This window comes from Channa argus, chromosome 6 (assembly GCF_033026475.1).
Source record: "Channa argus isolate prfri chromosome 6, Channa argus male v1.0, whole genome shotgun sequence".
Taxonomy (NCBI): Eukaryota; Metazoa; Chordata; class Actinopteri; order Anabantiformes; family Channidae; genus Channa; species Channa argus.
Genome location: NC_090202.1, coordinates 7,738,682 through 7,862,081, shown reverse-complemented (window position 1 = coordinate 7,862,081; position 123,400 = coordinate 7,738,682). Strand labels below are relative to the sequence as shown.

Sequence of the window (123,400 nt, the reverse complement as noted above, 5' to 3'; positions counted from 1 at the left end):
GATGTCAGAGAATTAGTGAAATTGAGATCACCTAAGTGCAGTGAATGTGTTCCAGTAAAATTACACCTGTATCATGAAGATTCATTCATTGATGAATCATTATCTTGGCCAGAACTACACCATAAAAATAAACAAACCTTCAAAACCACTCAGTGAAAAGTCAGGGGTTGGATGCCTCAGAGTACAGTTAAATCTAATATTAAAAAACTGAAGAAATACAAAATATGCATAAATGTTCCTATAGCAGACTGTCCTCCAAAGCACGAGTTATTTGACATAAAGGACACTAGTTAGGGAGATCATTAAGACACCTGTGACTCCTCTAAAGGAATTACTAGAGCTGCATTGGCTGACATAAGATTGTATACAACAAGCCCTGGTTTTTCACCAATCAAAACGTATGGAAAAGTTGCAAAGAAAAAGACAATCAAAGCCCCTTAAATCTTGGTTGGAGTTTGCCAGAAAACATGTGTAAGTGTCTAAAATCAACTGGAACAAGGTTATCTGGTCTGATGGGAGCACAACTAAGCTTTACTGTCATCAGCCTATACACTTTGGCAGAAATCTGACACTGCACAAAATCAAAGATACAAATCAAAGATTTGCCCACAAGACATTTCCCCAAAGCAAAAATCTCTCTATGATCATGAGCTTTCAGCATTATTTACTTTGGTATTCCTTACCTGTCCACCATGATATCTGAGGGAATACTGGAAATTACTTTTATAAAAGAAACTTGAAGATGATTATTATTATTATTAAAAATAACACTAAAAGAAGACGAGAGGACATGTTATGAACATAAACCATTTAGCCACAATATTATAATAAAATAAACCACCATATAATATAAACCACCTGGTGTCTTAAAGATTTTAAGAAATGGACAGACTGCTACTTCTGAAAAGTTCAAATATGGATTTGGCACATTCTGCCTTCCTGAATAACAAAATGCAGCAGCCAGGCTTTCTCCTGTACCTGAGCTATCAGGGAAAGTGGGAGGAGGTTGAATCAGCTTTCATTTTAAAAACGGTTGGTTTACTGATGTCACAGTGTTTAGTAGATCCTGCAGTCCAAACCCAGAAACTTTGTAAACCGAAACCATTTTATTCATATTTTTATTTGTACCAGTTGGCGTTTACATCCCACCAGTCCAGCATAAGTGACACACTACAGCAATTACAGAATATACTACAGAATATAAAGCAGCTGAGAGCAAAATCACTCAGTCTCTTTCATTGTATTTGGGAATTTAACGAAGCAAATCTGAACTATGAATTCCATAAAAATAATTTAACAGCAGAAAAGCAGGAAGAGAGTTTCAATGGCAGCATAATTTCCTAACTTCATTTTCTGCTCATAGTTGTTTAAGCTTCATTGTCAACATCATTAGATGCATGTTTTGACAGCATAAGACCATGATATTACACTGGATTTTCATTTTAGGTATTTTTTGTTTAAAAATATAAATGTGTCTGACATTACTGTAGGATATAATGGGTTTCACCGGCTCAGTGGTTGGGGGGAACTGAGGGTATACTGAATAATGTTTAAACCATTCCTCCAACAGGAACACTTTCCCCCTATGCATGCAAAGAATCTTCAATCAGTTTAAATTACACCGGAAGTTCTGTGTTTTTTTAAGTAAATATTCAAAAGATTACTGGAGCTGTGTAAAGTCCCCTCAAGCTTTAAACATTCAATCATAATTCCAGCCCCTAATAAAGCTACTATGGTGGGATTAAATGATTACAGGTCAATTTCTCCGGCATATGTGGTGATCAAATCCTTTGAACGACTAGTGTTGAATCACCTGAAAACCCTCATAGGGCTCCTGCTAGACCCCTGCAGTTGCCTACAGGGCAAACAGGTCAGTAGAGGATAGAGTTGTTATGGGACTGCATCCCATCCTGAACCACCTCGTCAGCTCTGTGGCATATGCACAGCTTTTGTCAACTCCATCATTCCAAAAATCCTATCCTCTAATCTGCCCCGGTCCCTGCATCCTCCACCATCTGTCAGTGGATCAGCAGCTTCCTCACCAACAGGACATAGCAGGTAAGGAAGGGACAAGTTACAGCCTGCACATGGAAAACCAGTACTGGTGCACCTCAGGGATGTGTCCTCTCCACTCTGCTCTTCTCTCTCCACACAAACGAGACACCTCAACTGACTCAACTATCACTTATAGTTTGCAGATGAAAACACCGTTATTGGCCTCATCCATGATGATGACAAAACTGCATCTCCCAAGACTTAAGGTGGAATAAAAACTTTGAGTCCATCCTCAGAAAGGCATAATCAGCCAATAAAGCATATTCTGATTGTAGGTGATGTGAGGCTCACTCAGCATCAAGAAAGAGGGTGCATGGGAGTGATAAGTGTTCTTGCAATTATTAGCCCATTGGTTGTCTCCTTATGAGCTTCTAGGATTCCACCAAAACGGAGTAAGAGTGTGACAGATGTTCAAACAGTTCCACCGTAGAATGACTGGGCAGTTGGCAGACTTGATAACATAATGGTAGCTTGCCTATGGGGAAAGCCGTCTGTACAAAACTCTGCTGAATGGTCCAAAGAATATCCATCACGTTTCCTGTTACAACTGTGGAAAAAATGTTTGCTTATTGGAATTGAATGGTAGCATGCCTCAGTAATGACAGTTACTAACCTTCTGTCCTTAGTTACTTAAAAGAATCATAGGCAAATAAATATGGCTGGTTGGAAAACAGCATTTTGAGCATGGTTACTAGCCCTCTGAATTTAATATTTTCTAGGGTCTTTTTTTTGTTCACAAGAATGTTGAGCATGTGTATACTGTAGAGTCCTCTGCCTTTTTTCGTTGCATAGCAATCACTTGTCTCTGCTGTCCCAATCTGTCTAACACTGTGGTGCCCTGTGGGAAATATATCCACCCTTTATGAAGCGTCACATTTACCTACATTAGGCAGAGCTGTTTTAGGAACTGTGTGTCTTCACCTCTCAAACAAAATGTGGAGCCAACATTCAGAGAACTACAGTATTGTCCTATCTCTCACTGTTGTCTACTTGAACGTAGTTTGTGGCTGTGAGCTGCTTGGCACGTTTAATATTTCTAGTTTGTTCAAACAGGGAGACATAATGATTGGGGGAATTTTTCCAATTTTCAACAAAGAGATAAGCAGCACTTCTAAGTTTGAGAGGGACCCACCTGATACGAAATGTGGAGTGTAAGTTTTAATACAAATGACTTTTCCATTCTGACACTGCTCCTCTACCTTACCCACTTACCATGGTACAGTTTTTACACATACAGCCACAGTATTTAAATATTTACATTTTGTTAATTCAGTATGATATTGTTTATAACTTTGCTCCTTTGAATTTTAGTTCTTAATATCTATAGTTATTCTGTATTATGGTTGATTATCTTTAAAGTACTTTATATTCCAATAAGTTATATGAAAGCTGCAATATAATTAAATGTAGTGAAAATAATGTTTTTTTATCACAAAAACCTGTTTTAGATTTGACTGGCGAGCTTTTCGATGGTCCCAAGAGATGATATTTTTCATTGAAGAAATCAACAAAGATCCTGTTCTCCTGCCAAACATCTCTCTTGGCTACAGGATTCTTAACTCTTGTGCATCCCCTATAACTTCTTTACGTGCTGCACTAACACTGGCTAGTGGACTAATAGACATTGGGTCATCATCCCCTTGTCCTCCAGCTATATCTGCTCTCATAGCAGAGGCAGAATCTTCTCAGTCCATAACTGTGGCCGGCACTCTAGGACCATTTCATCTGCCAATAGTAAGAGATTAAATTAAATGTTATATAGTTTGTGTTCTGTCAATATTACTACTTTTGTATTACATTGTTTTTGCTACTGTAATAGACTGACTTGGTGTTCTTTTATACTGTAGGTAAGTTACTTCTCATCATGTGCCTGCCTGAGTGACAGAGTGAAATATCCTACCTTTTTTCGGACGATCCCCAGTGACTACTTTCAGGCAAAAGCTTTGGCAGCACTGGTCAAACGTTTTGGCTGGCAGTGGATCGGGGTTATACAGTCAGATAATGATTATGGTCGGAATGGAATCCTGGCATTTACTGAAGAAGTTAAAAAGTTTGGGGTTTGTATTGCATTTGTTGGGAAAATTCTACGAACATACACTATGGATAAAATACTGGATGTTGTGGAAATGATCAAGCAGTCCACCGTCAAAGTCATTCTGGCTTTTGTTCAAGAGAGCGATTTTTATCCTTTGATGACAGAGATAGTGAAACAAAACATAACAGGAATTCAGTGGATTGCAAGTGAGTCTTGGATAACAGCACCTCGACCCTCCACACCAGAAATATACCAATCTTTTGGTGGAACTGTGGGATTTGTGGTGAAGAGCATGACAATTCTACATCTAAAGCCATTTCTTACAAGCATTAATCCTTATGAGAACCCAGGTGGCGCATTTGTGAGGGATTTCTGGGAGACTGTGGTGGGCTGTAGACCTGTGTTTCCTGGGGAGGACACTGGGACTGAGTCAATCAATAACAAATGCACAGGCAATGAGACATTACTGGATTTCCAGCATATGTTCTTTAATGTAACAGACCTCAGAGTAGGCTACAATGTGTATAAAGCAGTTTATGCCATTGCACATGCCCTACATCAGCTGGTATTCTGCCAACCAGTTGGAGAAAAAACACTGAGGCCTTGTTTGAATATATCAGAAATTCAGCCAAAACAGGTGAGAAAGAGTGCTAGTATGACCCACAATATCTCTGTCTCTACATTAACTAATTTAGAGTACTGATATTACTGTATTGTGGCAAGATAAACACTTAAGAATAATATCTAACAAGAATTTCTTTTGTCTCAGGTCACTGATCACTTAAAAAGGGTAAATTTCAGAAATAAGTTTGGGGAAAATGTGTTCTTTGATAAGAATGGCAACCCTCCAGCTTACTATGACATGATTAACTGGCAGCTGATTGAGGGGCAGGTGCAGCATGTGACACTGGGTCATTTTGCTTCTGATGCTAACGGTACCTATCAGCTCAACGTCCAGGAGGATGATATCATTTGGAGGACAGGAAAAACTGTAATCACTTCGCATAATAGGAAATCCAGACGTAAAGATTCTTTCTGGTTGCACTATTGTTATATGTTTAAACCTAAATATTCTTCAACGTATTTCTTTTGCAGGTTCCAACATCATTGTGTTCTAACATTTGTCCAATAGGGACCAGAAAAGCTCAAATTAAAGGAAAACCCACCTGCTGTTTTGATTGTATCCCATGTGCTAATGGAACAATAGCCAATTTAACAGGTAACACAGACAAGTATGAAAAGCATGTACAGTATGATACATTTATCATGGTTGATTTAATTTGGCTATACTTGAAAAATAATAATCAAAACAATTATCTGAATAAATCCAAAATCTAAAACTGAAAATAAATGATTAAACAATATTCACCCCTCTTAAAGCAACTCAACTAAATTATTGCTGGTGCAGTCAGCTTGTTTTCAAAGTCACCTAAAGCAGGCCATCCTCAAAAAATAGGTGTTTACAGTGCAAGGAGGAGACTAGTAAAGAGACCCATTAAGACAACTCAAAGTCACTTATCATATCATTTGAATTTTTTAAACTGGCTTTGTAAAGATTTTTCACTTTTACATAACTTTTTTTTGTAAATTTTTGTCCAAAAAGCCAAATTAAATTAAACATGATTCAATGTTCAAAAAAGAAAAAAAGGGGGGTGATCCTTTTCTACACCCACTGAAGTATAGTATAGATTTCATGTTTAAAATGTTATTGGCAACATTGCTGCAAGATTCAGTGTTTTTAGTTTCTAAAATTCATTACTCCATTCTTGTAAGTATGACTTTATTGTATGCAAACTCTTGGTCTGTTTCTCTGTCCTCATCAGGTGCAGCGGAGTGCACTCCCTGTCCACAGGAATACTGGTCCAATGATAGAAAAGATGAGTGTATTCCTAAATTTATTGAGTTCCTAACATATCAAGAGCCCATGGGAATAGCTATCACAGTTGTGTCCCTGCTTGGGGCCTCGCTGTCACTAGCCACAGGGATCGGTTTTATTCGTTACATAGAAACTCCTGTGATAAAGGCCAGCAACTCTGAGCTGAGCTGTTTTCTGTTGTTTTCTCTTTTTCTGTGTTTTCTCTGTCCTCTCACTTTCATCGGCAGACCCACAGTCTGGACATGCATGCTACGCCACACAACTTTTGGTGTGACATTTGCACTTTGTATTTCCTGCGTCTTGGGGAAAACAATAGTTGTTGTCACAGCTTTCAAAGCCACATGTCCTGGCAACAACACTGCAACAAAGTTTGGTCCTGCACAGCAAAGGATCATCGTTTGCTCCTGCACTGTGGTTCAGATAGTGATATGTATATTGTGGCTTAAGGTAAACCCACCTTTCCCAGACATGGTTTTCAGATACAGTAATAAGAAAATAGTTTTAGAATGTAACCCAGGCTCTGAGGCCGCTTTCTACATTGTACTGGGTTACATAGGGCTTCTTGCAATAGTATGTTTAGCCCTGGCATTTCTAGCAAGGAAGTTGCCTGATAACTTCAATGAAGCCCAGTTCATCACATTCAGCATGTTGATATTTTGTGCTGTCTGGATCACCTTTATCCCAGCATACATCAGCTCTCCTGGAAAGTTCACTGTAGCTGTGGAAACATTTGCAATTTTATCTTCAGCATTTGGTTTATTTATTTCTATTTTTGCACCTAAAACTTACATTATATTGATCAAACCAGAGCAAAATACCAAGAGACATGTCATGGGAAAGTTTTGAACATAAATGCTTTTCTTATTGTAACAGTTGCTGTATTCACATTTTCAAAGTAAATTTTTGTAGCCCCTTTAGTAATACAGGATCTGCATCTATAAATTTTATATTAAGATTTTGGTTTGGAAAGTGTTGTAGCAATGTTTGAATTGAATTGAATTGACTGAATTGACAGGAAATCACCATAACAACCAGCTCCCACAAACTCCAGACAGCAAAGACAGTCTCCTCAGACCATCAATCTAAAACGACTTTTTCCCAAGTGAAAGCACTTTTCTCTAGGTATTTTTTTTGTCATTTCTGTTGGTTTAGATTACAGAGAGTTTGTGGCATCTTCAACAGTTCTAGAGACTTTTCTATTTAGGTTAGTGGGTTTTGTGAAATGGGTTGATCGTGCCTTGGTTTCAACCTGGTTTCTTGTAGTATTAGTTTTGTCTTTACAGCTTAAAGTTATATGTAATTTAGCGACATATAATTTGTCTATCTTCATTGTGCATATGCAGAAATTTTGATAATATTTATTTGTCTCTTGTGTAATTTCACTTGGTAAGGTTAAACAACATACTGATACAGTGTGGCACACAAAGAGTCCACGACTGCTTAAACCTCTTTTAGAATCACTCAGTGACAAGTATAGTCACTAATTCCAGGATGCATTGCCAGAAAACAAATCCTTTAATAAAGATGACAGAGCTCTATCAACAATCCAGTCTCCCTGTCCTAAGCCAACTACCTGTACTGATGAAGAACTCATAAGCCTGACTCTTGACTCCTTGCTGGTTTGTCTCATCTACTCTATGGACTTCACAGCATATCCCTGCATCACTCGAGGACCATGCTTATGGTTGACCTTTGTTCCACTCTGTTAATATGGTAATTTGGTAGTCTTACTGCCCATTATTAAGAATGTTCCTGTTGCCTTAGGACATTTCTACCACATTTGAGTTCAGGTGATTTCATGTTACATAGAGAGCAAGTTACTCAGCTATCTCTACTGTATGGTACCTGTAATTGAAAACTGGTTACCTGTTTTACCTGTACAAGCAAAGAAAACTGTAATCTGCATAAAAAACATGCTTTCCCATTGCCAGTAGAGGTGATAGAACCTATTTATGTTAGAAGTGCACCACTACTTGATCTAAGATAGCAGTTTTCTGACCTTAGTTACTCTCCCAGTTGAGATAAACACTGTGCCTCTACTTTGCTGTTAGTGCTACGACCTTAGTAATAAAAATAGATTATCGTTGCCACTTTGGTCAAGACTTAGTTATTTTGGTTTCTATGTTCAGTTTTTGCCAGTTGTCAGCTGTAATTTTTAGTTGATAAACCCTCTTGAATTCTCATCTACCTGCTTGTGTGTTATCCCATCTTCCTGCCTGTAACTGTTTACCCCTTGACCGGAATTCTACCCAGCCCTCTACAATTGAGCAGTGACCAGTCCATCTTCGCTGTAGGTGAAAGCCATGGATTGAAATTATTACTTCCCATTGTCACTGATTTTTGTGTTGTATGTTTACTAATTAGTGTATTAAGTTTATGAAACCACAAAAGTACGCAAATTATAAATTGTTTAATTTATTGCAATTACTTTGTATGTATACTGTTAAACATAACATGTTTTTACACTTTAAATAAAGGCGCTCTAATAGTGTACTAATGTACTCTGTCTTACCCCACTCCCCCTTCATCTAAGATGGTATCTTATAGGTTCTGGACAACTGAACAAACCTGATCCAGGTAAACAGCAGTGGCTAAGGCAGGGATAGGGCGAAAACAAGCCGTACAGTAGCTGTCATAGTCTTAGAGTGAGAAGCCTTAGTCTACAAAATCATTATGCATAGACTCTAGCTCTACACTCCTGATGTTCACTGTGCAGCTGGTTGCATTCAGTTCACATCTGGTTGACTTCTCCAGTATTTGTAACGGGAGGGTGAACGGGGCTACACCCATGTCCTGAGTTGGGTTGCTCTCCATTTTTACATAGAGAGCAAGTTAGAGAGCAAGTTAGAGAGAGCAAGTCAAATGTACAGCGGCTATCACCTATTGCTATCAGCATGCTATCCCCAGTCCTCTTACAAAGAGTTCCACCACTTGCCATTCTACTCTAAATACTAGTGGAAACAAGCCTTCTCACGACATTCATGTTTGACATTCCGGCTATGTAATGATCACTCAGCTTAGTCACTAGAGTTATGTTTAGTGTGAGCTTGGTCCTAAAAATGCAGGAATGACCAGAGTATCCCATACCTCTCTTTCAAATACTATGTTTCAGTAAGTATCTTGAAGGCCAAAAAAAAAATAAAAAATTAAATCCCACTCTGTGCATACATTTCACAAGACAGTGGGTGTTTGTCCATTCACCTCTTGGATGATCACTGAGTAGAAGGTGTGGTTGTACAACAGGCCACATATGTCCCCACCATATCCAAATTTCTTCTGGTGTACTGTTCATAGAGTTATCTATGTGGTCATCTGTGAAATAAAAGTTTAAGTGCTCTATTTTTGGCAATCACACTCTAGATTTTCTTTTGTTGAACATATGTAGATGACTGTGGTAGAAAATCTTCCCAAGTTAAAAGGGGCCACCTGTCGAAGTGTCATTGTGGATGGTACAGCTGAAAAGTCAGCTGGCCTTTGTTGCACTCGATTGTACACAGCTTTCTTCCAAATACAAACCAGTTGCACCTTCGATTGTCCCTCACTTAGAGGTTGGTACAGGGACAATAATGTCGGGATATCAACTTCTTGACAGACGAGCCTGTTACAATGCATTTGGAAAGTTTTCAGACCGTCTTCAATTTTTTGATAATACAGTTGTTAATTTTTTTCTCATTAATCTTCACTCAGTAGCCCTTTATGACATAGGGAAAACAACTTTTTTGAAATGTTTGTAAATGTATTAAAAATTTAAATGAAAAAAGTGAATATCACATGTACGAAATCATTCAGACCCTTAACTCTGTACTTTGTTTAAAGACCTTTGGAGTCTTTTTGGGTATGACGTCACAAAGTTTGCAAACCTAGGATTGGGAGGGTTTTCTGACATTCATATTTGCAAATCCTCTCAAGCTCAGTTAGGTTGGATGGGAACTGTCAGTAGACAGCCATTTTTAGGTGTATGTAGAGATGTTCAATAGCGTTCAGTTCAGGGCTCTGGCTGGTCCCTAAGGCCCTCCTGTGTTGTCTTGGCTTTGTGCTTGTTGTGTTGGAAGGTGAACCGTTGTTCCAGTCTGAGTTCTTCAGTGATTTGGAACAGGTTTTCATTAAGCATATGTCTGTACTTTACTCCATTCATCTTTCCCTCAGGCCTCAATAGTCCCTGAGTCCCTACTGCTGATAAACACCTCACAGCATGATACTGCCAACACCATGCTCCACTGTAGGAATGGTATTGGACAGGCAATGAGCGATGCCTATTTTTCTCCAAACATAACCTGTGGAATTCCTTTAGAACAGCATCTGGGAGTCCTTCGGGTGATTTTATTGCAAATTCCAAGATGGCTTTTACATGTTTGGCTTGAGAAGAAGAGACTTCAATCTAACCACTCTGCAATAAAGCCCATATCGGTAAAAGGCTGCAGTGATGGTTGTACTTTGTCCCATCTCCACACAGGATCTGTGGAGCTTAGTCAGGGGAACCATCGAGTTCTTGGACACTTGCACGTAGGCCCTTGTATGTATGTACTCTGTCCCTTTCTGCAGGTGTCCCCGGCTTGGAAGCTGTGCGTCTTCCAGCGTGCAGCTACTGGTCCTACCAACCTGCCCGATTTTTGTTGCTTTTTGTTGCTCTTTTCTTTTCTCTCTTCACTTTCCACTCACCCCAACTGGTCAAGGCAGATGGCCGCCCACCCTGAGCCTGGTTCTGCTGGAGGTTTCTTCCGTTAAAGAGAATTTTTCCTCTCCACTGTTGCCTATGGCTTGCTCCACGGGGAATTGTTGGGTTCTCTCTATACATCTTTATAATCTTGACTATAAAGTGCCCTGAGATTACTTTGTTGTGGAATGGTGCTATATAAATAAAGTTGAAGTGAATTGAATTGATTCTGTGAGAAAAATGTTAGGTAAGTGTCTGTTAGAACTGACAGACTGTGATGGAAGATTAATTATGTGTAACTATGAATGGATGAAGTGATATTTTAGATTCTGTTTCAGATTCTCCTTTTCCCAGTTATTTTATTTTTAGCAATAGCTTAAGCTGATATAGCTGTTATGTCCTGGTATTTATTTTACAGATTTGTATGTACATACTGAAACTGCTGTGATTCACAAAGCTTTCCTGGCTTTGTACTAATTTAATATCTCCAAAATATACTTTTTTTCACCTTTACAACTTGGTTCAACTTTTTCTTCACCTTCACATTCATTCATTGTAAGAATCAAAACATAACAGACTAGGTTTACACTAATCTGTAACGTGGTCAGTATTTACAAGTGTGCAATATGTCAGTGGGTTGAGTAAAATTAAAATCACCTACTTGTATTGTGTGTGTGTGTGTTTGTGTGTGTGTGTGAACCTGTAGACCATACACAGTATAGTCCATGTTCCTTACATGTAGCATCAGCTTTCCCTGTTTGTCCAATCTAACAAGCCTAAAATTGCTCTGTCCTGTGGGACAGCTTTAGTATATCTACCTACATTAAGTTCTTCATAGAGCTGTGTCTTCATCTGTTTTAGGAAATGCAAAGCAAGTGTTCAGACAGCTTCATTTTGCTCCTGTCTTTATCTATCCTCTACCTGAAGACAGCTTGTGGCTGTGAACTGTTTGGCAGGTTTAACATGCCAAGTTTGTTCAAACAGGGGGACATAATGATTGGGGGGATTTACCCAGTCTTTAACAATGAGATAATCAGCATATCTACGTTTGAGAGAGAACCACCTAAAGTGAAATGTGCAGAGTAAGTTTTTATGTGTCTGCTGTTTTGATACATGTTCTTGTATGCTATTGTATAACCTATTTCAATCTTTAAAATGTTTTGTTAGATTTGACCTGCGAGCTTTTAGATGGACCCAAGTGATGATATTTACAATTGACGAAATCAACAAAGATCCTGCTCTCCTGCCAAACATCTCTCTTGGCTACAGGATCTTTGATTCTTGTGCATCACCTACGAATGCTTTACGTGCTGCATTTACACTGGTTAGTGGACAAGAAGACATTGGGTCATCATCCCCTTGTCCTCCAGCTATATCTGCCATTATAGCAGAGGCAGAATCATCTCAGTCCATAGCTGTGGCTGGAACACTTGCACCTTTTCAACTGCCTATTGTAAGACATTTTATGGCACAACTATTAAGAAATTCAGTGCTTGTTTTGCTGCATTTCTAAGCATTTTAAGCATTTTTTGAGCGTGTGTTTGGTTTTGTAGGTGAGTTACTTCTCAACATGTGCCTGCCTGAGTGACAGAGTGAAATATCCTACTTTCTTTCGAACAGCCCCCAGTGACTATTTCCAGGCAAAAGCTTTGGCAGAACTAGTCAAACGTTTTGGCTGGCAGTGGATCGGGGTTATACAGTCAGATAATGATTATGGTCGGAATGGAATCCTGGCATTTACTGAAGAAGTTAAAAAGTTTGGGGTTTGTATTGCATTTGTTGGGACGGTTCTACGAACATACACTATGGATAAAATACTAAATGTTGTGGAAATGATCAGACAGTCAACTATCAAAGTTATTCTGGCTTTTGTTCCTGAGGGTGACTTTTATCCTTTGATGACAGAGATAGTGAAACAAAACATAACAGGAATTCAGTGGCTTGCAAGTGAGTCTTGGATAACAGCACCTCGACCCTCCACACCAGAAATCTATCACGCTTTTGGTGGAACTGTGGGATTTGTGGTGCAGAAGATGGCTATGCCAAACTTAAATCCGTTTCTCACGAGCATTAGTCCTTATAAAGATCCAAGTGCAGCATTTGTGAGAGATTACTGGGAGACTGTTGTAGGCTGCAGGCCTGTTTTACCTGGGGAGGACACTGGGACTGAGGCAACACATAATATATGCACAGGCAATGAGTCATTGCCAGAGAATATATTCTTTAAGGTATCAGAGCTCCGAGTAGTCTATAATGTGTATAATGCAGTTTATGCCATTGCACATGCCCTACATCAACTTCTTTTCTGCCAACCAGTTGGAGAAAAAACAGTGAGGCCTTGTTTGAATATATCTGAAATTCAGCCCAAACAGGTGAGAAAGAGTGCTAATTACATCTACAATACCTCAAATATTTTTTTATATTGTATATATGAACAAGTAATAATTAATATGTAAAACTAACGTAAAATATCTCTTGTCAGGTCACTGATCAATTACAAAGTGTAAATTTCAGAAATAAGTTTGGGGAAAATGTGTTCTTTGATAAGAATGGCAACCCTTCAGCTTATTATGACATGATTAACTGGCAGCTGATTGATGGAAAGGTGCAGCATGTGACACTGGGTCATTTTGCTTCTGATGCTAACGGTGCTTATCAGCTCAACATCCAGGAGGAAGACATCATTTGGAGGATGGGAAAAACTGTAATCACGATAACCTTCTTTGCATAATAATATGTACTTATGTAAAGGTTCTTTCTGGATGGACTATTGTTATAAGTTAAAACCTAAATATTCTTGATTTAATTAATTTTCAGGTTCCAACATCATTATGTTCTAACGTTTGTCCAATGGGGACCAGAAAAGCTCAAATTAAAGGAAAACCCACCTGCTGTTTTGACTGCATCCCATGTGCTGATGGAACAATAGCCAATTTAACAGGTAACACAGCTTATCAAAAGAATTTATGCAATATTAATACAAACGTAGACAATTAAATTTTATAGTATGTTGTTCAAAATCGAATTATCAGTGTTGATGCATCATTTTGCATTTTCTATTCTTGCAAGTATAATTGTGCATTTTTTGCACATGCTCAGATGTAGAATTTCTGTTTGTCCTCATCAGGTGCAGCAGAGTGCACTCCTTGTCCACCGGAATATTGGTCTAATGGGAGAAAGGACAAGTGTGTTCCCAAAATGATTGAGTTCCTGACATATCATGAGCCAATGGGAATAGCTATCACAGTTGTATCTTTACTAGGGGCCTTTCTATCACTGGCCACTGTGATCAGTTTTATCCGTTACAGAGAAACTCCTGTGATAAAGGCCAGCAACTCTGAGCTGAGCTGTTTTCTGTTGTTTTCTCTTTTTCTGTGTTTTCTCTGTCCTCTCACTTTCATCGGCAGACCCACAGTCTGGACATGCATGCTACGCCACACAACTTTTGGTGTGACATTTGCACTTTGTATTTCCTGCGTCTTGGGGAAAACAATAGTTGTTGTCACAGCTTTCAAAGCCACATGTCCTGGCAACAACACTGCAACAAAGTTTGGTCCTGCACAGCAAAGGATCATCGTTTGCTCCTGCACTGTGGTTCAGATAGTGATATGTATATTGTGGCTTAAGGTAAACCCACCTTTCCCAGACATGGTTTTCAGATACAGTAATAAGAAAATAGTTTTAGAATGTAACCCAGGCTCTGAGGCCGCTTTCTACATTGTACTGGGTTACATAGGGCTTCTTGCAATAGTATGTTTAGCCCTGGCATTTCTAGCAAGGAAGTTGCCTGATAACTTCAATGAAGCCCAGTTCATCACATTCAGCATGTTGATATTTTGTGCTGTCTGGATCACCTTTATCCCAGCATACATCAGCTCTCCTGGAAAGTTCACTGTAGCTGTGGAAACATTTGCAATTTTATCTTCAGCATTTGGTTTATTTATTTCTATTTTTGCACCTAAAACTTACATTATATTGATCAAACCAGAGCAAAATACCAAGAGACATGTCATGGGAAAGTTTTGAACATAAATGCTTTTCTTATTGTAACAGTTGCTGTATTCACATTTTCAAAGTAAATTTTTGTAGCCCCTTTAGTAATACAGGATCTGCATCTATAAATTTTATATTAAGATTTTGGTTTGGAAAGTGTTGTAGCAATGTTTGAATTGAATTGAATTGACTGAATTGACAGGAAATCACCATAACAACCAGCTCCCACAAACTCCAGACAGCAAAGACAGTCTCCCCAGACCATCAATCTAAAACGACTTTTTCCCAAGTGAAAGCACTTTTCTCTAGGTATTTTTTTTGTCATTTCTGTTGGTTTAGATTACAGAGAGTTTGTGGCATCTTCAACAGTTCTAGAGACTTTTCTATTTAGGTTAGTGGGTTTTGTGAAATGGGTTGATCGTGCCTTGGTTTCAACCTGGTTTCTTGTAGTATTAGTTTTGTCTTTACAGCTTAAAGTTATATGTAATTTAGCGACATATAATTTGTCTATCTTCATTGTGCATATGCAGAAATTTTGATAATATTTATTTGTCTCTTGTGTAATTTCACTTGGTAAGGTTAAACAACATACTGATACAGTGTGGCACACAAAGAGTCCACGACTGCTTAAACCTCTTTTAGAATCACTCAGTGACAAGTATAGTCACTAATTCCAGGATGCATTGCCAGAAAACAAATCCTTTAATAAAGATGACAGAGCTCTATCAACAATCCAGTCTCCCTGTCCTAAGCCAACTACCTGTACTGATGAAGAACTCATAAGCCTGACTCTTGACTCCTTGCTGGTTTGTCTCATCTACTCTATGGACTTCACAGCATATCCCTGCATCACTCGAGGACCATGCTTATGGTTGACCTTTGTTCCACTCTGTTAATATGGTAATTTGGTAGTCTTACTGCCCATTATTAAGAATGTTCCTGTTGCCTTAGGACATTTCTACCACATTTGAGTTCAGGTGATTTCATGTTACATAGAGAGCAAGTTACTCAGCTATCTCTACTGTATGGTACCTGTAATTGAAAACTGGTTACCTGTTTTACCTGTACAAGCAAAGAAAACTGTAATCTGCATAAAAAACATGCTTTCCCATTGCCAGTAGAGGTGATAGAACCTATTTATGTTAGAAGTGCACCACTACTTGATCTAAGATAGCAGTTTTCTGACCTTAGTTACTCTCCCAGTTGAGATAAACACTGTGCCTCTACTTTGCTGTTAGTGCTACGACCTTAGTAATAAAAATAGATTATCGTTGCCACTTTGGTCAAGACTTAGTTATTTTGGTTTCTATGTTCAGTTTTTGCCAGTTGTCAGCTGTAATTTTTAGTTGATAAACCCTCTTGAATTCTCATCTACCTGCTTGTGTGTTATCCCATCTTCCTGCCTGTAACTGTTTACCTCTTGACCGGAATTCTACCCAGCCCTCTACAATTGAGCAGTGACCAGTCCATCTTCGCTGTAGGTGAAAGCCATGGATTGAAATTATTACTTCCCATTGTCACTGATTTTTGTGTTGTATGTTTACTAATTAGTGTATTAAGTCAAGGCCAGCAACTCTGAGCTCAGCTGTTTTCTGCTGTTTTCTCTTTTGCTGTGTTTTCTCTGTCCTCTCACTTTCATTGGCAGACCCACAGTCTGGACATGCATGCTACGCCACACAACGTTTGGTGTGACATTTGCACTTTGTATTTCCTGCGTCTTGGGAAAAACAATAGTTGTTGTCACAGCTTTCAAAGCCACATGCCCTGGCAACAACACTGCAGCAAAGTTTGGTCCTGCACAGCAAAGGATCATAGTTTGCTCCTGTACTGTGGTTCAGATGGTGATATGTATATTGTGGCTTAAGGTAAACCCACCTTTTCCAGACATGGTTTTCAGATACAGCAATAAGAAGGTAGTTTTAGAATGTAACCCAGGCTCTGAGGCCGCTTTCTACATTGTACTGGGTTACATAGGGCTTCTTGCAATAATATGTTTAGTCCTGGCATTTCTAGCAAGGAAGTTGCCTGATAACTTCAATGAAGCCCAGTTCATCACATTCAGCATGTTGATATTTTGTGCTGTCTGGATCACTTTTATCCCAGCATACATCAGCTCTCCTGGAAAGTTCACTGTAGCTGTGGAAACATTTGCAATTTTGTCTTCAGGTTTTGGTTTATTGATTTGCATTTTTGCACCTAAATGCTACATTATATTGATCAAGCCAGAGAAAAATACCAAAAGACATGTCACTGTAAATTTTAAACAACACACATGATTTTAAAAAATGCTACTGTTAGTTTTTAGCCAGATTTAATAAATGGTAGAAATACTGCACTATAACAGTAAAAACGTACACAATGTTTCATACTGTGAAAGTTTTGATGAAAATTGTCACTGAATGTATAATTTACACAGAATTGTTGTAATTCGGGTTGAAAAAAGAATGTATGTATATTTACTGTAATTAGAAATGTATTTCTCTGGACTGAGTCGAACAATGTTACTAAATAATACTGAAGAAATGTTCTTGATAATATGAATGTGCAAATGTGGTCCTGACTTGATCTACATGTGCATCCTAAATAATTTGCAAGCAGAAAATACAAATGTTCAGACCTATTTACTTTTGTTTCTTGTATGGATTCCAGAATAGAACAACCAGAACAAAGTTATCTGAGAGTTTGTTTTTAAATCATCATCCATTAATTAAAGTTTTACAGAAACTGACCCTATTATTAGTAGTAAAAACCTGGAGGCATACAAACAAGCAAAAAAAAAAAAAAAAAAAAAACATTTCCCTTTTTATTTATTAAAACAATAATTAGTGTTGTAACTTGTCAACAAACTTTGAAAGGTTAAAGATCTGGCAAAAATGCATGACTGAGGGAGGAAACTGAAGTACCCGAAGGAAACTTATGCAAGCACTAAACTCCACACAGGAAGGCAACAGCCAGCTGGGTGCTGGTATTCGAATTGGAAGCCTTCTAGTTGTGAGGTGGCAAAAAAGAAAAAAGGGTAGGTGGAGGGTTCCAGGAGGCCAGCTTGGCTGAGCCCATATTTGGAGGCCGGCAGCGGTGGTTGAACCCCACAGACTGGAGGCTGGTGGTGATAAGAACTCAGGGGCAGCTCAAAGGCAGGAGAAGCGTTGGCAAAAACGGGCAGAACCAGGGAATATGGTAACCAATTCAGGAAAAAGTGGCGTGTTGGGGGGTCCAGGCACCGGCTGAGGGACTGCCAGGTTGTTAACCCATTCAAGAACCAGACCAGCGCCGGCTGCCCTTGTTGCAGAAACAGGTAGTGGACGAGTGCTGGTCAGCCTTGGCTCAAGAACAGGTGCTGGACGAGCGTCGGATGACCCAGGAACAGATAAAGCATTGGCCAACCCAGTCGCACAAACAGGAAAAGGAATAAACGAGACGTCATCTGACCTAGGAAAAGAAAGAAAGTGGCATCCACGACGGCTAAGCTCTTGCATGTCAACAGGTCCTAGTTTGGTCAGTTCGTACTTGTGAATAATTAAGGACCCAAATGAGGTGACAGTGACAGGAGGGGTTATAGTCCAGAGGTTTTATTAATTAATGAAAAACAACAAACCATCAGAAACTCAATGACTACGCATACTGTGAAATGGAAACTTTGATAATCAAAATAGAAAGGGGTGAACACACACAAAAACATCCAAGACTAAACAATAAACTATGTAGGGCACATGTACAGGGATCGGTTGCTCTGCCCCCCAACTATGGAGTTCCTTCCCCTTGACCTTCGTAATATCAATTCACTCCCACACTTTAAAACCCAGCTCAATTTGTTCAGACTTTCACACTCTCTATGAGTGGCTGGCCCGCACAGGTGTCTATGCAGATGATGATGACAGTTGATGCTGCAACAGTTGTCCATGTCTAATTGTTTTCTATTGTGTTTTATTATCTTTTGTTAGAAGTCTTTTATTTTTGCTTTTATTTGTTTGGTGACCTTTACTGTTTGTCAGACTTTTATTGTATTTTATTCTTCAATTCTTCTGTCATGAAAGGCTTTAAATAAGGTGTATTATTATTATTAATAATAAGGACATAATTTTAACTTTCATTTATTCAAACAATAATTTGTGTTGTAACTTCTCAACAAACTTTCAAAGGTTAAAGATTATTTACATTACATTACATCTTATTTTATTTTATTTGTTTGTGTGTTTCTTGTTTTTTTCTATGTTCTGTAACCATGTGATTTTGCCCTTTGGGAATCAGTAAAGTTTTGTAATCAGCTACGTAACACACTTGTGGTTAGGCAATAACAGCCAGAAATTTACTCCGGTCAAGACACCTTGAAGGTTCATCCAGATAGATCTGGCAAGACCTGGCAAGAGCTGTACCAGGGATGCCAAAGTCAGAGAGTGCAAACAGGAGAATCTGGTGCTTTGCAGTGTGAACAGCTGCAGATAGGCTGAGTAGAATTGGGACAGATTGGGAAGATTGAGCTCCAGGTTTTGCAGTTTGCAGTACTACACGATCATCAGGAGGGAAGATATTGTAGCATGACCTCTACTGAACCAGATTGTTTGAGGTCAAGGAAGTTGTTTAGAGAAAGGAAATCTGAGAGTGGTTTGAAGACTGCTTGTTCAAGGGTCTTGGCAAATAATTGATGAAGAGAGAGATGTCTGCAATTCTCCACAAAGACATTTGGCTTCTTAAACACTGGGATGTCTGGGGGCTGTTTAAATATGGTAGGGAAAGTGCTTTGTTGAAAATACTGAAATAAGTCTTTTTGGGTAATAATTTGCACCTCGACAGGTTAGAAAATAAAGTGATCAGACATCGTGGTCTTTTAGTCAAACACCTCTGTCTTGAATATAAGGAGTACTGTGAAATATTGGACGAAACAAGCAAACAGGGTACTGTTTCAGGAGAAGTTCCAGAAAAAGGACTTGTTTCTTGTCCAGGAGCTGCAACCAAGTCAACTCTTTAAAACATGTTAATTATATTTACTGGGGACTCTAAATTGCCTATGCGTATGAATAAAAATCTTAATCTAATCATTTGTTGTTGGTCCCTTTATGTGACTCCTGTAATAGACCCTGCCCCAGCTGTGCCTGCAGGAATCAGCTCAAGATTCTCTAATCTATAAGAGACAGCGATATTATTTGGATGGATGTTAGGTTACTGTTTCAGGGGACTATAGTACCCTATGGAGTCCTCACTTGTTGACTGTCAGGCCGATTCTGTACAAACTGGAAAACATAATAAAGGGTTACCCTCGCCAAGAGGGATCACACAGCAAGACAATGACCATACACACACAAGTCAGTCAACCAAAAATGGTCAAAGCAAAAATACAAAAAGTATTGTTTTGAATTGGCCAAGTCAAAGTTCTGAACTTAATTGTACAAAAAAGCTGTGGAAAGACCTTACACCAAATGTACTGCAAGTTTGCATACAAAAAAGAAACAAAGAAACAAGACATTTTACTGCTAGATTGGACTTTGCAGAAGAAAATACAGTGTCTGGTATCAGATTATTAATATGTTCAGTATCAATTTATTTGCAACTCGCCATTTATATTAGATGTCAACATGTTTATTCTGTTTATTAAAAAAAGTAATGTTTGTAATTACATTTTAGTTTAGATGTATAGGAACATACCTTTCTGGAAACAAGTTTGGTGTATTATTATTTTCATAGTACAGAAAATAATGCTGTGCCAAAAATCAGTTGGCCAGTAATGTCTGCAACATTTGCATATAATTTTCCCATTTAATAATATGGATATAATAGTTATTAAGATTTTACATGACCTTTTTAAAAACATTGTAACTTTGCTGTTGTTGTATCATGTTTTCTAACTTATGTAAAGTTTACATTTCCACTCCATTTCTTTCCCTTTACTCTTTCTCAAGTCCTCAGTATTTTACTAGTGTACAAAGTATCAGACGGTTCATTGAATGTAAAAATTTATTTTGGATTTTTGTGTGTATATAAACATGTTGAATAGACGACAACATGTGTATTACTTGCATTTAGCAGTTACTTTTCCCTGCTGAGCTAGTTGTTCTAGTCCAACATTGCTGTGTCCTATGGGAAATACATCAACCTTTTATGTAGAGAGCACATCTACCTACATTCAATATTTGACACAAGAGCTGCATACATGTATCCTTGTATATTTCAGAAAATGAAGAACAAACATTTAGACATTTACTTTATTCTTTTGTTATTATATTTTGTCTTTCAGAACAGAGTCTGTGGCTGTGAACTGTTTGGCAGGTTTAACATGCCAAGTTTATTTAAACAGGGAGATATCATGATCGGGGGGATTTTCCCAGTGTTCATCAAAGAGGTTATCAGCACATCTGTTTTTAAAAGGGAGCCACCTGAGACTAAATGTGAAGGGTAAGTTTTACCTTTCCATATTTCAAACAGTACATGTCTTTATCTTACAAACATGCCAGGTTTTGTAGTTGTACACAAACAGCTAATTTATAGCAAATTTACATTACCACAACTTTTTATTAGATTTAGATTTAGATTTTTAATGCTTCATACATTTATGTATTTTCAACAAACTTGCCCATTTTTGGACAGCACTATTATTTTATAGTCTTTTTTAATTACCAAAACCTTTTTTTAGATTTGACCTACGAGCTTTTCGATGGACCCAAGTGATGATATTTTCAATTGAAGAAATCAACAAAGATCCTGCTCTACTGCCAAACATCTCTCTTGGCTACAGGATCCTTAACTCTTGTGCATCTCCTACAAATGCTTTACGTGCTGCACTAACACTGGCTAGTGGGCTAGAAGACATGGGGTCAACATCCCCTTGTCCTCCAGCTATATCTGCCATTATAGCAGAATCAGGATCAACTCAGTCCATAGCTGTGGCTGGAACACTTGCACCATTTCATCTGCCAATAGTAAGAGATTAAAAAAGATATTACATGATGTATGTTTTCTCTGTGCTTTTGTATTGACTTGATTGTGACATTTAGAGTCGGTTTTATGACTTATTGTTTAGGTAAGTTACTTCTCAACTTGTGCCTGCCTGAGTGACAGAGTGAAATATCCTACCTTTTTTCGGACGATCCCCAGTGACTACTTTCAGGCAAAAGCTTTGGCAGCACTGGTCAAACATTTTGGCTGGCAGTGGATCGGGGTTATACAGTCAGATAACGATTATGGTCGGAATGGAATCCTGGCATTTACTGAAGAAGTTAAAGAGTTCGGGGTTTGTATTGCATTTGTTGGGACGGTTCTTCGAACATACACTATGGATAAAATACTAAATGTTGTGGAAATGATCAGACAGTCAACCGTCAAAGTTATTCTGGCTTTTGTTGCTGAGGGTGACTTTTATCCTTTGATGACAGAGATAGTGAAACAAAACATAACAGGAATTCAGTGGATTGCAAGTGAGTCTTGGATAACAGCACCTCGACCCTCCACACCGGAAATCTACCAAGCTTTTGGTGGCACTCTGGGATTTGTAGTGCAGAAGATGGCTATGCCAAACCTAAAGCCGTTTCTCACAAGCATTTGTCCTTATAAAGATCCAAGTGCAGCTTTTGTGAGCGATTTCTGGGAGATTGTGGTGGGATGCAGACCTGTATTACCTGGGGAGGACACTGGGACCACAGCAACAAATAAAACATGCACAGGCAATGAGACATTATCAAACTCCCAGGATATGTTTTTTAATGTAACTGAGCTCAGAGACATCTATAATGTGTATAAAGCAGTTTATGCCATTGCACATGCCCTACATCAACTGGTATTCTGCCAACCAGCTGGAAATAAAACATTGAGGCCATGTTTGAATATATCAGAAATTCAGCCAAAACAGGTGAGAAAGAGTGCTACTGTGCATCAAATATTCTAAATTGAATTTCATATTGTCAATATGAACAAGTAACAATTCATTTGTAGATCTAACATAAAATATGTTTCTTTTTCAGGTCACTGATCACTTAAAAAGGGTAAATTTCAGAAATCAATTCGGAGATAAGGTGTTTTTTGATGAGAAGGGCAACCCTCCAGCTTATTATGACATGATTAACTGGCAGCTGATTGATGGGCAGGTGCAGCATGTGACACTGGGTCATTTTTCCTCTGATGCTAATGGTGCTTATAGGCTCAGCATTCAGGAGGAAGATATAATTTGGAGGACAGAAAATACAGTAATCCTGAAGACTTTTTAAATAATAATCTTTGTTCTAGTTGCATTAATATTACACTCTAAAAAGTTTTTTTTATTGATTTCATTTTTCAGGTTCCAGCTTCTTTGTGCTCTAATGTTTGCCCGATAGGGACCAGAAAAGCTCAAATTAAAGGAAAAGCTACCTGCTGCTTTGACTGTATCCCATGTGCTGATGGAACAATAGCCAATTTAACAGGTAACACAGAGATGTATGAAAAGCATGTCTGTTACAGTAATATGCCTTTATCTTCCTGAATATTTTTTTGTTTCTTTACAATTGATGATAATGTTCATATTAATATTCTTTAATTTTTTGCAAACTTGATTTCAGATGTACAAAATGCAGTCTGTTTATTCTCATCAGGTTCAGCGGAGTGCACTCCCTGTCCACAGGAATACTGGTCCAATGAGAGAAAAGATGAATGTATTCCTAAAACTATTGAGTTCCTGACGTATCATGAGCCAATGGGAATAGCTATCACAGTTGTGTCCCTGCTAGGGGCCTCCCTGTCACTGGTCACGGTGATGATTTTTATCCGTTACAGAGAAACTCCTGTGATAAAGGCCAGCAACTCTGAGCTGAGCTGTTTTCTGTTGTTTTCTCTCTTGCTTTGTTTTCTCTGTCCTCTCACTTTCATCGGCAGACCCACAGTGTGGACATGCATGCTACGCCACACAACGTTTGGTGTGACATTTGCACTTTGTATTTCCTGCGTCTTGGGAAAAACAATAGTTGTTGTCACAGCTTTCAAAGCCACATGTCCTGGCAACAACACTGCAACAAAGTTTGGTCCTGCACAGCAAAGGATCATAGTTTGCTCCTGCACTGTGGTTCAGATAGTGATATGTATATTGTGGCTTAAGGTAAATCCACCTTTCCCAGACATGGTTTTCAGATACAGCAATAAGAAGATAGTTTTAGAATGTAACCCAGGCTCTGAGGCTGCTTTCTACATTGTACTGGGTTACATAGGGATTCTTGCAATAGTATGTTTAGTCCTGGCATTTCTAGCAAGGAAGTTGCCTGATAACTTCAATGAAGCCAAGTTGATCACATTCAGCATGTTGATATTTTGTGCTGTCTGGATCACCTTTATCCCAGCATACATCAGCTCTCCTGGAAAGTTCACTGTAGCTGTGGAAACATTTGCAATTTTATCTTCAGCATTTGGTTTATTTATTTCTATTTTTGCACCTAAAACTTACATTATATTGATCAAGCCAGAGCAAAATACCAAGAGACATGTCATGGGAAAAATTTGAACAAGTAATTTGATTATAGTTTTAAATGGTGATGCTACTCTGAATACATACTAAATGTTAGAAGTAACAGTTTAAGACAAAAGCAAGAATGCATAGCAATAAACCCATGAATAATACAGAATCACCACCTTTCATTATTTTGTTACTTTAAAAATGCGCTCTGTGTCTTTTGCTGTAGGCATAAACCATTGATGGGAATTATGTCACATTTGTCACAGAATGCATAATAAACCAGTGATTGTGGATAATGATAATTTTTGTTCCAGTCTGAGTAACTAAATTTTAAGGTGTTCGTTAACTTGTGTGTATTATGATTTTTTTGTAGTAATTTTGTAATCTGTCTGTATTTTTAACCCAGTTTCCACACAAAACTACAATTTTTTTTCACTGACCAATTTGTTGTTGACCAATTTTGTTTTTATTTGATTTATCAACACTTGTAATTGCTAAATATGCATTTTTTGTACTAGGTTTCAGGTTTCTTTTCCATCCCCTTTCATGCAATTTCAGTGTAAGGGGATGCAAAATTTTACCATCTACTGTACACAATATTGTGAAAAGAATAATAGACTCTAGAGAAATCAAAGGGTGTTAAAGGAAGTTGCTAAAATCCTCAAGCCCTCAGGCAGTTAATATTGGAAACCATGATGTATTGTGTTATTGGCACGTCATTCTGGTCAAGAAAGAAAACAATTTTTGATTGCATACAAATGGTTTGACCAAATGTTCTGTGCCAAAACATTTATTTTCAGTTTTACCATCATCATTATAAGTTTTCAATATATAGTAACAATATTATTAGTAATGTCTGTGGCTCAGCTTTACTCAATTACATCATATATCTGGGTGTCTGTTGCGCAGTAAGACAGTCGCCCCCTGACCATGGGGGTCACTGGTTCAACCGCAGTCCCTCCTTTTACAGAAACCCTGTAGTCCCTCCTATGTGTTGAAGTGTCCTCAGGCAAGACACAGAATCCTAAGTTGCTCCTGATGCGTTAGGTGAGCACCATGCATGGCAGCTGCCATCCAAAGTGTGTAAGTGTGTCTGTATATGGGTGAACGAGAAGCAACACTGTAATGCACTTTATAAGCAGACTGTTTATCATATATGTAATAGTCTACGGAAACAATTTTTACTGCTGTATGTACAAATAAGTCCTTTGAACAAGACGCAGAACTTGTCTGGAAAGATCTCATCTCAAATGCAAAGACAAACCATATTTTAAGTCTTTTTGGGCAGGAGCAAACTGAAGAGGTCTGAGTAATCTCTGGTTGACCCTCAGGCAGGCTGTGTACAAATTGCAAACCTTCAACACTACCTCCCAAGAATGGTCAACCAACAAAGACCACACCAAGAATAAGGTGAATGTTGGTGAAAGTCTCGCTTGCAGTGGTTTATATCAATGTTCATGAGTTCACCATTAGGGTCACAGTGAACACTAAAAATGAAGAGAAACTGGATCATGCAGCAAGACCATGATGCTAAAAACGCAAGTCGTTCCATCAAAAATGGGTAATGCAGAAGAAATGTATTGTTTTGAAATGGCAGAGTTAAATTTCTGACCTTGTTTATACAGAAATGCTTTAGAAAGACCTGACATGGTAATGTAATGCAAATAAGCTAATTAACTGTAAGGAGGAATGGGCTAAAATTCTTCCAGCCTGATGTTCAGTGCTTGCACAGAGTTACTGGTAACTTTTAATTGAAGTGATTGTTGAAAAAGTAGCTCAAACCAGTTACTATCTCCAAGGCTGAGGCATTTTACAGAGGAAGCTCAGTTTGGCCATTTTTGTTCAATCTCTTTCTTAAGTCACTACCCAAAATTTAGATTAGTATCTTGATTGGCCAGTGAACTGAGGCTAGGACCCCAGTTCACTAAACCTTTAAGCTGCTTCATGTCTTTCTTTTTTTATGCCACGCTTTGCTCATTTGGGTCAAGGTCCCCACGCAATGACAAAATTGAGATAAGACTATTCCATCAAGGTTTTCTGATTTGTTCTTTATCTTACCCTACCCTTGGTACCACTTTGCTTAGGAGACGCTACCAGGGGCTTTTGCCCACAACAACAAAACTCAAGGCCAATTCAGACTTTTCAAAAGTAAAAAATATGTTACAAGTACAATATTTTTGGGATACAACTGACTGACTACACATAACTGTGTAAGAGTTTATTGATTGCTAAGCAGTACATATATTTTAATCTCACCTTAATATATTTAGTCTTAAGTGCATCAGTGTTTTCAAAAAGTACAGACAAATTCCTGTGCCAAAATAATCTTTCAATTGTTGTGTGATTTACTTACATGGAATTTACATTCCCAAAGTGCAGTGATGAAAATTCTATATTAATTTAATAAGCTCCTAAGATGGAGCATTTATTTCACCTTTCACATCTTGGTTCAAAATCTTTCCAAAGTGCTCAGTATTTTACTAGTGTGCAGTGTCTAAGTTGGTTGATTAAACGTAAAGTTTCCTTGGGAACTTTGTGTGTTTATGAACATGTTGAATAGAGCACTGCATGTGTAACAGCTAATTTCCCCTGTTGAGCCAGTGTTACTAGTCTAACATTGCTGTGTCCTATGGGAAACACATCAACCTTTTATGTAGAGAGCACATCTACCTACATTCACTATTTGACCAAAGAGCTGCATACATATATCCTTGTATGTTTCAGAAAATGAAGAACAAAAATTCAGAAAGTTACTTTATTCTTTTGTTATTATATTTTGTCTTTCAGAACAGAGTCTGTGGCTGTGAACTGTTTGGCAGGTTTAACATGCCAAGTTTATTTAAACAGGGAGATATCATGATCGGGGGGATTTTCCCAGTGTTCATCAAAGAGATTATCAGCACATCTGTTTTTAAAAGGGAACCACCTGAGATGAAATGTGAAGGGTAAGTTTTAATACCTTTCTATATTTCATACAGTACATGTATTTATCTTACAAACATGCCAGGTTTTGTAGTTGTACAGAAACAGCAAATGTGTAGCAAATTTACATTACCACAACTTTTTATTAGGTTTGACCTACGAGCATTTCGATGGACACAAGTGATGATATTTTCAGTTGAAGAAATCAACAAAGATCCTGCTCTACTGCCAAACATCTCTCTTGGCTACAGGATTCTTAACTCTTGTGCCTCTCCTAGAAGTGCTTTACGTGCTGCACTAGCACTGGCTAGTGGACTAGAAGACATGGGGTCAACATCCCCTTGTCCTCCAGCTATAACTGCTCTCATAGCAGAATCAGGATCATCTCAGTCCATAGCTGTGGCTGGAACTCTAGGACCATTTCAACTGCCAATAGTAAGAGAATACAGTATATAATAAGTGGTATATGCGTTCTGAAAAAATGTGTATTCCCTTGTATGTGGCATTTTAATCTATTTTTGTTCTTTGTTTAGGTAAGTTACTTCTCAACTTGTGCCTGCCTGAGTGACAGAGTGAAATATCCTACCTTTTTTCGGACAATCCCCAGTGACTACTTTCAGGCAAAAGCTTTGGCAGCACTCGTCAAACGTTTTGGCTGGCAGTGGATCGGGGTTATACAGTCAGACAATGATTATGGTCGGAATGGAATCCTGGCATTTACTGAAGAAGTTAAAAAGTTTGGAGTTTGTATTGCATTTGTTGGGAGAGTTCTACGAACATACACTATGGATAAAATACTAAATGTTGTGGAAATGATCAGACAGTCAACCGTCAAAGTCATTCTGGCTTTTGTTCAAGAGGGTGACTTTTATCCTTTGATGATAGAAATGGTGAACCAAAACATAACAGGAATTCAGTGGATTGCAAGCGAGGCCTGGATAACAGCACCTCGACCCTCCACACCAGAAATCTACCAAGCTTTTGGTGGCACTCTGGGATTTGTGATGCAGAAGATGGCTATGCCAAACCTAAATCCCTTTCTTACAAGCATAATTCCTTATAAAGATCCAAGTGCAGCATTTGTGAGAGATTTCTGGGAGATTGTGGTGGGTTGCAGACCTGTGTTTCCTGGGGAGGACACTGGTAACGAGACAACACATAAAATATGCACAGGCAATGAGACATTTTCGAATTCCCAGCATACATTCTTTAATGTAACAGAGCTCAGAGACCCTTATAATGTGTATAAAGCAGTTTATGCCATTGCACATGCCCTACATCAGCTGGTATTCTGCCAACCAGCTGGAAATAAAACATTGAGGCCATGTTTGAATATATCGGAAATTCAGCCAAAACAGGTGAGAATAATGGATAAATTCGAGAACATTGAATTGTCTGCAAATAGAATAATAAAGTGTCTCCTTTTTTGTTAATATGAAGTAATTAGAATATCAAACCAAATGTGTTCTTTTTCAGGTCACCAATCAGTTACAAAGTGTACATTTCAGAAATAAGTTTGGGGAAAATGTGTTCTTTGATGAGAATGGCAACCCGCCTGCTTATTATGACCTGATTAACTGGCAGCTGATTGATGGGCAGGTGCAGCATGTGACACTGGGTCATTTTGCTTCTGATGCTAACGGTGCTTATAGGCTCAGCATTCAGGAGGAAGATATAATTTGGAGGACAGGAAATATTGTAATCACAATTACATAATAATTGCATAATAATCTAATCTCAACAGCATATTCTGGTCACTGTATTATTACGCTTAACAGCCTAAAATATTCTTGACTGCCTTTTTATCAGGTTCCAACCTCAGTGTGCTCTAATTTTTGCCCTCTGGGGACCAGAAAAGCTCAAATTAAAGGAAAAGCTACCTGCTGTTTTGACTGTATCCCATGTGCTGATGGAACAATAGCCAATTTAACAGGTAATGTATGTATAAGAAGCATATTTGGCAAATTAAACCAAACACCTAAAATATTTAAATTACAGTTTTTCCTATATTTCATATTTAAAACACTGTCAGCAGTGTTGCTTTATCATTTTTATCTTCTTTCTCAGACCTTTTGACAGTGTATCATTCAATTTTGTGCCAACTTGATGTCAGATGTACAAAAACGTTTATTTATTCTCATCAGGTTCAGCGGAGTGCACTCCCTGTCCACAGGAATACTGGTCCAATGAGAGAAAAGATGAGTGTATTCCTAAAACTATTGAGTTCCTGACGTATCACGAGCCAATGGGAATAGCTATCACAGTTGTGTCCCTGCTAGGGGCCTCCCTGTCACTGGTCACAGTGATGATTTTTATCCGTTACAGAGAAACTCCTGTGATAAAGGCCAGCAACTCTGAGCTGAGCTGTTTTCTGTTGTTTTCTCTTTTTCTGTGTTTTCTCTGTCCTCTCACTTTCATCGGCAGACCCACAGTGTGGACATGCATGCTACGCCACACAACTTTTGGTGTGACATTTGCACTTTGTATTTCCTGCGTCTTGGGAAAAACAATAGTTGTTGTCACAGCTTTCAAAGCCACATGTCCTGGCAACAACACTGCAACAAAGTTTGGTCCTGCACAGCAAAGGATCATCGTTTGCTCCTGCACTGTGGTTCAGATAGTGATATGTATATTGTGGCTTAAGGTAAACCCACCTTTCCCAGACATGGTTTTCAGATACAGCAATAAAAAGATAGTTTTAGAATGTAACCCAGGCTCTGAGGCCGCTTTCTACATTGTACTGGGTTACATAGGGCTTCTTGCAATAGTATGTTTAGTCCTGGCATTTCTAGCAAGGAAGTTGCCTGATAACTTCAATGAAGCCAAGTTGATCACATTCAGCATGTTGATATTTTGTGCTGTCTGGATCACCTTTATCCCAGCATACATCAGCTCTCCTGGAAAGTTCACTGTAGCTGTGGAAACATTTGCAATTTGGTCTTCAGCATTTGGTTTATTTATTTGCATTTTTTCACCTAAAAGTTACATCACATTGATCAAGCCACAACAAAATACCAAGAGACATGTCATGGGAAAAGTTTAAACAAGTAATATGATTATAGTTTTAAATGGTGATGATACTCTGAATTTCATGCTGTATGGTAGAAGTAACAGTGCATGACAAAAGCAAGATTGTAATATGTTATAATAATACTTTTATAAAAATTATTTTATTATTTTATCCTTTGTTAAATTAAAAATGTACACCTTGTTCCATGCTGTATGCTAAAATTGTGAATGGCAATTTTTATAAAAAATACTTATTTTTCACTAAATGTATAAATACATAGTAATTGTTGATAATAAACACATTTTAAGTTGATAAAATCTTTAAATTGTGTAGCATATATTTTTAATTTTATTACAAAGTATTTTTACTTTATATTTCCAAACTCATTTCCAGAAACAAAACAACAATTTATAATTTGTTGATATTTAAGATTGTACAAAGAAAAGGTTTTCAGTGTTTTCAGAGACCAACAATTGTTTTTCTAAATATGTGTACATTTGAAGCTTGATTCTTGCAACATACACAAAACGTCGTGGACAAAAAACAAATAAAAATTGTAATAAAATATTTAAGTAAGCCAATTTTGGAATATTTGAAAATTAAATTGTTAATTTGTAACATATCATTTACACTTTATTCTGAACACAAGCAATTTCTATTCTAACTAACAGTGATGTATAATATAAAGTATTTAGACAAAGATTTGTATTAAAATGAAATAAGACTTTGTGATAAAATATAAAAAGATGCTATGTTTTATTCAAATGACTTGAGCAATTTGATGTCATGTGAAGATAAGTGAGAATGCAAATGTAAAAAGGGGTTGCACCTCTTGAAACCTAATAACCAACTTGTTTCTTTTAATAGCACAATCTAGACATAGTATTTCTGCACACTCATATCTTCATCACAGTCAACCCGAAGAAAAGCATAAGGTAAACCCCTACATAATTAGTCAGTAGGACTCTTATATGGGCAGGGCCTTATTTTTTATATGTAGCTCCACAGATCTCAGATCAAATGAATAATGCTGGAATTTCTAATCCTGGATCAGGTAATCAGGTTGTGTTGGTAGTTTAAACCATTTTGAGTAACATTTATACAAACTTTTGTCTTTATCAGTTTGCCTCTAATGAAGGTACACGTGTATCGAAACATCAATCCAGACCAGTAAAAGCTCAAAATATTGTATATTGGTGTGTTCAAGAATTTTCCTGTTTTGATGTTTGTTTTCCTTGATTTGAGAAGCACCAGAGCCAGCTGTACATTGTCAGATGATGCACAGAAAACACAGTTTTGGTCTACTTGAGAATGAATTAGAAAAGCTGGATTTTATTATCTGGGATTACTGCTGCCCTCATGGTTGCTGACTAGACCATATATATTTCAAAACTAGAAACCATTATTAGCATGTTTCCCACTGGCTACATGCTAATGACAAAAGGAGGAGAGAGAGAGAGAAAAAGGAGATGCTGCAAAAATGCAGAAAGGCAGAGCGGAGTGTCAAGTCAAACTAAAATCCTTACTGGTTGTAAGACTGTAACATTTGGTTCACACAGAAAGAAAGATAGAATGACACAAGAAAATTACTTTCAATGATTTTAATAAGGCTCAACGGTAATAGTAAGGGCTGGAAATACTAGATGCTGCAGAGGTAGGTATTTTGTCTATCAGGACCTCTGGGTACAACATAAATATAGGAAGAATTGTGGGTAATGGCAGAAGCATGATTATTCAGAATTTCAGGCTTACTTGTGAAATTGGTAACTGAAAATACCAATATATGTTGATGAGGAGGTGAGTCTAACAACTAGCAGAAAGTGGTGAGTGGATGGCCAGAGGAAGCAGGTAACGAGAAGGCTGGGTGTAGAGGCTAGGCCACATTTCATGACACTACAGAATCAAATGAAAGAAATCCAGGAAAAAGTTTTGGGCCAAGCAGGTAAGTATTCAGGTAAAGTAAGTAGTCAGGGAGAACAACAACAGGCAGGGAGCAGAACAAGTAGGTAAACTGGCAGGCAGGTGGACAGGCAATACTAGGAGATCTGTCCAAAAAACTTAGCTGGCAGGAGAGAAACAGAAGACAATCTAGGGAGAAAACTTAGTGATAGTGGGGTAAATAAAATCAGATCAAATCAGACAGATTAGCTGAAGAGTAGGACCAGTTACATTGTTTTTTGTGGATTTAGAGAAACCATATGAGAAAGTGCATAGAGAGAGGAGTTGTAGTACCGCACAAAGAAGTCGGGTGTAGTGAAGAAGGATGTAAAAATTGTACAGGACATGTATAAGAGCAGTATGACAGTATGGTAGGAATGGCAGACTGTTTCAAGGTGGAGGTGGGATTGCATCAAGGACTGGCTCTCAGCCCCTTCCTGTTTGCAAAGTCAGTGGACAAGTTGACAGACGAGGTCAGACAGGAGTCTCCATAGAGTAAGATGTTTGCAGATTACATCGTGATCTGTAGTGAAAGTAGGGGTCAAGGTCAGACAACCCTTGAGAAATGGAGGTGTGTTATAGTATCAGAGTAATATTGGGTAAAATCTAGGGATTTGCACAGTAATAGTGAGGGTAATACTTTTACCAATACTATTACCAAGATAATAGAGGGTGATTTTCTGTAGTAATGAGGTAACAGGCGTAACATTTAATAATGCAAATATAAAGTATTACTATTACTTTTTTTATTAGGTATTACTTTGGTAATTACTAAAGTAATACCTATATTATCTTTGTGACATGGGGCTAGCCCGTGCCCAGTAAAGAGTAGGGTGCAGATTTGCCATACGCCAGTACCTCCAACTGTATTACTTTGTTCCACCAAGCTGGCAAAATAGTTGTTGTTGGTGTGTAGTTGTTTTACAGACAATGTGTAACATTAGCTTTTGTAGCTAAATTATGTTAGCGAAGGGCGTAAAGATTTTAGCACGCTAAGCTTCTTAACATGAAATCCCTTTTAGAACGTTTACATATTGACATAAGTTAAAGAGATGACCGTATAACTTTGACACATTTTCTAAAAAACTGTTGTCTGTGTGATTGTTGATGTGCTACAATCCATTCACCAACACATCACAGGTCTAGACTGTCAAAAGGAAGAGGGAGGTTCCATGCTCTTTATGGTAGGTGTAATTAAAGTATACTGGGGTGAAATAGAGGTTATTTTTATGATTTTTCTGACAAAGTCTTTAAAGTAAGCTAAATAACATCCACTGTTGACTTTCCTGTGTAATTAAAAAATTAGAATCATATATATATATATATATATATATATATATATATATATATATATTTGCTACATAAAAACAGTAGTAGATATCCTTCATTGATTATTAATTAATTGTGGTTTGTCTTTGCAGCAGGGGCTTTTCGTATGTAATGCGTGTCGAACCACCTCGAGCTTGTTTGTTGCAGTGCACATGCAGATCTGCTGCTTGTTGCCCAATAGCAATGGACCAAGCTCACTTTTTCATTTCTGTTGAGTTTCAGTTTTAGTTATTTGGTTTTGACCAGATATAGGTTTATTTTGTTATTTTTTTTTTTTTTTTTACTTTTGTATATAGTTTTTCACACATAAGGCAAAACCAGTTTGAACTGTGTTTTGCTGCTCCACTGTAAATAAAAATAACACTGGTTGACAAATATTCCTGCCTCCCTGCATGTGTGTCCTCCACCACTTGGCCAACCATTACACTATGACATAATTATACACTATGCAGTAATTACCTGTAAACACACCTGGTAGTTTCTTTGTCATAACCATGAATGCTAGCTGTAAAATGCACCACTCCCTGTTTCTACCTACTTTCATTTATAGTAGTAAAAATTTATGACATGACAACTCAGAAGTTAAGCTACGATTGCTGCAGAGGTCACAAACCCCACCCATCACCATGTCAGCGGATAATTGTCTTCAATTGACTGGCAGAAGAGATGAGACATGCTACAGGAGGAAAGAAGCCAACCAACACTGGAATGTAAAGCTAAATCAACTAATTTTACAACATTGGAAACTGATCTGATGCTATAATTGATGGTTCTAACAGAAATTGATAAAAAGATGTCTTTACCTATAGGAAGCTATCGTGTTATCTATTTTTACACATAAGTGCATATACATTAGTTTCTGCTGGTGAGCGTTGGCCAGCTGTAAAGCAGCTCCCCCATCGGTGTGTGAGTGTGTGTGATTGTGAGTGCGAATGGGTGAATGAGAAGCAGTGTAAAGCACTTTGATTGCCAATAGGTAGAAAAGCACTATATAAGTGCAGTGCAGACCATTTATTATCTAGATATGTAAAATGCTTTCATATTCTTCTGATCTGTATATTTCTTAATTATAAAGTTAATGCAGATTCAAAACTTTATTTCCTATTTTTTTATATTTGATTTGTGTATCCAGTTAAGACCATGTATCATTGGGTTAACTAAATTTTAACATTTCCTAGGGGATTTTGTATGTCTGTGTGTGTTTGTGTGTGTGTGTGTGTGTGAGAGAGAGAGAGAGAGACAGAGAGAGAGAGAGCGTTTCATGCGTTTTACTTACAAATTGCAACCATCCTCTCATGTTGTAACTGCTTTATCAGTCTTACTGTGTCCTGTGGGAAATACATCAGCTTTTATAAAGTGAGCATGTCTGTCTACACCCTGACAAAGTTGTTATTAGAGCTGTGTCTTCTTCTCATTTCGAAAATGCAGAGCGAACATTCAGAGACCTCTATTATTCTCCACTTTTTATTTGGTCTCTACCTGAACACAGTTTGTGGCTGTGAAGTGTTTGCCAGGTTTAAAATGCCAAGTTTGTTCCAACAGGGGGACATAATGATCGGTGGGATTTTTCCAGTTTTCATCAAAGAGATAGAGAACACTTCTACGTTTGAGAAGGAGCCTCCCGAAGTGAAATGTGCAGAGTAAGTGTTAGTAGCTGACTTTTCCATAGTCTATATATGTTCCTCTGGTCCTATCTGGTCTTATCACAGTATGGACATGTTCAGCAGCAGCTCTGTTTATTTATAATCTATTGTAATCACAAAAACTTGTTTTAGATTTGATTGGCGAGCTTTTCGTTGGACCCAAGTGATGATATTTTCAATTGAAGAAATCAACAAAGATCCTGCTCTCCTGCCAAACATCTCTCTTGGCTACAGGATCTTTGACTCTTGTGCATCTTCTACAAATACTTTACGTGCTGCACTAACACTGGCTAGTGGGCTAGAAGAAATAGGCTTGAGTTCCCCTTGTCCTCCAGCTGTAACTGCCATTATAGCAGAGGCAGAATCATCTCAGACCATAGCTGTGGCAGGAACACTAGGACCATTTCATCTACCAATAGTAAGAGATTACTTGAGATATTTTAGGGTTTTCACATTCTCTGCTTTCTGGTTCTTAGTTTGTGGCATTTCTCAGCCTTTTTTGGTTTTTGGTTTTGTAGGTAAGTTACTTCTCAACATGTTCCTGCCTGAGTGACAGAGTGAAATATCCTACTTTTTTTCGAAAAGCCCCCAGTGACTATTTCCAGGCAAAAGCTTTGGCAGTACTCGTCAAACATTTTGGCTGGCAGTGGATCGGGGTTATACAGTCAGATAATGATTATGGTCGGAATGGAATCCTGGCATTTACTGAAGAAGTTAAAAAGTTTGGGGTTTGTATTGCATTTGTTGGGAAAATTCTACGAACATACACTATGGATAAAATACTGGATGTTGTGGAAATGATCAAGCAGTCATCCGTTAAAGTCATTCTGGCTTATATTCCTGAGGGTGACTTTTATCCTTTGATAACAGAGATAGTAAAACAAAATATAACAGGAATCCAGTGGATTGCAAGTGAGGCCTTGATAACAACACCTCGACCTTACTCACCAGAAATCTACCAAGCCTTTGATGGAACAATAGGAATTGTGGTGAAGAAGATGGTTATGCCAAGTCTAAATCCGTTTCTCATGAGTATTAGTCCTTATAAAGATCCAAGTGCAGCATTTGTGAGAGATTACTGGGAGATTGTGGTGGGTTGCAGACCTGTGTTTCCTGGGGAGGACACTGGGACTGAAGCAACACAAAAAATATGCACAGGCAATGAGACAATAAATTCCCAGCACATGTTCTTTGAGGTGAACGAGCTTCGAGTGGTCTATAATGTGTATAATGCAGTTTATGCCATTTCACATGCCCTGCATCAACTCGTATTCTGCCAACCAGCTGGAGAAAAAATAGTGGGGCCTTGTTTGAATATATCAGAAATTCAGCCCAAACAGGTGAGAAAGAGTGCTAATAACATCCACAATATCTCAAATGTCTGCGAATAAGCTAAACAAGTATATCTGTATTTACATTATTTATATATAAATAAAGACCAATATCTAACATGAAATATGTTACTCTCTCAGGTCGCTGATCACTTACAAAGAGTACATTTCAGAAATCAGTTTGGGGATAATATTTTCTTTGATGAGAACGGCAACCCTCCAGCATATTATGAAATTATAAACTGGCAGCTGAGTAATAAGCAAATGCAACATGTGACACTGGGTCAATTTGCATCTTTAGGTAATGGTCCCTATGAGCTCAACATAAAGGAGGAGGAGATTGTGTGGAGCACAGGAAAAACGGTGATCATTATACAATGTCTTCTGGATGCACCATTATAACTAATTTGAATATTCTCATCTTGCCCATCAAATTTAAAAACATTCTGCACTGATTTTATTATTCAGGTTCCAACATCATTGTGCTCTAATGTTTGCCCACCGGGGACCAGAAAAGCTCAAATTAAAAGAAAACCCACCTGCTGTTTTGACTGTGTCCCATGTGCTGATGGAACAATAACAATAAAGAGCCAATTTAACAGGTAACATGAAGGTACATAAAGCAGAGGTACTTGACCCACGTTTTTTTTTTAAATTATTGTAAATGTTTTGCCATAGTTTACCATAATTTTCTTTAAAATAAATTGTTAGTGGAATATTTCTACCTTTGTATTTTAAGTAAAATGTATTTAATCTGTTTACTACATTTGACTGAAAGATTTGAACATCATAAGAATGTTTAGCTGCAGACCCCCAGTATTAATGTTGTGACCAGTGTAAGCATAATTTCAGGATGAGCTATTTTCCATAAATTCACCTTTTTAAAATCATGGCATTTTTTGACAAAAGTGATTATTTTGTGTAAATCAGCTTTTATTCTATATTTGCTTGAGCTTTTTCCCTGTTTTTAAACTATGACTTAACGATTTAAACGAGCAGGACAATATGTATGAGTTAGAATATTTGTATTAGTTCATCATCATCTGTTCTCAACTGTGATAAAGCCCAGTAAATGTGAGCTGAGTTGTTTTCTGTTGGTTTCTCTTTTTCGTTATTTTTGTATATGTAAGTCTAATTTCATACTGGGATAAGCTGATTTCCATATGTATGATTTATACTATTTGTATCTCTTCTCATCAGGTGCAGTGGAGTGCACTCCCTGTCCACAGCAATACTGGTCTAATGAGAGGAAAGATGAATGCATTCTTAAAACTATTGAGTTCCTAACATATCACGAGCCAATGGGAATAGCTATCACAGTTGTGTCCCTGCTAGGAGCCTCCCTGTCACTGGTCACAGTGATGATTTTTATCCGTTACAGAGAAACTCCTGTGATAAAGGCCAGCAACTCTGAGCTGAGCTGTTTTCTGTTGTTTTCTCTCTTGCTGTGTTTTCTCTGTCCTCTCACTTTCATCGGCAGACCCACAGTGTGGACATGCATGCTACGCCACACAACGTTTGGTGTGACATTTGCACTTTGTATTTCCTGCGTCTTGGGAAAAACAATAGTTGTTGTCACAGCTTTCAAAGCCACATGTCCTGGCAACAACACTGCAACAAAGTTTGGTCCTGCACAGCAAAGGATCATCGTTTGCTCCTGCACTGTGCTTCAGATAGTGATATGTATATTGTGGCTTAAGGTAAACCCACCTTTCCCAGACATGGTTTTCAGATACAGCAATAAGAAGATAGTTTTAGAATGTAACCCAGGCTCTGAGGCTGCTTTCTACATTGTACTGGGTTACATAGGGCTTCTTGCAATAACATGTTTAGTTCTGGCATTTCTAGCAAGAAAGTTGCCTGATAACTTCAATGAAGCCAAATTTATCACCTTCAGCATGTTGATATTTTGTGCTGTCTGGATCACTTTTATCCCAGCATACATCAGCTCTCCTGGAAAGTTCACTGTAGCTGTGGAAACATTTGCAATTTTGTCTTCAGCATTTGGTTTATTTATGTGCATTTTTGCAGCTAAATGCTACATTATATTGATCAAGCCAGAGCAAAACACCAAAAGACATGTCATGGGAAAAATTTGAGCATAATTTATTTTTTTTTAGTTCAAAAGATGATTTTACCCACTTATTCCTGTATGATGTTCTTTTTTAGTAGTAGTATACGAGAAAGAAATTTGATGATTGAATGGAATTTGCTAGTCCTAAATATGCTAATGATAACTATTACTACTACTACTACTACTATTACTACTAATGACAGTAATAATAATACCTTTTATTAGATAGCTGTGGCTTTTCTGTGTGGGGTTTGCATGTTCTTCCTACATTTGCATGGGTTTCCTCATGGTTCTGGTTCCCTCCCACATTCCAACGACATGCATGTTAGGTTAATTGGTGAATCTAAAAATTTCCCATAGATGTAATTTTGAGTTGGTGTCTGTCTGTGTATGTCTCTCTGAGACCCTGCTGTAGACTGACGACCTGTCTAGAATGTACCCCACCTCTTGCCCGATGACAGCTGGAATAGGCTCCAGCCGCCCTTCAACCTAAATAGGATAACCTGTGACAGATAATGGATGGATGGATGGATAGATACTTTATTGATCCCAAGGGAAAGTTAGGGCATCCTGTAGATTACCCAGCTTAATATGATCGATAGAAAAAATAAAATATGATTAAAAAACATATAAAATATGAATAGAACAAAGGAAAATATGAATAAGACAAAGTAAAATGTGAATATAAATAGTAACGAATAGTAACCAATTAACCAAGTTAGCTTAGCATAAAAGTGTACCATGATAAGAGGAATACAGGTCTTGGTTGTGCAGGGGGCAACATAGCTAATTTATCATAGTACTAGAGTCCAGGGTGCAAAAACACAGTCAACAGTGTCCAGCCTTTTGGTACTGAGAGGAGTTAAACTGTGTAATGGCCTGGGGGACAAAGACCTCTTCAGTCTATCCATGGAACACGACTGGGACAGCAGTTTGTCACCTAAAACACTTTTCGGCCTGGTGATGGTGCAGTGCAGAGGGTCATTAGCCATGATGGCCAAGAGTATATTGAGGGTCTTTTTTCAGCAACTGATGTAAGAGGCTGTCACAATCCTGTTGCCTGAGTTCAGTTTGCTTTACTTCCTTTTCCAAGCTTTTATTTTGTAGCCCCTCAGTCTACACCGTGTCTTTCAGTTCTCTCTGCTACCTGTCATCAGCCCTGATTATTTTCACCTGTGTCCCTGTCTACTTAACCCTTCTTCCCTGCTAGTTCGTCTTTGTTGTTAACAGTGTGTTGCATACCTCCAGAAAGGCCCCAGATCTTTTCCCTGTTTGGATTCCTGTTTCTCTGTTATGCTTGTTCCCTGTATTTATACTTGTCTGTTTGGTCTGAGGCTTGGTTATTTGTTTGTGACTGTTTATCTGCCTCTATTTTACACTCAGTTTAATTATGAGTTTATCCTTATTTATTTATTATTTATTTATTCCCTTTCTCTCTTGGTTTAGTGTATTTGTATGTATGTAGGTATCTGTGCATGTTTCCTTCTTACTCCAGCTCAGTTGCGGTTTAGTTTTAGTTCTCCTCACTCTTCCATTTAAGTTCATATCCTGATTCTTAGTTTTGGTTTAGTTCTCACCTTTTACTTTCTGTGTTTTCCTGTCCTCCAAGTGGAGTGATTTTCTTGTTTTCTTGTTTTCTCTCCCAACTCCCCACAATAAAGCCCCTTTAGTTTGAAACCACCTCTTGCAGTCTCCTTGCTTAGGTCCTCAAAATGTAATACCCTAATATGTGACAGAGGCTACAGTTCTGTTCCGAGCACCAGAAGCTGTCCTCACCAGCCTTCCCAGCCCTTCTGCGTCCCTCTTCATAATTGTGCCTCCCTAGCACACTAAAACTCAAAGAGAACAGTGGCTACTACAGACCGGTAGAACCTCAGGAGAAGTTTTGGATCTTGAAGGACCCTCCTCCCCTTTCCTGTTGGGGGTGTCAATGTTTACTGTCCATTTAAGTTTGTCATCCAACTGGTGTCCAAGGTACTTGAAGCTTCCACCTGAGTTTGAATCTGATAAGGAATCACAGTGTATCCCCTTGTAGGGGAGTGTTGATAATTTACATGTAAAGTCAGAAGTTCTATGTACATGTGCATGTCACAGGAGAACAGTGTTTGTTCTGAGTGGCTGTTGCTCAGTTGGTAAGAAGTCGTCCATGGACCACAGGATCAGTGGTTTGATCTCCGCTCCCGGCCACATGTCGAAGTGTCCTTGAGCAAGATTCTGAACCCCAAGTTGCTCCCGGTGGGTCAGGTGAGCACCTCGCATGGCAGCCACCACCATTGTGTATGTGTGTTTGCTGCAGATTACAGTCATTTATTACAGTCAATTGTACATGTATTTGTCTTGTAATTTTACCTGGTTAGAAGCAGTTTGGATTTGCATCACTATAATCTGACCTTCAAAACTTTGGCCTGAGAAAATTTTATTACATCCACCATATTACAACAGCCATATCCAAAACTTCAAGTGAGGAGATCCTGTCTTGGGATATGGTTAATCTAAGATAACCTTAAAAAGAGCTTCAGAGAGGAAAAGCTTCTCTCACTAAAAGCCACTGTCAGTGACAGGATGAACAGAGGTCTTTGAGCAATGCTCAAAATGAGGTACGTTGGTAGAACATTTTTCTCGTAATAATTCAGCATCTATTATGGTGCTAGGATGTGTGTGGGGAAAGTCACTTTTTATTACAAGTTTTAGAGCTGCGACATTAGTATCTTCCAGGTGTTGCTCTACTCTTATCCAGTTTTCCTACTCCACTAAATACCGTGTATTATGTCAAGAGAAAGAAGAAATCCATAAAGCTCAAAGAAGGTTCTCACAAGAGTAAACCTCTTCTTTATTGTGAGCAGAATGTTGTTTAAAAGGGCCAAGAAAAACTTTGTCTCGAATGTCTCCTCTTATGTTGACTCGGTTTGCTCTCTCCCTTCATAGTCCAACTGTCTTGCTCTGGCCAGAAACTGGCCAGTCTTACTCTTTGGGCGTAATTAAAAAAGCCAAAATGTTTTTTTTTTTAAAATGTCAGTTTTGACAGTTCTTAGGACAATAAAGAAACCACCACGAGTGTTTTTGGTTTTAGATTGTATTTCTTGGTGTTTAGTTTCCACATTATTACCCCTGTGATTTTGGCCTTCTCTGATCTAAATATATCCATTGCTTATACTAAGCTATTATACACTTTTTGCTTGTCAATGCTTTGAAATTACTTTCATTTTTATTCCCAACATATCCCTATTACCTAGCTATTACAAAATATTATCTTATTATTATCAAGATATTACCTTGGTATTACCCTAATCTTACAAAGCTGTAAAATGCTACCGAATGTTCTTCTGAGCAGTATATTTATTTGTTATTAAGTTAATCCATATTCACTATACTTGCATGAATCTTTATTGTACTCAATAATATATGTGTGTACACAGTTAACACCACTAGATTTAACATTTCCTAGGGGCTTTTGTGTGTGTGTGTCTCCATTCAAAAATATATTGTAGAATACTTACATATTACATTGCATATTGCAATCAGCTTTGCCTCTTGTGCCTATTGTATCATTCTAATGTTTTGATGTGTCCTGTGGGAAATAAATGAACTGTTTATGAAGTGAGCATATCTGCCTACCTCCAATAGAGTTGTTATAGGAGTTGTGTCTTCATCTCTCTTAGACAATGCAAAGCAAATGTTCAGAGAGCTCCATTTTGCTCCTATCCTTATCTGTGCTCTACCTGAACACAGTTTGTGGCTGTGAAGTGTTTCACAGGTTTAAAATGCCAAGTTTGTTCCAACAGGGGGACATAATGATCGGTGGGATTTTTCCAGTTTTCTTCAAAGAGATAATAAACACCTCCCTGTATGAGAAGGAGCCTCCTGATGTGAAATGTGAAGAGTAAGTATAAGTATACGAATTTCCATAATTCATGCTCCTCTAATTCTATCTTAGAAAGCTGCTATAGTATGGGCATGTACAGTAGCAGCTCTGATATTTTACAACTTATCACCAAAACCAAAACTTTTAATAGATTGGATCTTCGAGCTTTTCGATGGACCCAAGTGATGATATTTTTCATTGAAGAAATCAACAAAGACCCTGTTCTCCTGCCAAACATCTCTCTTGGCTACAGGATCCTTAACTCTTGTGCATCTCCCACTAATGCTTTACGTGCTGCACTAACGCTGGCTAGTGGACTAAAAGACATTGGGTCAACATCCCCTTGTCCTTCAGCTATATCTGCTCTCATAGCGGAATCAGAATCATCTCAGACCATAGCTGTGGCCGGAACTCTAGGACCATTTCAACTGCCAATAGTAAGAGATTAAATATGGTGTCTGTGTTCTCTAAAACTCTTTTGTACTACTTTTGTAGTGCATTTGTGACATTTTCAGTCTATTGTTGTTGTTCATTTAGGTAAGTTACTTCTCAACATGTGCCTGCTTGAGTGACAGAGTGAAATATCCTACTTTTTTTCGAACAGCCCCCAGTGACTATTTTCAGGCAAAAGCTTTGGCAGCACTGGTCAAACGTTTTGGCTGGCAGTGGATCGGGGTTATACAGTCAGATAATGTTTATGGTCGGAATGGAATCCTGGCATTTACTGAAGAAGTTAAAAAGTTTGGGGTTTGTATTGCATTTGTCGGAAAAGTTCTACGAACATACACTATGGATAAAATACTGGATGTTGTGGAAATGATCAAGCAGTCATCCGTTAAAGTCATTCTGGCTTATATTCCTGAGGGTGACATTTATCCTTTGATGACAGAGATAGTGAAACAAAATATAACAGGAATCCAGTGGATTGCAAGTGAAGCCTGGATAACGACACCTCGTCTTTCTTCACCCGAAATCTACAAAGCTTTTAGTGGAACCATAGGAATTGTGGTGAAGAAGATGGTTATGCCAAGTCTAAAGCCATTTCTTATGAGCATTAGTCCTTATAAAGATCCAAGTGCAGCATTTGTGAGAGATTACTGGGAGATTGTGGTGGGTTGCAGACCTGTGTTTCCTGGGGAGGACACTGGGACTGAGGTAACACATAAAATATGCACAGGCAATGAGAGAATAAATTCCCAGCATGTATTCTTTGGTGTGAACGAGCTCCGAGTGGTCTATAATGTGTATAATGCAGTTTATGCCATTGCACATGCCCTTCATCAACTCGTTTTCTGCCAACCAGTTGGAGAACAAACAGTGAGGCCTTGTTTGAATATATCAGAAATTCAGCCCAAAAAGGTGAGAAAGAGTGCTAATAACATCCACAATATCTGAAATTGTCTGCGAATAAGCTAAACAAGTATATCTGTATTTACATTATTTATAAATAAATAAAGACCAATATCTAACATGAAATATGTTACTCTCTCAGGTCACTGATCACTTACAAAGAGTACATTTCAGAAATCAGTTTGGGGATAATATTTTCTTTGATGAGAACGGCAACCCTCCAGCTTATTATGAAATTGTTAACTGCCAGCTGATAAACGAAAAGATGCAGCGCGTGACACTGGGTCATTTTGCCTCTGTAACTAACGGTGCCTATGTGCTCGACATCAAGGATGAGGAGATTGTGTGGAGCACAGGAAAAATGGTGATGTTATTTTCTTACATAATGAGAAAATAATTACATTTCATCTGGATGCACCATCAATTAAATAGAATCCCATTTTTTAAATTTACTAAGATTATTCACTGATTTAAATTTTTAGGTTCCAACATCTTTGTGCTCTAATGTTTGCCCACCGGGGACCAGAAAAGCTCAAATTAAAGGAAAACCCACCTGCTGTTTTGACTGTATCCCATGTGCTGATGGAACAATAGCCAATTTAACAGGTATAGTAACATAAAATATATGTATAAAAAAAGCACCTATGGCAGACATATACAGTGAGCCCTAACAATAATACCACCTGTATTAAATATAAAAATACAGTATGATTTTTATAAAAATATTATTATCTAATAAATGTCCAAATATGGATTAACCACCACTTTATCTCTAACGCATAAAGTAAATCAAATTTACCAATATTGATCTTTGACACTTTTCTTTCTTATTTACTGTACATGTTTTGCCATAATTACCATGTCAGGATTGTTTAAAATACATTGTTTCCTTAGTTGAGAGCTTTTTTAGGCTAATACATGCACTTTTGCTTAAGAATTAAGTTTGTGCACTTCTATACCACACCTACATGCAGTGTTTGCTATTTTACTATGTAATTGCAGACAATTTAGAGACACATTATCAGTTATTAAGACCACCATCAGGTTAATGTGGATAATGTAAGATTTATACTATTTGTATCTGTTCTCATCAGGTGCAGCGGAGTGCACTCCCTGTCCACAGGAATACTGGTCCAATGAGAGGAAAGATGAGTGTATTCCTAAAACTATTGAGTTCCTGACATTTCAAGAGCCAATGGGAATAGCCATCACAGTTGTGTCCCTGCTAGGAGCCTCCCTGTCACTGGCCATAGTGATGGTTTTTATCCGTTACAGAGAAACTCCTGTGATAAAGGCCAGCAACTCTGAGCTGAGCTGTTTTCTGTTGTTTTCTCTCTTGCTGTGTTTTCTCTGTCCTCTCACTTTCATCGGCAGACCCACAGTGTGGACATGCATGCTACGCCACACAACGTTTGGTGTGACATTTGCACTTTGTATTTCCTGCGTCTTGGGGAAAACAATAGTTGTTGTCACAGCTTTCAAAGCCACATGTCCTGGCAACAACACTGCAACAAAGTTTGGTCCTGCACAGCAAAGGATCATAGTTTGCTCCTGCACTGTGCTTCAGATAGTGATATGTATATTGTGGCTTAAGGTAAACCCACCTTTCCCAGACATGGTTTTCAGATACAGCAATAAGAGGATAGTTTTAGAATGTAACCCAGGCTCTGAGGCCGCTTTCTACATTGTACTGGGTTACATAGGGCTTCTTGCAATAATATGTTTAGTCCTGGCATTTCTAGCAAGAAAGTTGCCTGATAACTTCAATGAAGGCAAATTTATCACATTCAGCATGTTGATATTTTGTGCTGTCTGGATCACCTTTATCCCAGCATACATCAGCTCTCCTGGAAAGTTCACTGTAGCTGTGGAAACATTTGCAATTTTATCCTCAGCATTTGGTTTATTTATTTCAATTTTTGCACCTAAATGCTACATTATATTCATCAAGCCAGAGCAAAATACCAAGAGACATATCATGGGAAAAATTTGAACAAAAAAAATGCAATTTCCTAATCTTAAAAGAGGCTGGTTCTCTCACTTTTTTATACTGTTCTTTATGAGTAAGTAGTATTTGAGTCAGAGATTTAAAGATTGAATTGGAAAATTTTTTTCTCTGTATATATGCTTTTAATAAATTTTAGTTATAATAGAGATTGTAAGATAACGTGGTGGACATAACATTTTCAATGGATTGTGAGAGGCCCTGAGAGGTCAAGGTACTGCAGAATACACATGAGAAAACACATCTAAATAGACAAAACACAGGCAAATAAACAATAAACTTCAACAATTTGAAGACACAACGGCAGCATTAAGATGTGAGCTGCCGAAAAGGCACAACACAACCAAATTGAAAAAAAGGGCTGCAAAAAGCCAGAACACAAAGAAAATAGCCCATGGGACTTTTTAAAAATAAATTTACAAATCTAAATGTTCGTCACTTTTTAGTGTCCCCCTAATAGCAAATTTTACTAATTTATCACTGTGCTGTTTCTTCTTCTAGTCTACCAGCTGTAGCATTTAACTACTATTACTACATCAAGAATAATTTTATTAGGGTACTGCGTGCCCAACATGTAGTTTAGTGATGTTTACTTAAAACAATCAAATCATGAAAAATAAATTGTTTAATCTTTTTGCATGTTTTTATGAATGTTGGTTAGTAAACTATCAATGTGATTTGCTGCATATGCTAAATTCCTTTGTTCATCATCTGTTAGTAAACTTACCAAACCAGAGTGAGGTGGGGGAGTATACTTATGGTATAGGTGCCTTTTCCAAGTGACATGGATATTAACAAAGATTTATTGGCTTTAATAATCCTGGACAGTTATTAATGTTGGATGGATGTTTATTAATGATAGCCTAACTAATGAAGTCACTGCTGTATGTGTATGTCATGCAGCTGCATCTCATCATTCAGTGCGTTTACACGGTTCCTGTGATTAGTCCCTGTTTTCCTGAGCTTCACTTCCTATATCCAGGCTTTATTTAGTGGCTCAGGTCGACTCCGCCACCTCTGTTCTGCTTCCTGAGCAGGTTGATAGCGGCAGCGGTTTGGAGGGGCCCACCCAGGTCGATGCTTCATCTGTTCCTGTCCCTGGGCTGGCCAAGGTTCCTGCTCCTGTCCCCTGTTCCTGTCTCTGGGTAAATGGTCTGCAATTATATAGCACTTTTCTACTATTGGCAGTCAAAGCGCTTCACACTGCTTGTTTTTCACCAATGGGGGAGCTGTTATGCAGCTGACCAACGCTCACCGGGAGCAACTAAGTTGGGGTTTAGTGTCTTGCTGAAGGACACTTCGACATGTGACCAGAGGAGCCGGGGATTGAACCAATAACTGCGAGATTGGTGGACAACCGCTCTACTTTCCTGCGCCACAGTCGCCCACGACCAGTGAACAACCCATCTGTTCCTTTTCCCGGCCCTATATGTTCCCGTTCTTGCTCCTGTTCCGGGGCTGGCCGATGCCTGGCCTCCTGTCCAGCCCCCAGAGGGGTTCTGCTTTCAGCTTCTGGCACCGCAAGTGAATGGGCGTGTTAATGACTTTTCTATCAGGTAACTGGCACAGCAGTTGAGTGAAACTTTTTTATTTAGTTGTTTCTCCTCCTAGAATAATTTCTAACTGAAATCAAGCAGAGTTTCTCGGGTGAAGACACATTTGACTCAGTCTCCCACTGGGTGTTAAATATAAATGTAAAATGTTAATGATAAATGCTCTGCACTTACATGGCCCTTTTCTACCTTATTGGTACCTAAAGCGCTTTACACTGCTTTTCATTCACCCCTTCACACACACACCAATGGAGGATTTGCTATGCAGCTGGCCCACAGTCACCCGGAGCAACTATGTTCAGTGTCTTCTCGATACTTGGACAGGTGACCGGCGGAGCGGGGATTGAAGTAACAACCATGGGAATGGTGGACAACTGCTCTACCTCCTGAGAGGGCAGGGGTAGTGTCAGTTGCCCCATAATGTCCTTTCTGGGTTAGTGCTGACATCTGAGTGTACGGAATGGCACACAGTAGCTGCTGTCTTGTGTTGGCATGTGTTTTGTCCACATTGTCTGTTGGATGTTACAGTGTGTGCTTTTTTAAATTGCTTTTTCTGTCCGACGCCCTCTGCCACAAGATCGGTAAGTCAGCTTGTGAGATTCCAACACACATGGGAATTCAGGCCCAAGAGCCAATACAGGACAGGAAGTGCAGAATACAATTTATTAACAAGAAAATAACAATCAACCTTACAGCAGGCGGGCAAAGGAAATAATCAAACAAAAAACCTTCACTGCCAAAGACAGGAGGAATAATTAACAATTTGGAGAAAACAAAGCGTTCACTACAGAAGGTAGGAGGAACTACCAACACTAACTAATCAAATGCCGAGGCTAACACACTACGATGACTAAATAACTAACAACAACAAACTTCAAGACTGACTGACACACTGAAAAGGTTATCAAGCTGGTGGTCTGGAAAAAATGGATGAGAATAGGGACAACAGGATACATGGGGAGACACACTAGCAGCAAACAATGGGAATGAAAGTCCTTATGAAACAAAAACAGATGGGTGATGTGAATCAGGTGTGCTAACCGGTGCCAGCTGAGGAACAGAAAGCCAAGAGGGACTGGAGACAGACTGGGGTGGAAGTGAGTGGTGGGAATCCTCAGCTGGCGGGGAGAACTGCTGGGAGACATATCAAAACTAAACAAATCTAACCAAAGAAACGAAAAACCTAACTTCTGACACAGCTGGATTTGTAGGCCAGCTGCATAACAGCTCCCCCATCGATGTGTAATGTTGTGTGTGTGACTGTAGGTGTGAATGGGCTAAGAGGAAGCAGTGTAAAGCTCCATCTAACTCTATCCTCTGCATCCTCTTCTCTCACACCAACTAACTTCATGTCCTCTCTCACTACATCCATAAATCTCCTCTAGACCTCCTGCCTGGCAGCTCCAACCTCAGCATCCTTCTACCTATATATTTAGTCTCTCATCTGCGTCCAAACGACCTCAATCTGGCTTCACTGACTTTATCTTCAAAACATCTAACATGAGCTGTCCCTCTGATGTCCTCATTCCTGATCCTGTCCTCCACCTTCTTCACTGCTCCCTGTAACCTCACCGTTCCACTTGGGTCCGTCTCATTGACACACATGTATTCTGTCTTACTGCGGCTAAGCTTCATTCCTCTGTTTTCATTTCCTCCACATGCTCCCTGCTCTCTCTAAAAATCACAATTTCATCTGGAAACATCATAGTCCAACGAGATTCCTGTCTGACCTCATCTGTCAGCCCATCCATCAACAGAGCAAACAATAAGGGGCTCAGAGCCGATCCTTGATGCAGACCCAGCTCCACCTTGAACTCCTCTGCCACACCTACAGCTCACTGTACACTCTTGATTCTCATCACTCTTACTAAGCTTTGCTACTTCCTATTCCACTCCAGTCACCTCTTCTACTCCTCATTGTGTTTTAAAATTTCTCTTTTAGAATCTTATTCATCAACTCTTTAAAGTACTCATTCCATCTTCCCATCACAATCCTGGCACCTGTCAATACATTTCCATCCTAATCTTTAATCACCTTTTATTATAACCTTTTTGAGTCCAGGACAGTAATAATGTTTTGTTACAGGTGGTTGCAAATATTGCACCCCCTTTTTTGAAATGGCAAAAAACTCAACACAATATCAATCAGAAGTAAAACAAAATGGTGTATGTAAAAAATGATATAGTAAATGTATAGTTATAGTACCTCTTGATAAATTAATTTAAAATTAACTTTATTTAATTCCCAATGAAGGAACATTGTACTTTGATTATGTTGGTGAAAAAAAAAATCTTTTAACTCTTTTAGCCATTTCAAAGTAATGGAATGGAATCTTTTGCACCCAACTATATATGCAAGTAATACACTGCCCTTTAAATATTTTTTTTCATAGGCCATTCTATGTGAAGTTGCATTGTTACATCCTTTTTTTGTGTTTTTTCACACAGTCTGCAATACCCTGTGAGAATACTGATATCCAATCAAGACTTGTTCTGTCATTAATAAGATGCAAGAAAGAGGAGATTACATTCTCCATATAATGTGCTTAACTTATTACTCTCTCTCTCTGTCTCTCTCTCTCTCTCTTTCTGTTTCTGGAGGTGTTAACAATATGACTCTAGTTGCCTTACTTCCTTTGGTTTACTCTATCTGGGTCCTGACTTTACCTCATGCTCTAATTTCCAGCATCACCTCCCCAGCATCGTCTTCACCAAAAGAGTGCACTCTTCAAAATGGTTTTCAGCCAGGCTTTGTGGCCCAGGGTGACTATGTTATTGGGGGAATCTTTCCCCTTCATTATAACCAGGAGATGCCCGACCTAAACTCCACATACAAACCACCAGCAGTGAAATGCAATGGGTGAGTTTAAAAGATGTTGATTAGAAATTATCATAAGGTTATTTAAAATAATGTTTCTTGTCAAATTATGTCTGATACAGAATGAATGTATTATGACTTATTATGACATACAACACAATATGGTAACAGCTTATGTTATTTATTTGTGGTTTTCAATTTTATGTAATATAATAGTCTTTATATGTGGAAAACAGGAATTTGTTACTAGGTTACACAAGCAACAAAAATAAATAAAAACCTGTACATTTATCAATATTTACCCCCAAAATTAGTATACCTAATTGCATGGGTCTTTAAAATAACATCTTAGAAATTGTTGTGATTTTTTCTTATACAAATATGTAACATACATTATAACCAAAGAATTCGAAACTAACTTGAACTCATAACATTATCTCAATTTCTAATTTGACCGTTTTCACCACACTTTCTGTTTTTAATGTCTGTCTGTGTGTGTGTGTGTGTGTGTGTGTGTGTGTGTGTGTTTCTGCTGAGATACAGATTTGATCCCAGGGCTTTCCGCTGGGCTCAGACAATGAGGCTGGCAGTGGAGGAGATTAACCAGAATCCAGAGCTATTGTCCAATTACACGCTTGGGTACAAAATCTTTGATTCATGTGCATACCCACTGACTGGCCAGAGGGCCGCTCTGGCTGTGTTGAACGGGCTGAGTGAAGATGACTCTCCCACATGCAGGGATGCCTCGCCGCTCCTTGCTGTGATTGGGGAATCTGGATCTGCCCAGTCTATTGTGGTGTCGAGAATCCTACAGCCATTCAGAATCCCAATGGTAATGGTGACTCTTCTATCTAGTTCTCCTGGAACATTTCAATGTTATTCTACATGTTTTACTATTGTCTGTTTTTTCTATATTTTAATTTTTACAAAGATCAGCTATTTTTCTTCATGTGCGTGTTTCAATGACAGAAGAACATACCCCACCTTCTTCAGGGTAATCCCTAATGACGACTATCAGGTAAGGATTTAATCTTGGACTAAAAATCAGTGCAGCTAATCATTGTGTGTCATTGTTAATCGTCTAGGTGGCACTTTTTCTGTTGAACACAGGTGAAGGCCATTGCACAGCTGCTAGTGTACTTCAACTGGACTTGGGTGGGGCTGGTGCGAGGGGACCATGAATATGGCCGCTTTGCTGTGCAAGGCTTACTGAGAGAATTACAGAGTACCAAAGTGTGTGTAGCATACCAAGTAATGATCCCTCTGCTCTACAATCGCCACAAGGCACTCGAGATCATGCAGGTAGATTGATCCTTAGATAGTATCTTTATGTTATCATGCCAAACATTTTCTTTGGCAGCATTTTGTCTTGGTAAAAATTATGGCTTTCTACATGTTATTCAAACCATTTATCTACTGTTCCTTGGTTGGATCTCTTAAGGGAAAAACGGGGACTGGTGTGTGCTGCTGTCTGTCAAACTGTCTTTTTGATATTACCATTCAGTTCCAACACTTTTGTAAATGTTATCCTAGCTACAGTAATTTAGTCTTGCTTAGTATTACTAATATTTAACGTGCTTCCTTTTGCTTTCTTTTCTCTTTCCTCCTTTATCAATTAAAGGTGATGCGTAGTTCTTCAGCAAAAGTGGTGGTAGTTTTTTCAGCTGAGGGAGAGATGACTCCATTCTTGAGAGACTATATGACACAGAATATCACTGGAATCCAGTGGGTGGCTAGTGAGGCCTGGGTCACATCATCTGTCTTTACAGGGAGCGAGTATTATCCCTACTTGGGAGGCACTATTGGGTTTGGCATCAAAAAAGGTTATATCTCAAGACTTGGCGATTATCTGCAGACAATAAACCCTGTGATGTATCCTAGTAATACTCTGGTGCAGGAGCTTTGGGAGGCTCTGTATGGTTGCAGTCCATCTCCATCCTCTGGCTCCCAGTTACCTCTCTGCTCAGGGCATGAAACCCTGTTGAAGCAGCATTCAGCCTACATGAACACATCCAATACTAGAGTGTCCTATAATGTGTATAAAGCTGTATATGCAATTGCTTATTCCCTCCACAACCTTCTTCTCTGTCAACCAGGGAGTGGCCCATTCCAAAACAACTCATGCGCTCAAATCAACAGCATAAAGCCCTGGGAGGTATAATATGATATTCTTATTGCTACATTTATTAACAAAAAATTATGTTTGAATTATTTCATTATTTATTGATTCTTAAGCTCCAGTACTACATCCAGGATGTGATATTTAACATTGACGGGGAGGAGGTAAACTTTGACCTGAAGGGCGACTCAGTACCCTATTACGATATCATCAACTGGCAGAGAGGGACAGCTGGAAACATTGAGCTTGTCAACGTGGGGCTGTTTGATGGAACCAAGCCTGCCAGAGAAGAACTGGTGATCCAAGAGGACAAGATAATGTGGGCAGGGCATCAGAGTGAGGCAAGCTGCTCACACTGTGTTTTTACCTTCATCAGATGTCAACTGTTGAAGTTCTGTAGGTTAAGGTGGAGGTAAGTCAGGTGGGCGGCACAAGCTGGATCTGATATGACTTTCTTTGTATTCATAAACAGTAGAGATTCAAAGCCCACCATACGCTGTAAGATGGTAATTTAATGCTTTTCATTTAATTCTAAACGGTGAAATTCTTTAAAAATAGATGCTCAAGAATGTTTCATGTGAGTACAGATTTTTTTAAATGCATGTCAAATCTAAATCTGGATCTTTTTTTGTTGTTAGCTTTCTTACAGAATACTAGAATATTGCAGTTCGGAAAATACATTTCTAATACATTTCTTTGATTAATGATTAAATAATTGGTTTGGCTGAAATGTTGACAAACATAAATATGCTCATACCAATGCTTGTCATTTCCAATCAGTCCAATAGTAGGACAGAGGCAAAGAGGTCCAAATTACAGTGGTTTTAACCCCAAAAACAACAAAAAACTGCTTGGCTTAAGTTTATTTCAATTAGTTTATTGCAGTCCTTTCATCCTGTACAGCTGTAAGAGATTATATCTGTGCTCCCTAGGTGCCGATGTCTGTGTGCAGTGCCAGCTGTCCTCCAGGGTCCCGGAAGGCTGTCCGTCGTGGGGAGCCTGTCTGCTGCTTTGACTGTGTACCATGTGATAGTGGCAAAATTAGCAATCAGACAAGTAAGCTTAAAACAAAGAAATAAAATTGTAAGTTTTGTCATTTTTGAATAATAACTGTTTGAAATGACTACCTTTTCCTTTAGACTCAGTAGACTGCACATTTTGTCCTGACAACTTCTGGTCAAACAAAGACAGAACAGCCTGCAGTCCAAAGGAGGTAGAGTTCTTGGCATATGATTCCTTAGGTATAGCCCTAACAGTCATCTCGGTGGTGGGTGCCTGCCTCACCATAGCTGTCCTTGGAGTTTTCTTCTACAACAAAAACACAGCCATTGTCCGTGTGAATAATTCTGAACTCAGCTTCTTCATCCTGTTTGCACTGATACTGTGTTTCCTATGTTCCCTGGTGTTTATTGGAGAGCCAACATCTTGGTCCTGCATGCTGCGCCACACTGCCTTTAGCATCACATTTTCACTGTGCATCTCATGCATCCTAGGCAAGACTCTGGTAGTGTTGGCTGCCTTCACTGCCACAAGGCCAGGGGACAACATCATGAAGTGGCTGGGACCCAAGCAGCAAAGGACCATCATCTTTAGTGGCACTATTATTCAGGTGGTTATCTGTGCTACCTGGCTCATTGCTGCTCCCCCTTTTCCATCCCGTAATACACAATATGAACACTCAAAGATAATATTGGAGTGTAGTGTGGGCTCTAGCCTCGCATTCTGGGGCGTCCTGGGATATATTGGTTTACAGGCCTGTCTATGCTTTGTACTGGCTTTTCTGGCCCGCAAGTTGCCTGGCAACTTCAACGAGGCAAAATTCATCACTTTCAGCATGCTGATCTTCTGTGCTGTGTGGCTAGCATTTATTCCTGCCTATATCAGCTCACCTGGAAAATATGCTGATGCAGTAGAATCATTTGCCATTCTGGCTTCCAGCTTTGGCTTGTTAATCTGTTTGTTTGCTCCAAAGTGTTACATTATTTTACTGAAGCCAGAAAAGAATACAAAACAGCAACTAATGGGAAAAGAAAAGAAGTAACGTTCCATATTTCACCACTAAATTGTCTTTATTCAGTCTTCAATGTTATTTAAAGTTGCCTTCACAAGTATTGCTGTATTATATTATAAGTGCAGACCATTTATATTTCATGACTGAATGGTGATAGTTGTATGTAACTGATATTGCAGCACTGCAACTGTAGTGCTGCAATGATCGTATCACTGTAATGCATATTTTATAAAATAATGATGTTCAGTGGTGATTGTTCTTTGAGGTTTCTTAGATTCCATTTGGAAAACAGCTTTCAGGTGTTTTTCTACCCTGTTAAAATATGATATGTGTGCCCCAGTTTTGTGTTTATTCAAATCGGTGAGTTAGGAATTGTAGGAAAGAAAAAGGATAAAAAAATGTATTAATCATAAGTAATTATTGGTGAAACAGGCCCCAAAGACTTCTTCTAGTCATGTTTATGCAATGGTTAGCCTATCCTTAGTGGCATAAAGAGATGCAGTATGTGCATTGATTTTCAGTAATTACTTAATTTTTAAAAATGTTTACATTTCTTTAATGTGGATTATTTAATTGTAGAGAAATGTGGAGTGAGATGAACAAATAAATAAACAATACTGAAATGCAAGTTCTTGCCCTATAGTTTCTTAGGTATAGCCCTAACATTGATGTCTACAGTAGTTGTCTGCATCATTATAGCTGTCCTTGCAGTCTTCAATATACCACGGTTCAGAAAATTTACGCAAAAATGAATTGGGTCACAAGCAATTTGGTGATATCTATCCCAGACATGTCAAGCCTCAATTAACTCTGAACTTGATAAGCACATAAAGACCCCTCATTTCTAAATCACTGACTTGTGTGGAAATAGCACAAGACTTTAAAGTACATGAACATGCTAGAACAGTGAACAGTGAAGTGAATTAATCAATTTTCTAGTACAGAAGCTAAATGTGAGTGTCTTTAACATACTGCATGAAAACGAGCTCCATGTGTGTCTCTACATTCTGGTGAGCCCCCATAGGTCACTCATGCCACCTCTCTTACCATTGTTCACTGTATTTGTGTGTGAGGTGTTCAGGGACCATACACAACATATATCTGTTAAGTTCCAGAAGTTAGTTTGAAGTAGATGTGAAGTGTGACTGACCAGTTATGGTCCCAGAAAAAAAAAGTCTAAAAGGGAAACTCCTAGTTAGGTAACATCATGTCTGTTCTTAAAACATGTAATTAAAACAAAAACATGAAAACACATTTCATCTGTTTTTTTATTTATTTTATTCTTAAAATCGTTTTAAAAATGAGTAAAATTAATTCCCATGATTTCAAGATAAAAGTTACTTATTCTTCTTTCCGTACAACATGACATACAACTTGTTACTTTTCTCTTGGATATTTTGCAGTCATGCCTTTTTTAATGTTTTTCTCAGGTCGCAGTAAAATTATGTAACATTTGGGCACAAAAATACACAGCAACAGCCCAAAACTGGAGGCTAATATAGCAAATATTTCCACAACCACAGTGAACTTCCCAGGAGAGCTAACATGAGCTGGGATGAAAGAGATCCACACAGCACAGAAGATGATCATGCTGAAGGTGATGAGTTTTGCCTCATTGAAGGTATCGGGAAGTTTGCGTCCGAGGAATGCCAGGAAAAGACAGAACAAGGCCAGTATCCCAATGTAGCCCAGGACCAGGTAAAATCCAGGAGGCCATGGCTCCTTACACTCTACAACAATCTAGTCACATAGTACATTAATACAGATTATTTAGTACATGTAGTACAATTTGCATTGGGGCTTCTTATGAAATCACAGTAATAAACATTGTGGAATTTGAAAATAAGTGTTGTTCCTACTTTTCCAGTTGAGGCTTGGTAGCTGGGATTCTTGAATGGGAAAGCAGGCGCCCCTAACAGCCAACCGGCACACAGACAAACCTGTGGGCAAGATAGGGACAAATGTAGATCTTTAATAAAACACAAAAAATGAAGCGGTCTAAGACTGAGATTAAAATGTATAGTCTTTTACTCCATTTCCACCTGAGGAGCGGTGGTACAGAAGATCAGAGTCCTTTGTTGAGAGGGACCAAAAAGCCTCAGAGCCCTGGAATGTGGTACACTCGCCCGAAAGGCCAGGAGCACCACAATGGTTTTAGCAAAGAGACAAGACAGACAAAGGACAAAACTGATCCCAAATGCTGCCTGGCGTAGTCTGCACGTCCACACAGACGGCTCTCCAATGAACATCAGGGAACACAAGAAGCAGAGCTTGAGTGACAGGAGCAGCAAGAAGCTTATTTCTGAGTTATTAGCCTTGACTATGGGTGTAGAGCGGAAATGGTGAAAGACAAAGGTGATGATGGTTGTCAGGACAACACCCAGCAGGGTGAGTGACACTAGGATTATACCCATTGTGTCTGAGAAAGACAGGAATTCTTCAACCCCAGCGACACATTTTACCTTGTCTTTGTCTGACCAGTAGTACTCAGGACATTTGGTGCACTCAGTGGAACCTTTGGGGCACACAATATATAAACACAGACTCTCAACGTTTGCATCAATTTAATTCCTAATTTGTGTTATGCTACTGTGGTTTTAATTACAATCTGCTTCATCCAGGAGTTGTAAAATATAAAAAATTGTACAAAGATATATGGTCTACCAGTGTGGTTGCTGATCTCTCCATCAGTACAGGGTAAACAATCAAAGCAGCATCTAGGTTCTCCTTGACGTCTGGCTTGCCTGCTGCCAGGTGGACACGGAGAAGAACATTGAGAAACAGGCACCTGCACAAAGACCAGAGAACAATTATGGTATTGAAATTCAAGATTTCTTTATACTCAATGAACAAGTGAAACTGAGATAACATGGGAATCATTCATGCAATATTTAAAATGTAAAGTGGAAATAGTAGGGTTCATGGGTACACTTGGTTCTGAGGAATCAAGACCCAAGTCAGGCCTAGAATGTACACTGTGTGTTTTTATGTGAGAGATAAAGGAGAACTGGGAACTTGGCCCTGAGCGTTGTTCTAATGGGGAAATGGTAAAACAATCAATCACCTACAAAGTGTCTGCCAATAATCATACTTCATTAAGAGGAGAACATTATTTATTTAAAATAAAATATTATTTATTTTATATTTATTTTTTATTTAATTAATTTATTAATTCATTTTTGTAACACATTATTTTGGTTTGAATGGTTTAACTTTAATTTTAGGGAAATAATTTTCCCCCTCTGCTATTTTCAGTTGATGAGATTAATTGCTCATGATGATGGGAGAGTTTTGGTTCTCTCTCTGTTTGGATACTATTTGGATTGGTTCTAATTATTCTCAGATCTTTATGGTTTGGATCCACCATCACTCTCTTTAAAAAAATAATTCATGCTCATTAAGCTCAGGTCAGTTTTCCATGGGTCTATTTTGGGTTGGATCCAAACATTTGGACCCATAGAACATCAACAATACAGACATTTTAGTAATTTAAAGTTGCATGTGAAATTATTTTAGTGGCTGTACCTGTGACCCACCTGTGACTGTCCTGTTGTCCATACAATGGTCCTTTTCTCCAATTGTAATTTTTGTCCCAATGGAGCCGAGGCATCATAGCTTCCCACTGTGATAAATCTAAACACAGCATACATTTTTTTAAAAAACATAAGGCTTCTCGTTTATGATTAGACTGTGTATCTCTTCTTGAAGTTGATTGATCCACCTAATATCACTGTTGCTGTCCTTCTGCCAGTTAATAATTTCATAGAGAGGGACTGGCTCTCCATTGGAATCAAAATATACCTTCTCCTCAAATTGATTGGTGAAATTAACTGCCTTCAGATGATCCAGTAACTGCATGAAAATAAGAAGAAAATAAAGAACAGAACGGACCAAGAGATTTGCATATTTTGAGTGTGTTTCATTCACCTGTCTAGAGGTAAATAATTTATGGTTGTCACATGTCCCCTTGTTAAGTCCTGGAGAATCACAGTTCAGTAAAGTATGCAGAGCATGGGCAACGGCGTATACAGCTTTATACACACTGTAGGATATTCTAACCTTTGACACATCAGTATAACTGCTGTCTGTGTACCTCAGGTCCTCTGAACCTGTGCATGCAGGCTTTTCACCAGCAGAATTATAGTTTTCGTCACCTGTGCTTATTTGTCCCACATTATTCCTGACCAAGGACCAAGAGCTGTTTTGAGAGTCTCCTTCCAGTCCCGTTGTGTTATCCTTGCCATGTGCTTGATTTCCTTGGAATCTTGACTCTTCAAACTTAAGCCTACAGCCAAATAGCTCTTCCCAGAACATGGTGATAAACTCCATCCCAGGTTCGGGAGAGGGCCGGACATTCAATAGGAAGTCTTTCAAGCCAGGAATCCAGACCCCGGGGAAGGAGAAACCCAGTGTGCCCTCTAAGAGAGAGTGGAAGCGGGGTGAGGTCAGTAGTTTAGCAGTCACCCACGCCTCACTAGCTACCCACTGGATCTCTGTCACATTTCTCAGAGAAAGCTGGAAATGCATTTGCAAAGTAATTACAACCTAATTAGATGAACATGGGCATTTTTTTCTTTTGATGTTGCTAATTTTTTAAAAAGTTAAACACTGAATATACTTATATTTTATGACTGGACATACACTTTGCCTGATATGTAAAGGCCTTACCTCGAAAAATAAATCCAGCAGTTGTCCTTCTGTGGCAAAGACCACCACAACCTTTGCAGTTGAACTCTGCAGCCTGTCTGCCATTTCATGTACTTCAGCCACTGTGGGTGATTTGGGGACAGTCAGATGAAATGCCACACACCCACCTTGCTGTGTAAACTGATTAGAGAATGCTTGGATGCCGTATTGACTGTAATCATCCTAAAATACATGGAGAAAAGATTAATAAATCATGGTGGCTTATTTGACTGATGGTGATGTAAAAACAAAAGCCTTTATCTCACCGTGGTTCCTATTGTGCCCACCCAGAGCCAGCCTAAGAAGGTGACAAGCTGTACAAGACCTTTAACTTGAAAGAGATCACTAGGCACAGTCCTCAAGAATGATGGGTACACATGCTTATTGGTGAGACAGGTACATGTGGCAAAATAACTAACCTATAAAGAAACAATATTTAATTTAATCTAAACAGAACATACTGTATGCCAAACACTATGTTTTAAACAGTGATATGTGATTATAAGAGTCTAGTGTTAAAAGGAAGGAATATACATGGTGCTGCCGTTTAATTTCTTTCTCACCAGTGGGATGTCAAAAGGGCCAAGGGTTTGAGCTACAGCTCTTGTAGGAGAAGAAGATGCCAGGCCAATCACAGCAGGCACAGGAGAACCAGCCAGACATGAAGGCAATATTTCAATTATATCCTCTGTTATGTTTCTTTTTATGTAGATTTCATTTTCAAAAGATTGAGAGAGTGCTGTTGTGTCATCAAGACCTGCATTTTTCACTGTTGTCAGCATCCTTTTCATTCTTGTTTCTTTTACCTTGTCCATTCTAGTACCACTCCCCTTTGGCATATTAAATCTGTTTTCACTTTGCAGTTGTTTCCCCTCTCTCATCACAGTTTTGGAGCGAGTAATTAAAGAGAAAAGCGCTTGAAAGCTGGTTTGGACATGGTCACAGCTGTCCATCAGCCGGTATCCTAGCTTAACGCCTGGTAACAAGGTTGAATTACGGTTAATTTCCTCCACTGTGAACACCATGGTCATCATCCAACGGAAGGCTCTGTGGTCAAAACTGCAGAAAATTAAATGAGTGCACTGAGTGCTATGAGAGACTTTAAAGACAATATCACAGCATCGAAATAAGAACAGGTTAATAGTGTAGGAAAAACAGAATCAAAGCAAATAGAAAAGATTAATGGCACCTACTGATTGTTAGAAATAAGAAACAAACAGAATCTTAACACTCACCCGCTGCAAGGAGTGAGTTGGGGTTTGCTGGAGTAGCTGTGCTGTTGTCTAGGAGCCAGATAATGTAGAGGGAAAAAACCTCCAATCACAACATCACCTTCAGACTCCAGGGTCAAAAACTCACTATCTTCCAGTTCCACACACGAAGTTAAGCTAGAATCAAACCCACTCACTCCCTGTATCCCCAAACCATTTAGTCTCTCTGTCATAGTCTGTTGTTTTTGCATCATATTTCTACCAACACTTAGTTCTTTCTTTTCATTAACAACAAGACAATCATCAGAAAACACTGACAAAAGTAGGCTAAGTAAGGCCCCAACATGCAACCACACAGATGCCCCAACCAGGGTTGAATGCAGCATGCATACTAACCCCATAAAGACTGTGTGTGCTGGAGATGATGGCTCTCCAACATAAGTCTCAGACAGGCTAATGAAGTAGATTATATAAACTGCTATGTTTGCTTCATTTCAGAAGCCTTGTGAGTCATCACCACATCAACCACTCACATTAGAAAATAGTTACACAGGAGAAAAGACAAGATGTGGCTCATGTGATTTGTAAGTTTTAAAACTGGACCAGTGTCATATACTCATGTGTGTAGAGTATTTACTTTTTCTGTGTTTTTTCAATGTTTTTTCAATGAGCACACTTATAATAAGCACATAAAGAACTAAATGAGCAGGGTTGTATTTGTTTTAAAAAGTCCACTTTGTATGAAGAGAACAAGAAATGCTAAAACACAAAACACTGGAACTGTTCCAAGTTACTATGGAGAATCCAAATTATAGGATCAACAACATGTAGCATGAAAATATGAATTTTCTGTAATCATTGTACCCTAACAGACTACTGAGGAAAAGGTCCAGGGAATCTATACAATTAAAATCTAATCTATCAAATGCATTTTAATTTAACTGCTGTATTTCAAGACTGTGCAATTACTTATACAAGAAATATACACTGATCAGCCACATTACATCATTAACACTGGTGGTCCTAGTAATTTCATGGAGGACTAGAGTCACCCTGGCCACTGTGAGCTGCAGTGTGTAGCTAGACATCCCTGTGCACAGCAAAATATGATACACTATTTACAGAGGTGGTACAAGTACACAAACTCAATACTTAAGTAAAAGTCAAAGTGTTGTCCTAAAGAATTATCCACTGCAAGTACAATTTAAAATTCTTAACTTAAGTAAAAGTTCTAAGCACATTATTTACATTTTGCTTGAAGTATAACAGTAAAAGTACATGATTGTGGTAAATATGTCAATTCATCTAGGGTAATTAATAAAAATAAAAAGGGTCACACATCTCTGTTGGTGAAAGTGGAGCTGATTATAACTACTTCACGTGCTGACAGCTGCTTTACCCATAATGACAATGAAGTGTGTGAGATATGAGATGCTGTGAGACATCACAGCATTATTGTTTTCATCTTTTAATATGTTTTATTACTTTTTTACAGCAGCCTCCTTTAGTTGTAGTTTGGTTTTTGGGGACTTTCCTCCTATAATCTCTTCTTTAGCAGTTAAAAATGCCTGTTTAAAAAGTTTAAAGTTTGGTGACAACTTTGGCCTGTCTGAAACCTTCCACTTTTTCCCCACAGACCACAGGGTCAGTGGCTCGATCCCTGGTCCCTCCTGGCTATGTGTCAAAGTGTCCTTGGGCAAAATACTGAACAATAAGTTGCTCCTGGTGGGTCAGATGAGCACTTTGCATGGCATCCACCGCCATCGGTGTGTGAGAGAAGTAACATTGTAAAGCGCTGTGTAAAGTGAACTTTCGTCTCATGTTCATCTTTTGATCTCATTATTTAGCCAAAACGAATAAATAAACCTTGCCCTTCTAAGATGCTTGGTGGGGACTGTAAATGACAAACTAAGGTGTCGTTGTTGCTAAGATACAATGTGTTTGCACATTTTGAAACCTGAATAAAACAAATAGATAGGTAATAGACTTTTATCAAGGGAACTCCTAATTTCTAATCAATAAAATTGTTGAGCATATATATATTAATTGGTTTTGCATATGTTATCATAAATTACAGTGCATTAAGCTCTCAGGGCCACTTAATATTTCTATTAAGCCCGGCCTCTACATCACCTGCAAAGATGGGTCGTGTAAAAGATTAACAATGATGCAAATCATTGTGTAAGGCTGTTGATGTGGTCTTGTATATAAGATTGAATGACTGCACAAAAGGATCAGAAATATGTTCGAAAGGAGCAGGGGAATTATGGGAGCAGTTGTTGACACACACCTGCGTTTGTATGTGTTGATTTTGTTCTCTTCCTCTGTCTTACTGCCTGTGTTTTCCTCCTTCTCCTGTAAATTAAGGAAACACTTTAATCTTAATAGCATGCATAAAACTGGTGATGTGGTTCTAGGTGGGCTGTTTGAGGTCCACTACTCATTTATTTTCCCTGAGCTTTCCTTCACCTCAGAGCCCAGTCAGCCAAGGTGCGAAAGGTGAGATTCCTCTAATCTATTATTGGAATTTGTGGATTAATTTAAATGTTTTTGACATTTTTATAATATTATTTCACATGTATTCTAATTTTAAAAGAAGATATCTGTTAGTAGTTGTTAATGGTGAGATTTTGTGTTTTAGCTTTGACATTCTAGGCTTCAGGCATGCTCAAACCATGGCTTTTGCTATTTATGAGATCAACCGAAACCCTGACCTTCTACCTAATGTGACTCTGGGATACAGAGTGTATGACAGCTGTGCCACACTTGGAATTTCCTTACGTGCTTCATTGTCTTTGGCGAGTGGTCAGGAAGAACAATTTCAGTTGTATGAGACCTGTGTGGGTGCCCCTCCAGTATTGGGGATTGTGGGTGATTCCTACTCAACATTTACAATCGCCATGTCAAGCGTAATAGGTTTATACAAATTGCCCATTGTAAGTTTTTATTTATTTCCACTTACCTTAAGAGAATGGTTTGAAGTTCTTGTTTTTGTGAAAATCCATGTTTAAGTTTATTAACATGCAAGAAATGAATACAACTATATGTGCATACTCTTGTCTCCCACAGGTGAGTTACTTTGCCACGTGTCCCTGCCTGACTAACCGTCAACGATTTCCATCCTTTTTTAGAACAATTCCAAGTGACACTTTCCAGGTAAAACCAAGCATCAACACAAATATATTGTAATAACATTAGTTGCCAATAATACAACTCTACAGTAGTCACAGGGAGCTAGTTGTGTTATGTCCGTCTTTTGAAAGAAGCAGGTTTGATTCAGATTCTTTGTTATATTATGTGTGAAAAAATATGTAATTAGTGAAGCTATATGGATTCAATGATAAAGCTAAACGACAATAATAATCTTGAATCAAATAATCGTATCAAAGAATTTATATACAAGTCTATTCAAGTTAAAATCTAAAACAAGTTTCATGCTCTGTCATGCAATCAGGTGCGTGCTATGATTCAGATTCTGAAACACTTTGGCTGGACTTGGGTCGGTCTACTGGTCAGTAATGATGATTATGGACTCCATGCTGCCCGAACATTACAGTCTGACCTCAGTCTTTCTGGTGGAGGTTGTCTGGCCTTCTCAGAGGTTTTGCCCTGGGCCAGTGATCCACCTGGGTATAGCAGGATTGTAAATCTGATCAAAAAATCCACAGCGCGAGTTGTCATTGTATTTGCACATGAGATCCATATGATTCAACTCATGGAGGAGGTAAGAATTTCCAAAGGTATTCATTTTAGAAATGACATAATCTAAAAGAAAACGAATGAATTGTCATATTTTGTGGCTGAAATATTAGATTGACATGTATTTTTGGAAATCCTATTGCTGAAAATGATTTGATAATACGAAAACAAAGACACATTACATCTCTTTGTCTTAAAAATGAGGATAAAGCAATGAAAAATATTATATTGCATAGGTGGGGAGGCAGAATGTGACAGGCCGTCAGTGGATGGCCAGTGAAGCCTGGACAGCAGTAGAGGTTCTCAGGACACCTGAATTTATGCCATTTCTGGGTGGTACACTGGGCATTGCTGTTCGTCGTGGAGAAATTCCTGGACTCAGAGATTTTCTGTTACAAATAAGTCCGAATCTGCAGCATAACAACAGCTATGGAAATAACCTAGTATTGGCCGATTTCATTACCTTTCTCTTTGATGATCATTTAATTATCGTTGTATTGGCATAGTCATCATTATTATAAAACAAAATTTTGTTTTTCAGGTAAATCAGTTTTGGGAACATACATTTCAATGTAGGTTTGCTCCACCACCAGTAGGTTGGGTGGAAACTGGGGGAACACTGTGCACTGGGAAAGAAGATCTCAAAAATGTGGAGACTGAGTTGTTGAACGTGTCTGACCTCAGGCCAGAGTACAACATTTACAAGGCTGTGTATGCTCTGGCACATGCCCTTGATGACATGTTGCGTTGTGTGCCAGGGTTTGGGCCTTTCAGTGGACACAGATGTGCTAGTTTTGATAGGTTGGAGCCATGGCAGGTGTGATATCTCTTTACAATTCACCTGTTCTTTATATTTAAATGCTCTATTACATAATGAGGTGCCAACTTAAAAAAACTGTGCATACACTACATTATCTATCTTGTATGACATTATTATACTTTTCAAAATAGGGTTGGAAAACTGCACAGGTTTTGATTAGGAAGACAGATTTGCAGTTGCTTAGATGTAATTCAATGTTAAAAATGCATTTTTTTTAAACCTAATGTGATTGGTACACAAGTTATTTAAAAGGATATCTCATTCTTTCGTAGCTTGTACATTATTTGCAAAAGGTCAGCTTCACCACATCATTTGGTGATCAAGTGTCTTTTGATGAGAATGGTGATGCCCTACCTATCTATGACATTATGAACTGGCTGCGGCTTCCTGATGGAAAAGCTAAAGTTCAGAATGTGGGTTTTGTTCGAAAGTCAGGGTTGAAAGATGAAGAACTCACACTATATGAGGACAAAATCTTTTGGAACTTTGAATCTAAACAGGTAACCTCTGCTTTGCCCAGTATAACTTCCCTTTTGCTCTGTTTAAAAGTCATTGCGGCAGTATCTAATGCAGATTACATTTTTTTTTACATTTCTCCCTACAGCCACCCCGGTCAGTGTGTAGTGAGAGCTGTCCTCCAGGTACCCGCATGGCAAGAAAGAAGGGGGAACCTGTTTGCTGTTTTGACTGCATTCCTTGTTCTGATGGAAAAATCAGCAATGGGACTGGTTGGTTTAGTTTTCAATGCTATACTTTTAAAACATGATTTCATGAATCACAGCACTCTGTTTTTCTGTTTTTATAGACTCCATGGAGTGCATCACTTGTCCAGATGACTTCTGGTCCAGCCCTCAGCATGACCACTGTGTTGCTAAGAAGACTGAGTTCCTCTCCTACAGTGAGCCTCTGGGCATCTGCTTGACAACCACTTCATTGATCGGCACATTTATCTGTTCTGTTGTCCTGGGAATCTTCACCCATTATCGCAGCACACCCATGGTACGAGCCAACAATTCTGAACTGAGTTTTCTGATCTTGGTGTCACTTAAACTATGTTTCCTATGTTCACTGCTCTTTATTGGACAACCAAGACTGTGGACATGCCAATTAAGACATGTAGCATTTGGGATCAGTTTTGTGCTTTGTGTCTCATGTATCTTGGTGAAAACCATGGTTGTTCTGGCTGTGTTCAAGGCCTCCAAGCCAGGAGGAGGAGCCAGTTTGAAGTGGTTTGGTGCTGTGCAGCAGAGAGGGACAGTTCTGGTTCTGACTTCAGTTCAGGCTGCGATCTGCACTGCCTGGATTGTCTCTGCCTCCCCAGCTCCTTATAAAAACACTCAATACTACAATGACAAAATCGTTTATGAGTGTGTAGTTGGGTCCACAGTCGGTTTTTCTGTGTTACTTGGCTATATTGGCTTACTGGCTGTCCTCAGTTTTCTATTAGCATTTCTGGCAAGGAATCTTCCAGACAACTTCAATGAGGCCAAACTCATCACATTTAGCATGCTGATATTCTGCGCTGTGTGGGTGGCATTTGTGCCAGCTTATGTTAACTCCCCAGGCAAATATGCAGATGCAGTGGAAGTATTTGCTATTTTGGCCTCAGGTTTTGGTCTCTTGATGGCGCTATTTGGACCCAAATGTTACATAATTTTGCTGAGACCTGAGAGAAACACAAAGAAAGCAATTATGGCTCGAGGAAACACAATTCATTAGCAAAGCACAACTTCAAGCTACTCCAGTGATTTCACTTATAGGAACCTCCTGGGATCAACCCTCGTGTGGAAATAACCTAAGAAACAACAAGATAATGACATTGGTGAGTATACCTTTACCAACTGTTATACCCTATTATTGAAACAGAGCTATAACTTTTGAAGATAATATTCTTTTATTGATCCTTTTTTCTTACTAATTATGCAGGCTGGGCCATTATGGCATCAATAAAGTCATTTTGGAAATAACGTATGAGGGTTATTTAAAGTGCAGCCTCTTACCCTCTTCTTATCTGTAGTTACACCATAGTTACAATGTAATTATTTGCTCTTATCTTGGAACTATCATGGAAGTATCCCTTAATTACAAAATACTGTAGGTATTTTTCTTATTTTCATATTGTTACTTGTTATTCCCGAAAGTGTGTGTATTGTTATCAAGTAACAACAAATATGTATCCATAGGTACAGTGAACGTACACTGTAGTTACTAATAAGAACACAGCAAGTTCACTGTACTTAACCTGTAAGTAGTGGGCTGTAATCTAAAGCGTTACCAGAATTTGTTTCTCTGCAATGGTAGTTCAAGGGCATGTTCAACAGATAAACAAATGCAAACAACATAACAATCAAAAAAGACAAAAAAGGAGTAATAATTACAGACAATATACAAATCACATAAAGAACTCAAACCAAGGTGCACTGAGTGTGGCAGTTCCAACGCAAAGCCTTTTATACCTAAAATGCTATATATGTTTAAATGAGAGTAAATGTTTAGTCATTGTGAGGGGATGTAGCGGTTGAGTATTTGTACCCCCAGTGTGTGCAGTACAGCATGGATAGCACCAAGGCAGCAGTAAGGATGAGCTCAGCTGTTAATGGGTGCTATGGTCAGAGGGAAGAATGTGGGAGGGAATACAGTTTCGAACTGCAGGATCAAATTAACATAGTGACATCAGTACACCGTTCATAGCTCCGTTACAGAGTTCACTTGGTGCAGGTGAAAGCCTGGCAGCTGCAGTGTGTTCTCCTAGATGAATGGAGTCAGGTTTCACACAGAGCACGGCAGAATACTTAAAGTCCTTATTTTGTTCAAAAGTAGCAGCTCCTCCATTTTGTTGGGCAGGGACTGGTGATTGGTGAGGTGAAATGATCAGAGCATTGTGGAAAATTCCCGCAGCTGCAGTTACACAATATTTGATGTGTATATGTAACTGGATTTGAATATCCTAGTACACAATCTTACAAAGAAAACAAAGTCCTAGAGAGCATTGGATGAAGGGGGCTATCCATGGCATCATCGTGACCATCCCCAGCTAGGTTCCACAAGTAACTACAAGTTCCAAAAGTATTGTTATTTACTGGTTGTACATGATTAAGCATAAAGAAACATGATGTTTTATTGTGGTTTTATGTACTGTGTTGTTTTTGCACTGTTTCATTAAGCACATTGTAACCTGGGTTTATAAATGTGCAGTATAAATAAACCTTGCTTTACTACATAGATCAGGTAAGGTAAGGTTTCAATGTTAGAGAAATATACATACATATTAGCTATGTTAGTCTTAGAGTTTTTCTTCACTGTATCCCTTGCCTTAGAACAGATTGCCTGTAGTAAGCTTACCAGATCCGTTGACCCTGATAGCACAGCTTATGGGTTATGAAAACCTTTCCACTGCATGAAGGTTAGAATTCTCCTTAATAGAGGTTGGTGGGTGAGGGACACCTTTTCTAAACATGGAAGGATGGTGAACTCTAAGGAAGTACAACTTAAACACAATATTGGATCAAATAATGCTGTTGTTTTATTAATCTGTCTTCCATTGCTTGTACATTATCATAGTAAAACCAACAAACAATTTTTTGTTTTCTTCTATTTTAGTGCCCCAAACTACTTACAAATACCAAGTCTAAGTGACTATTTTGGAATTCACAGAAATTGCAACATAGGCGACATACTTTGATATACATTTTTTTTGTGACTATAAATACCACCTAATTAAAGTGTATTTTTTATTTTTAATAAATATGAAGTGGTCTTGGAAATTGAGACAACACACTGACACTTGAAATATAGCAATATAGTCAACTTTTTTCTGATCATATATAAAAAAACAACAAGTAACCCTAGCGAGAATAGTTACATGCAAAGGATGTGGGACCTATAGATACTTCGAAACCCAACATCTAAACTAACACCTAAACAACCAGTAGCTCAGTGTTCTAACATCAGCAAGAAATACCTGCTATCACAACTAGAGATAGATGAGGTACAAAGCAAAGGCTACGGCAAGGGGAAGCCAAGAAGACAGGTCAGGGGGGCAGATATTATCGTCATCTAGACAATCAGAGATTGGGTTCCAAGCCCCAGTAACAACAGATGACCTAATGCAAGAGCATCTGCCCTGATTGAAGATCGTAAGTTAAGATGGACACCTGGAAACTCCATGCCCAGTTACTAAGAATAAGTGAAATACCTGATGACAGTCTACTAGAGCATGTGAACACAGCAATGAGCAATCCCAACTATAACCATCACTGTGACCAACAAGCTCATATACACCACGGCAACCATGATCCTTGAGATGCTTGGCTGTAAGATCAACATAAGCTATAAGGTGCAGTATCTTCCATGGAAACAGAGGTTGGAGACTATGATCAAGGCAACACAGAGAGATGTTAGCCAACTATTGGAATTGCAGAAAGGTTTGAGGATTATACAACCTACTTAAGACGTACAACAAACTCTCCATACCTGAGGCCTTGGAGACTGCCAAGCAAAGGCTCACAGTCCTGGGTAGGTACACAAGAGAAGTTGAAACCAGGGGAATTAACAGGATGTTCTTTAGGTGTACTCCCAGTGGCAGGCTTATAACATGAGAGCCGACCCACCAAGGCTGCAGACTGAAGGATATTAGAAAACATATGGGAGAAGGGGGCATCACATAACAACAATGTCCAGTGACTGGTGGACTTGATAGCAGACCACAGGAACCTTCCTGAATAAGATCCAGTAACCATCACAATAACAGATATAAAAGAGCGGGTCTCAAGTATGAAGAAGTGGACAGCACCAGGCCACAACATGATTCATGCCTACTGGTTAAAGAAGCTAACCTCACTCCATGAGCACCTGGTACCACAAATGAACAAGCTACTAGTGGATGGGACCCACCCTAAATAGTTAACTGAAGGCCAGACAGTCCCGATCCTGAAAGAGCCCCAGAAGGGAGTAGTCTCATCCAGCTACCATTCAATAACCTGACTCTGCACAACATGAAAGCTCATGTCAGGCATCTTGGCGGATAAAATGAGCAGCCACTTGGATTAATACATGAGGCTGGAAGTCCCAAAGTCAAAATGGGACACACCTCCAAAGATAGTGGAGTATGACAGAGCTAAGATCCTGTGGGAATTCCAGACACAGACTGAAAAACTGGTAATGGCCAACAAACCTGAAATTGTAGTTGTGGAAAACAGAAGAACAAAGCTGTGGTGGTAGATGTAGCAATCCCAAGCAATAACAACATCTGAAAGAAGGAACATAAGAAGCTTGAGAAATACCAAGGGCTGAAAGAGGAGTTAGAAAAGTTGTGGAAGGTGAAGGCACAAGTGGTACCCATGATATTAGGAACACTGGGGGCTGTGACCCCTAAACTTGGAGATTGGCTCCAGCATTACATAAACAACATCTGAGATCCCTGTCTGGAAGTGTGCAGTCCTAGGAACAGCTGAGATAATTTGCAGGACCCTCAAGCTTCCAGGCCTATGGTAGAGGTTATATATATATATATATATATATATATATATATATATATATATATATATATATATATATATATATATATATATATATATATACATGTTGTGCCTGTTTTTGATATAGATGGAACACATCTTTTAAATTGCAGTTTATTAAAATGTAGTAACAAAACTCAGTTTTGTTTAAATATAGGATTTTTATTGGCAAAATATTTCAGAAATTGGTAAATAAATGGATATGTACAGAATACAGCTAAAATTTCATTTAAAAGCTTTTAAACAAAACTCAGATATTGGATCCATGACGGATGCTCCTCAAACAAAAGCTACCTTTTGTATATGTTTTTTGCCACCTACACTATTCGTCCTATTTGGAGAAATTACTCCTATTTGTTCATCAAATGTTTCTTGGTGTTCTTCTCTGGTGTGAATATAATAATAAAACACTTTGGTGCAAATATACACAGTATTAGTCCAAAACTAGAGGCTAGAATAGCAAAGATTTCTACAGCCACAGTAAATTTCCCAGGAGAGCTGACATAAGCTGGGATAAAGGTGATCCAGACTGCACAGAATATCAACATGCTGAAGGTGATGAACTTGGCTTCATTAAAATTATCAGGCAGTTTTCGGGCTAGAACAGCTAACACAAAGCAAAACACAGCCAGTAGACCTATGTACCCAAGCACAGCCCAGAATCCAAGAGCTGAACCTAAAGCACACTCCAGGATGATTCTATCTTTGTATGTGGTGAGGTTTTTCATTGGAAAAGGAGGACTAACAACCAACCAAATAGTACATATTAGAACTTGGATGAATGTAAAAGACACTACAGTCATTCTTTGCTGTAGAGGACCAAACCATTTCATGATGTTACTACCTGGAAGTGTAGCTTTGAAGGCCATTAACACAACTATAGTTTTCCCAAGAACACAAGAGATGCAGAGGACAAAGGTGATCCCAAATGCTGTGTGGCGCAGCATGCAGGACCACTCAGAGGGTGCTCCAATGAAAGTTAATGAACATAAGAAACACAGAGTCAAGGAGAAGAGCAGCAGGAAGCTCAGCTCAGAGTTGTTGGCCTTAACAATTGGAGAAGTTCTGTGACGCAAGAAAACAGCCGTTATTATAACGGCCAGACAGGCACCAGAAACGGAGAATGCAGCCAGGATGATTCCGAGGACCTCACTAAAAGAAAGAAACTCTATTGGCTTCAGGGAACAAGTGTCTCTTTCTGCATTTGGCCAGAACTCTTTGGGGCATGGGGTACAGTCAATGGAATCTGTAAAAATAAATCAAAAGAAACTGTAACCATCATGTCATGTATTCATGTGATCAATTTAGATGATAAAACATATTTTACCTGTAGCATTGCTGATCTCTCCCTCTGGACATGGTATACAGTCATAACAGCAGATGGGTTTTCCTTTCTGCAGCACTTTATGAGTTCCTGGAGGACAGCTGTCACTGCACATTGACACTGGTATCTGCCACATGTGGTATATGCAGACAAATATGAAAAAGAAAATGAATCAATATCAGCAATTATTATAATTGAAGTTATTATCTTGTGAATTATGTAGTTTGTTACTTATCTGCCAAGATATGTTTCAACCCCTTCTTGACACAGGATTCAAAAACAACTGTTAAATGGCAAATGTTTCATTAAGACCTGATTTTTTACTGAACTATATACATATGACAGAAGCTCCTTTTTTAGAATTGACCCACCAAGTCCAAACCACTAGCGAGTTGGCCTAGTTTCACCCTAGTGTTGCCCTAGTTTTTCCAGTTCGTCATGTACTGGTAATACCCCACTCTTCCACTCTTAATCCTATTCAGCATGTTCAATTTTACAGAAGTCCTGTGAGTGAGGCCACTTTGATCAGCTGTTCTGCTTGGAGATCAAGGTATTAACAATGTCAGTGTAATGTATGGGAAATACTCTTGATTAGAAGTAGATAGTCTGTGGTAATTGAGAATGACATGAAAATGACATTTTTCACAAATTGTATATATATGGTACTAGGCCTTGTGGTTTCCCTTCCTTTCATATAGACATAGGATGCACATCCTTGCTGGCCGTTGACGTTAGTCACTGTGGTGTGTTCACTGCATTGTTTTATAGCAGACGAAGGCAATGAGAAATAAATTAGCAGTTGGTCTTTTTTGCTGGTAATTCTAGTTGTCAACTTAGTGCATCTATGCCCTAAAACTGTTCAAAACTCTTTTCAAAGTGGGAGCTTGTTTATCAAAATAACTAGTTTTTTTTTTTAGTTTTTTTTTGTAGGCCTATGTAGGTGTTAGCGCAATTGGCGCATTAACAAATACATAACCAATATGGCTATTTTTTTTATTTTGTGGAAAAAAATACTGATAATATTTATGATATACAATATAATGTTACATTGCTCCTTACCTGTGTCCTGCCCTCCATCCAGGTAAGGTTCTTGTTGATATGGAACTCCTGTCCCACTGGTAGTGATGCATCATAATATCCTACTGTCACTATTTCAGGGCTGCCACTCGTACTTTTCTGCCAGTTAACCAGCTCATATTTGGCCACAGGATCCCCGTTAGCATCAAATGACACATGATAACCATTTTGGAAAAAGTTTACCTTCTTCAGGTGAGTCAGAACCTGGAAGGATGAAGTCAAATGAGACAGTGAGAAAGAGAAGAGAAATAAAGTCTTTATGTAATCATTGATTGAGAGAAGCACCGAAGTGTTAATTTATTTGCTTCCATTGACCTGTTTGGACTCTATCCTGGAGAGTTTGTCACACTGACTTGTAGAATTTGTCTCCTGACACACAGCATTATGAATGGCATGAGCTATTGCATAAACAGCTTTGTACACCATGTTGGTGATGCGGAGCTCAGATGTGTCAGTATACGGACTCTGGAGCTTCTGTATGTCTTCACTTCCATTACACAATCTCTTGTCTCTAACAGCAGCTAAAATATACAGAGACAGAAACACTTGCTTTGTAGCTCAGTGATAGAGTAGTATGTTAGAAACACAATAATAAATACAATGGTATTATTATTTTAGTGATTTTATATGTTAAATGCACTTTTGTTACCTTTACTTTAAACTTATGCATAATGTATCATTTTATTTATTTTACATCACATTTCAGGGCAGTGTTGTCTGTAAATACTAGATCACATTAGCACAAATAATTCTTCAGAAAATTGAGTAATTTAAATGTCATTTTTTAATGTATTAAAGAAAATTCTGTGATTAAAATAAATGAATTATCAGATCCCACTTACTGTAATTAAATAATAATAATGTCAAAATACTGTAATTTATATAGTCTACATACTATTGTGAGTTAGTTTCAATCACTATTTATCTTGGTTGCCTGTAGAGTGTCTATGTGCTCTGCCCTAGTTCAGGACTTTAGTGCATTTTGAAACCAATGTTGTGTGGTTCATGAAGTAAATTATGTGATTCAACTTATGTTTAGAAATCAGCACAAGTGTCTCACTTTTTTCCAGGCTGCAGTTGAATGCATCCTCCCAGAACTCAGTAAGTATCGGGGAAGATGCAACTTTAGTTGGAGAGAGATCCAGTAGGAAGTCTCTCAAACCTGGGATCACAGATCGTGGAATACCAAATCCAATGGCTCCAGCACAGAAGGTGAACTTCAACATGTCTGGGTGAGTCACCCAGGCCTCACTGCCTATCCACTGGCGAAGTGGGGAAGGCTCACGAGACATCACCTCCAGCAATAACCTCATTTCTCCTAAGCCTGCAAATGCCACAACAACCACTGCTGTTGACCTATAGAGACAATAAACACATTTGTGTTATAATACAATCACAAAGATACTTGCTTGGTATAGCTTGGTGTGCTGAATGTAAACTACTGGTACAATTTTAAATATGAGGGCATTAAAAACAACAAAAATTATTTTTTAGATGAAATTAAAATTATGTTTTAAAAATCTCTTGTTTGAGCATTACATTGTGATGGTAGTTGTAATTTTACACATAGATACAGTGAGTGAGATGCAAACCTGCGGATCACATCAGCCACTCTCTGGATCCTGCTGAGTGGGTGAAAACGATTGAAAGATTCCGAATATTCCACACAGATTCCCTCTTTGTATGCTGCTTTCAGGAATGATGCCATGCCATTATTTCCATAGTCTGAATCTGACCGGACAGCACCTATCCAAGTCCAGCCAAATTGTTTCACCAGCTTGGCCAATGCATCAGCCTGGAAGTGGTCACTGGGGATGGTTCTGTAGAAATTGGGATACTGCTGCTTATTGGACAAGCAGGCACAAGTGGCAAAGTGACTCACCTAAGAAACAAAAACATATGATGTTTCATGACAAAGTTAACAAGAATTTTTAGTTCTAATTCTAAGTTCAAATTCTAAAATGTCATGGGAAAAAATTCAGATATTTACTTGAGGAATATTAAATGACCCGATAATGCGTGAAATGCTGATGGATGGCGTGGATGCAGAATCACCAACAACAGCCATCACCATACTAGATTGTGAGCAATTATTACCAGTATAAAACACAGGGTCCAGACTATTTGTAAGCTGGAATGCTACTTTCACTGCCATGGGAACTGAGGAACATCCATCATGGATCTGATATCCGAGTCTGATGCCGGGAAGCAGATTTGAACTGTTGTTGATCTCCTCTATAGCAAAGATCATTGCACGTGAGAATTGCAGTTCACGTAGTTCAATTCTGCACAGAGACACACATCGGTGTTAATATGTGGGATGAATATATTTGTCATATTGCACAGACACATATGTCACTACTGACATTTATAATACATACAGTTCACAATATTAATAAATCTGATAACCAGGAACCATAATGCGTGCTTATGGACATAACAGCAGTACTGCATCTTTAAGCCAAAACTATATGACAGTCTCATTGACACATACACAAATGTTTAATTAGTGTCTGTGTGATATCACACAGACATCATCAGAGTTAAAATAAATAATTCAGACCTTTCACAATGTTAACTATAAAACAACCCCCTAAACAGTTGGATAAAAAAAATAACCTCAATGCATAGTAATGGACATAATAGCTGCACTGCATGTGTTAACCAAATATACAAATATATAAATATATGTACAAATATATCAACCACCAAAACTCAACAACACAACTACAATATATTTTCACTTGGAGACACTAAAATTAACTTATTGCCCTAAATTCACACTCTACTATTGCTGTGAATATACTATGTCCATTATATGGACACATTCTGTTTAGGCCCTTACTATGACAAAGTGAATTGTTTATAGACATTGATTGTTTATAATCACATACTTCACAATAAGACTATAACCACATTTTCATCTCGGACTTCTCCTACCTACTAACCTCCCTGTGCACCTTAGTGACTCAGGCTTGGTGATGTATTTATGTGTCACCATTTCCATGTTGTAGTGTATGGAGAAAACTCCACCAATGATGTAGTCACCATACTCTGAGAATGCAGGCAGACGAGCAGTGCCCTGCAGTTTACAAATGAAAGATGAATCCTCAGTTCTGACTTTGGCAGAACCAAAAGTCTGTGTGCATGCAGCCCTTTGTTTCAAATAATCACATGAACCATTCAAAGCAAAAGCTGAATTCATCTCAAACAAACATAGAGTTAATCTCAGACCAATTAAGCGAGCCAACATCTCCATCCCTCAAGTTTCATTGCTCAGGTGTAAATGTCTTTTCATTGGTTTATATAACTTTAAAGGAAAACTACATTCATCTTTCCTGTACGTCAGTTTATCTTACATCAGAGAGAGGGAGCCCTCACCCAGTTCACTGTCTTTAATTTCATCAGGCTCCATGTGCTATACGACCTCCATAAAACGTTCCTTTCTTTTCTCATCTTCTAAGTTTTCTACTGAAAAAAACTCTTAAATGTATTCTTGCCTGTTTTTGCTTTATTATAAAAATCTACCATAGCTGATGAATATTAAGCTACACCATGGGAAAGTCGAGTCAAAGTTAGTTTGAAATCATGGTCTGGTATGGCCCAAATATGTTTCTCTGATCTAGACCAGTGTTTCCTTTAGTTGAGTGCAACACTGATCTGTTTATATACACTTGAAAAGTGAAAGTGATCACACTTCTATGAAGAAAAAAAATTAAACTGTTGTAGAAATGTTAAATACTAATACAGTATTATATATTATTAATAATTACAGCCCTTGTTAATAACAAGGCACCAGGCTTCATCAGTGAGCCACATGATCATGAGCCATGAGCTAAATTGTTGATATTGATTAATCACAATTACTCAACCAACTGAAATAATAAGGAATAATAAGGAAAGCTTATTAAAAAATAAATCAATGTCAGAATTACCATGACTTCTTTTTAGCTTAGTGACCTCCTCAGAACCAGCTCTGAATTAATGAATTATTAATATACCACTAGATAATACATTGAGAAAGCAGGATTTGCAGATACAGTTGAAACCAGAAGTTTACATATACATTGTTTAAAAAATACACAAACATAAAGTCATTAACCTTAACCCCCAAAAAATACACTGGGTCAGGTGGCTCAGTGGTAGAGCATTGGGTTGGGATGGAGAAGGCAGTGGGCTCAAATCCCACCTCACCAGGTGTGGTCCAACCCAGCCACCAAGGGCAACCTTGGTACCGGTCCCAAGCCCGGACAAAAAAAATGGTAGGGTTGCAGCAGAAACCAGGTTTCAGTAGTTGGTTCAAAATGAACAGGATGACTGACTAACCTCAAATCAGAATATTAGCTGTTTAGGTTTTGGACAATGGAGATGGAAAGGAGTCAAAGATTACGAATAAAATATTATGCTATTTGTTTTTAATGCTTGGTCAAACACCAGGAAGATTTCTTAGGTCCTACAGCCAGTTACTTAGAGTTAGTTATAGTTACTGAACATTTGCAGTGACAATTTCTATACTGTGAAAAAGCTGATTGTTGGGTATAAGATATGCTCCTCACTTGAGTAACTGTAGGACAGTTCATAAAATGTATCTTTTCTCACAGGCGTTTGACACTGGGGAGACTGAGGAATGCACTTGTTATTTGATGATGTTATTGTGTCCTTGTATGACTGACTGGGGTTTTACATGGCTAGTTATACAGAAGCTTGATGTTTTATTGTGGTGTCACTTAATAAAGCTAATGCAAAATTTCAATCACTTTCCACTAAAACCTCTTCAAACCAATCATTTTATACCTGTCAGTTTTTAAACCTTAAAAATGTACGTATATATACAGCAGCACCAAAATGAAGAATAATATTTGTTTTTAATTTACATGAGGTGGGCTATAAAATGAGATAATACACTTGAGACACTTGACAAAATGTAGCTCCTTTTTTCTGTTTGTGATGGAGAGGAAACCAAATAAATATGTAGATACAGAACTCAGCTTTGTTGGTTTACTTTTCATATTTTTGCTGCAACATTATTTAAAAAATAAGACAATGGTATGATATGCACAGAATGACATCTGACTGTAGACAGCACAAGCTTTATATTGTATGTGTGTTCTGTCACCTTAATTATTTGAAAAGGTCCAGTTACTTCTATTTGTTCATTAAATGTTTCTTGGTGTTCTTCTCTGGTTTAAATAATATAATGAAACACTTTGGAGCAAATATACACAGTATTAGTCCAAAACTAGAGGCCAGAATGGCAAATATCTCCACAGCCACAGTGAATTTCCCAGGAGAGCTGACATAAGCTGGGATAAAGGTGATCCAGACTGCACAGAATATCAACATGCTGAAGGTGATGAACTTGGCTTCATTAAAATTATCAGGCAGTTTTCGGGCTAGAACAGCTAACACAAAGCAAAACACAGCCAGTAGACCTATGTACCCAAGCACAGCCCAGAATCCAAAAGCTGAACCTAATGCACACTCCAGGATGATTCTATCTTTGTATGTGGTGAGGTTTTTCATTGGAAAAGGAGGACTAACAACCAACCAAACTGTACATATTAGAACTTGAATGAATGTAAAAGACACTACAGTCAGTCTTTGCTGTAGAGGACCAAACCATTTCATGATGTTACTACCTGGAAGTGTAGCTTTGAAGGCCATTAACACAACTATGGTTTTCCCAAGAACACAAGAGATGCAGAGGACAAAGGTGATCCCAAATGCTGTGTGGCGCAGCATGCAGGACCACTCAGAGGGTGCTCCAATGAAAGTTAATGAACATAAGAAACACAGAGTCAAGGAGAAGAGCAGCAGGAAGCTCAGCTCAGAGTTGTTGGCCTTAACAATCGGGGAGGTTCTGTGACGGAAGAAAACAGCCGTTATTATAACGGCAAGACAGGCACCAGAAACAGAGAATGAAGCCAGGATGATTCCTAGGACCTCACTGAAGGACAGAAACTCTACTGGCTTCAGGAAACAAGTGTCTCTATCTGGTTTTGGCCAGAACTCCTTGGGGCAAGGAAGACAGTCAATGGAATCTGAAAGAATGATTCAAAAAGGACTTGTTGTAGTTATGTATTCATTGTGGTACATTTACATGCAAAAAAAAAAAATACCTGTAGTATTGCTGATCTCTCCCTCAGGACATGGTATACAGTCATAACAGCAGATGGGTTTTCCTTTCTGCAGCACTTTATGAGTTCCTGGAGGACAGCTGTCACTGCACACTGACACTGGTACCTGCCATGTAGGATATATCCAGACAAATTTAATATAGGGCTCAGTAAACAAGGATCTTAAAATCTAAGTCTAATCTAAGCTTATTGTATACCTCTGTAAGGTGTTGACGTGATTATTTTGAGAGATTACTGACAATATATGAGATACAATATTATACAATAAAGCACAAGTCTACTTTCATAAGTTTATTTATTTTATAATTTCTAAACAACAAATATTAAATATGTGTTCCACACCTGTTTCCTCCCCTCCATCCAACTTATTTCCTTGTTAATATGGAACTCCTGGCCCACTGGTAGTGATGCATCATAGTATCCTACTGTTATTATCTCAAGGCTGCCACTCATACTTTTCTGCCAGTTGACCAAATCATATTTGGCCACAGGATCCCCATTAGCATCAAATGACACATGATAACCATTTTGGGAAAAATTGACTTTCTGAAGAACCTGAATAACCTGGTAGGATTAATTTAAATGAGACGATGAGGGTGAGAAGGTAAAAAAGTATGTAATCACAGCTAGAGAGATGCACTACAGTGTAAAATTAGTTTGTTTCGATTGACCTGTTTGGACTCTATCCTGGAGAGTTTATCACACTGACTTGTAGAATTTGTGTCCTGACACACAGCATTATGAATGGCATGAGCTATTGCATAAACAGCTTTGTAAACCATGTTGGTGATGCGGAGCTCAGATGTGTCAGTGTATGGACTCTGGAGTTTTTGTATGTCTTCACTTCCATTACACAATCTCTTGTCTGTAACAGAACCTAAAATATACAGAGAAAGAAACAGTTTTTTTGTAGCTCACTGGAGTAAATTGAATAGAAAATCATAAATTAAATATTGTTATTTCATGCTTAAGTATGTAGTAACATTTTTTACTAATTTTAAACTTTAAATCACCACATACATTTTACAGAAATGTATGTATAAATACTGTTACATTTTCATAAATATTAATACAATAAGAAAATATTAACTTATAACCCCTCGTATTCTAAGCTGACACATTCTTATGTGTGTAGGATATATAACTGATCGGGACCCACTTAGTGTAATAGCGTAATAGAAAAATACATTGTACTTGCTATTGTTACTATATTGTCAAATGTTGGATCAGATTTTTAATCAGTATTTATCTGAGTTGCCTGTAGACTGACTATATACTGTTCAATTGTGTTCAGGACTTCAGTGCATTGTTTTAGTCATTATTGTTTGGGTTAGACAGAATCTTTTTCAAGTCTCGTAATATCAAATGAAATCAGCAGTGTCTCACTTTTTTCCAGCCTGCAGTTGAATGCATCCTCCCAGAACTCAGTAAGTATTGGGGAGGCTGCCACTTTAGTTGGAGGGAGATCCAGCAGGAAGTCTCTCAGACCTGGGATCACAGATCGTGGAATACCAAATCCAATGGCTCCAGCACAAAAGGTGAACTTTAGCATGTCTGGGTGAGTCACCCAGCCCTCACTGCCTATCCACTGGCGAGGTGGGGAAGGCTCACGAGACAGCTCCTCCATGAGTAACCTCATTTCTCCTAACCCTACAAATGCCACAACAACTATAGCTGTTGACCTGTAAATACATTAAACACAAGTAGGTTTTTGTTATAATACAACCACAAGGATTACCTGCTTGGTATAAGTTGGTCTGGTAAACGAATAGTACTGGTAATTTAAATATATTAAATATCAGGACATTAAAAAAAAATTTAAAAAATCAAGATGATTTGCAAAAATTTGTTTATGCTTCACCAATCTTGTGTTTTATTAATTCTGTTTGACACTTGTGTGGGGATGCTTGGTGTCACCACTGACAAAACAAGTACAATGAAATTTAGAAACCTGCGGATCACATCAGCCACTCTCTGGATTCTGCTCCGTGGATGAATACGATTAAAAGATTCAGAGTATTCAACACAGATCCCCTTTTTGTGTGCTGCATCCAGGAAAGATGCCATGCCATTATTTCCATAATCTGAATCTGACCGGACAGCACCTATCCAAGTCCAGCCAAATTGTTTTACCATTTTGGCAAGTGCTTCAGCCTGGAACTGGTCACTGGGGATGGTTCTGAAGAAACCGGGGTACTGCTGCTTTTTGGACAAGCAGGCACAAGTGGCAAAGTGACTCACCTGAGGGACAAAAAGATTGTGTGATTCCTTTATTGCATAATAAACATAAATCTGAGCAAATTCTAAACACGACTTGCCATAAATTTTAGAGATTTACTTGAGGTATGTTAAATGACCCAATGATACGTGACATGCTTATTGATGCTGTGGACCCAGAATCACCAACAACAGCCATCATCATGTTAAATTGTGAGCAACTGTCACCAGTGTAAAACACAGGGTCCAGACCATTTGTAAGCTGAAATGCTACTTTCACTGCCATGGGAACTGAGGCACATGAGTCATGGATCTGATAACCGAGTCTGATGCCTGGAAGCAGCTTTGAACTGTTGTTGATCTCCTCAATAGCAAAAATCATTGCGAGTGAGAAATGCAATTCACGTGGCTCAATTCTGTACATAAGCACATGTTAGTGTTCAAGTGTTATTGTGTGGGTGTCATCACAGAGACAAACTTAATTGTTGAGATGTATAATACATACAGTTAACACAATGGTAACAAAAAAACAATCAAAAAATCTGATCAAGAGGAAACACATTGCATGGTTTTGGCCAGATATATACATGTATTTAACAGACACATATTTATATGATTTATAATCACAGACTGTGATCAAATTTCCACTTCCTCTCCTTACTAACCTCCCTGTGCACTTTAGTGGCTCAGGCATGGTGTTGTAGTTGTGTTTCACCATTTCCATGTTGTAGTGTATGGAGAAAACTCCACCGATGATGTAGTCACCATCCTCTGAGAATGCAGGCAGACGAGCAGTACCCTGCAGTTTACATATGACAGATGAATCCACAGTACTGACTTCAGCACAAGAACTATACTGTGTGGATACAGCCCTTTGTTTGAGATCATTGCATGAAACACTCAAAGCAATAGCTGAATTAATCTCAAACAAACACAGAGTTAATCTTAGACAAATAAAGCGAGCTGATATCTCCATCCCTCAAGTTTAAATGCTCAGGGATAAATGTCTTTTCACTAGTTTATATAACTTTGCAGAAAACTACATCCCTCCTTACTCTACGTCACCTTACCTTACATCAGAGAGAGGGAGCATTTACCCAGTGATTTGTCTGTATCGTCACTGGCCTACATGTAATGTACAACTGTATAATCTGCACCAAGTGTCCCTTTCTTTTTATCTCTTGTAAGTTTACAGGAATCATCCCATATCCTTGTCATTTTTCTCTGGCCTGTTTCCGTTGAATATGAACAAAATACAGTGGCTCATGCAATCTGATGGATGTTATACTAAGGCGTGAATGATGAAAACTATTGTAAAATAGTTATATATTAGTATGTATTTAATAACAAAATATAAACAAAATGAAATAATAGAATCTTACTAAACATAGATAATTATTGAGTTCTATTCAACTTCAAGACCTTTTAACTGTCCTTTCAAAGAAATAACACAACATAGAACCATCTCGTCATTGAAATGTTAATAAAAGCATAGAAAGCAAGTGTATAAACTGTTTACACCAACTGTGTGATTTTGGACCAAGTGAAATAAAGTGCCTACTGCATCCTCAACACCTTCATCTCCCCTGTAAGCAAATTGTCCATGGAACTTACCTTAAATCTCACCCTTTTTAATCATTTTAAATGCTTTTCTAACCAGATACGTGAGTGCTAAAGATTGAATGGATTTTGGTACCTTATTCTTGGGCACTGCTACAATAACTGAATACTTCCAAAGGTGAAGAACTGGAGATGAAAAAAATCTGAGCCAATGGTTTTACACATTTTTTTAAGAAGTTCGTGGGCCAGTGCTTTTCCTTTCTTTTGTTCCTTAGAGAGTTTAACAAGTCCTCAATGAGTATCTATGTCTGTGTCTCTATTTCAGTTGACTAATTTCTATAAACAGACAATTCCTCACTAAAATCATAAATATCAAAGTGATATTAAAATATATTTAAAATATTCTTAAACTGTCCAACTTGACAGGAAAAGAAACTGGGTGAATCTTTAAATGCTTGCCCTCTATAGATTGTTGCCCTACAATGCACAATGTAATATTTCTAGTAAATAACATGGATTACAATTTGTCTTTTTAATTAATTTTAGCACATTTAACTTTCCTCTTAACTTGCTTCAAATAATGTTTTCTTGTATGAAACTAATATCCCTCTGATTGATAATATTCTTGAGAGATTTGGACAGCAATGATATATTATTAGTGACTATATAAATCAGTTTCCTTAGTATTATTAATTTTTCAAAGAAAGTTATGTTTGCTGTGACAGTCTCTGTTAATTCATTCAAGTCAGACCAGGCATTGTGGTATAAATTCCAGAACAAAACAGTGGACTCCCCTGACCAAACCAGAACCAGGCATCTCTTGAGTTTTTTTTTTTTTTTCTTTCAAAATTGATTTGTAGGTGGTGACTTTATAAACTACTCACAAAAAGTTAGGAAAAGTCGACTTTAGAATTTATGTGAAATTTATGGAAATTTTAAAAAGTTCACCTGCAAATTTTAAAATGCATTTTATTGATTCTGAAATTTCACCCGGAAGTTGAATATGAGTACTGTAAACCACATAAGCTCCCCCAATGGAGGTCCAAACATCTCGTTTCTGGTAGGACAATTAATGTATTGTTAAAATATTAATGAGAGACATTCCAAAATTACAATGATTACGTCGCAGCATTGTCAGCATTTGCTCTTGGTGAATACAATGGATGTAAAGAGGCGGATAAAGGTTCAATACCAGGTGTCCGCAGCGATTCCCTGATGACAATAGTTCTACACCAGTTTTGATTAAAATATAAACAGAGTCATCCGCCTAGTGATTTCACAGTAACTGTTGGGTGTCTGTCCTGTTGCAATGATTTACCAAAGCCAATTTTTTACAGATTGAATTGTAGATCATGATGTTTCAACTGCGTATCTGTCAAGGTAATCAGACACGGATTCTTATATTCCAGAAAGAAATTACCATTAGCCTGTAAACAGTCAATCTTCTAGTAGAGAGACTGAGAATTGCCAAGGATGATTGTGGGAAGAGGGATTCTCTGGGGCCTTGCGTTTTAAGTCTGACACACTCCACTGCATCTTCCACCCTTTTCCTTACTGCTCTCGATTTAAATTCATAACTCCTATCTCTAATCGAAGAACCATTGCGAATGATTTCCAGGTTCAAGGCTGATGTGACATACACAACTCCAATGCCAGAGTATTGAAGTAGAAAGAGAGTATCTTGTATAATTTACTTTATTTGGGGTTTTTTTATTGGCAAATTGTTTTAAAATAAACAGAATAAAAAGAACAGAATAAATAGAAACTCCATTTAAAAGTGTAAAAACCTTTTTTGAATGTGTCAACTTAGGCTACACATGGGATTTCTTTGTTGCAGCCTTAATTATTTGAAAATTTTCCTAATATTCCTTTTTTTTCATTACATGTTTCTTGGTGTTGTTTTCTGGTTTAAATAATATGATAAAACACTTTGGAGCAAATATACACAGTATTAGTCCAAAACTAGAGGCCAGAATGGCAAATATCTCTACAGCCACAGTGAATTTCCCAGGAGAGCTGACATAAGCTGGAATAAAGGTGATCCAGACTGCACAGAATATTAACATACTGAAGGTGATGAGCTTGGCTTCATTAAAATTATCAGGCAGTTTTCGAGCTAGAACAGCTAATACAAAGCAAAACACAGCCAGTAGACCTATGTACCCAAGCACAGCCCAGAATCCAAGAGCTGAACCTAATGCACACTCCAGGATGATTCTATCTTTGTATGTGGTGAGGTTTTTCATTGGAAAAGGAGGACTAACAACCAACCAAACTGTACATATTAGAACTTGGATGAGCGTGAAAAACACTACAGTCAGTCTTTGCTGTAGAGGACCAAACCATTTCATGATGTTACTACCTGGAAGTGTAGCTTTGAAGGCCATTAACACAACTATAGTTTTCCCAAGAACACAAGAGATGCAGAGGACAAAGGTGATCCCAAATGCTGTGTGGCGCAGCATGCAGGACCACTCAGAGGGTGCTCCAATGAAAGTTAATGAACATAAGAAACACAGAGTCAAGGAGAAGAGCAGCAGGAAGCTCAGCTCAGAGTTGTTGGCCCTGACAATTGGAGACGTTCTGTGACAGAAGAAAACAACTGTTACTATAACGGCCAGACAGGCACCACAAACTGAGAGTGCAGCCAGGATGATTCCTAGGACCTCACTGAAGGAAAGAAACTCTACAGGTTTGGGGAAACAAGTGTCTCTTTTTGCATTTGGCCAGAACTCCTTGGGGCAAAGGAAACAGTCAGTGGAATCTGAAAGAATGAATCAAAAAGAACTTGTAGTACTCATGTATTTAATATGATAGATTTACATCGGAAAACATATTTTACCTGTAGCATTGCTGATCTCTCCTTCAGGACATGGTATACAGTCATAACAGCAGATGGGTTTTCCTTTCTGCAGCACTTTATGAGTTCCTGGAGGACAGCTGTCACTGCACACTGACACTGGTACCTGCCACATATGGTATATACAGATAAATGTGCATATAGTGATCAGTCATCATCATCACAATATATTCAGTTCGTTACCAATAATGATCATAATCCAGGTCATTATTTTTTACCATTCATCATCATCATTCACAAGTGGTGCTAATTTTTGCTGGAACAAAATAAGTAATAACAAAATGATAACTTATTGGTACAGGTTTCTTACACACTTTACAAATGACAGATGTTTTATTCACATTTAATTTGGTGACAAACTATTTACATATGACAAAAGACGCTCTTGTTCTAGAAATGATGGCTGGGAGACAGCTGTTAATGCACAAGCTTTTTGCACTTCATATTTTACGTCAGCGTTCAGTTATACGTGGGCCATGGTCCGGACCCAGACACTGTCGCAACCCAGATCTGGAACTGACATATCATTAAGTTTTGGTGGAAATTACATTTTGACCTACAACTCTTTTCTGACATTGTTCCTACACTGCAACAGGGACATCCTACCTGGCTCTGATTGGCCAGTACTCAATACAATAGGTTAAGGCATGAGTATTAATATTGGTGAGAATGACAGCTAATCACAGGCAGAGTATGGTTGGCCATCACTGAATAGAGGCACGGAAAACCTGCATTCCGAGCGAAAAGTACGACTGTGACAGTGACAGGGAAAGAAAAATATAAAGTAAGAGGACAAGTGATAGAAAAGTGGTGAATATGTCAGTGTGTCATTTCTAGGTCTAAATGGTGGAAGTTTGAGACAGAAAACCAGGCTTTTAATCCGGAATGGACTGAGCATACATGTTCATCCCTTCAGTAGGACGCTCGAAACTACTGCGTCTCATCTGCCATAAGACGTTGGCAATGGTTAAAAGTGGGAATGTGAAACGCCAATATGAAACACAGCACAAAATTAGATTTGAAAATAATTACCAACTATATTCTGCAATTCGGCTGCAGAAATTAAGCAATCTTGAAGCCAACTAGAGCCAATTAGTTGAAAAAGTATTTAATTATTGTTTTCTTTATTTGTTTTTTTTATTTGAGTCGTTGACTTCACAAAGTGCAGATGATAATACAATGACAATGCTACTTCAACATATAAAAATCTATTATAATTTATAACTAAATTATAATGCAACTGCTGTAGACCTGTGCATGAGGAAATTTTCTCTATCTCTCTATCCTTTTCTCTATCTCAACATTTTCAAATCCTAATTGAATGCCCCTGTTCTACGCCATTGCTTGAGCCTTGATCAGCAATGCGAACGGGTACTCTAAGTGTCGGCATGTAACACAGGGACTGGACATGGAAGTGCTTCTTGATGCTTCAGGAATGAAAAAGGGATGGGTGTCCACAAGAATGGCACATCAGCATATGCATGTCCAGCCAACTAAACAATCAATATTCAATTCAATTCAATTCAACTTTATTTATATAGCGCTAATTTACAACAAAGTCATCTCAAGGCACTTTACAGAATAAAGTCCAGACTACACAAGTATGTAGAAGCAACCCAACAAATCCCCCTTGAGCAAACCCTAGGCAACAGTGGAGAGGAAAAACTCCCTTTAATGGGAGAAACCTCCAGCAGAACCAGGCTCAGGGTGGGTGGCCATCTGCCTTGACCGGTTGGGGTGAGTGGAAAGTGGAGAAAGAAAAGAAAAGAGCAACGAAAAGCAACAACAAAAAGCAACAACAAAACAACAAGAAAAGCAACAACAAAACAACAAAAAAGCAACAACAAAACAACAAAAAAGCAACAACAAAGCATCGTACAGGTTGTAGATTATAGAATTAATGGTATACAGTGGTGACAAGTAAATGTATAGAGAAAAGCTAGTTCAGGTTGAGTGAGCAGTTTAACTATAAGCTTTATCAAAAAGGAAGGTTTTAAGCCTAGTCTTAAAAGTAGAGAGGGTGTCTGCTCCCCGAATTTGGATTGGAAGCTGGTTCCACAGGAGAGGAGCTTGATAGCTAAAGGCTCTGCCTCCCATTCTACTTTTGCAAACTCTGGGAACCACAAGTAGGCCTGTATTTTGGGATCGAAGTGGTCTAATCGGGCGATACAGAACTATGAGATGTTTTAAATATGATGGAGCTTGACCATTAAGAGCTTTGTATGTAAGGAGGAGGGTTTTGAACTCTATTCTAGATTTTATGGGAAGCCAATGAAGAGAAGCTAGTGAAGGTGAAATATGATCTCTCTTTCCTAATCCAGTCAGCACTCTTGCTGCAGCATTTTGGATTAATTGAAGGCTTTTTAGGGAGTTATTAGGACACCCCAGAAGTAGGGAATTACAGTAGTCCAACCTAGAAGTAACAAATGCATGGACCAGTTTTTCGGCATCACTTTGAGACAGGATGCTTCTAATTTTAGCAATGTTCCGTAGGTGGAAGAAGGCTGTTCTAGAGATTTGTCTTATATGTGACGTAAATGCCAAATCCTGGTCAAAAATAACTCCAAGGTTCCTCACCGCAGTACTGGAGGCCAAAGTTATGTCATCTAAAGTAACTATATTGTTAGACAGCATATTTCTCATGTTTTTAGGCCCAAAGAGGATGATTTCAGTTTTGTCTGAATTTAGAAGTAGGAAATTGTAGGACATCCAGGTCTTTATGTCTTTTAGACATGCTTCAAGTTTGACTAATTGGTTAGTATCTTCTGGTTTCACAGATAAATAGAGCTGGGTATCATCTGCATAGCAGTGGAAGTTTATGGAATGTTTCCTAATAATTTTGCCTAAAGGTGACATGTACAGATTAAAAAGTATTGGTCCTAACACAGAGCCCTGTGGAACTCCATAGCTAACTTTGGTGCATAAAGAAGAGTCATCATTAACATGAACAAGTTGGAATCTGTCTGACAGATAAGATTTAAACCAATGTAATGTGGTTCCTTTAATCCCAAATCCATGTTCTAGTCTCTGTAATAAAATGTTGTGGTCAATGGTGTCAAATGCGGCACTAAGGTCTAGTAAGACAAGTACGGACACAAGTCCGTTATCTGAAGCGAGGAGAAGATCATTGGAGACTTTTACTAGTGCTGTTTCTGTACTGTGATGAGCTCTATATCCTGACTGAAAGTCTTCATACAAATTATTCCTGTAAAGGTGATCACATAATTGTTTTGCAACTACTTTTTCCAGGATTTTAGAGATAAACGGGAGATTTGATATTGGTCTATAGTTGGCTAAATCACCTGGATCAAGACAGGGTTTTTTAAGTAATGGTTTGATTACAGCAACTTTATAAGCCTTTGGTACATAGCCAGTTTCTAAAGATAAGTTAATCAAATCTAATATGAATGTGTCTATTAAAGGTAGAACATCTTTAAGCAATTTGGTTGGAACAGGGTCTAAAAGACATGTTGTTAGTTTTGAGGAGGCGATAGTTGAACTTAGCTCAGTGAGATCTATGGGTGAAAAACAGTCTAAGATGGATTGGGGCCTTATTGAGGATTCTAGAGCTGTTGTACATGAAGATCTATCTGTAATATTTGTAGGGAGGATCTGGTGAATCTTTTCCCTAATGGCTGCAATTTTATCAGTAAAGAAAGTCATAAAGTCATTGCTGCTCAAAGTTAAGGGTATACTAGGCTCAACAGAACTATGGCTCTTAGTCAGCCTGGCTACAGTGCTGAACAGAAACCGGGGGTTGTTCTTGTTTTCCTCTATTAGTGCGGAATAATATGCTGTTCTGGCATCACGGAGAGCTTTTTTGTACATTTTTAAACTGTTTTTCCAGGCTAACCGGGATTCTTCTAAATTAGTGGAACGCCACTTCCTCTCTAATTTTCGTGACGCCTGCTTTAAAGCTGTGCATTTGTGAATTGTACCATGGAGGTCGGCTCCTCTGATTCACTGCCTTTTTTTTCAGAGGGGCAACTGTATCTAGTATCATACGCAATGAGGCTGCAGAATCGTCAACTAAGTAATCAATTTGTACAGGAGTAAGATGGCTACTCACCATAGTATTGCATTATGACAAATTCTTATTTTGTGGAAGAATTACTGAAAATATTTATATACAATGTAATTATATGATAAGGCACAGGCCTACCAACATTTATATTGTCTGCTATACAGCTTTTATGATTTTCAAACAATGCTCCTCACCTGTGCCCTGCCCTCCATCCAGGTGAGGTTCTTGTTGATATAAAACTCCTGGCCCACTGGTAGTGATGCATCATAATATCCTACTGTTACTATCTCAAGGCTGCCACTCATACTTTTCTGCCAGTTGACCAGCTCATATTTGGCCACAGGATCCCCATTAGCATCAAATGAAACATGATAACCATTTTGGGAAAAATGTACTTTTTTCAGCTGAGTCAGAACCTGGAAGGAGGATGAAGTTAAGTGAGACCGATAGAGAGAGAAAAAAAGAAAGAACGTATGTAATTATAACTGAAGAGAGGCACTGGAGTCTTGATTCATCTGTTTTGACTGACCTGTTTGGACTCTATCCTGGAGAGTTTGTCACACTGACTTCTAGAATTTGTCTCCTGACACACAGCATTATGAATCGCATGAGCTATTGCATAAACAGCTTTGTACACCATGTTGGTGATTCGAAGATCAGAGGTGTCAGTGTATGGACTCTCGAGCTTTTTTATGTCTTCACTTCCATCACACAATCTCTTATCTGTAACAGAACCTAAAATATACAGAGAAAGAAACAGTTTTTTTGTAGTTTGATGATGTAGTACTATGTTTGTAGTATGTAAGTATATATATTCATAAATATCAAATATATCTTTTTTTTATCTTAGTTTATGTGTTAATTTATTTAAACTCAATAATTAAAAATTTAAAAGTATGTATAAATAATAATATTAAAACAAATAATTCTTCATACAATAAATAACATTTATTAAAGAAAAAAGTGGATCAACTATTAACTTCTAATTCTAAGCTGAGATCTTTTTGTGTTGAGAAATACATGAAATACATGTTCAGAACCCACTTAGTATGATAGAATAATTATTTTAATTAACTATTTTAATTTGAATTAAAGAAATACTGTAACTACTATATATGATAAATTATTGTCATATTTTGGCAGACCATTATTTATCTTGGTTGTCTGTAGACTGCTGCTATATACTGTGTGTACCAATATTACCTGCTTCATTCAGAATCTTCTACAAGACTTAATTTCAAGTCATTGTAATGATATTTCAAAATTTGCACAAGATTCTCACTTTTTTCCAACCTGCAGTTGAATGCATCCTCCCAGAACTCAGTAAGTATTGGCGAAGCTGCCACTTCAGTGGGAGAGAGATCCAGCAGGAAGTCTCTCAGACCTGGGATCACAGATCGTGGAATACCAAATCCAATGGCTCCAGCACAAAAGGTGAACTTCAGCATGTCTGTGTGAGTCACCCAGCCCTCACCACCTATCCACTGTCGAGGTGGGAAAGGCTCACGAGACAGCTCCTCCATGAGTAACTTTATTTCTCCTAGTGCTACAAATGCCACAACAACCAAAGCTGTAGACCTGTAGATATGTTAACACATGTTTTGTGTTATAATACAACCACAAAGTTATTTACTTGGAATGTGCTGAACATATAAAATATGAAAGCATTAAGCATTCAGGAACAGGTGTGGAGATGTCCACACTTACTGTATAACACAAAAACAGTGAGTGATATACAAACCTGCGGATCACATCAGCCACTCTCTGGATCCTGCTCCGTGGGTGAAAACGATTAAAAGATTCAGAGTATTCAACACAGATTCCCTCTTTGTGCGCTGCTTTCAGAAAAGATGCCATGCCATTATTTCCATAATCTGAATCTGACCGGACTGCACCTATCCAAGTCCAGCCAAATTGTTTCACCAACCTGGCCAGTGCATCCGCCTGGAACTGGTCACTGGGGATGGTTCTGAAGAAACTGGGGTACTGCTCCTTATTGGACAAGCAGCCACAGGTAGCTAAGTGACTCACCTAAAGAAAACAAGCACAGTGTGATTGTGTCATGGAACATTTAAGGAAAAGTTTGTGCAAATTTTAAACACCATTTGCCAAAATATTTAAATACTTACTTGAGGAATATTAAAGGAGCCAATGATGCGTGAAATGCTGATGGATGGGGTCGACCCAGAATCACCAATAACGGCCATCACCATACCAGATTGCAAACAATTGTCACCAGTATAAAACACACGGTCCAGACCATTTGTAAGCTGAAATGCTACTTTCACTGCCATGGGAACTGCAGCACATGAGTCATGGATCTGATAACCAAGTCTGATTCCTGGAAGCAGCTTTGAACTGTTGTTGATCTCCTCAATAGCAAAAATCATCGCGAGTGAGAATTGCAGGTCAAGTGGCTCAATTCTGCACAGAGACACATGTCAGTGTTGAAATGTATTAAACTTGCATAAGTGATAACACATAAACACATATGTCAATGTTGAAATCTATAATACAGACTGTTCACAATGTTAACAAAAAAAGAAAAACACAATCAAATATGATATAGAGGAACCATAATGTGTGATTATGGACACAATAGCTTTACTACATCTTTAAACCAAAAGTATATGAGAATTTCTCAACTACCAAAATTCAATGGGACAACTACAGTATATTTTCACTTGAAAACCCTCAAAAGACTTTATTTTCCTATAGTCACACTCTATTATTGCTGTGAATATACTACATGTCATGTACAACAAATACTGATTTGATTGAATTATTGAATTAATATGAGTTATATAAATTGTTTATCTACAAAGAATTTGCACCAGAACTAGAATGAAATGATAAAAATCAAACATTTCTCCAGTATTTCCAATCCTCAATTCTCCTTCTTACTAACCTCCCTGTGCACCTTAGTGGCTCAGGCTTGGTGGTGTAGTTATGTTTCACCATTTCCATGTTGTAGTGTATGAAAAAAACTCCACCAATGATGTAGTCACCATCCTCTGAGAATGCAGGTAGATGAGCAGTACCCCACAGTTTACATATGACAGATGAATCTACAGTACTGACTTCAGCACAAGAACTAAGCTGTTTGGATACAGCCAGTGGTTGCAAATCATTGCACAAATCAGCAACAGCTGAGTTTATCTTAAACATATACAGAGTTAATTTCAGTCTAATAATAAAATCTAAGATCTCCATCCCTCAAGTGGATGTACTCATGCAAAGGTGTCTTTTCACTGGTTTATATAATGTTTATGAAAGCTGCAACCCTCCTTACGGGGTACGTCAGCTAATCTTACATCAGAGAGAGGGAGCCCCTACCCAGCCATCTTTGTTTGCCTTCATTTGGTCTACATGTACTCTATGACATCCACTATATGTCCTTTTCCTTTCTCCTCCTTTAGATGTAGAAGTAAAAACACCAAATATCTTTCTAATCTTGCTCTGTAATTTCCTGCTGAATTAAAATAAAACTACTGTAGCTGACAGAGTCTGTTGGATGTTAACCTAAGACATGAATAAATGAACAGAATACATAAAAGTCAGATTTGTTGATAAATGGATGTGTTGAAATTTTAATAATAGAATTTCAAAATGAACACAATCACTAAAAAATCTCTACTTATATAATTAGCTAATGGTTTTGAACAATGAAGATGAAAATAATTTAAAGATTAGGAATAAGACATGAAGCATTTTGTGTGTGGCCACTGTGATTTTTGACAGTGTTTTTGCCTCATTGTATGATTTACTGTGGTTGTGCATGGCTAGTGTGGAGGTGATCTTACTCATATCTGGTCCAACAATTATTCCACTTTAGAGATCATTGTGTGATGAACATTGAATATTCATTTTATTCGTTTCTCAACTTAGCGGATAGACTAATCCTACAATACAAGTTTATGAATAGTAACTTCACAGGTTCACAGTTTCATCAAACAAGTTTCTCAATGTGTGGCTGAATCCCCATAACTTGGTAAGAAAACCTCTGCCTCCACAGCTACACACTGAAACTTTCACTTCTACCTTGTTGCGGTCCTCACTACCTTGTTGTCAGTTTCTTCGCTCCAGCTAACGTATCATTGTTGTCCACGTCTGTTTCAATAGCTGAGCTGAGCTGAAGTGAAATCTTTGTATTGTATGCATTCTTTCATTGACAAATGGTCAACAAAATAAGTATATAAAGGCAATCATGAAAGCCATATGATGTTTGCTTGGTCACACACTATGAAAATCTCTAAACTGGCCTCCAGCCAGTTGCTACTTGATGTACTTGGGTTCGATTGGAGTGAATGGACATTTTCAGTGACAATTATTACACTGTAAATATATGTTACTATTGCATATAAGATCTGCTCCTGTCCCTCAGTCATCCATCCATTCATTATCAGTCACCGCATATTCAATTCAATTTCAACTTTATTTATATAACGCCAATTCACAACAAAGTCTAACAAAATTGCGGGGTGAGAGGAGAGGAAAGAGGGTCAAGAGGAGGAAAGGAGCTCAGTGCATCTGGGGGTGGGTCCCCCAGCAGTCTAAGCCTATAGCAGCATAACTATAGCTAACTATATGCTTTATTAAAGAGGAAAGTTTTAAGCCTAGACTTAAAAGTAGAGAGGGTGTCTGCTTCCTGAATCAGAACTGTGAGCTGGTTCCACAGGAGAGGAGCTTGATAGCTAAAGGCTCTACCTCCCATTCTACCTTTGGAAATTCTGGGAACCACAAGTAGGCCTGCATTCTGAGATCGAAGTGGTCTACTGGGATGATATGGTGCTATGAGGTCTTCTATATATGATAAAATCTATTCTGGATTTAATGGAAAGCCAATGGAGAAAAGGTAGTGAAGGTGAAATATGATCTCTCTTGCTAGTTCCAGTCAGCACTCTTGCTGCAGGATTTTGGATTAATTGCAGGGTCTTCAGGGAGTTACTGGGGCATCCTGAAAGTAGGGAATTACAGTAGGCCAACCTAACAAATGCATGCGCCAGTTTTTCGACATCACTTTGAGACAGGATGCTCCTAATTTTGGCAATGTTCCGTAGGTGGAAGAAGGCTGTTCTAGAGATTTGTTTTATATGTGAGGTAAAGGACAAATCCTGGTCAAAAATAACTCCAAGGTTCCTTGCAGTAGTACTGGAGGCCAGACTTATGCCATCTAGAGTAACAATGTGGTTGGACATCATGTCTCTGAGATTTTTGGGCCCAAATACTATGACTTCAGTTTTGTCTGAGTTTAGAAGTAAAACATTGTAGGACATCTAGGCCTTTATGTCTTGTAGGCTTAAAGCTTGATTAATTGATTATTTTCATCTGGTTCCATAGATAAATGTAGCTGGGTATCATCAGCATAGCAGTGGAAATTTATGGAGTGTTTTCTAAATAATGTTGCCTAAAGGAGACGTATATAAAGTAAAAAGTATTGGTCCTAACACAGAGCCTTGGGGAACTCCATAGCTAACCTTTGTGCACATGGAGGACTCATCATTAACATGAGCAAATTGAAATCTATCAGATAGATAAGATTTAACCCAACCTAGTGCAGTTCCTTCAATCCCAATGTCATGTTCCAGTCTCTGTAAAAAATGTTGTGATCAATGGTATCGAATGAAGCACTAAGATCTAACAGAACAAGTATAGAGACTAGTCCCTTGTCTGAGGCCAAGAGAAGATCGCAGGTGACTTTTACCAGTGCTGTTTCTGTACTAGGATGAACTCTAAATCCTGACTGAAAGTCTTCATACAAATTATTCCTGTAAAGTTGGTCACATAATTGTTTTGCAACTACTTTTCAATTATTTTACAAACAAAGGGGAGATTAGATATTGGTCTGTAATTGGCTAAAACACCTGGGTCAAGACAGGGTTTTTTAAGTAGTTGTTTAATTACAGCTGCCTTATAGGCCTGTGGTACATAGCCTGTTTCTAAAGATAGATTGATGATATCTAATATGAATGTATCTATTAAGGGTAAAGCTTCCTTGAGCAGTATAGTTGGAATAGGGTCTAGCAGACAGGTTGTTGGTTTAGATGATGTAATAATTGAAGTTAGTTCAGAGAGATCTATGGGTAAAAAGCAGTTTACGAGGGATTGGGACCTTACCAATGATTTTAGCATTGTTGTACGTGAAGATCTATCTGTAATATTTGTAGGGAGGATCTGGTGAATTCTTTCTCTAATAGCTACAATTTTATTCATAAAGAAAGTCATGAAGTCATTGCTGCTCAGAGTTAAGGGAAAACTAGGCTCAACAGAACTATGGCTCTTAGTCAGCCTGGCTACAATGCTGAACATAAACCGGGGTTGTTCTTGTTATCTTCTATTAATGATGAATAATATGCTGTTAATAAATATATTTTATGTAGGCCATGGAAGGGCTGGAGACTATTCCAGCTGTTATCAGAGGAGAAGTGGGGTACACCTTGGACAGGTCGCCAGTCTATCTCAGGGCCGCAGAGAGACATACACAGACACACAACCATTTACATTTACACCTACGAGCAATTTTACATTCACCAATTAACCTAATGTTAATTGAATTGAACCAGAATGTTTTTTGGACTGTGGGAGGAAACCGGAGTACCCAGAGGAATCCCAGACAAGCACAGGGAGAAGATTAATACTCCAAGCAGAGAGTTCAAGGTGGAGACTGAAAAATGTGCTGTTTATTTGATAATGTCAGTTTGATTATTGACAATGTTTTTGTCTCATTGTATGATTTAATGTGGTTGTACATGGTTAGTGTAGAGGCGATCTTAGTTCTGATGGTCCAACAATTATTCCACTCCAGAAATCATTGTATGACGAACTTTGAATATTTATTGTATTCGTTTCTCAACTTAGCCGACTAACTCTACAATACAAGTTTATGATGTTAATAATGTTTTAGTGTGGATTCAATAAATGTGTTAGTTTTTCTCTGATTTTATTGTTAAGCACCTTGTAATCTGCTTTTAGAAATGTGCTGTATAAATAAACTTTGCTTTGCTACATAAAGCAAATAAAAACTCTGTTTTTGTCCCAATATTGGAGAAACTTTCAACACAGTGGTGATCTGCTGGGAGCTTATGTTCTTGATTCAGATTAAACTTTTTTTAAATTGTTTATTAAAATGTGTTTAACCTTCACATAAGGCATGTATTTTATGGTTTTATTTTGTTTTTACCAACTTTAAAAAGTTATAATTCCTTTTTTTTAATCAAATGTTTCTTGGTGTTCTTGTCTGGTTCAAATAATATGATAAAACACTTTGGAGCAAATATACACAGTATTAGTCCAAAACTAGAGGCCAGAATGGCAAATATCTCCACAGCCACAGTAAATTTCCCAGGAGAGCTGACATAAGCTGGAATAAAGGTGATCCAGACTGCACAGAATATCAACATGCTGAAGGTGATAAACTTGGCTTCATTAAAATTATCAGGCAGTTTTCGGGCTAGAACAGCTAACACAAAGCAAAACACAGCCAGTAGACCTATGTACCCAAGCACAGCCCAGAATCCAAAAGCTGAACCTAATACACACTCCAGGATGATTCTATCTTTGTATGTGGTGAGGTTTTTCATTGGAAAAGGAGGACTAACAACCAACCAAACTGTACATATTAGAACTTGGATGAGAGTGAAAGACACTACAGTCATTCTTTGCTGTAGAGGACCAAACCATTTCATGATGTTACTACCTGGAAGTGTAGCTTTGAAGGCCATTAACACAACTATAGTTTTCCCAAGAACACAAGAGATGCAGAGGACAAAGGTGATCCCAAATGCTGTGTGGCGCAGCATGCAGGACCACTCAGAGGGTGCTCCAATGAAAGTTAATGAACATAAGAAACACAGAGTCAAGGAGAAGAGCAGCAGGAAGCTAAGCTCAGAGTTATTGTTTTTATTTTTTTTTTATTAAGATTTTCTTACTGAATTTAAATAACATAAAGCTTAAAACTAGATTAACAAGAATTATAAACTTTTAATTCTTATTTCAAGCAAAACTTCCGAATTCATCTTTTACCATGTCTGGATCAGAAAATGACAAAAGCTTTTTCGTATGCATTTATACAGTAAATACTTAGGAGGGGTGTGGTTAAGAAACTCCTGCTGAAAAGGGTAGTGGATTATATATTTGACTTTTGGACTTTGGAACCATTACGATCGATTTTACTGTGTCTTAAAGTGAACTAATCTCCATTATGTTCATCTTAGTCACCATTATTGTTAAATAATTCCTTTTTCGCTGTCAATTCTATGGCACATACCCATATTTCATCACAGTTGCACAGCAGTTGATTCAAAATTTCTACATTTTCCTACATAGTGAGAAAAACAAGCCTTAAGGGAAAGTTCCTAACATAGCTTAATTTAAAATTATAGCATAGATATTTGCTAAGTTTAACAACATCATACTACATGGTTTGGGACATATTTGTTGTGTTGCAAGTAATTTTGCTTATTCAAAGTAATATTTCCTCAATTTTATTGCTTTTCATTGGAGCTTTGCAATATACATGTGTCTTTACCACACAGCTTTTCTGATGTTCAAACATTCCACCTTACCTGTGTCCTCCCCTCCATCCAGGTGATGTCTTTTTAGATATGGAACTCTTGTCCAACTGGTAGTGATGCATCATAGTATCCTACTGTCACAAACTCATGGCTTCCACTTATACTTTTTTGCCAGTTAACAAGCTCATATTTGGCAACAGGATCCCCGTTAGCATCAAATGACACATGATAACCATTTTGGGAAAAATTTACTTTTTTCAGCTGCGTAAGAACCTGGAAGGATGAAGTTAGGTAAGACAGTGCGGGAGAGAAGGTAAAGAACGTATATAATCATAGCTGGAGTGATGGATTGTTTTTCTTTTGTTTCGATTGACCTGTTTGGACTCTATCCTGGAGAGTCTGTCACACTGATTTGTAGAATTTGTCTCCTGACACACAGCATTATGAATGGCATGAGCTATTGCATAAACAGCTTTGTACACCATGTTAGTGATGCGGAGCTCAGATGTGTCAGTGTATGGACTCTGGAGCTTTTGTATGTCTTCACTTCCATTACACAATTTTTTGTCTGTACCAGCACCTAAAATATACAGGGACAGAAACAGTTGCTTTGTAGCTCGATTATATAGCTTTGTATAATTTTTATTATCTAACTTTTAGCGATATATAGCTTTTAACCCTTCTAACCCTAAATTGACAAATTTTTATGTAATAATTAGATAAATGGTAAAATGACAAACCCACTTAGTGTACTAACCTGATTACACTAATACACTGCACTTAGTATAGTGAGTACAAAATTAAATTAATAAATTATTTATTTGGGCTGCTTGTAGACTATTTATGTACTGCGCCCTTGTGACCGTGTTGACATTTTGAAACCAATATTTTCATGTTTCTACAGAATCTCAAGCCTCAAGTTGTTCAAATGAGATTTCAGAATTGGCACAAGATTCTCACTTTTTTCAAGGCTGCAGTTGAATGCATCTTCCCAGAAATCAGTTAGTATGGGGAGGCTGCCACTTCAGTGGGAGACAGATCCAGCAGGAAGTCTCTCAGACCTGGGATCACAGATTGTGGAATACCAAATCCAATGGCTCCAGCACAAAAGGTGAACTTCAGCATGTCTGGGTGAGTCACCCAGCCCTCACTGCCTATCCACTGGCGAGGTGGGGAAGGCTCACGAGACAGCTCCTCCAGCAATAACATCATTTCTCCTAAGCCTGAAAATGCCACAACAACCATAGCTTTTGACCTGTAGAGACACAAGTAGGTTTGTCTTATAATACAATGAAAAAGATACTTGGCTGGAACAGCTTGGTGTGCTGATCAAATAATACTGGAACACTGAACACATTAAATATCAGCGCATTAAAAACACTGAAAAATAAAGGTAACTTGAAATTTTGGCCCAAAATATATTTATGTTTCTCTAATATGTGTTCAATTTTGAGTCAGTAATTTACAAACCTCCGGATCATATCAGCCACTTTCTGGATCCTGCTACGTAGGTGAACACGATTGAAAGATTCAGAGTATTCAACACAGATTCCCTCTTTGTATGCTGCTTTCAGGAAAGATGCCATGCCATTATTTCCATAGTCTGAATCTGACCGGACAGCACCTATCCAAGTCCAGCCAAATTGCTTCACCAGCTTGGCCAGTGCATCAGCCTGGAACTGGTCACTGGGGATGGTTCTGAAGAAACTTGGGTACTGCTGTTTATTGGACAAGCAGGCACAAGTGGCGAAGTGACTCACCTGAGGAAAAGAATATGATTCTTTCAGTTAAGTGCCATGCTCAGATCGCTCTGAGCAAATTTAAAACACCACTTCATGCCATGCCAGAAATTTCAGCTATTTACTTGAGGAATATTAAAGGACCCGATGATGCGAGAAATGCTGATGGATGACGTGGATGCAGAATCACCAACAACAGCCATCACCATACCAGATTGTGAGCAATTATTACCAGTATAAAACACAGGGTCCAGACCATTTGTAAGCTGGAATGCTACTTTCACTGCCATTGGAACTGAAGCGCATGAGTCATGGATGTGATAACCAAGTCTGATACCTGGAAGCAGCTTTGAACTGTTGTTGATCTCCTCAATAGCAAAAATCATAGTGCGCAAGAAGTGCAGTTCACGTGGTTCAATTCTGACACAGACACACAACAGTGTTAAAATGTGTAATGTATTTATATGTGATATCACACAGACATCATCAGTGTTAAATTATGAATACAGACCTTTCACAATGTTATTGAAAAAACAAACCCCCAAAACAATTTAATGAAGAGGACCCTAAGTACATGGTTATGAATTTAATAGCAGAACTGCATGTGTAAACCAAATATTAATTTTTCAAACACCAAAATTGAACAACTTAACTACAACATATCTTCACTAGAAAGACTCAAAATGCTTTCCTATAGTCACATTCTACCATTGCTGTGTATATATTAGAATAATTATATGGACAAATTCTGATTGGGCCTTTAATAAGAAAAGGTGAATATTTTATACACACAGATATACATATAGTTTACAATCACTGATACTTTGGAACAAGACTGATCACATTTTCTTCTTAATTATCTTATCTTCTTACTAACCTCCCTGTGCACTTTAGTGGTGGAGGCATAGTTGTGTAGTTATGTGTCACCATTTCCATGTTGTATGTGGAGAAAACTCCACCAATGATGTAGTCACCATCCATTGAGAATGCAGGTAGATGAGCAGCACCCTGCAGTTTACATATGACAGATGATTCCACAGTACTAACTTCAGAACAAGCGCTAGACTGTGTGGATACAGCCTGCTGTTTCAAATTATCGCATGAACCATTCAAAGCAAGACATGGGTTTATTTCTAACAAACACAGAGTTAATCTCAGACCAATAATGAGAGCTATGATCTCCATCCCTCAAATGTATGCTCTTGTGTATAGGTGTCTATACACTGGTTTATATAACTTTGAAGAAAACTGCATCCCTCCTTACTCTACGTCACCCAATCTAACATCAGAGAGAGGGAGCATCTACCCAGTCATCTGTGTTTGTCTTAATTTGGTCTACATCTGTTGTATGACCTCCACTCAGCATCATGCTGTGAGGGTGTTAATCAGCAGAAGGAACTGGGAGACTGGTCAGTGTTGAAAAGCTGAATGGTGAAAAGTAGAGATACCCTAAATAAAAACCTGTTCCACAATGCTCAGGACCTGTCAAAGACTGGTGTCAAAGGTTCACCTTCCTACATGAAAAAAATTCTGAGCACACAGCCAAGACAACACAGGAGTGGCTTAGAGACAACTCTGTGAATGTCCTAGAGTGGCTTGAGAGGATATGCACAGAAGAATGACAGAAAATCCCCCAGGTGTGCAAAGCTTTTTGCCACATACTGACAAAGCCTCAAGGTTTTAATTGTTGTCAAAGGTGCATCAACATAGTAGTTAGCAAAGGGTCTGAATACATATATAAATGTGATATTTCAGTCTTCTAAACCTGCTTCCCAAACAGTTGCTGCTAACAAGCAATTTCCTTTCCCTGGTTCCCTGACTCTAGGATAGTATAGAGGTTTCGCTGTTCTGTGAAGTAGCTCTTTCACAAAATTCAATAAGTCTCTCACCTTCAAACTTTTTACCTGTAATAAAAACCTTTTAACCCTGATAACACAGCTCATGGACTATTAAAACATTGCCTCCTTTTCACATTAAGATAAGAATTCTCCTTAATGTAGGTTGGTGGTTGAGGTCTACCTTTCTCAAACATGGATGGATGGGTCAACTCATTGAATTGCTAAGACTAGAAAAAGAACAACATTCAAAAAAAAGTAAAAACAGCGATGCTGTTGTTGCAAATGTCTTTGTATTCTCCTGCTCTTTGGTTTTTATTAATTTGTTTTTTTATAATTTTTAAATTATTACTTTATAACAATTGCACTATTGAACAAAGTGAAGAAGCCATTCTGTTATCTTTTACGTGAGTGCCCAAAACCACTTAAACCACTCAAACATAAAAATATTGAGTTGGTGCAACTCTGGGAATTCCAAGAAGTTGCAACATGGATTACAGTAACAAAATTGAAAATGTTAGTTTTAAAATTATACGTGAAAGATTATGGCTGTGCAAGTCATAAGCTATATTATGTGACTTTTAATTATTTGAGAAGCTCCTACTATTCCTTTTTGTTCATTAAATGTTTCTTGGTGTTCTTCTCTGGTTCAAATAATATGATAACACACTTTGGAGCAAATATACACAGTATTAGTCCAAAACTAGAGGCCAGAATGGCAAATATCTCCACAGCCACAGTAAATTTCCCAGGAGAGCTGACATAAGCTGGAATAAAGGTGATCCAGACTGCACAGAATATCAACATGCTGAAGGTGATAAACTTGGCTTCATTAAAATTATCAGGCAGTTTTCGTGCTAGAACAGCTAACACAAAGCAAAACACAGCCAGTAGACCTATGTACCCCAGCACAGCCCAGAATCCAACAAGTGAACCTAATGCACACTCCAGGATGATTCTATCTTTATATGTGGTGAGATTTTTCATTGGAAAAGGAGGACTAACAACCAACCAAACTGTACATATTAGAACTTGGATGAGCGTAAAAGACACTACAGTCAGTCTTTGCTGTAGTGGACCAAACCATTTCATGATGTTACTACCTGGAAGTGTAGCTTTGAAGGCCATTAACACAACTATAGTTTTCCCAAGAACACAAGAGATGCAGAGGACAAAGGTGATCCCAAATGCTGTGTGGCGCAGCATGCAGGACCACTCAGAGGGTGCTCCAATGAAAGTTAATGAACATAAGAAACACAGAGTCAAGGAGAAGAGCAGCAGGAAGCTCAGCTCAGAGTTGTTGGCCCTGACAATTGGGGAGGTTCTGTGACGGAAGAAAACAGTTCCTGTTATAATGGCCAGACAGGCACCAATGACTGAGAATGCAGTCAGGATGATTCCAAGGACCTCGGTGAAGGAAAGAAACTCTACGGGCTTTGGAAAACAAGTGTCTCTTTCTGCATTTGGCCACAACTCTTTGGGGCAAAGGAAACAGTCAGTGGAATCTGAAAGGATCAAAAGAACCTGCAGCAGTCATGCATTCATGTCGTGAATCAAAGGGATAGATTTACATGAGAAAACATATTTTACCAGTAGCATTGCTGATCTCTCCTTCAGGACATGGTATACAGTCATAACAGCAGATGGGTTTTCCTTTCTGCAGCACTTTATGAGTTCCTGGAGGACAGCTGTCACTGCACACTGACACTGGAACCTGCCACACACAGTATATGCAGATAAATGTGCATATAGGGCTCAGTGAAAATTTTCAAAAAAAATCTAATTGTTTCAATCATAATTATCCTAATAGTATTAGGAAATGGCCTTCCTATTTATAATATTAGAGATATTATTAGATTTTATTAGATTAGAAGTAGCTAGTCTGTGGTTAATGAAAATCATATAACAATGGTAAGCAAATGCTGCTTTGTATATAAGTTGTGTATCTGCAGTGCTAAGTCTTCTGCTTTCCTATTCTTGTGAAGAAATTAGATGTCTTTTGTTCACTGACTTTAGCAATGCAGTGTTTTCAAAGACATGGCCATGACTCTATATAACCAATATTGAAATATGATATATTTTTATTTTTTGTGCAACAGTTACTCAATATATTTATGATATACAACACAATGATATATATTCTTTTCTATTCTGCTCTCATGGTGTTAAATAAATTCTCCTTACATGTGTCGTGCCCTGCATCCAGGTGAGGTTCTTGTTGATATGGAGCTCTTGGCCCACAGGCAGTGATGCATCATAGTACCCTACTGCCACAAATTCAAGGCTGCCACTTTTACTTTTCTGCCAGTTAATCAGCTCATATGTAGTTACAGGATCCCCATTAGCATCAAATGACACATGATAATCATTTTGGGAAAAGTTTACTTTTTTCAGCTGAGTAAGAACCTGCGTAATAATCAGGGATAGAAAAACAGTGTATACAAAAAGTGGTTCTGTATATCATAAAAGCTATATAGTAGCTAAAGAAAGTCAGTGGAGTGTTCATTTATTCATTACAACTGACCTGTTTGGACTCTATCCTGGAGAGTTTGTCACACTGAGTTGTAGAATTTGTCTCCTGACACACAGCATTATGAATGGCATGAGCTATTGCATAAACAGCTTTGTACACCATGTTGGTGAAGCGGAGCTCAGATGTGTCAGTGTACGGACTCTGGAGCTTTTGTATGTCTTCACTTCCATTACACAATTTCTTGTCTGTAGCAGCATCTAAAATATACATAAACAGAAACAGTAATTTTGTAGTTTGATGATATAGTAGTGATTAAATAGAAAGTAATTGATAAAATTATTATTATTACTTCATGCATTAGTGAAAGTATTTTAAAATTATGATATGTACTTTGCAGAATTTAATGTATCAATATTGTGTATTATGTATATTACATTACATTTCAAAACAGTGTTGTGTAGAAATACGTAATCATATTAACACACATAAATCTGCAACTTACAATGAGTGGCCTTTATTAAGGAAAAAAGTCTTTAATTTTTAGTCCTTATGTTAAATTATGTGCATTTGTGCACAGGATTTGAGTTCTGGCATTTTGAGATCAATATTGCCTGGTTAATACCGAATATTCCACAGGACAACATCTAAATTTCAAGTCATTCAAGTAGTATTTTAAAATTAGCACTGGATTCTCACTTTTTCTTTTCAGCCTGCAGTTGAATGCATCCTCCCAGAACTCGGTAAGTATTGGGGAGGCTGCCACTTTAGTGTGAGAGAGATCCAGCAGGAAGTCTCTCAGACCTGGTATTTCAGACTGAGGAATACCAAATCCAATGGCTCCAGCACATAGAGTGAACTTCAACATGTCTGGGTGAGTCACCCAGGCCTCGCTGCCTATCCACTGGCGAGGTGGGGAAGGCTCACGAGACAGTTCCTCCATCAATAACCTAATTTCTCCTAAGTCTGCAAATGCCACAACAACCACTGCTGTTGACCTGTAAAGATGTTAAACAGAAATTTGTGTTATTGTATAATCACAAAGATACTTACTTAGAATGTTTAATACTGGTGCACTGAACAAAATAAAAATGAGAGCATTAAGCATTAATGCTCCACACTTACTGTATAACACAAGTATAGTGAGTGATATACAAACCTGCGGATCACATCAGCCACTCTTTGGATCCTGCTCTGTGGGTGGAAACGGTTAAAAGATTCAGAGTATTCAACACAGATTCCCTCTTTGTGTGCAGTGGCTAGAAAAGATGCCATGCCATTATTTCCATAATCTGAATCTGACCGGACAGCACCTATCCAAGTCCAGCCAAACTGTTTCACCAGCTTGGCCAGTGCAATAGCTTGGAACTGGTCACTGGGGATGGTTCTGAAGAAACTTGGATACTGCTGCTTATTGGACAAGCAGGCACAGGTAGCTAAGTGACTCACCTAAAGAAAACGAGCACAGTGTGATTGTTTCATTGAACATTTAAGGAAAACCTTGAGCAAACACCATTTGCCAAAATATTTACTTACTTGAGGAATATTAAAAGAGCCAATGATGCGTGAAATGCTGATGGATGGCGTGGACCCAGAATCACCAACAACAGCTATCACCATACCAGATTGCAAACAATTGTCACCAGTATAAAACACAGGGTCCAGGCCATTTGTAAGCTGAAATGCTACTTTCACTGCCATGGGAACTGCAGCACATGAGTCATGAATCTGATAACCGAGTCTGATTCCTGGAAGCAGCTTTGAACTGTTGTTGATCTCCTCAATGGCAAAAATCATCGCGAGTGAGAATTGCAGGTCAAGTGGCTCAATTCTACACACAGACACATGTCAGTGTTGAAATGTATTAAACTTGCATAAGTGATAATACATAAAGACATATGTAAATGTTGAAATCTATAATACAGACTGTTCACAATGTTAACAAAAAAGAAAAAAAAATCAAAATCTGATATAGCGGAACCGTAATGTGTGATTATAGACACAATAGCTTTATTACATCTTTAAACCAAATCTATATGAGAATTTCTAAACTACCAAAATTCAATAGGACAACTACAGTATATTTTCACTTGAAAACACTCAAAAGACTTTATTTTCCAATACTCACACTCTACTATTGCTGTGAATATACTACATGTCATGTAAAACAAATACAGATTTGATTGAATGATTGAAGTAATATGAGTTATATAAATTGTTTACCCACAAAGAATTTGCAACAGAACTAGAATGAAATGATACAAAACAAACATTTCTCCAGTATTTCCAATCCTCAATTCTCCTTCTTACTAACCTCCCTGTGCACCTTAGTGGCTCAGGCTTGGTGGTGTAGTTATGTTTCACCATTTCCATGTTGTAGTGTATGAAAAAAACTCCACCAATGATGTAGTCACCATCCTCTGAGAATGCAGGTAGATGAGCAGTACCCCACAGTTTACATATGACAGATGAATCTACAGTACTGACTTCAGCACAAGAACTAAGCTGTTTGGATACAGCCAGTGGTTGCAAATCATTGCACAAATCAGCAACAGCTGAGTTTATCTTAAACATATACAGAGTTAATTTCAGTCTAATAATAAAATCTAAGATCTCCATCCCTCAAGTGGATGTACTCATGCAAAGGTGTCTTTTCACTGGTTTATATAATGTTTATGAAAGCTGCAACCCTCCTTACGGGGTACGTCAGCTAATGTTACATCAGAGAGAGGGAGCCCCTACCCAGCCATCTTTGTTTGCCTTCATTTGGTCTACATGTACTCTATGACATCCACTAAATGTCCTTTTCCTTTCTCCTCCTTTAGATGTAGAAGTGGAAACACAAAATATCTGTCTAATCTTGCTCTGTAATTTCCTGCTGAATTAAAATAAAACTAGCTGACAGAGTGTGTTTAATGTTAACCTAAGACACGAATAAATTAAAACAATTGTTGAATTAATAAATGTTAATATTTTAAAATCTGTTTTATTAATCCTTGTCAACAATAAAATAATAAGATAAGCTAATTCAAAAAAATCATTGTCAGAATAAATATCAATTCTTTTTGGCTTTTTCTCAGAGAGATCACACAACACAAAATCTGTAAATAGTTTATTAATATAAGCCAACAGAATACATAAAAGTCAGATTTGTTGAGAAATGGATGTGTTGAAATTTTAATAATAGAATTTCAAAATGAACACAATCACTAAATAATCTCTAATTATATAAGTAGTTAATGGTTTGTACAATGAAGATAAAAGGAATTTAAAGATCATGAATAAGACTAGATACATTTTGTTTGACTAAGTCTGCTTGGTCACACACTAGGAAAATCTCTTAATTGGCCTCCAGCCAGTTGCTACTTGATGTATTTGGGTTCGATTGGAGTGACTCAACATTTTCAGTGACAACTATTATACTGTAAATACAAGTTAATATTGCACATAAGATCTGCTCCTGTCCCTTGGTCATCCATCCATCAATTATCTGTCACCACATATCTTATCTGCTGTCATAAGACAAGAGGTGGGGTACACCTTGGACAGGTCATCTGAGGGCCGCAGAGAGACATACACACAACCATTTACATTTACACCTACGATTTACCAATTAACCTAACATGCATATTTTTGGACTGTGGGAGAAAACCGGAGTACTCAGAGGAAACCCACGCAAGCCCCGGGAGAACATGCAAATGCAGAAAGGCTACCGCTGGCCAGAATGCGAAACCACAACCTTTGGGCTGTGAGGTGGCAGAGCTAACCTCTCTACATCTTCTCAGAAGCATTAGATACTGGTGGAGACTGAGGAACGTGCTATTTATTTGATGATGTTAATTTGATTTTTGACAATGTTTTGTCAAAACTGAAAATTTTGCTTCTACCTTGTTGTGTCCTCACTACCTTGTAGTCAGTTTCTTTGCTCCAGCTAATGTGTCTCTTGTAGTCCACGTTTGTTCCTTTCAATAGCTGAGCTGAGCTGAACGTAACTCTCTTGTAACAAAACCATTTTTATGCATTGCTTCAACTGGACAACTACCTTAACAGGTAAACTACAAAGGTGAGCTATAAAGGCAAACATCAAAGCCATATGATGTCACTAATGACATCATCAGAACAGCTATACGATACCTCTTAATCCATTTAACCTTCCAATACACAACATAAACAAAAAAACAGAGGAAACCCTGGTTGGCTCATACAGTTAGCTTTTAAGAAGCATAATGTTTTTGTGTGGTTTCAATAAATGTGTTTGTTTTGCTCTGATTTTATTGTTAAGCACTTTGTAATCTGCTTTTAGAAATGTGCTGTATAAATAAACTTTGCTTTGCTACACAAAGCAAATAAAAGTTTCAGAAATTTTCAACACAGCAGTGATCTGCTAGGAGCTTATGTATCCCACACACTTATCCAGCATCTTTTACCATGGCAACTGCCGTAAAGAAGAGCATCTAGCAATTATCCAGAAGTTTGAGCAAGTCCAGAGCAAGTCCTATGTATACGAATCAGTGGGTATCAGTCCTGCCCATACCCCAGATACCGACAGCCAGTGCGTCTAATCTAAAGCAACACAGCATGGTTCTTCCTTTACCGGCTGCTAAAAAAGCTACTTTGAGGAGTCTTTAGGGATTATGATTTTTTTCTTAAAATGTGTTTAACCTTCACATGTTTGGAACTTTGTTAAATGTGCACAGCATAAAGTATGTATCTTATGAGTTTATTTGTTTTTACTAGCTTTAAAAAAGTACTATTCCTTTTTGCTCATCAAATGTTTCTTGGTGTTTTTCTCTGGTTTAAATAATATAATATAACACTTTGGAGCAAATATACACAGTATTAGTCCAAAACTAGAAGCCAGAATGGCAAAGATTTCTACAGCCACAGTAAATTTCCCAGGAGAGCTGACATAAGCTGGAATAAAGGTGATCCAGACTGCACAGAATATCAACATGCTGAAGGTGATAAACTTGGCTTCATTAAAATTATCAGGCAGTTTTCGGGCTAGAACAGCTAACACAAAGCAAAACACAGCCAGTAGACCTATGTACCCAAGCACAGCCCAGAATCCAATAAGTGAACCTAATGCACACTCCAGGATGATTCTATCTTTGTATGTGGTGAGGTTTTTCATTGGAAAAGGAGGACTAACAACCAACCAAACTGTACATATTAGAACTTGGATGAGAGTGAAAGACACTACAGTCATTCTTTGCTGTAGAGGACCAAACCATTTCATGATGTTACTACCTGGAAGTGTAGCTTTGAAGGCCATTAACACAACTATAGTTTTCCCAAGAACACAAGAGATGCAGAGGACAAAGGTGATCCCAAATGCTGTGTGGCGCAGCATGCAGGACCACTCAGAGGGTGCTCCAATGAAAGTTAATGAACATAAGAAACACAGAGTCAAGGAGAAGAGCAGCAGGAAGCTCAGCTCAGAGTTGTTAGCCCTGACAATTGGGGAAGTTCTGTGACAGAAGAAAACAACTGTTATTATAACGGCCAGACAGGCACCACAAACAGAGAATGAAGCCAAGATGATTCCGAGGACCTCGTTGAAGGATAGAAACTCTACAGGCTTCGGGAAACAAGTGTCTCTATCTGCATTTGGCCAGAACTCTTTGGGGCAAAGGAAACAGTCAGTGGAATCTGAAAGAATCAATCAAAAAGAAAATGTTGCCAACATGTATTTAATGTGATACATTTACATGAGAAAACATATTTTACCTGTAGCATTGCTGATCTCTCCCTCAGCACATGGTATACAGTCATAACAGCAGATGGGTTTTCCTTTCTGCAGCACTTTATGAGTTCCTGGAGGACAGCTGTCACTGCACACTGACACTGGTACCTGCAACATAAGGTATCTACAGGTACATTTCCATATAGTTTTTGCAGTAAACCATTAGCACAAGTAAGAATCAGTAATAAAATTGTTAGTGTCCTTTATAATTTCAAACATATTTTTGATTTGAAGTAATCAGTGGTAAATGAGAAGGATGTGAAATTGTTAATCAAATGCATCTTTGGTTACAAATTATATGTCTGCAGTGTGTAGGATGTACATTTGTGCTGGACCTTGATTTAAGTGACTATGATGTGCTCAAGTGCTACTGTTTGCATTGGATTAAGGTGATGTGAGGCAACACAGCAGATGGTCTTTGTTGCTGCTAGTTGTCAGCTTGATTTATCTCTGCTCTAACTTCTCCTCAACTTTTTGAATAAATGGCACATAGGCAAATTCATTACCAGCCAACTATATAATCAATGATCAATAATCGCAATATGACTTTTTTTTTAATTTTTGGAGGAATTACTGATGGTATTAATGTTATACAATATAGCGGGGGCCGCAATGGCTCAGTTGGTAGAGTGGCTGCCTACCAACCATTCGGCCGGAGGCTTATGCACTGCTCCTCCCGACTAGATGTTGAAGTGTCCCTTGGTAATAAAAATCAAGAAGGGCATCCGGGATAAAAATTGTGCAAAATCAATAGATGGACAAAAGATCCGCTGTGGCATTATAAGCGGAAGACCAAAAAAAAATTTATGTTATATAAAAATTCAAAAAAGCAATGTCCTTCTTATTACATACATTGCAAAAAGTGGAATCTAAGTGAGATAAAATATCTTCAATCAAGGCAATATAAATAAATAAATAAATATAAAAATTTGTAAATACTTAGGAGGAGAGGTGTGGTTATAAAACTCTAGCTGAACGGGGTAATTGATTTTATCTTTGACCTTTGGACTTTGGGACCATTACTGTCGGTTTTACTCTTTCTTGAAGCAAACTAATCTCCATTATGTTTATCTTAGTCATCATTACTCGTTACAATATTTTTTTTCTTATATTCTTTTTCTATGTAAATGCTATGGCACATATCCTTATTTCATGACAGCTGCACAGCAGTGGATGCACAATTTTTACATTTTCCTACATAGTGAGATAAACAAATCTTTTTTTGTGTGTTATTTCTAATATGTATATAGATAAATGCGTGTGATTTTAGTGCAGAAGTAGTAGTTTTAAGAGAAAGCTTAAAACATAGCTTAATTTAAAGATTAGAGCATAGATATTTACTAAGTTTAACAACATCATAATACATGATTTAGTACATATTTGTTGTTTTGCAAGTAATTTTGCTTATTCAAAGTAATATTTCCTCAATTTTATTGCCTTTCATTAGAGCTTTGCAGTATACATGTGTCTTTGCCACATAGCTTTTCTGATGTTCAAACATTCCACCTTACCTGTGTCCTGCCCTCCATCCAGGTGATGTCTTTGTAGATATGGAACTCCTGTCCAACTGGTAGTGATGCATCATAGTATCCTACTGTCACAAACGCAAGGCTTCCACTTATACTTTTTTGCCAGTTAACAAGCTCATATTTGGCAACAGGATCCCCGTTAGTATCAAATGACACATGATAACCATTTTGGGAAAAGTTTACTTTTTTCAGCTGAGTAAGAACCTGGAAGGATGAAGTTAGTTAAGACAGTACGGGAGAGAAAAAGAACGTATATAATCATAGCTGGAGAGGAGATGGATTGTTATTCTTTTGTTTCGATTGACCTGTTTGGACTCTATCCTGGAGAGTTTGTCACACTGACTTGTAGAATTTGTCTCCTGGCACACAGCATTATGAATGGCATGAGCTATTGCATAAACAGCTTTGTACACCATGTTAGTGATGCGGAGCTCAGATGTGTCAGTGTACGGACTCTGGAGCTTCTGTATGTCTTCACTTCCATTACACAATTTTTTGTCTGTAGCAGAACCTAAAATATACAGAGAAACAGTTGCTTTGTAGCTCGATTATATAGCTTTGTATAACTTTTATCAATATATATATATATATATATATATTTTAGCAATATATAGCTTGTAACCCTTCTAACCCTAAATTGACAGATTTTTATGGTATAATTAGATAAATGATTAAATGATAAATGCACTTGGTGTAATAACCTGATCACATTGTAGAAATTAATACACTGCACTTAGTATAGTGAGTACAAAATTAAATAAGTATTTATCTTGGCTGCTTGTAGACTATTTATGTGCTGTGCCCTTGTAACCAGGACTTCCATGTTGACATTTTGAAGCCAATATTTTCATGTTTATACAGAATCTCAAGTCTCAAGTCGTTGCAATCAGATTTCAAAATCAGTTTCTCACTTTTTTCCAGCCTGCAGTTAAATGCATCCTCCCAGAACTCAGTAAGTATTGGGGAAGATCCCACTTTAGCTGGAGAGAGATCCAGCAGGAAGTCTCTCAAACCTGGGATCACAGATCGTGGAATACCAAATCCAATAGCTCCAGCACAAAAGGTGAACTTCAGCATGTCTGGGTGAGTCACCCAGCCCTCACTGCCTATCCACTGGCGAGGGGGGGAAGGCTCATGAGACAGCTCCTCCAGCAATAACATCATTTCTCCTAACCCTACAAATGCCACAACAACCATAGCTTTTGACCTGTAGAGACACAAGTAGGTTTGTCTTATAATACAATGAAAAATATACTTGCCTGGCATAGCTTGGTGTGCTGATCAAATAATACTGGAACACTGAACAAATTAAATATCAGAGAATTAAAAACAATGAACAATAAAGGTTTACTTAAAATTTTCGCCTAAAATATATTTATTTTATGTATATTATGTGTTTAATTCTGATTTATTAATTTACAAACCTGCGGATCACATCAGCCACTTTCTGGATCCTGCTACGTGGGTGAACACGATTGAAAGATTCAGAGTATTCAACACAGATTCCCTCTTTGTATGCTGCTTTCAGGAATGATGCCATGCCATTATTTCCATAATCTGAATCGGACCGGACAGCACCTATCCAAGTCCAGCCAAATTGCTTCACCAGCTTGGCCAGTGCATTAGCCTGGAACTGGTCACTGGGGATGGTTCTGAAGAAACTTGGGTACTGCTGCTTATTGGACAAGCAGGCACAAGTGGCAAAGTGACTCACCTGAGGAAAAGAATGTGATTCTTTCAGTTAAGTGCCATGCTCAGATAGCTCCGAGGAAATTTGAAACACCACTTCATGCCATGCCAGAAATTTCAGATATTTACTTGAGGAATATTAAAGGACCCGATGATGCGAGAAATGCTGATGGATGACGTGGATGCAGAATCACCAACAACAGCCATCACCATACCAGATTGTGAGCAATTATTACCAGTGTAAAACACAGGGTCCAGACCATTTGTAAGCTGGAATGCTACTTTTACTGCCATTGGAACTGAAGCGCATGAGTCATGGATGTGATAACCAAGTCTGATACCTGGAAGCAGCTTTGAACTGTTGTTGATCTCCTCTATGGCAAAGATCATTGTCCGCAAGAAGTGCAGTTCACGTGGTTCAATTCTGACACAGACACACAACAGTGTTAAAATGTGTAATGTGTGTATATGTGATATCACACAGACATCATCAGTGTTAAAATAAATAATACAGACCTTTCACAATATTATCAAGAAAACAAACCCCCCTAAAACAATTTAATGAAGAGGACCCTAAGGGCATGGTTATGGATATATTAGCAGAACTGCATGTGTATACCAAATATAAATTTTTTCAAACACCAAAATTTAACAACTTAACTACAATATATCTTCACTAGAAAGACTCAAAATGCTGTCCTATAGTCACATTCTTCCATTGCTGTGGGGCCTTTAATATGAAAAGGTGAATTGTTTATACACACAGATATACATATAGTTTACAATCACTGATACTTTGGAACAAGACTGATCAAATTTACATCCCCCACTTCTCCTTCGTACTAACCTCCCTGTGCACTTTAATAGTGCAGGCATGGTGGTGTAGTTATGTTTCACCATTTCCATGTTGTAGTGTGTGGAGAAAACTCCACCAATGATGTAGTCACCATCCTCTGAAAATGCAGGTAGACGAGCAGCACCCTGCAGTTTACATATGACAGATGAATCTACAATACTGTCTTTAGCACAAGCACTAGACTGTGTGGATACAGCCTGCTGTTTCAAATTATCGCATGAACCATTCAAAGCAAGACATGAGTTTATCTCTAACAAACACAGAGTTAATCTCAGACCCATAATGAGAGCTATGATCTCCATCCCTCAAATGTATGCTCTTGTGTATAGGTGTCTATACACTGGTTTATATAACTTTGAAGAAAACTGCATCCCGCCTTATTGTACGTCGGCTAATCTAACATCAAAGTGAGGGAGCATCTACCCAGTCGTCTGTGTTTGTCTTAATTAGTTTTACATGTGTTGTATTAACCTCCACTCAGTGTCCTTTTCTTTGTCCGCTTATTAATTTACTACTGTAAACAACAGATATCCCACTAATTTTCCTGTAATCCAAAAAAAAAAAACTGTTGCAGCTTATGAAGTAAAGCCGTGGAAAAGTCTTACAGTTTAAGATCATGGTCTGGTATTCATTAGTATACAGTATGAGAGGCTATACTTAAAAGTATGATTATTAACAATCAATTAACCAAATGACATAACAAGAGAAGTTTATTTCAATATAAATCAGCATCAGTATTGCCGTGAATTCTTCTCAGCTTATCTTTTTGTTGGATAAATCACATAACACAGGAGCCTCTCGCAATTGGTAGTTTATTAATAAAGGACTTCAGAATAAAGAAAGAAAGTCTGATATGCAGATAAACAGAAATTTACGGAAAGATAATAAGCTGTTTCAGTTTTTGGTTTGAGCACTGTTTTCTTTTAGGCAAAGAGGAACAAAGAGTAGAGAAGGCCTAATGTAATTCAAGTAAAACCACAAACTAATGATGTCTCTGGGGAGAGTTAGAATCCACAAAATCAAGGCTGCAAAAACACTCCTCCTACAAAAATCATGATGTGCCAGAATAACAAAGGGTTGAATAAGGCAAAACAAAAGACAGTTAATAACTGGATTTAGCAGATGCGTTCTTCTAAAATGAACATGTTAACCTTCACAGTTACCAAGGCAGGGAGAACTGTAATGAGGAGACCCGGCAACACTAAGGATCAGGAAAAGTTGAGCAGGAAGTGGCAGAGGTAATGGAGGTGGCAGGAGACCAATGGTTCTCACAGTTTTATTAATGGAAAAGTAAAATGTTAGAGGAATGTATCGTGGCTCAGGAAGTCTGAGTGTGACTGCTACAGGATTCACCACCTTAGCACAGGAAATGTGCCATTAAAGCCAGCTCTCTAGACTCAACTTTGAGAGGGAGCTCACTGGTGGATAGCCAAACTCTCTGTCCAGCCTCCTGATGTGATGCTTGGTTACAGCAATTATTGGTGGTACTGGACGGTCAAGTCAGGTAATTTGTCAGCGGGTGCCTCTGTTCTCAAATCCAAGTCCACCGATAGGGCCATACAAAGGACTGAACAAAGGGGACACTGGCCGTTCCCTCCAAGGCAGAGATACAGTAGGGGCTAATAGTAATAGGGTAATTGAAAGAGCGTGAATCCAGTGGTGCACAAAAGCAAGGTATTGTGAACACATTCAGACCATACTAAGCACAGGCAAGGAAGTCTCTTCCCGAGGTCTTGGTTCACTTGCTCAGTTTAGCCATTGAGCTGCAAATAAAAACCAAGGTATAAGCTAACTGTTTTCCCCAACAGACAACAGAACTCCTTCCAAAACAGTGAAGCAAACTGGGGGCCCTGTCAGACACAATGTCTGTAACTGAGTGATGGAAAGGAGTCTAATGAGGATCAGAAGCAGGCGGGCAAGGAGTTGCCGAGGAAAAGAAGCTGGAACAGAGACAAGGGGCAGGCAGGGCATGACATTGGAAACAGCAGGATCTGCAAAAACTAAGGGAAAACATGGTGAGATTTGTATTGCACAGAACAACAGTTGAAGGGAGAAAAGTGCAAGATCATAACATAACCTCACATATATATATCATTATATACCTCATAATAACAAAGTGCCATCAGTATTTTAAAAGTAAATAAGTAAATGAAAAAGAAAAAACTTAAATATCCTATTGGCATACTTATACACCAATACGTTATAGACACTTTGCAACAACACTTGAAATTTTGTTTAGGTTCCTCTGATTTAACTTGCTGAAATGTTGCTTCATTTTGACTGGAATACATATGTGTATTGGATGTAATTTGAAAACACACACCTCTCTATAGAAGGCCCCACAGCTGACAATGCATGCTGACTGAGCTTGAAAGGATATGCAAAGAAGCTTTTTTGCATAATATCCACAAAGCCTCAAGGTTGTAATTGTTGTCAAAGGTGCTTCAACATTGTAGTTAGCAAAAGGTCTGAATACATATATACATGTGATATGTCTTTTTTATTTTTAATAAATTTACAAACATGGGGAATGGGAACTCTAGAAAATAAGAGCACTCCAAAAGGCAGTGCTATGACTACTAACCTGTTTGTTGCATTCCTCTTAGTGCTACCTCACATCCAGTGTTTAATCTAAAGCCAAAAAAGCAAGGCTTGCTTCTTCACCTGCTTCCCAAAAAGCAAAACAGTTCTATAGAAATGTCTTTAAGACTGATGGGCCTTTTCACTTTTAGCTGGATTACTGATTAGATGCTAACAAGCAATTTCCTTTCCCTGGTTCCCTGATTCTAGGATAGTATAGAGGTTTCTCTGTTCTGTGAAGTAGCTCTTTCACAAACTTCAATAAGTCTCTCACCTTCAAACAATTTACCTAGAGACCCATTAACCCTGATAACACAGCTCATGGACTATAAAACCTTGCCACCTTTTAACAGATAAGATAAGATAAGATAAGATAAGATAAGATAAGATAAGATAAGATAAGATAAGATAAGATAAGATAAGATGAGATAAGATAAGATAAGATAAGATAAGATAAGATAAGATAAGAATTCTCCCTTGATGTATGTTCGTGGTTGAGGTCTACCTTTCTCAAACATGGATGGATTGGTCAACTAAATGAATTGCTAAGACTAAAAAAGAACAAATACAATAGACTATAAGTAAAAACAGTGAGGCTGTTGTTGCAAATATCTTTGTATTCTCTTCCTCTTTGGTTTTATAATTTATAAATTATCACTGTATAACAATTGCACTATTGAACAAAGTGAAGAAGCCATTTTAGTGCCTAAAACCACTTACAAACATAAAAATATTGAGTTGGTCCAAACTCTGGAAATTCCAAGAAGTTGCAACATGGATTACGGTAACAAAAATGAGCAGTTAGTTTTATCATTAAGAGTTTTATTGGGTGCTACAGACATTATACGGAAATGCATGGATATGCACAGAATACCCTTAAAAATTATATATGAAAGATTATGGCTGTGCAAGTCATAAGCGATATTATGTGACTTTTAATTATTTGAGAAGCTCCTACTACTCCTTTTTGTTCATTAAATGTTTCTTGGTGTTCTTCTCTGGTTTAAATAATATGATAAAACACTTTGGAGCAAAAATACACAGTATTAGTCCAAAACTAGAGGCCAGAATGGCAAATATCTCCACAGCCACAGTAAATTTTCCAGGAGAGCTGACATAAGCTGGAATAAAGGTGATCCAGACTGCACAGAATATCAACATGCTGAAGGTGATAAACTTGGCTTCATTAAAATTATCAGGCAGTTTTCGTGCTAGAACAGCTAACACAAAGCAAAACACAGCCAGTAGACCTATGTACCCAAGCACAGCCCAGAATCCAAGAGCTGAACCTAATGCACACTCCAGGATGATTCTGTCTTTGTATGTGGTGAGGTTTTTCATTGGAAAAGGAGGACTAACAACCAACCAAATAGTACATATTAGAACTTGGATGAGTGTGAAAGAAACTACAGTCATTCTTTGCTGTAGAGGACCAAACCATCTCATGATGTTACTACCTGGAAGTGTAGCTTTGAAGGCCATTAACACAACTATAGTTTTCCCAAGAACACAAGAGATGCAGAGGACAAAGGTGATCCCAAATGCTGTGTGGCGCAGCATGCAGGACCACTCAGAGGGTGCTCCAATGAAAGTTAATGAACATAAGAAACACAGAGTCAAGGAGAAGAGCAGCAGGAAGCTCAGCTCAGAGTTGTTGGCCCTGACAATTGGGGAAGTTCTGTGACGGAAGAAAACAACTGCTATTATAACGGCCAGACAGGCACCACAAACAGAGAATACAGCCAGGATGATTCCGAGGACCTCACTGAAGGACAGAAACTCTAGAGATTTTGGAAAACAAGTGTCTCTTTCTGCATTTGGCCAGAACTCTTTGGGGCAAAGGAAACAGTCAGTGGAATCTGAAAGGATCAAATGAAGCTGTAGCTGTCATGCATTCATGTCATGATTTAATGTGATAGCTTTAAATGAGAAAACATATTTTACCTGTAATATTGCTGATCTCTCCCTCAGGACATGGTATACAGTCATAACAGCAGATGGGTTTTCCTTTCTGCAGCACTTTATGAGTTCCTGGAGGACAGCTGTCACTGCACACTGACACTGGAACCTGCCCAGCACAGTATAAGCAGATAAATTAGCTTAGAGGGCTCAGTGAAAAACAAAAAATAAATCAAATGTTTTTACATGAATCCTTGTTATCCCAATTCAAGTTATTATTCTTTCCTTAAAAATGTCGACAAGCTCTTCAAAACTAATCTCGTTTTTGTTTCTATTTTAACATTTGTTGAGATTTTTGCTGAACAAAGTTAATGTATTTTCATCCCTTTTTGACACAGGTTTTGTATAAATGATAGCTGATGATTCACATCTTGTTTATTGTCAAATGACAGAAGAAGCACTTGTTTTTGTTTTTTTTTGTTTGTTTGTTTGTTTGTATTTAAGAATCCAGGGCTGTTACAGACCAACCTGACAATTGTTAGCTCTTGTTATTTTAGTGTTGCTGTCACTTGTGTAGGTCTTTTGTTTTCTTATCCATCTGAAGAAATTAGATGTATGTCTTTTGGTCACTGACTTTAGTCAATGCAGTGTAATCAAGGACATGAACTATATAATCAATATGGAAATATGACATATTTTTATTTTTTGTGGAACAGTTAATGAATGTATTTATGATATACAACACAATGATATATATTCTTTACTATACTGCTTTCATGGTGTTAAATACTTGCTCCTTACATGTGTCGTGCCCTGCATCCAGGTGAGGTTCTTGTTGATATGGAGCTCTTGGCCCACTGGCAGTGATGCATCATAGTACCCTACTGCCACAAATTCAAGGCTGCCACTTTTACTTTTCTGCCAGTTAACCAGCTCATATGTGGCCACCGGATCCCCATTAACATCAAATGACACATGATAACCATTTTGGGAAAAATTTACTTTTTTCAGCTGAGTAAGAACCTGTGTAATAATCAGGGATAGAAAAAAGTGTATACAAAAAGTGCTTCTTTATATTGTAAAAGGTATATAGTAGCTAAAGAAAGTCACTGGAGTGTTTATTTATTCATCACAACTGACCTGTTTGGACTCTATCCTGGAGAGTTTGTCACACTGAGTTGTAGAATTTGTCTCCTGACACACAGCATTATGAATGGCATGAGCTACAGCATAAACAGCTTTGTACACCATGTTGGTGATTCGGAGCTCAGATGTGTCAGAGTAAGGACTCTGAAGCTTTTGTATGTCTTCACTTCCGTCACACAATTTCTTGTCTGTAGCAGCATCTAAAATATACATAAACAGAAACAGTTATTTTGAACAGTTATTGATGATGTAGGTGCAATTACATAGATATCAATTGACTAAATGTTATTATTTCTTCCTGCATTACTGAAACTTTGTATCCTTTTATTAATTTAAAATCATGATATGTACTTTGCAGAATTGAATGTATAGATATTTATTATGGAAAAAAGTATAAAACTTTTAATCTTTATGTTTACAATAAATAAATCTTTATAACCCTCTTAGTGTAATAGATGAATTATAGAAATACTAAAACTAACACACTGGACTTAGTATTGTGAGAACAAACTTCATGCAATATTTGTCTAGGTTGCTTGTAGACTTGCAAAATACTGTCCCCTTGTACACATGACTTGAGTATTGGCATTTTGAGATCAATATTGCCTGGTTAGTACAGAATTTTCCACAGGACAACATCTTAATTCAAGTAAGATTTTAAAATTACCACAGGATTCTCACTTTTTTCCAGTCTGCAGTTAAATGCATCCTCCCAGAACTCAGTAAGTATTGGCGAGGCAGCCACTTCACTGAGAGACAGATCCAGCAGGAAGTCTCTCAGACCTGGGATCACAGATCGTGGAATACCAAATCCAATGGCTCCAGCACAAAAGGTGAACTTTAGCATGTCTGTGTGAGTTACCCAGCCCTCACTGCCTATCCACTGGCGAGGTGGGGAAGGCTCACGAGACAGCTCCTCCAGCAATAACCTCATTTCTCCTAACCCTACAAATGCCACAACAACGAGAGCTGTTGACCTGTTGATACATTAAACACAAGAAGGTTTGCTTATTATATTTTATAATATGAAAATATAGTTATGCTTCATTAATCTTGTGTTTGATTCACTCTGTTTGACAATTTGTGGGGATGGTTGGTGTCAACGCTGACATATACAAACCTGCGGATCACATCGGCCACTCTCTGGATCCTGCTGCTTGGGTGAAAACGATTGAATGATTCAGAGTATTCAACACAGATTCCCTCTTTGTACGCCACATCCAAAAAAGATGCCATGCCATTATTTCCATAGTCTGAATCTGACCGGACAGCACCTATCCAAGTCCAGCCAAAATATTTCACGAGTTTAGTCAGTGCGTTGGCCTGGAACTGGTCACTGGGGATGGTTCTGAAGAAACTGGGGTACTGCTGCTTATTGGACAAGCAGGCACAAGTGGCAAAGTGACTCACCTAAGGTTTAAAAAAATATTGTGGGATTGGTTCGTGGCATAATAAACATACATCTGAGCAAATCTGAAGCACAATTTGCCAAAAATATTTACTTGAGGAATATTAAAGGAACCAATGATGCGTGACATGCTGATGGATGGGGTGGACCCAGAATCACCAACTACAGCCATCACCATACCAGATTGCAAACAATTATAACCAGTGTAAAACACAGGATCCAGACCATTTGTAAGCTGGAATGCTACTCTCACTGCCATGGGAACTGCAGCACATGAATCATGGATCTGATAACCCAGTCTGATTCCTGGAAGCAGCTTTGTACTGTTGTTAATCTCCTCAATGGCAAAGATCATTGCATGTGAAAATTGTAGTTCACGTGGCTCAACTCTGCACACAAACACATTTAAGCATGTATGTGTCACATATCACAGTATTTCAACAAAGAGGAACCACAATGCATCATTATGGACCTAATAGATGCGCCACATATTTAATCCAAATATACTGTATGTACCAACCACAAACATTTAGCAATGACCCTTAATATGCAAAAAATATATTAATTGTTTACAATCATGGATATTTTCCAACAGAACTGCAATCAAATGACACAAATTAAACATTTCTTTACAGTCTCGTCAATCCCCACTTCTCCTTACTAACCTCCCTGTGCACTTTGCTGGCTCAGGCATGGTGGTGTAATTATGTTTCACAATTTCCATGTTGTTGTGTATGAAAAAAACTCCACCGATGATGTAGTCACCATCCTCTGAGAATGCAGGCGGACGAGCATTACCCTGCAGTTTACAGATGACAGATGAAGCTTCAGTATTGACTTCAGCACAAGCACTAGACTGTGTGGATACAGCCCTTTGTTTGGGATTCTCACACGAAGCATTCAAAGCAAGAGTTGAGTTAATATCAAACAAACACAGAGTTAATCTCAGACCAATAATGAGAGCTATGATCTCCATCCCTTAAGTGTATGCTCTCGTGCACAATGGTCTTTTCATTGGTTTATATAACTGGGAAGAAAACTGTTCCCCCCCCTTACTGTACATTAGCTAATCTTACATCAGAGAGAGGGAACCCTTATCCAGTAAAATGTGCTCATTTGGGCTACGTCTACTGTATGAGCACCACTCAGTGTCCCTTTCTTTTCTATTCTTAAATGTTTACTATAGGAAGAACAGATATCCCCTTAGTTTTGCTCTGGCCTGTTTGTTTCTGTTGAATTAGAAAACCTGTTGTGGCTAATGGAGTTTGATGGATGCTTAACCAAACTATGGCAAAGTCAAGTTAAAGTCAGTTTCTAAATCATTAAATCCCTTATGTGTTAAGCTAATCTATACCAGTGTATCCTTTCAGTTCACTACAGTGCTGATCCCCTCAAATACACGTAAAATGCAATAAGCCTTTTGAGAGGAAGCAATGACAATCAGAGATGTTTACAAGTAAATGTTCATCCAAGTTCAAGCCCCATGTCTCAAATCTTTGAGCTAGTGTCAAAGTCTTAAATCCTTGGGGGTCAAGTCTAAGTCAAGTTTTAAGTCTTGTATGATCTTCTGAGCATGCTGACAACACTGCATGTAAGGAATTCAAAGCAAATACTGAATTATCATTACTCCTTTATTTACTTACCTTTACCATACAGTATTCTGAAATGGCCAACATCCCACCTGTTCCTGATTTCGCGGTGCACCTCCAATTCCTGGGTTTCCCGAAACCCCACCTGGTCCTGAAACTGTTCCCAAGTCGGATGATGTCCCACTTGGTCCTGGCAAACTCAGGAATAGGCTGCAGGATAGGCATGGCATCCGCCAACCCATGCCGGTTACAGAACCTCCAGAGGCCTGTCCCTGGGTTTGGTCAACACTTTTTCTGCCCCCAAGTTGACCAACCCAGTATGTTCCTGAGCCTGCTCGTGGGTCCGCCAACAATTCCTTCATCCTTGTGCCTGTTCCTGGGTTGGTTGATACTCTGTCTGTTCCTGAGACTTTCCCTGAGTTAACTGACGATCCAATTGCACCTGAGTTAGTCAACGCTCCAGTTTTTTCTGCTCCTGAGATGTATGACTGCCTGCTTGATCCTGTTTCTATCACTGACTTAACCAACCCCGAGTGTTCCGCCACCTGTCCCCACACTTGTTCTTGAGGGGTTCAATGCCATCGCTTTTCAGAGGGGCCTGTCTTGGTTGAAGCCACCAGTGTTCCAGATGGACCCATGCTGGTCGATGCAATCAGCAGTTGAGAAATTTCCATACTTATTAATAATTTTCATATTTTAAAATTAGAAATGATAATATTTGTCATAAATAAATACCCAGACTGGTATTTTACAGTACACCACTGACTCTTCAAAACCCGCAAAACAATCCCCAAATTCTTGTTGCAAAACGCAAATGTACAAAATGCAATTGTTCAGGTTTTCTGGCTTGTTTTGATGTGTGAAAGAATTGTTCTGTAAATACAATTTATGACATTTTAAATCAGCAAGACTTTACAACATTATACTCTTATCAAACATCTGAATAGTACTTTCCAAAATGGGTGCACTTTCAACTGAATTTAAAGGAAAGCCATACCTTTTAATGTAAATTTATTTTATTTATCTAGATTTTATAGATTCACAATTCAATGTTACTGATGCAAGCAAACAGTAAAACCCAAGAAGCTTTAAGATTGTGCTTGTGCAGGGATATGGTAGAATATACATAAAGTGTAAAGCCGTATGGTCGTGCAGAGAGCAGCGCAACATCGGTGAGGCAGCAATAGGAAACTTCTCCACTACATCTTCGCAATGACCACACGCACTGCTCGGCTTGTTCCACTACATTGGCAATACATCTGTAGGATGTCAGTGTGCTATTATGG

At 38.2% G+C, this 123,400-nt stretch overlaps 14 protein-coding genes and 1 pseudogene across 14 annotated transcripts; 7 read left to right on the top strand and 8 right to left on the bottom strand.

The window, feature by feature from the left end:
- The first annotated feature begins 3,537 nt into the window (after positions 1 to 3,537).
- On the top strand, positions 3,538 to 16,889 carry LOC137129197 (vomeronasal type-2 receptor 1-like). Its single transcript, XM_067508130.1, has 13 exons — positions 3,538 to 3,789; positions 3,903 to 4,727; positions 4,860 to 5,081; positions 5,186 to 5,309; positions 5,914 to 6,805; positions 10,509 to 10,554; positions 11,548 to 11,702; positions 11,788 to 12,073; positions 12,174 to 12,992; positions 13,103 to 13,324; positions 13,438 to 13,561; positions 13,748 to 14,247; positions 16,479 to 16,889. Exons 1-13 carry the CDS (start codon positions 3,538 to 3,540, stop codon positions 16,887 to 16,889), a joined length of 4,878 nt encoding a protein of 1,625 aa, XP_067364231.1.
- Positions 16,890 to 20,911: 4,022 nt separating this feature from the next.
- LOC137129195 (extracellular calcium-sensing receptor-like) lies at positions 20,912 to 24,067 on the top strand. The gene is made up of 6 exons (XM_067508127.1): positions 20,912 to 21,000; positions 21,239 to 21,524; positions 21,626 to 22,198; positions 22,563 to 22,685; positions 22,877 to 23,000; positions 23,175 to 24,067. Exons 1-6 carry the CDS (start codon positions 20,912 to 20,914, stop codon positions 24,065 to 24,067), a joined length of 2,088 nt encoding a protein of 695 aa, XP_067364228.1.
- A 2,808-nt stretch (positions 24,068 to 26,875) lies between these two features.
- On the top strand, positions 26,876 to 29,984 carry LOC137129194 (extracellular calcium-sensing receptor-like). The gene is made up of 6 exons (XM_067508126.1): positions 26,876 to 26,964; positions 27,091 to 27,376; positions 27,475 to 28,047; positions 28,418 to 28,540; positions 28,751 to 28,874; positions 29,092 to 29,984. Exons 1-6 carry the CDS (start codon positions 26,876 to 26,878, stop codon positions 29,982 to 29,984), a joined length of 2,088 nt encoding a protein of 695 aa, XP_067364227.1.
- Positions 29,985 to 34,769: 4,785 nt separating this feature from the next.
- Positions 34,770 to 38,291, top strand: LOC137129561 (extracellular calcium-sensing receptor-like; annotated as a pseudogene).
- Positions 38,292 to 42,214: 3,923 nt separating this feature from the next.
- Positions 42,215 to 45,471, top strand: LOC137129193 (extracellular calcium-sensing receptor-like). Its single transcript, XM_067508124.1, has 5 exons — positions 42,215 to 42,565; positions 42,666 to 43,487; positions 43,621 to 43,842; positions 43,961 to 44,084; positions 44,573 to 45,471. The coding sequence occupies exons 1-5, from the start codon at positions 42,215 to 42,217 to the stop codon at positions 45,469 to 45,471; spliced, it is 2,418 nt and encodes an 805-aa protein (XP_067364225.1).
- Positions 45,472 to 49,831: 4,360 nt separating this feature from the next.
- LOC137128978 (extracellular calcium-sensing receptor-like) lies at positions 49,832 to 54,471 on the top strand. Its single transcript, XM_067507716.1, has 8 exons — positions 49,832 to 49,896; positions 50,398 to 50,686; positions 50,786 to 50,872; positions 50,965 to 51,156; positions 51,476 to 52,009; positions 52,090 to 52,314; positions 52,906 to 53,029; positions 53,113 to 54,471. Exons 1-8 carry the CDS (start codon positions 49,847 to 49,849, stop codon positions 54,012 to 54,014), a joined length of 2,403 nt encoding a protein of 800 aa, XP_067363817.1. The 5' UTR covers positions 49,832 to 49,846; the 3' UTR covers positions 54,015 to 54,471.
- Positions 54,472 to 55,361: 890 nt separating this feature from the next.
- LOC137129191 (extracellular calcium-sensing receptor-like) lies at positions 55,362 to 60,009 on the bottom strand. The gene is made up of 10 exons (XM_067508122.1): positions 59,906 to 60,009; positions 59,234 to 59,729; positions 58,653 to 58,853; positions 57,912 to 58,499; positions 57,706 to 57,836; positions 57,521 to 57,617; positions 56,649 to 56,772; positions 56,027 to 56,499; positions 55,844 to 55,924; positions 55,362 to 55,724 (listed from the first exon to the last, which is right to left on the bottom strand). Exons 2-10 carry the CDS (start codon positions 59,702 to 59,704, stop codon positions 55,362 to 55,364), a joined length of 2,529 nt encoding a protein of 842 aa, XP_067364223.1. The 5' UTR covers positions 59,705 to 59,729; positions 59,906 to 60,009.
- A 2,138-nt stretch (positions 60,010 to 62,147) lies between these two features.
- LOC137129189 (extracellular calcium-sensing receptor-like) lies at positions 62,148 to 66,119 on the top strand. Its single transcript, XM_067508120.1, has 9 exons — positions 62,148 to 62,380; positions 62,523 to 62,817; positions 62,951 to 63,037; positions 63,336 to 63,605; positions 63,817 to 64,023; positions 64,122 to 64,397; positions 64,673 to 64,900; positions 65,005 to 65,128; positions 65,206 to 66,119. Exons 1-9 carry the CDS (start codon positions 62,148 to 62,150, stop codon positions 66,117 to 66,119), a joined length of 2,634 nt encoding a protein of 877 aa, XP_067364221.1.
- A 4,147-nt stretch (positions 66,120 to 70,266) lies between these two features.
- LOC137129211 (extracellular calcium-sensing receptor-like) lies at positions 70,267 to 75,360 on the bottom strand. Its single transcript, XM_067508145.1, has 8 exons — positions 75,266 to 75,360; positions 74,308 to 74,602; positions 73,910 to 74,199; positions 73,378 to 73,673; positions 72,633 to 72,838; positions 72,300 to 72,521; positions 71,244 to 71,367; positions 70,267 to 71,162 (listed from the first exon to the last, which is right to left on the bottom strand). Exons 1-8 carry the CDS (start codon positions 75,322 to 75,324, stop codon positions 70,267 to 70,269), a joined length of 2,388 nt encoding a protein of 795 aa, XP_067364246.1. The 5' UTR covers positions 75,325 to 75,360.
- A 2,102-nt stretch (positions 75,361 to 77,462) lies between these two features.
- Positions 77,463 to 81,470, bottom strand: LOC137129050 (extracellular calcium-sensing receptor-like). Its single transcript, XM_067507853.1, has 8 exons — positions 81,337 to 81,470; positions 80,793 to 81,087; positions 80,406 to 80,695; positions 79,841 to 80,136; positions 79,126 to 79,331; positions 78,797 to 79,018; positions 78,437 to 78,560; positions 77,463 to 78,358 (listed from the first exon to the last, which is right to left on the bottom strand). Exons 1-8 carry the CDS (start codon positions 81,393 to 81,395, stop codon positions 77,463 to 77,465), a joined length of 2,388 nt encoding a protein of 795 aa, XP_067363954.1. The 5' UTR covers positions 81,396 to 81,470.
- Positions 81,471 to 84,090: 2,620 nt separating this feature from the next.
- LOC137129188 (extracellular calcium-sensing receptor-like) lies at positions 84,091 to 92,097 on the bottom strand. Its single transcript, XM_067508119.1, has 8 exons — positions 92,024 to 92,097; positions 91,245 to 91,539; positions 90,857 to 91,146; positions 90,398 to 90,693; positions 89,645 to 89,850; positions 89,310 to 89,531; positions 85,074 to 85,197; positions 84,091 to 84,995 (listed from the first exon to the last, which is right to left on the bottom strand). Exons 1-8 carry the CDS (start codon positions 92,080 to 92,082, stop codon positions 84,091 to 84,093), a joined length of 2,397 nt encoding a protein of 798 aa, XP_067364220.1. The 5' UTR covers positions 92,083 to 92,097.
- Positions 92,098 to 96,308: 4,211 nt separating this feature from the next.
- Positions 96,309 to 97,007, bottom strand: LOC137129187 (extracellular calcium-sensing receptor-like; the record flags this gene model as incomplete). Its single annotated transcript, XM_067508117.1, has 1 exon — positions 96,309 to 97,007. A coding segment is annotated over one exon (699 nt), but the record flags the coding sequence as incomplete, so codon positions are not given.
- Positions 97,008 to 101,805: 4,798 nt separating this feature from the next.
- Positions 101,806 to 106,060, bottom strand: LOC137129186 (extracellular calcium-sensing receptor-like). The gene is made up of 8 exons (XM_067508116.1): positions 105,987 to 106,060; positions 105,209 to 105,503; positions 104,832 to 105,121; positions 104,372 to 104,670; positions 103,727 to 103,932; positions 103,387 to 103,608; positions 102,793 to 102,916; positions 101,806 to 102,707 (listed from the first exon to the last, which is right to left on the bottom strand). Exons 1-8 carry the CDS (start codon positions 106,043 to 106,045, stop codon positions 101,806 to 101,808), a joined length of 2,397 nt encoding a protein of 798 aa, XP_067364217.1. The 5' UTR covers positions 106,046 to 106,060.
- A 744-nt stretch (positions 106,061 to 106,804) lies between these two features.
- LOC137129185 (extracellular calcium-sensing receptor-like) lies at positions 106,805 to 115,756 on the bottom strand. Its single transcript, XM_067508115.1, has 8 exons — positions 113,484 to 115,756; positions 112,766 to 113,060; positions 112,372 to 112,661; positions 111,759 to 112,178; positions 111,253 to 111,490; positions 110,930 to 111,151; positions 109,403 to 109,526; positions 106,805 to 109,324 (listed from the first exon to the last, which is right to left on the bottom strand). The coding sequence occupies exons 1-8, from the start codon at positions 113,792 to 113,794 to the stop codon at positions 108,423 to 108,425; spliced, it is 2,802 nt and encodes a 933-aa protein (XP_067364216.1). The 5' UTR covers positions 113,795 to 115,756; the 3' UTR covers positions 106,805 to 108,422.
- A 1,240-nt stretch (positions 115,757 to 116,996) lies between these two features.
- Positions 116,997 to 120,880, bottom strand: LOC137129434 (extracellular calcium-sensing receptor-like). Its single transcript, XM_067508572.1, has 7 exons — positions 120,620 to 120,880; positions 120,238 to 120,527; positions 119,799 to 120,094; positions 119,112 to 119,317; positions 118,773 to 118,994; positions 118,017 to 118,140; positions 116,997 to 117,931 (listed from the first exon to the last, which is right to left on the bottom strand). Exons 1-7 carry the CDS (start codon positions 120,878 to 120,880, stop codon positions 117,030 to 117,032), a joined length of 2,301 nt encoding a protein of 766 aa, XP_067364673.1. The 3' UTR covers positions 116,997 to 117,029.
- Positions 120,881 to 123,400: the final 2,520 nt, after the last annotated feature.

Bases quoted from the DNA above. Each gene is read 5' to 3' on its own strand.
- LOC137129194 (XM_067508126.1), top strand. From the start codon at position 26,876: ATGATCGGGGGGATTTTCCCAGTGTTCATCAAAGAGATTATCAGCACA. The intron at 26,965-27,090 runs GTAAGTTTTAAT...ACTTTTTATTAG, and splicing joins CCTGAGATGAAATGTGAAGG to GTTTGACCTACGAGCATTTC. The intron at 28,875-29,091 runs GTAATGTATGTA...CATCAGGTTCAG, and splicing joins AACAATAGCCAATTTAACAG to CGGAGTGCACTCCCTGTCCA.
- LOC137129195 (XM_067508127.1), top strand. From the start codon at position 20,912: ATGATCGGGGGGATTTTCCCAGTGTTCATCAAAGAGGTTATCAGCACA. The intron at 22,199-22,562 runs GTGGGATGCAGA...TTTCTTTTTCAG, and splicing joins GCGATTTCTGGGAGATTGTG to GTCACTGATCACTTAAAAAG. The intron at 22,686-22,876 runs GTGCAGCATGTG...TTCATTTTTCAG, and splicing joins GGCAGCTGATTGATGGGCAG to GTTCCAGCTTCTTTGTGCTC.
- LOC137129189 (XM_067508120.1), top strand. From the start codon at position 62,148: ATGGGAGCAGTTGTTGACACACACCTGCGTTTGTATGTGTTGATTTTG. The intron at 63,606-63,816 runs GTAAGAATTTCC...TATATTGCATAG, and splicing joins TGATTCAACTCATGGAGGAG to GTGGGGAGGCAGAATGTGAC. The intron at 64,024-64,121 runs GTATTGGCCGAT...TTTGTTTTTCAG, and splicing joins ACAGCTATGGAAATAACCTA to GTAAATCAGTTTTGGGAACA.
- LOC137129211 (XM_067508145.1), bottom strand. From the start codon at position 75,324: ATGGAAATGGTGACACATAAATACATCACCAAGCCTGAGTCACTAAGG. The intron at 71,368-72,299 runs GTAAGGAGCAAT...CACATGTGGCAG, and splicing joins GGATGGAGGGCAGGACACAG to ATACCAGTGTCAATGTGCAG. The intron at 71,163-71,243 runs GTAAAATATGTT...TTATTTTTACAG, and splicing joins AGAGATCAGCAATGCTACAG to ATTCCATTGACTGTACCCCA.
- LOC137129186 (XM_067508116.1), bottom strand. From the start codon at position 106,045: ATGGAAATGGTGAAACATAACTACACCACCAAGCCTGAGCCACTAAGG. The intron at 104,671-104,831 runs GTTTGTATATCA...ACATCTTTACAG, and splicing joins GTGGCTGATGTGATCCGCAG to GTCAACAGCAGTGGTTGTTG. The intron at 103,609-103,726 runs GTCAGTTGTAAT...ATTATTACGCAG, and splicing joins CCAGGATAGAGTCCAAACAG to GTTCTTACTCAGCTGAAAAA.
- LOC137129193 (XM_067508124.1), top strand. From the start codon at position 42,215: ATGGGCATGTACAGTAGCAGCTCTGATATTTTACAACTTATCACCAAA. The intron at 42,566-42,665 runs GTAAGAGATTAA...TTGTTCATTTAG, and splicing joins GACCATTTCAACTGCCAATA to GTAAGTTACTTCTCAACATG. The intron at 43,488-43,620 runs GTGAGAAAGAGT...TTACTCTCTCAG, and splicing joins CAGAAATTCAGCCCAAAAAG to GTCACTGATCACTTACAAAG.
- LOC137129050 (XM_067507853.1), bottom strand. From the start codon at position 81,395: ATGGAAATGGTGAAACACAACTACAACACCATGCCTGAGCCACTAAAG. The intron at 81,088-81,336 runs GTTAGTAAGGAG...GCTTATGTACAG, and splicing joins CCACTAAAGTGCACAGGGAG to AATTGAGCCACGTGAATTGC. The intron at 80,696-80,792 runs GTAAATCTCTAA...TTTGTCCCTCAG, and splicing joins GGTCATTTAACATACCTCAA to GTGAGTCACTTTGCCACTTG.
- LOC137129434 (XM_067508572.1), bottom strand. From the start codon at position 120,880: ATGATCTTTGCCATTGAGGAGATTAACAACAGTACAAAGCTGCTTCCA. The intron at 119,318-119,798 runs GTGAGAATCCTG...TGTATATTTTAG, and splicing joins TAACTGCAGACTGGAAAAAA to ATGCTGCTACAGACAAGAAA. The intron at 118,995-119,111 runs GTCAGTTGTGAT...ATTATTACACAG, and splicing joins CCAGGATAGAGTCCAAACAG to GTTCTTACTCAGCTGAAAAA.
- LOC137128978 (XM_067507716.1), top strand. From the start codon at position 49,847: ATGCCCGACCTAAACTCCACATACAAACCACCAGCAGTGAAATGCAAT. The intron at 50,687-50,785 runs GTAATGGTGACT...ATTTTTACAAAG, and splicing joins AGCCATTCAGAATCCCAATG to ATCAGCTATTTTTCTTCATG. The intron at 50,873-50,964 runs GTAAGGATTTAA...TGTTGAACACAG, and splicing joins TCCCTAATGACGACTATCAG to GTGAAGGCCATTGCACAGCT.
- LOC137129188 (XM_067508119.1), bottom strand. From the start codon at position 92,082: ATGGAAATGGTGAAACATAACTACACCACCAAGCCTGAGCCACTAAGG. The intron at 91,540-92,023 runs GTTAGTAAGAAG...GTCTCTGTGCAG, and splicing joins CCACTAAGGTGCACAGGGAG to AATTGAGCCACTTGACCTGC. The intron at 84,996-85,073 runs GTAAAATATGTT...TCATTCTTTCAG, and splicing joins AGAGATCAGCAATGCTACAG to ATTCCACTGACTGTTTCCTT.
- LOC137129191 (XM_067508122.1), bottom strand. From the start codon at position 59,704: ATGATGACCATGGTGTTCACAGTGGAGGAAATTAACCGTAATTCAACC. The intron at 56,500-56,648 runs GTAGACCATATA...TGTGCCCCAAAG, and splicing joins AGAGATCAGCAACCACACTG to GTTCCACTGAGTGCACCAAA. The intron at 55,925-56,026 runs GTGGAAATGGAG...TCTTGCCCACAG, and splicing joins TCTGTACCACCGCTCCTCAG to GTTTGTCTGTGTGCCGGTTG.
- LOC137129185 (XM_067508115.1), bottom strand. From the start codon at position 113,794: ATGGAGATCATAGCTCTCATTATGGGTCTGAGATTAACTCTGTGTTTG. The intron at 109,527-110,929 runs GTAAGGTGGAAT...CTTATGTTGCAG, and splicing joins GGATGGAGGGCAGGACACAG to GTACCAGTGTCAGTGTGCAG. The intron at 109,325-109,402 runs GTAAAATATGTT...TGATTCTTTCAG, and splicing joins AGAGATCAGCAATGCTACAG to ATTCCACTGACTGTTTCCTT.
- LOC137129197 (XM_067508130.1), top strand. From the start codon at position 3,538: ATGATATTTTTCATTGAAGAAATCAACAAAGATCCTGTTCTCCTGCCA. The intron at 12,074-12,173 runs GTAAGACATTTT...TTGGTTTTGTAG, and splicing joins CACCTTTTCAACTGCCTATT to GTGAGTTACTTCTCAACATG. The intron at 13,325-13,437 runs GTAATCACGATA...ATTAATTTTCAG, and splicing joins TTTGGAGGATGGGAAAAACT to GTTCCAACATCATTATGTTC.